The sequence below is a fragment of the Coniosporium apollinis genome (genome assembly GCF_000281105.1).
Source record: "Coniosporium apollinis CBS 100218 chromosome Unknown supercont1.6, whole genome shotgun sequence".
Classification (NCBI taxonomy): Eukaryota; Fungi; Ascomycota; class Dothideomycetes; genus Coniosporium; species Coniosporium apollinis.
Window position 1 is genome coordinate 1 of NW_006913268.1, and position 134,340 is coordinate 134,340.

The 134,340-nt window shown below is 48.3% G+C and overlaps 42 protein-coding genes across 42 annotated transcripts; 23 read left to right on the forward strand and 19 right to left on the reverse strand.

The window, feature by feature from the left end:
- Window positions 1-898: 898 nt before the first annotated feature.
- On the forward strand, window positions 899-1,479 carry W97_01627 (uncharacterized protein; the record flags this gene model as incomplete). Its single annotated transcript, XM_007779532.1, has 2 exons — window positions 899-1,027; window positions 1,123-1,479. 2 exons carry the CDS (start codon window positions 899-901, stop codon window positions 1,477-1,479), a joined length of 486 nt encoding a protein of 161 aa, XP_007777722.1.
- A 2,091-nt stretch (window positions 1,480-3,570) lies between these two features.
- Window positions 3,571-4,626, forward strand: W97_01628 (uncharacterized protein; the record flags this gene model as incomplete). The annotated part of the gene is made up of 1 exon (XM_007779533.1): window positions 3,571-4,626. The coding sequence occupies one exon, from the start codon at window positions 3,571-3,573 to the stop codon at window positions 4,624-4,626; it is 1,056 nt and encodes a 351-aa protein (XP_007777723.1).
- A 1,469-nt stretch (window positions 4,627-6,095) lies between these two features.
- Window positions 6,096-6,567, forward strand: W97_01629 (uncharacterized protein; the record flags this gene model as incomplete). The annotated part of the gene is made up of 2 exons (XM_007779534.1): window positions 6,096-6,217; window positions 6,273-6,567. 2 exons carry the CDS (start codon window positions 6,096-6,098, stop codon window positions 6,565-6,567), a joined length of 417 nt encoding a protein of 138 aa, XP_007777724.1.
- A 755-nt stretch (window positions 6,568-7,322) lies between these two features.
- On the forward strand, window positions 7,323-9,348 carry W97_01630 (uncharacterized protein; the record flags this gene model as incomplete). The annotated part of the gene is made up of 2 exons (XM_007779535.1): window positions 7,323-7,869; window positions 7,925-9,348. 2 exons carry the CDS (start codon window positions 7,323-7,325, stop codon window positions 9,346-9,348), a joined length of 1,971 nt encoding a protein of 656 aa, XP_007777725.1.
- Window positions 9,349-9,529: 181 nt separating this feature from the next.
- W97_01631 (uncharacterized protein) lies at window positions 9,530-10,069 on the reverse strand (the record flags this gene model as incomplete). The annotated part of the gene is made up of 2 exons (XM_007779536.1): window positions 9,530-9,808; window positions 9,860-10,069. 2 exons carry the CDS (start codon window positions 10,067-10,069, stop codon window positions 9,530-9,532), a joined length of 489 nt encoding a protein of 162 aa, XP_007777726.1.
- Window positions 10,070-10,242: 173 nt separating this feature from the next.
- W97_01632 (uncharacterized protein) lies at window positions 10,243-13,340 on the reverse strand (the record flags this gene model as incomplete). Its single annotated transcript, XM_007779537.1, has 2 exons — window positions 10,243-12,996; window positions 13,113-13,340. 2 exons carry the CDS (start codon window positions 13,338-13,340, stop codon window positions 10,243-10,245), a joined length of 2,982 nt encoding a protein of 993 aa, XP_007777727.1.
- Window positions 13,341-15,158: 1,818 nt separating this feature from the next.
- W97_01633 (uncharacterized protein) lies at window positions 15,159-16,213 on the forward strand (the record flags this gene model as incomplete). The annotated part of the gene is made up of 3 exons (XM_007779538.1): window positions 15,159-15,621; window positions 15,731-15,781; window positions 15,837-16,213. The coding sequence occupies 3 exons, from the start codon at window positions 15,159-15,161 to the stop codon at window positions 16,211-16,213; spliced, it is 891 nt and encodes a 296-aa protein (XP_007777728.1).
- An 813-nt stretch (window positions 16,214-17,026) lies between these two features.
- On the forward strand, window positions 17,027-18,673 carry W97_01634 (uncharacterized protein; the record flags this gene model as incomplete). Its single annotated transcript, XM_007779539.1, has 4 exons — window positions 17,027-17,094; window positions 17,148-18,207; window positions 18,268-18,453; window positions 18,548-18,673. 4 exons carry the CDS (start codon window positions 17,027-17,029, stop codon window positions 18,671-18,673), a joined length of 1,440 nt encoding a protein of 479 aa, XP_007777729.1.
- A 523-nt stretch (window positions 18,674-19,196) lies between these two features.
- On the reverse strand, window positions 19,197-20,385 carry W97_01635 (uncharacterized protein; the record flags this gene model as incomplete). The annotated part of the gene is made up of 2 exons (XM_007779540.1): window positions 19,197-19,344; window positions 19,406-20,385. 2 exons carry the CDS (start codon window positions 20,383-20,385, stop codon window positions 19,197-19,199), a joined length of 1,128 nt encoding a protein of 375 aa, XP_007777730.1.
- Window positions 20,386-20,766: 381 nt separating this feature from the next.
- Window positions 20,767-22,471, reverse strand: W97_01636 (uncharacterized protein; the record flags this gene model as incomplete). Its single annotated transcript, XM_007779541.1, has 3 exons — window positions 20,767-21,907; window positions 21,964-21,986; window positions 22,040-22,471. 3 exons carry the CDS (start codon window positions 22,469-22,471, stop codon window positions 20,767-20,769), a joined length of 1,596 nt encoding a protein of 531 aa, XP_007777731.1.
- Window positions 22,472-23,675: 1,204 nt separating this feature from the next.
- W97_01637 (uncharacterized protein) lies at window positions 23,676-23,915 on the reverse strand (the record flags this gene model as incomplete). Its single annotated transcript, XM_007779542.1, has 1 exon — window positions 23,676-23,915. The coding sequence occupies one exon, from the start codon at window positions 23,913-23,915 to the stop codon at window positions 23,676-23,678; it is 240 nt and encodes a 79-aa protein (XP_007777732.1).
- Window positions 23,916-24,933: 1,018 nt separating this feature from the next.
- On the reverse strand, window positions 24,934-26,376 carry W97_01638 (uncharacterized protein; the record flags this gene model as incomplete). Its single annotated transcript, XM_007779543.1, has 2 exons — window positions 24,934-26,126; window positions 26,181-26,376. The coding sequence occupies 2 exons, from the start codon at window positions 26,374-26,376 to the stop codon at window positions 24,934-24,936; spliced, it is 1,389 nt and encodes a 462-aa protein (XP_007777733.1).
- A 693-nt stretch (window positions 26,377-27,069) lies between these two features.
- W97_01639 (uncharacterized protein) lies at window positions 27,070-28,069 on the reverse strand (the record flags this gene model as incomplete). Its single annotated transcript, XM_007779544.1, has 4 exons — window positions 27,070-27,297; window positions 27,409-27,802; window positions 27,854-27,871; window positions 27,930-28,069. The coding sequence occupies 4 exons, from the start codon at window positions 28,067-28,069 to the stop codon at window positions 27,070-27,072; spliced, it is 780 nt and encodes a 259-aa protein (XP_007777734.1).
- Window positions 28,070-28,427: 358 nt separating this feature from the next.
- W97_01640 (GPI mannosyltransferase 1) lies at window positions 28,428-29,861 on the forward strand (the record flags this gene model as incomplete). The annotated part of the gene is made up of 4 exons (XM_007779545.1): window positions 28,428-29,143; window positions 29,193-29,463; window positions 29,514-29,621; window positions 29,676-29,861. The coding sequence occupies 4 exons, from the start codon at window positions 28,428-28,430 to the stop codon at window positions 29,859-29,861; spliced, it is 1,281 nt and encodes a 426-aa protein (XP_007777735.1).
- A 305-nt stretch (window positions 29,862-30,166) lies between these two features.
- W97_01641 (uncharacterized protein) lies at window positions 30,167-31,924 on the forward strand (the record flags this gene model as incomplete). Its single annotated transcript, XM_007779546.1, has 4 exons — window positions 30,167-30,287; window positions 30,342-30,596; window positions 30,651-31,452; window positions 31,516-31,924. The coding sequence occupies 4 exons, from the start codon at window positions 30,167-30,169 to the stop codon at window positions 31,922-31,924; spliced, it is 1,587 nt and encodes a 528-aa protein (XP_007777736.1).
- Window positions 31,925-35,131: 3,207 nt separating this feature from the next.
- On the forward strand, window positions 35,132-38,858 carry W97_01642 (uncharacterized protein; the record flags this gene model as incomplete). The annotated part of the gene is made up of 4 exons (XM_007779547.1): window positions 35,132-35,461; window positions 35,874-36,525; window positions 36,594-37,198; window positions 38,421-38,858. 4 exons carry the CDS (start codon window positions 35,132-35,134, stop codon window positions 38,856-38,858), a joined length of 2,025 nt encoding a protein of 674 aa, XP_007777737.1.
- A 647-nt stretch (window positions 38,859-39,505) lies between these two features.
- W97_01643 (translation initiation factor eIF-4E) lies at window positions 39,506-40,472 on the forward strand (the record flags this gene model as incomplete). Its single annotated transcript, XM_007779548.1, has 3 exons — window positions 39,506-39,751; window positions 39,802-39,873; window positions 39,984-40,472. The coding sequence occupies 3 exons, from the start codon at window positions 39,506-39,508 to the stop codon at window positions 40,470-40,472; spliced, it is 807 nt and encodes a 268-aa protein (XP_007777738.1).
- A 1,228-nt stretch (window positions 40,473-41,700) lies between these two features.
- Window positions 41,701-45,104, forward strand: W97_01644 (uncharacterized protein; the record flags this gene model as incomplete). Its single annotated transcript, XM_007779549.1, has 5 exons — window positions 41,701-41,778; window positions 41,832-42,466; window positions 42,537-43,821; window positions 44,307-44,787; window positions 44,884-45,104. 5 exons carry the CDS (start codon window positions 41,701-41,703, stop codon window positions 45,102-45,104), a joined length of 2,700 nt encoding a protein of 899 aa, XP_007777739.1.
- A 905-nt stretch (window positions 45,105-46,009) lies between these two features.
- Window positions 46,010-48,563, reverse strand: W97_01645 (uncharacterized protein; the record flags this gene model as incomplete). Its single annotated transcript, XM_007779550.1, has 11 exons — window positions 46,010-46,266; window positions 46,392-46,635; window positions 46,709-46,804; window positions 46,858-47,072; window positions 47,128-47,240; window positions 47,298-47,436; window positions 47,496-47,565; window positions 47,619-47,738; window positions 47,794-47,852; window positions 47,902-48,061; window positions 48,114-48,563. 11 exons carry the CDS (start codon window positions 48,561-48,563, stop codon window positions 46,010-46,012), a joined length of 1,923 nt encoding a protein of 640 aa, XP_007777740.1.
- Window positions 48,564-49,809: 1,246 nt separating this feature from the next.
- Window positions 49,810-51,676, forward strand: W97_01646 (uncharacterized protein; the record flags this gene model as incomplete). Its single annotated transcript, XM_007779551.1, has 6 exons — window positions 49,810-49,915; window positions 49,985-50,028; window positions 50,084-50,177; window positions 50,229-50,283; window positions 50,352-51,387; window positions 51,479-51,676. The coding sequence occupies 6 exons, from the start codon at window positions 49,810-49,812 to the stop codon at window positions 51,674-51,676; spliced, it is 1,533 nt and encodes a 510-aa protein (XP_007777741.1).
- A 532-nt stretch (window positions 51,677-52,208) lies between these two features.
- Window positions 52,209-53,743, reverse strand: W97_01647 (uncharacterized protein; the record flags this gene model as incomplete). The annotated part of the gene is made up of 2 exons (XM_007779552.1): window positions 52,209-53,533; window positions 53,596-53,743. The coding sequence occupies 2 exons, from the start codon at window positions 53,741-53,743 to the stop codon at window positions 52,209-52,211; spliced, it is 1,473 nt and encodes a 490-aa protein (XP_007777742.1).
- A 267-nt stretch (window positions 53,744-54,010) lies between these two features.
- Window positions 54,011-55,123, forward strand: W97_01648 (uncharacterized protein; the record flags this gene model as incomplete). The annotated part of the gene is made up of 2 exons (XM_007779553.1): window positions 54,011-54,248; window positions 54,438-55,123. The coding sequence occupies 2 exons, from the start codon at window positions 54,011-54,013 to the stop codon at window positions 55,121-55,123; spliced, it is 924 nt and encodes a 307-aa protein (XP_007777743.1).
- A 6,404-nt stretch (window positions 55,124-61,527) lies between these two features.
- W97_01649 (uncharacterized protein) lies at window positions 61,528-65,202 on the reverse strand (the record flags this gene model as incomplete). Its single annotated transcript, XM_007779554.1, has 3 exons — window positions 61,528-62,997; window positions 63,052-64,752; window positions 64,807-65,202. The coding sequence occupies 3 exons, from the start codon at window positions 65,200-65,202 to the stop codon at window positions 61,528-61,530; spliced, it is 3,567 nt and encodes a 1,188-aa protein (XP_007777744.1).
- Window positions 65,203-65,730: 528 nt separating this feature from the next.
- W97_01650 (uncharacterized protein) lies at window positions 65,731-67,474 on the forward strand (the record flags this gene model as incomplete). Its single annotated transcript, XM_007779555.1, has 2 exons — window positions 65,731-65,806; window positions 65,865-67,474. The coding sequence occupies 2 exons, from the start codon at window positions 65,731-65,733 to the stop codon at window positions 67,472-67,474; spliced, it is 1,686 nt and encodes a 561-aa protein (XP_007777745.1).
- Window positions 67,475-67,954: 480 nt separating this feature from the next.
- On the forward strand, window positions 67,955-71,242 carry W97_01651 (isoleucyl-tRNA synthetase; the record flags this gene model as incomplete). The annotated part of the gene is made up of 3 exons (XM_007779556.1): window positions 67,955-68,504; window positions 68,615-70,340; window positions 70,411-71,242. 3 exons carry the CDS (start codon window positions 67,955-67,957, stop codon window positions 71,240-71,242), a joined length of 3,108 nt encoding a protein of 1,035 aa, XP_007777746.1.
- A 258-nt stretch (window positions 71,243-71,500) lies between these two features.
- Window positions 71,501-76,027, reverse strand: W97_01652 (uncharacterized protein; the record flags this gene model as incomplete). The annotated part of the gene is made up of 8 exons (XM_007779557.1): window positions 71,501-71,937; window positions 72,000-73,034; window positions 73,088-73,428; window positions 73,481-73,588; window positions 73,639-74,248; window positions 74,399-75,078; window positions 75,131-75,792; window positions 75,863-76,027. 8 exons carry the CDS (start codon window positions 76,025-76,027, stop codon window positions 71,501-71,503), a joined length of 4,038 nt encoding a protein of 1,345 aa, XP_007777747.1.
- Window positions 76,028-77,580: 1,553 nt separating this feature from the next.
- W97_01653 (uncharacterized protein) lies at window positions 77,581-79,709 on the reverse strand (the record flags this gene model as incomplete). Its single annotated transcript, XM_007779558.1, has 7 exons — window positions 77,581-77,822; window positions 77,876-77,905; window positions 77,961-78,036; window positions 78,095-78,239; window positions 78,293-78,593; window positions 78,651-79,566; window positions 79,614-79,709. The coding sequence occupies 7 exons, from the start codon at window positions 79,707-79,709 to the stop codon at window positions 77,581-77,583; spliced, it is 1,806 nt and encodes a 601-aa protein (XP_007777748.1).
- A 733-nt stretch (window positions 79,710-80,442) lies between these two features.
- Window positions 80,443-81,231, forward strand: W97_01654 (uncharacterized protein; the record flags this gene model as incomplete). The annotated part of the gene is made up of 1 exon (XM_007779559.1): window positions 80,443-81,231. One exon carries the CDS (start codon window positions 80,443-80,445, stop codon window positions 81,229-81,231), a length of 789 nt encoding a protein of 262 aa, XP_007777749.1.
- Window positions 81,232-81,468: 237 nt separating this feature from the next.
- Window positions 81,469-82,361, reverse strand: W97_01655 (uncharacterized protein; the record flags this gene model as incomplete). The annotated part of the gene is made up of 3 exons (XM_007779560.1): window positions 81,469-81,852; window positions 81,997-82,241; window positions 82,313-82,361. 3 exons carry the CDS (start codon window positions 82,359-82,361, stop codon window positions 81,469-81,471), a joined length of 678 nt encoding a protein of 225 aa, XP_007777750.1.
- A 386-nt stretch (window positions 82,362-82,747) lies between these two features.
- Window positions 82,748-83,320, reverse strand: W97_01656 (uncharacterized protein; the record flags this gene model as incomplete). The annotated part of the gene is made up of 1 exon (XM_007779561.1): window positions 82,748-83,320. The coding sequence occupies one exon, from the start codon at window positions 83,318-83,320 to the stop codon at window positions 82,748-82,750; it is 573 nt and encodes a 190-aa protein (XP_007777751.1).
- Window positions 83,321-84,394: 1,074 nt separating this feature from the next.
- On the reverse strand, window positions 84,395-86,164 carry W97_01657 (uncharacterized protein; the record flags this gene model as incomplete). The annotated part of the gene is made up of 5 exons (XM_007779562.1): window positions 84,395-84,553; window positions 84,626-85,303; window positions 85,471-85,825; window positions 85,882-85,985; window positions 86,045-86,164. The coding sequence occupies 5 exons, from the start codon at window positions 86,162-86,164 to the stop codon at window positions 84,395-84,397; spliced, it is 1,416 nt and encodes a 471-aa protein (XP_007777752.1).
- A 529-nt stretch (window positions 86,165-86,693) lies between these two features.
- W97_01658 (uncharacterized protein) lies at window positions 86,694-88,432 on the forward strand (the record flags this gene model as incomplete). Its single annotated transcript, XM_007779563.1, has 3 exons — window positions 86,694-86,978; window positions 87,054-88,263; window positions 88,323-88,432. The coding sequence occupies 3 exons, from the start codon at window positions 86,694-86,696 to the stop codon at window positions 88,430-88,432; spliced, it is 1,605 nt and encodes a 534-aa protein (XP_007777753.1).
- Window positions 88,433-88,976: 544 nt separating this feature from the next.
- On the forward strand, window positions 88,977-89,708 carry W97_01659 (uncharacterized protein; the record flags this gene model as incomplete). Its single annotated transcript, XM_007779564.1, has 1 exon — window positions 88,977-89,708. The coding sequence occupies one exon, from the start codon at window positions 88,977-88,979 to the stop codon at window positions 89,706-89,708; it is 732 nt and encodes a 243-aa protein (XP_007777754.1).
- A 587-nt stretch (window positions 89,709-90,295) lies between these two features.
- W97_01660 (uncharacterized protein) lies at window positions 90,296-91,207 on the reverse strand (the record flags this gene model as incomplete). The annotated part of the gene is made up of 1 exon (XM_007779565.1): window positions 90,296-91,207. One exon carries the CDS (start codon window positions 91,205-91,207, stop codon window positions 90,296-90,298), a length of 912 nt encoding a protein of 303 aa, XP_007777755.1.
- A 372-nt stretch (window positions 91,208-91,579) lies between these two features.
- W97_01661 (uncharacterized protein) lies at window positions 91,580-92,045 on the reverse strand (the record flags this gene model as incomplete). Its single annotated transcript, XM_007779566.1, has 4 exons — window positions 91,580-91,617; window positions 91,675-91,738; window positions 91,808-91,839; window positions 91,904-92,045. The coding sequence occupies 4 exons, from the start codon at window positions 92,043-92,045 to the stop codon at window positions 91,580-91,582; spliced, it is 276 nt and encodes a 91-aa protein (XP_007777756.1).
- A 617-nt stretch (window positions 92,046-92,662) lies between these two features.
- On the forward strand, window positions 92,663-93,738 carry W97_01662 (uncharacterized protein; the record flags this gene model as incomplete). Its single annotated transcript, XM_007779567.1, has 2 exons — window positions 92,663-93,374; window positions 93,434-93,738. 2 exons carry the CDS (start codon window positions 92,663-92,665, stop codon window positions 93,736-93,738), a joined length of 1,017 nt encoding a protein of 338 aa, XP_007777757.1.
- A 900-nt stretch (window positions 93,739-94,638) lies between these two features.
- Window positions 94,639-96,479, reverse strand: W97_01663 (uncharacterized protein; the record flags this gene model as incomplete). The annotated part of the gene is made up of 2 exons (XM_007779568.1): window positions 94,639-95,990; window positions 96,086-96,479. 2 exons carry the CDS (start codon window positions 96,477-96,479, stop codon window positions 94,639-94,641), a joined length of 1,746 nt encoding a protein of 581 aa, XP_007777758.1.
- A 742-nt stretch (window positions 96,480-97,221) lies between these two features.
- W97_01664 (nitrate reductase) lies at window positions 97,222-100,427 on the forward strand (the record flags this gene model as incomplete). The annotated part of the gene is made up of 5 exons (XM_007779569.1): window positions 97,222-97,373; window positions 97,458-97,568; window positions 97,639-97,872; window positions 97,935-99,679; window positions 99,745-100,427. The coding sequence occupies 5 exons, from the start codon at window positions 97,222-97,224 to the stop codon at window positions 100,425-100,427; spliced, it is 2,925 nt and encodes a 974-aa protein (XP_007777759.1).
- A 430-nt stretch (window positions 100,428-100,857) lies between these two features.
- W97_01665 (uncharacterized protein) lies at window positions 100,858-101,905 on the forward strand (the record flags this gene model as incomplete). The annotated part of the gene is made up of 2 exons (XM_007779570.1): window positions 100,858-101,778; window positions 101,831-101,905. The coding sequence occupies 2 exons, from the start codon at window positions 100,858-100,860 to the stop codon at window positions 101,903-101,905; spliced, it is 996 nt and encodes a 331-aa protein (XP_007777760.1).
- A 480-nt stretch (window positions 101,906-102,385) lies between these two features.
- W97_01666 (uncharacterized protein) lies at window positions 102,386-103,024 on the reverse strand (the record flags this gene model as incomplete). The annotated part of the gene is made up of 1 exon (XM_007779571.1): window positions 102,386-103,024. One exon carries the CDS (start codon window positions 103,022-103,024, stop codon window positions 102,386-102,388), a length of 639 nt encoding a protein of 212 aa, XP_007777761.1.
- Window positions 103,025-103,366: 342 nt separating this feature from the next.
- On the forward strand, window positions 103,367-104,459 carry W97_01667 (uncharacterized protein; the record flags this gene model as incomplete). The annotated part of the gene is made up of 3 exons (XM_007779572.1): window positions 103,367-103,674; window positions 103,719-104,148; window positions 104,271-104,459. The coding sequence occupies 3 exons, from the start codon at window positions 103,367-103,369 to the stop codon at window positions 104,457-104,459; spliced, it is 927 nt and encodes a 308-aa protein (XP_007777762.1).
- Window positions 104,460-104,847: 388 nt separating this feature from the next.
- Window positions 104,848-106,573, forward strand: W97_01668 (uncharacterized protein; the record flags this gene model as incomplete). Its single annotated transcript, XM_007779573.1, has 4 exons — window positions 104,848-105,408; window positions 105,491-105,921; window positions 105,989-106,112; window positions 106,178-106,573. 4 exons carry the CDS (start codon window positions 104,848-104,850, stop codon window positions 106,571-106,573), a joined length of 1,512 nt encoding a protein of 503 aa, XP_007777763.1.
- Between the last annotated feature and the right edge of the window lie 27,767 nt (window positions 106,574-134,340).

Consider the following 134,340-nt stretch of genomic DNA (forward strand, 5'->3'; position numbering starts at 1 on the left):
GACTTCTCCACCTCTTAAGATTTTCTTTCTAAAATTTAGAGGATGCGATATATAACTTATATATAGTATCTCCTAAAATTTAGAAAGAAAATCCTAAAAGGTGGAAAAGTAATAGTAAAGTGTTATATATAAAAAATTACTAACTTTTTATTTTTTTTTTTTAACTTTTCTAACTCTTAGGATTTTTTTTCTAAAAGCTAGGGGACACTTTATATAACTAATATAAAGCGTCCTCTAAGATATAGAAAAAAAAACTTAAAAGGTAGAAAAGTTAAAAAAAAAAAATAAAAAGTAAAAAAAGTTAAAAGAATAAGTCATTCTATATATAGCTATAAGCTATATAAGAATTACTTACGCACTTTAACCTTATATCTTTTTCTATAAAGAAAGTGCTAAAAGTATATATATTTATATTTTATACTATCTTTTTATAGTCTACACACGTCTAATCTTATAGTAGGAGTATAATTTATAGTAGAATAATCTTCTATATATCTTACGAGTTAAGCCTTATAGAAACTTATACTAGAGGCCCTTAGATAGTAAATAAGACAAAATCTAGGGGAAGGAGTTTAATTAGTAGATAGGGTGGGGTAGGGTGGAGCTCAGCCACAGGGCCCTTATCTTATTTGCCGTCTGAGCCGCAAGCTGAGATAAGATGCTGTGAATGCTTGCTTATACCCACACGTGATATCTTCGGACCTCTAAGATGATCAAATGCCAGCGAATCTCCGTCGTTTCTACATCATTCTTGATGCGATTGAAACTGGGATGCTGTCCCACGCAAAGCATAGGGAGCTTCTTGCTTACTCTCCGCCGGCCAATTATATACCGACGTCCTGCTCTCAGCTGGGTCTGCCTCATCGACAGCAGCCGCATTCGTGCTCTGAATGCAAAGATGACGAGCACCACTTCATCACCGCCGCCCATAACTCACATTCTCGAAACATGTCTCTATGTCCGCTCTATAACCAAGTCGGTAGATTTCTACAAGAGCGTCCTTGGTCTAGACCCGTTCTTGGAAACGGTGAGCCTGCTGTCCCTCACTCCGAGCAACTGTAGCATGCCTCTCTTGTCATCTTTATCAGCCTCACCCTTTCGCTTGTCTTATTTGTCAAATAGCCACGCATCTCCGGCTTCGCTCTCGGCTCTACAACACTTTTGCTCTTCCAGCTTGGCCTCACGGCTGAGGACGTGACACTACCTTCCGGTGGCTGCATTCCCGGCCACGGACCGTCACAAAGCATTGTCGGCATGCTGTATACGGAGTCCGAGCCAAAGCAGTATTTGAAGCAGCACTTCTGTCTCGCAGTCAAGGACAGAGAGGATGTGGCTAAATGGGAAGAGGCGCTGAAAGAGAGAGGTGTACAGATCACAGGGACCGTGGACTGGGAGAAAGGCGGAAGGAGCGTATACTTCGCCGACCCAGATGGGCATGTTGGGGAGATTGGAAGTCGGGGGATTTGGAATCACTATTGAGTGCTGTTCAATGCCATCTTGTTTAGGTGTACACAGAAGTCTAGCTTGGATTCGGACTGAGCCTCGATAGTATCTCGTTTTATGTACAGCTTCTTGCCGTGGAATCTCTCCCTCACCCGCTCGCGCTTGCCTGTTGGGTCTCCCCTTGCTCATGATTTTCAATCTTCGGGCCCGGTGTGTCCCCGCTCGCTTTCATCGTGTTCGCCTCGCCCCATTGTACCTACCGTGCGACCATTACGCCGGTCTTGCTACCATGGTACGTTGATGAATCGGACCGGCGTTCCACGACGTAGCCCTCCAGTTATTTGATATCTTTGCGACCATCCTCGAGTGCGTGTTGTGGATTGAGAGACGACGGTCTCCATGTTACTACACTGCGAGAGCTTCCGACAAAGGTGGGCCATGTACCGCAGCAGACCTTGGTTATTGATTCGAGGCCATCGTTTCTGCAGTGGCCAGCTTCAAGCTCATAAACACGTTCATTTCCGGCAAACTTTTGTTTTTCTCAATCGGCATCGCCGTGCCATCCGTTGTGTCCTCGGGCTTGCGCCCTCAGGCTCTGGGCTATCTGCCTGGCTTCGCTCGCGGTCAATTTGGTGCCGACATGGGCCGCGTTCGGTTGCAGGACGGTTGCCGCTCAGGTCGAGTTGCTGGTATACAGCAGGCCGCTGTCGTTGTCATGGAGGAGGTACAAAGCAGTCTTTCTCCATGTGCGATAAATAGCACGTTGGGTTTATGGGCAGAAGGAGCGGAAGCACTAGAGTATCACGTGACGCTTCACGCCCTGACTCCGACAGTCTCGGTTTCCACCGCCATCATTCCCAACTCCCCAACTTCACCGATAACCCTCGGCTTAATGCTGAGTTGCTGTCTCACTCTAAACAAGATTATGCAATGTCGAGATCGAGTCGGCCAACCACCGCACTCGCACCGGCGAGTTTGTCTTCGGCCTTCGCTGGTGCTTCCATCGATAGAAAGCCTGGATCTCCTTGCAAAACGTCGCTCTGGCTAAAGCAGACTACCATAGGCTCGAGGCAGTCTACAGCAATGTATGAGAGCCGATATACAGTTCTCGGCATGACGGTTGTCCACCCTCCTCGCAGTATAATGGATGAACGCCGACCACGAACGCGTCTCCAGCCGGTACACAGCTCCTCGGAACCCCTCCAGGCGACCCACTCTCACCGCAACCCATTGAAGCTGTATAACGCTGGCAACGATAGCTACAGCAAGGCCCGCCAATGACTACGCCACACATTTACCAGTAGGGCGGGCAGTAGAGAGGTTGAACACAACGTGGCGGCCTTCAGGGCAAAGGGAGCGAGGCGGATCTCATGGGCAGGATCGGAGGCCTTGAGGTCTAGGTAGGGAGTAGGGGCCATGATGGGCAGGCCTTCTCGGTTAGAGATCAACCACATCCAAGCGTCGCAGTACGTGGTGCGAGAGAGTCTCTAGCTTCTTTCCTATGATTAGGTTGACACATGGGTCTGCTAGTAGTGGTAGTCTAAGAAGCATGCAATTTTCACTCGAATTCATAATTTCCGCATCTCGAAACCCGTCTGTCGTCAGTCCGTTGCACCATCCCCGTTCAGCCCTCCTTGAACAGTTTCACATTTCACTATCGTCACCAGCAACGGTCGATTCCTACTCTTGGCCTGGCCTTCGAGTCCATCCCGGTCCCTCGTGCTCTTTCAGCTTCTGATAGTCTCATCCAGCAGCTGCAAGAAACATCACAAAACGCTGTCTTCATCTACGAATCACAAGCTGTAGTGCCGCAGAGCCACTACGTATTCGTGCACCCTTCCTTCCAGTCAACTTCACCATCCGCATCGCACTAAGACGCAAACTAGATTCGTAAGGATCTATCAATGCATGCTCATCCTCTTTTCGTCCAACCTCCCTTCATCCAGTGCATCTGCCTGTTCGCATCACAGGTCTACGCCAGCTTTGGACGTCCAACCCCAGCGCAATTTGTAGGCCTCTTCCAGAACCGTCTGTTGGTCAGTTCTGATTAGAACGTTTTACAAAAGTACAAGTACTTGAAGGCAGGTTGCTGACATGGAGCAGTGAGGTTCACGCTGCAACGACGCCATGACTATCGAGAGCTCTACACAAGCCGATCTCCAGGACGGTGCAGGGGTCGATCTCCGTAACGGCGACGTGGGCAGCGACAAGAAGGGTGAAGAAGAAACTTCCGAGACACGCGACATCAGGCAAGCAACCGGCACGAGACGCGGTGTCAGCAATGCTCCGGCGACTCCCCCTACACAGGCGGCTAAACGCCATTGGAATGGTGTAGACCAGGCTGCGGACGTCAAGCATCCTTTCGAAGGCGCACTTGGCCGGGACATCCGGTTAGCCGGGGAAGCTGGTCTCCTAAATGACTTCGAGACTTGGGTGGGAACGCCCGGTCACGCCAGGGACAGGACTAGAGAGGGTACCCGGTCACTTCTCGAGTGCATCTACTACCGTAATCACGTCTTAAACGACAGCGACTTGGATAAGCGGCTCAACCACCTCGAGGATGGAACCCAAGCTGCTAAGGACGCAAGACGCATCTACGTCAACGCGAGCACCTCTATTCAACGCAAGATCTCGACGCTCCACGTCCTGCCCGAGGCCCAACGCATGGTCCAACGATACAATGACGAGGGAGAGGACCTCGTTACCGCTACGGGTCAGCGCCTCAAGGAAGTGATCATCGACCAATGGGCCATCGACCCCGAGCAGGCCGCAAAGCGAATGTGGCAGCCACTGTGTGGCACCATCGACTTCGCCGCTATGTTCCACCCACCAGCCGGCGCCCCGCAGGAAAGGCTCGATCTGATGCAGCAGTGGCGGACTTACAACTTCAACGTGTACTTGTGCGCGATGCACACAGCCGTCAAGCTGCGGATCAAAGGCGAAGAAGACGGGGCAGAGGTCAACGGTCTTAGGCGCGCATGGGCGAAGGAGTGGCGTGAGATGATCTACGCGAAGGACTTCTCGGGGATTCCTCCGGTTTCTGATGTCCCAATTGGGGCTGGAAAGGGCTATGGGAAACGTCGGAAGGGTGTGGTGCCAGCTGGACCCTCAAGCATGGGCTCCGTATACCACCTGGAGAGGATGACCTTGCGCTCCACATGTCACGGTAATTACCGATACTAACGCGAGGACATTTCTTCTGCTGGAGGACACACAGTTTCCTCACACGTGCCATTTCGTACATATCGTTGCGGGATTTCCCTGTAAATTTCTTGAAGAAAACCTCAACAACCTTCTCGGACTTTTCTGAAGCAACTGTGGGATGTCATCACGCGAGATTCGAGGCTGAAGGAAGCTACATCTGGTTCTTATTCAGGCAATAGATATTCAAGCGGAGGGGACACACTTCTGATCCATGTCTCAAGCATGAACGCACTCATTCAATTTATATGTGGAGAATCTCTGAAACACCTTAAGCATGGATATTTCTCTTGGTCAAAGCAGATCCGCAAGTTGCTCTTAGTGTGACGATACCATAGTGGTACTCCCTGGCAATTTCTCACGGCTGCGGGGAACGTCAAAACGGCGGGGTATCCGAAGGAAGGGCTGGTGAAGAGGCCGCAAGTGAAGACTGAGTGAAAGACTGATCACGCGTTGGTCATCAAACAACAGACAACCACACAAGCAAAACCGCAGCTCCTCTCGTCTGTCCCATCCTCAGCCACTCGACATCTTCCTTTTCCTCGGCCAACGCCAACACACCCACACAGCAAGATGGCGACGCCCAGGCGCGGTTGTGGAGACAGTCATGGGAGTGCTCGGTGGGACGCTCAAAGCGAAAGCTATATAAGGCGTCCTTGGGGCTCTAATATTGGCGCCAGTTCGTCCTTCAGCTCCTCCACGTCAATGCAGCATCAAACTACACCGATCAAGGCTGAGCCTCGATTGCAGGCGCGATGTCCCGTCCAGAAGAGCGAAGCAAGCTGATAGTACCGAGGTCGCGAACCAGCACTGACAGCGGACAGCGCCGGTACCGAGAGCGCTCCACCATCAGCCCAAGCCCAACAGGAAGGCAGCGTGGCTTCCTCCAGCTCGAGTCAAGCGGGCGCGTCATCGGCTCAAGATCCACACCAAGGCCGCCCGGCACCACACTTCTCCCGTGAAGCGACTCAGACGTCCACTCAGCTATCTCAACAATCTACTCCGAGTCAACCCGCCGCCGCTCGTCCACAAGGTGCCCCGGAAGTACCAACCAGAAACAATATCCAGACTCTTCGTACAAGAGACCCACGATCAACGCCACACAAACAGGACTTGATCTTACAGATCGCAGCATCCGTGCAAAAGCTGGTAGAACAGGTGGTGGCAATTGGTGAAGAACAGAGAGCCGAAGTTGCACATCGCCGGCAGATAGTTCAGGCACTGCGAGATCTTGAGGGACAGAGATTCATAGACGAGAAGCTTTGTGGCATTGCAAAACAAGCTCTGGAGAAGAGGACCGAGGACGCTGAGAGGAAGGCTGAAGACGCTGAGAGGAAAGCCAGATCGCCGAGAAGAAGGTTTAGGACGCCAACAGGAAGACCCGAATCGCCGACAAGAAGGCTGCAGACGCTGAGAAGCGGGCTAAACAAGCCGTCAAAGACAGAGATACGATGGAGGAGCAGCTTACCGCGCTGCGGGAGAAGCATCGGATGGTGGAGAATGTTCTCCATGAGCAACGGGACTACGACGTGCTTCGTCAGCGTCTAGCGGAGTCCGAGAACTGTCTCGCGGAGTGCGAGCAGCGAACAACGTTTCGCAAATTCCGAAAAGCGTCACGTCGATACCAGAGCCTGGGCAGAGGAGCGAGAGCAGGTGCTCGAGGCGCGTGGACAAGTGGCCGAAGCAGAGGGACTTAAGGCACAGTATAAGAGTATCGCCCAGTCCGAGCGCTATCACAGCCTATCCATCCAACTCCGCGATGTTCTTTTTGAGAAGAAGTGTCTAGGTATTGAACAAAACAGCGCTGCGGTTACGCAGTCGAGGCTTGACCAAGACCTCGCCACGGCTCGAGCGGAGATCAAGCGCCGCAAGGGGAAGGCGGAGAAAACCGAGGTCGTCCAGCAGGTGGGTCTGCATCGATGAAGAGACGTCTCTTTCAGTGGAGCGGGAGCCAGCTGATGGTTTGGGGAATCGTACGACAGAGAGTGCACACAGCTGGCTTGGAGACGTGTATGATACAGAGATATGGGTAGCAGCCACTTTATCAGTCCGTTTCGTATCTCACTGCATCTGACAGCTGCTGAATAAACAAGGTCCGTTTCGTGAAGTACCCCCGTCCGTTCGCTGCTCCAGTGACCAAACTTCCCAGTCAGATCCAGAATACAGATCATCCACACCATGCACATAGCAATTGCCTAACAACTCTGCCAGTCTCTCTGCGGATTCTTCTTGCCTGAGTATAAGCGGTGTGTAACCTCCCTTGACATGTACAAGCACATTTCTCTCCCTCGCGAGCGGTGGAGCTAGCGCTACTAAGCCGGTCGACGTGCTTTGGTTGAAATCTGTGGCCGGAATCTAGCAGAAGAAATGCGGCCACGCCTTTTTTTGATAACCTTTGGACCACAAGGCTTCTCAATATGTATAACATTTTGGTACTTACGGAGGTAGACTCAATACATCTTCAATCAACAGTAAGTCCAGATATAGACCATATGACTTGGTTGTTGGTGTTTGTTGATGGCATCGGAAGGTGACTAAGCAGCCGCCGCTTCCTCAATAAATACCCCTTCCTTCATACCAGGCGGGTGGGAAGAGTCCAATAACAGCCCTGCAGCATTTGTAGAAAGGCACCTTAGATTTCTTACCTAAGATATTAAGTACCGGACTCGAAGAAGGTCATGTTCGCGGTCTATCAATACCAGCCACTGCGAGATAAGCGCTCCATCCGCCTGCTCAAGCTCAAGCCATCCGGAGGGTCCGAGCTGATATGCGAGCTCCTTGAAGTCTCTATCACGAACCCGCCTAAGTATGAGGCTCTTTCGTACGCTTGGGGCAGCGGCCAGGCCACATCATTGATACAATGCGGTGGAAAGCCCTTGTCCATCAGCGCCAATTGCGCAGCTGCACTCCACCGTCTCCGCCAGCGGTTCAGCTCCCGCCTGCTCTGGATTGATCAAATCTGTATCAACCAGCCGGACGCTGTAGAGAAAAGCCACCAACTAGTGCTGATGGGCGATATCTATTCCAAGGCGCAATCGGTAGTGATATGGCTTGGGGAGGGAACGGAAGAGAGTGACCGTGCGCTGCAATACGTTCGCGAGCTCGAAGCGCTGACTCCGCCACCTCAGACATATCTGAGAGCGCGGGAGAAGGGTACTGCTTACCAGCAGGGATATCTGTTCGGCCGTGAGCGAGGTCTACGTGCGAAACTCGAAGCCTTCCACGGTATGTGTGTTACAAGGTGCAGTTGAACGGTGATAACGAAGCTCACAAGCGTAAGATGGCAGAGCACTGGAACTTCTGCACGTATTCACTCGGTCCTGGTGGAATAGGACATGGACGTTGCAAGAGATCGCGCTTGCGCGGCAGGCCACTATACTCTGCGGCAAAGAGACCATCGATTGGGGCGCTCTCTGTCACGTCATGGCCGTGATGGCTGGGATCAGATATCACCAAACTCAAAGCTTCTTGGATAGCATAGCCGTTGGCAGACTTGCCTTGTGTAAGAACTTGAAGAACCTTGTCAACGGGCTCATCAAGACTGTTCCGGCATGGGGCGACGAAAACCCACAGCCCATCCTGACCTACATACTCCGCTCGGTCCGCATGAAAGAAGTCACAAAGCATGAAGACAAGATATATGCGCTCTATGGCCTCATTCAAGCCTTGAAAATGAATAATTTCCCTCCTCCGGCCGTCGGAAACCCCGTTGAACAGATATACTCTGAAGCGACCAGGTTTGCAATTTCCCACGACCAATCCCTGGCAATCTTGTACCAAGTCGAAGGCAGCTCCGGCAACTACGCATTGCCCTCATGGGTACCCGACTTGAGTCATCACCGTAGTCTGCCCTCTCCGCTTTGGCATCAGCACTTCCATGCTGCAAAGTCCTCGAAACCAAGATTCTCCTTCCCGACGATGACGCAGTTGTGCGTGCAAGGAAAGCGCACAGACATGGTCGTTGCAATTGGGCTTTCTACCAGCTCTGTGAACCAACCAAACGACGGTGCTGGGGGCCTTGAATATATTATCCGGGCGTTCCAGCAGTGGACCCATTTGGCGATGGCGCTTGAACCTTACCCAAACGGTGAGATAGCTCTACAAGCTTTCGCTAAAACAATCGTTCAGAATGCCGCTTGTGGTCCTATGAGGGAGGAGCTCAATCCGAGAGTGGCCAGTGCCAAAGACCCGGTTCCGAATAGAGATGCGACTGCGCGTTCGCAAGCTCTGCCAGCCCGACTACTTGATTACTTCGCGATCTGGCATCCGATCATCATGGCGGACGATCAGTTCATAGGACAGGGCATTGAGAGCGTAGAAGCAACGCTCGACGTGGATACCATGCCTCCACACTTCCGCCGCAATTACTTTGAGCAAGAAAAGTTCCGCGCAATCTCCCATACTCCGGCGTGGAAGATGATCGCAGCGGCAAATCTGAAGGCGGAGCGGTTCCACTTCATGGCGTACCTGAACTCGGTGAACAGAGTCTTCTTCACAACGGCTGCCGGTTACATGGGATTGGGACCAAAGATGATGCAGACGGGTGATTTTGTGGCTTTAATCTCCGGCATGGCGTTACCTGTGGCGGTGAGAGTGGAGAACAGCTTCTACCGACTTCTTGGTCCGGTGTACCTACACGGTGTCATGGACGGGGAGCTATGGTCTGAGGACGAGGCTGACTTCGAGGACATATTGATCGTCTGAAGATTGAGACATGATGTACAAGCAAGCATGATGAAGCAACATATCGTGTGAGATTAACGTGAGACCCATTGAAAGAGTGCTGAAGGAAGACATCCGCCACAGTCTACGCAAGTCCAGGATTTTACGGATTCTTAGAGAAGGCTGAGGGTTGCTTGCTAGACATGGGCTTACCAGCACTCTATCAGCCATCATTCGGCTTCCTCTTCTTCAGACTCTGTGGGTCTGATTTTTCGGTGTCTCTGTTCTTTTTAGCGCCAGGAGCGCTTCCAACTCCTTCAACTCGCTCCGATTGGGTTGGCAACACTTCTGGCACCGTCTTCTCCAATGCCCGAACTTTCTCTTGCAGTGACTTGATCTGCTCCTTCATCGACTTGATCTGCTCCTCCATCGACTTGTTTTGCGCCTCTAGCGACTTGTTGTCAGAAGATATCCGCTTGACTTCTTCATCCTTCGCGGCAGCCTGCTTATCCCTCAGTATCGGCCACATTCGCATAGAGGATAGTCGTCTTACCCTCTGTTTCTGCGCCTCGATCTTCCCAGCCAGGAACTGGCATTGCTCTAACAGCCTGTCGGCATGCGAGAGCCAAGTGCCGGCCTCTTCTTCACCCCAGCCGGCCTCGTCAGTAGGGCGAGGGTAGTACTTCACATCTGCCCCAATTTCTTGCAAACGTGACGCGCTCAGAGGGGGATTGCGAGTAGTGCGATAGGGTGAACTTGTCATGTTTGCCTGGTAGTCTTTGGACGTAGGTCATAAAATAACTCTGAGGTGTTCTTTTGCTGCGGTGCGCGATGCGCGAAGCGTGATGGGTGACGCGTGACGTTGAAGTAGTAGAGAACCTTGGCAAGTGCCCAAAGGGTACGGATAGGGTATCACAATCATCACAAAGACATATTCTAACGCCTCGCCGTCAAGCTCTCAACCAACGCCTTCAAGTGATGCATCTCCCGTCTCATCTCCTCGACATCTGCACGCAATCGACTACAGCACTCCTTCCCACAATCACAATCTTCCGCAGCCATCCCCTTTCCCTTCTGCGCTGCATCGTTCCCATGCCTAGTCACCACGCTACCATCCTCCTCATCCTCCCAAGCTTCCTCCGTCTCAACCTCCAGTTTCACCTTCGCCTTTCCGGCGCCACTCTTCCTCCTCGGCTTCTCGGCGTAGATCTTTGACAGCGCCAACGAGCTCTTCAGCGAGCTATGCCTTGGGAAGTATCTGTTCACTGTCACCGGGCCCTGTGGACTTAACGCTCTGCCTGGCAGGAGCTTAACATTCTCCTCTGTGCAGCTGTGAGGACTCTGCACGCGTCGGTGGTCGTCATGCGTAACCCCCTTACCTTGGCGTAGATAATCTTTGGGGAAATCAAGCGATTCGGTAGTACAGGGGCTCCCTGTCGAAGCCGAAGGAGCTACAAACATCTCACCCGAACGGTACGGCCGCGCTGTTGATGCAGACGCGGTTATCATGTCTTCGGATGATGAGAAATGCGAACGGTCAGGGTTACCAAGCGGGTGGTCGAGTGTTGAGGGTGGATTCGTCTTTAAAGGTCGGTTCCGCCGACCCCCCGGAGAACGTCTCCGTGTCTCTAAACCCAATGGCTTGGAGGGGCGGCGGGTGGGTCGCCGGACTGAGGACTCGTCTTCCGAAGAGGTTAGCCAGATATCGTCTGCATCCGGCGAGGCAAGCCTTGAGGCCTTGGCGGCACGGACGTGGTCTAGTGGAAGTGCGCCTGACATCTCGTACTTCGTGTTCTGGGGACGTGCAGCCTCAGCTCGTGGTTTTGTAGGTCGCCTAAGCTTCTCCATGTACGGCGCTAGTAAAGCTGTTGAACCGGTCCTGGCTCCGCCGGCACCACTGATACCATTTGCTGCAATACGACTGAGTTCAGCCAGTAACGTAGAGTTGCCACTTAACATGCTGCGGCTAGATTCAGATCGGGAGGTAGAGGTAGCACTGGTGCTCATAATTGAGGTTGAGGGAAAGGAGCCGGGCATGTTACGTCGGTAAGAGACACGGCGTGCCTTGCGGCTACGTGGACTTGAGTGGACGGCAGATGGTATCTGTCTTGGTTGCTTTGCAGGTGACGGCCTGAAAGCGGGCTCAACGAGCCCAGGTCTTGGGATGGTAAGTCTAGGTGTCATTGCTGCGGCTAGTGAGCCACGCGGAGAGCGCGCTGCAGCACCTGGCTCGGGATCTTCGTTGGCAGCCAAACGGGGCACGGCGTTGGCTGGTGACGAAGGCGAAGAAGCGGCGTTGTCTATGAACGTCGAGCTCAAAATCCGTGGACGGGGCCTTGTGCGAGTTGGACGGCGTTGCGGGGATCTTTGGGGCGCGGACTTCTCTGGTGAGTGTTTAACAGGTGAGAAGAAGTCCATGTAGTTCGCGGTGGTCACTACCGGAAGATCGCGGTGGAGAGGTCCCTCAATGATAACGTGATTAACCGTGCCAGAGTCTGGGTTGTTCGATGATGATTCGCTGTCCATGGTATTGCTCGTTGAGGTCCGTCGGCCTTCTTCGCGCTTTTGCTGGCCATGAAACCGGCGATCCCAGACAGGTTTTTGAACAAGCGGAGATCTCGAGCCTGTTACTGGTTGCTCGCCCTTCGTGCTGGTCATGGCATTCTTCGTCGGTCCGCTTGAGGATGGGTTATCAACGAAGGTGTCAGGAGCGAATTTGTCTCTCTCAGACTTGGATACAGCCTTCAAAGTTGGTCCCTTGATCCATTCCAGGTTGATGACACAGCTGGACTCAGCGTGAAGAGTTTGCTCAGCAAGCAGTAAACCCACAGAATCGAAGAGCATAACCCTGGCATCCATCCTCCCAATCGCGATGATATTGCTCCCATCACCATCACCGGCAGTACTGTCCGACGTCCTTGTTGTTTGCCGCATCTTCCTTTCCGCTTCGTGCTCTTTCCTGCTTTCGGCAGAAACCGGCAGCTGTAGAACCGACAAGCTTGTCGCAGGTCCCCGGACATGCCAGGTCCTCAGGATCTTCCCGCCGCAGTCGAAGTCAACGAGCCGACATTTTCCATCTCCACCCACACTGACAGCTCTCGTTCTGTGGCCGGGCAAGAAGGCTGCGCCGGTGATTCCGACACTCCTGCTGCGCGTACGTGCGGGATCTGTACCGTCAGCCTCCTCCTGTTCTTGAAGATCCGATGCGCTCAGAGCCGTGGCGTGCGGCGCTGTGACATGATGCAGCCTGCTGAGGTGACCAATCTCTCCCGCGCGGCTTGTTCTGCTCGCCTCAACTTTTTGTGGCGCCCTGGTTCCATCTCGTAGGATGCGCGTCGCGTCGTACGCTGCCAGTACCCCATCCGCGAAAGCTAGAAGGAACACGCTCGGTCGTTCAGGGTGGAACGCGGCCACCACAACAGCACTATCGGACGCACGAGGTTGGAGCAGTAATGGCGGGGTACGTAGAGTAAGGTTTTGGAGGTATATCGTTGGTGGACTTTCGGAAGCTGTAAGTAGGAGATGCGTGGTTTTTGATGTTGCTAAGACAGTCGGCGGTGAAGGATGCGTGTGGGCGGGGTCTAGAAGGCGGGACTGATGGAGGGAGTAGGACTGCACGGCATTCTGCAGCGTGGTGGTGAAGAATAGACACTTCGAATCATTGGCGTATTCGAGCAGGCGGATCTGGCCCTGCGGTTACGATGAGCACATGAAGCTTCCCCATATGTTGCATCTCTTGTACTTGCATCCGTGCTCTTCAATCGGTAGCTCCTCTCCTTTCCCCGGTTGATGTCATGAAGCAGCACGACCTGGCTGTCGGCAATCGCCAGCAGCCCGCTGCCATCTTTGGCTTCTTTCGCTGCGAGGATGCCTCCGGATGGTGAGCCAAAGATGCTCCTCAGGCCTTGTGCGTCCCATGCAAGCACGTGCTCGTTTGTGGTGACGATCAAGTGGTGGCTGCTTGGGAAAGAGAAGACTCGCGGTGCTTTGACTGGAGACGGCCGGTCGTGCTGTGCTGCATGCTTTGAAGGCATTAGATATACTCGTCAAGGAGACTGCATTGTACGTTTGCTTTCTGAGGATGCGATGCGGCAATTCAAGTTGAATGTAGAGGCGTGTTACTGTACTCTCTTGATATTGTTGTGGCCGTTGCTAGGTAAGGCGCGAGAACGCGCTGTCACGTGGCCGTCAATGAAGACCAACGGCATAGCCTTATCTCAGTTAGCGACTCAGACTTTTATAGGGGTAGCCTTGGCATTAGCACACGAGCCTATAGCGGTGCATAGAGTCACTCCTGCCGTCTAAGAGCAACTAGTGTAGATTTATATAAGAGACGACTTAATTTATATAACTTTTCTATCTCTTAAGATTTTCTTTCTAAAAGTTAGGGGATGCGATATATAACTTATATATAGTATCTCCTAAAATTTAGAAAGAAAATCCTAAAAGGTGGAAAAGTAATAGTAAAGTGTTATATATAAAAAATTATTAACTTTTTATTTTTCTTCTTAACTTTTCTAACTCTTAGGATTTTTTTTTCTAAAAGCTAGGGGACGCTTTATATAACTAATATAAAGCGTCCTCTAAGATATAAAAAAAAAAAACTTAAAAGGTAGAAAAGTTAAAAAAAAAAATAAAAAGTGAAAAAAGTTAAAAGAATAAGTTATTCTATATATAGCTATAAGCTATATAAGAATCGCTTACGCACTTTAACCTTATATTTTTTTCTTTAAAGAAAGTGCTAAAAGTATATATATTTATATTTTATACTATCTTTTTATAGTCTACATACATCTAATCTTATAGTGGGAGTGTAATTTATAGTAAAATAATCTTCCACGCGTTTTATAAGTTAAGCCTTATAGTAACTCGCACTAGAGGCCCTTAGACGGCAAATAAGATAAAACCTAGGGGGAGGGGTTTAATTAGTGGATGGGGTGGAGTAGGGTGGAGCTCAGCCATAGGGCCCTTGTCTTATTTGCCGTCTGAGCCGCAAGCTGAGATAAGTATAGCCACACAACTCTCGCTTCCTCATGAGAGACCACAGGTCGCCAGGGCTTTTCGCAAACGCACCGCTGCCTCTGCTACCTTGCGCTGCAAGTCAAATGAGCAGGACCTCGGCATCCCCAGTAGTTAAGGGGACAGCAACTTGTTATCAGCAGCTGCAGCCCCTGACCTCCTCGCAAGGATCATCCGCAGAAGTACATCTCCCCAACTCCACCGATCTCGTATGCAGGAACCAGGAGAAAAGCATGCGGAGCATGATTGGCCAATTTCTTTCTTTTTTGAGGGAGCTCCATGTCAAGCGCGCTTAGCGATCTATACCTGGAGCATCCCAGCTCGATGGCGTCCATCACAGTACCTGGCGGCACGAGCTGCATATGGCCATAGCGTCTCATATCAAGGATGAACATGTTCGGAAGCGGCTCAGCCAGCCTGGATCAAGGACCCCAAGCTGCCATGAAATGGACCGCTGACGGAGGTAACCAGGACGTTGATGCTTACCTTCGTTGCTGTTCTCCTCCTGACGGCTAGCCTCTGTCATCAAAATAATGTCGCCAAGTACATCACACAGGACGATGTACTATCTACCCGATACTGCGTCCTGTAAGTGGTCTGCTCAGGGAAGCGCCATGAGGCTAGCAAGGCTAATAGCAAGGCTGCTTCAGGCACCATGGGCGACCAAGAGCATACATTCAGTCCAAAAATAGCTTGTAGGTTTATCATGGCTTGAAACTGCCCAGAAACGCAAGTCGCCTCTACTTTACGAGCTGTCATTCCTGATTCCTTTGACAACCCATCTTTTCTCCTTGACCCCATACTCACTCTACCACCTATACCCAACATAAACCATGACGATGTTCTCAGCCCCCCTTACGAAAGTTCTGGTCATCCTAATCGCTATCGCTCCTTTGGCTCTATCTCAGGATGCTCCACAAACCTTATCGAATCTCGACGCTTTCAATGACCAGCGGTCCTGTGTAAAAGGCTGCTTCTACTACATGAATATCGATTCCGATAGGGTCGGATATGAGCTGAGCTGTGGCAAGCCCGCGCTCAACTCGTGTTATTGTCGATCCGATCTACAGTCCGTCGCTTCGGCCTTCCTGTCGAAATGCGTTTCCAGTGCATGTAGCGGCAACCGCAATGACATGACAAAAGCGGTAGACCTCTACGGGGGTTATTGCACCAACGCCGGCTTCCTCGCAGGGGTACCAGCAGCTACTCCGGCCCAAACGAGCATAGATTCGCCGGCGATGGCAACCAGAACTGTCGTGGCGACCTCACCAACTGCTACTTCAGCAGCAGCGTCCGGTGAGTGCCGCGTCCATCTTGCATCCGTCACGATAAACTTCGTCATAAACACATGTAAACCTTTAACCGGCTGCGACGAACCGAAGCTGATGAATCACTTCTTCTACAGGCAGCGCTGATGGCTCTATCTTGCCTGTTAACGCAGTAACGAGCGCTCCAGGTATGCTCTCGCCCTCCCGATCCTCACAGCCGACTTTTTAACCACTGCCCAACAGCATCTTTCCTTACCGGCTTCGCAACCTCCGTATCGAGCTCGACAGGCCAGACGTCTTCTCCCTCTTCAGGGGATGCTGGAACCGCAGACAAGGGCGACGGATTCGGCACCACAGACATTGTCGCAGTCATCGTAGCTGTCTCGGGGATTCTTGTCACCATAGCCATCGGAATCTGGCAGATTAAGACCAAAGACAGCTGGAGTCGTAGGATGATTGGCAAGGTGGCATCTAATGTACACGGCACCGCCCATCCTCAGGCTTCTGGGGCCCTGCGGGATCATGCGACTCCGATGCAGAACCACCCACAGTATCCTCCAGCGGGGAAAGGCAATTGGGTCAGCAATGTCGCAGTTCGAGAGCCTGAAAGATGGTACTAGACGTGGAGTTTTGGATGCGTTTAGTTCAGTCTTAATGTTTCATTCTATACGATAATGATTGTTGTAGCAAATACTAGAGATTCTTCGTTTAACCAGAAAAGGAATGGAGGAGCGATGACACGTGACTCCTGCCAATCACAGAACAAGAAACCCTAAGGACGGCACCATCCAGCGTGCTCCGGTGAATCAATGTGCAATACTTGTAAATGGTACGACACGACAAGCGTTGCAGATTGGACCCGCCACCCGGACCATGCGAAGATACATCTTGGCCATTCTGTTCAGTAGCCCCGCGGCCAGGGCGGGCTTCATGACGGCGAAGAACGCTCACCCCGCCGGTGCTCATCTCTAGTCGTCCGTGTTTGAAGCGCAGCTCTTGCTAGTAGGGAACCGTAGGTTGACAAAACCGGCCGTTCAGCCTAGCGAGTTGGACGAAGTTGATCCAATGCTGGAGACTCTTGCGGCGTTTAAGCTTCTTCTCCTTGTGCGGGTGTCTGCAGCTTCGCTTCCAGCAGGGTGAGGTCTTTGGCGATGGAGCTGCCGGGGCACGGAAGCCGGAAATATCAATGCGGAGACGAGCCGGTTCGCTGGACCCCGGGACCCTCATCGGGGGTGTTCTTCCGCCATGGCCACTCCACCTCAGGTGCCGGCCACCTCGCACCTCGCACCTTGCACCTCACACCTCGCACCTTGCAACCCTTCAATTGCACTTGGAAACCTCGAGACGCATAGCCTACGCGTATAAGACACTCGGAGTCGCTGATTCCTGCCCATCAAGGCTGCTCCAGCCTCTTTCCACAGCCCGCCGACACCATGCCCAAATTCTCAGAGATTGCATACTACCTGCTACACCCACAGGAACTCAGGTCCATCTTGCAATGGTACGCACACTACTCCACGATTGGATCGCGACTGCCTCTAACGCCGCGCACAGGAACATCTGGCACAGTCCCGTCCACGAGCGCTACGAGGAGAGAGAATGCCATTCACTGCGCATGTGCTTCGCTCTTCTCGACAAGACCTCCCGCTCCTTCTCGGCCGTCATCCAGGAACTCCATCCCGAACTCCTCGTCCCAATCTGTCTTTTCTACCTAGTCCTTCGCGGGCTAGACACCATCGAGGATGACATGACCTTACCCCTCTCCGAGAAGGAGCCGCTGCTTCGCAATTTCCACCAGGTGCTGGAGGAGGAGGGCTGGAGTTTCGACGGCAATGGTCCGGATGAGAAGGACAGGGAACTACTGGTCAAGTTCCATTATGTTGTCGAGGAGTTCAGGAAGATAAAGCCAGAGTATAGGGAGATCATCAAGGATATCACGAAGAAGATGGGCAACGGCATGGCGGACTATGCCAACAATGCAGAACACAACGTCAACGGTGTCAACACGATCGAGGACTACAACCTGTACTGCCACTACGTTGCCGGACTGGTAGGCGAGGGCCTCACGCGACTTTTCGTGGAGAGCAAGCTCGCGAACCCGTTGCTTCTGCAGCGGCCAGAGTTGAGCGAGAGTATGGGCCAGTTCTTGCAGCAGGTGAATATCATAAGAGATATCAAGGAGGATTTGGACGACAAACGGCGGTTCTGGCCGAAGGAAGTGTGGTCCAAGTACGTTGACAAGTTCGAGGACCTGTTCAAGCCGGAGAATGAGGAGAAGGCACTCAACTGCACTTCGGAAATGATATTGATGGCGCTGCAACGCGCCGAGGAGTGCCTCTTCTATCTCGCCGGCATCAAAGACCAGAGCGTGTTCAACTTTGCGGCGATACCGCAGTCAATGGCTATCGCGACGCTGGAGAAGTGCTTCAGGAATCCAGACATCTTCAAGAAGAACGTCAAGATCAGCAAGGGAAACGCGTGCCAGTTGATGATCGACTCGACGCAGAACCTGGAGCTCGTCTACGGAATTTTTCGGCGGCATGCCAGGCTGATACACAAGAAGAATGATCCGAGAGACCCAAATTTCATGAACATCAGCATAGCCTGCGGGAAGGTACATATGTCTTTATCCACAGTACGTTCTTAGGCACATTGAACTTGCTGACTGGCGCAGATCGAGCAATTCATCGAATCCATCTTCCCGTCGCAGAAGCCGCCAGAACGAGCCGCGATATCCGAGAAGCAGCTCAGCCCGGAGGAGGAAGCCAAGGCAAAGGCGGATGCCGAGGAGGCGAAGTGGGACGTCATCTACATGGGCGCCGCCGTGCTCTTCACACTGTTCTTCATCACGTTTTTCATGGTAAGTATGCCCTCAATCCCACCATTCCCTTCTCTTTAGCAAACTTTATGCATAAGTTTTAGTGCTGTCACGGGCACCGCTCACAGTTCTACAGATTGTGATAGCTTGGTTTGCGGGCGCAAGGTTCGATCTCGCTTTCTCTCAGCTCAAACCCAGCAATCTGTTCAAACGCACTCCTGCCGCCAATACGGAAAAGCAGATACATTACGATGAGTTATGATCCCCGATGTTTGTAGATGTAATGGCTATAACCAGAATCTGTACCTATCTGTTTCATTTACTGCTGCTGAGTGTACATAACCGCAAGCCGGTAGCCTTGATACCCGAGCTTAACAGAACGAATTACCACGAGCCGGGTACCTACAGGATGGGAGAAGCGAGGTCGGATATTACGATGCCGCGCGCCAACGGCTACTTGCATGCGGGTGACTACTTCCACTCTAGCACGGATGTCAAATTGCAATTCAAGCCTGTTTTCCGTGGCTGCGATTGTGCCGAAGATGTGCTGATATCGATGTTGCTTGTACTCGGTGACGAGGCTGCCTTAAGCTGCGTCGTATCCTTCTCGCGGCGCGGCTGAGGCGGTAGGGCATATATACTGTTTCATGGCTCTATGTTTCTATACGTCTTCGTTTCTTCTATAGTTTATGTAAATACGGACAATCGGTTTGGTTCCACGACCGACTAGCATAACGTTTACACACTTCCCTATATCAGACACTCAAATGGCACTACAATCCGACCTATAGTTTCGCCGCCTGCTGCGGCCGAACCGTGAATCCGAGCCTCGGAAAGTGCACTCGCACGTCAATAGGCGGCACACTCCCCAGCCGCTGCGGCTTGATCACGACCTCCTCCGGGGTCAGCGCGAGCAGCGTGCCATATGTTGGACTAGAGTCAATGTCAGCCAAAAAACTAAGAATGGCGAACGGTAAGGGAAGGTGAAACGCACTCAGCACGTCCGGTGTCATCCGGCGCGACCGCAACCTCAACACCAGGCAACAACCCGTTCCTCCCGTCCAGCTGGATGTGTGCTGGTGCGGGTGTGGGGACAAGCACGCCGTCGAGCGTATTGAGACTGGCTGCTTTTATAGCCGCGACTGCCTCCCCCGAATCCGTCGTCCGCTTCTCCATGGAAGGTAGCGCAGCAACGAAGTCCCGAAATCGGTCAAACCACGCGCACAGCGCCGGGTACCGTTCGCTATTGAACACAGCGGCCGTCCCCTCCGCGTTCGTATCCTGCGTCCCGCCGCCTGTGAGGCTGTTAATCCCCCTCCCCGCCGCGATATCCCTGCCCCAGTCCAGCTGGTAATACAGCGCGATATCCGCCGCGCTCGGTCTCTCCGTCGCGAACACCCAGCCCCGCTTCCCACCTTTCGCCTCCTTCGCGGCGCCACTGAAAAGCGGCTCCAGCATCGCAAGATGCATATCCAGGTTTACGAGATTCGCCGGGACCTTCTTCTCCAACTTCCCCGGATCAAGCGTATGCCCGATCAGCTCCGCCCTGTCGACGCCAAAGGCCGTGCGCCAGACACTACTCGGGATCAACCCCGTCGTGACGCGGAACAGCGGCCTGTCCGTCCAGTAACTCGCAAACCCGCGCATCAGCGGCCTGTAATCCCTCCCATCCTTCGCGAGCGGATACAGCGACGGATGCCCCGGGGTTGGGAAGGCGTGTTCCAGCGCCTCGAGGATCAGCGAGGTATCGCAGTAGAGGTCGCGGCCGAGGGCCAGCACGGGGATCTTGCGGTACAGGAGGTGGAAGGACTCGGAGAGGACGGGGCGGGGCATCATGCTGGGAACGAGGACGAAGGTGTAGGGGATCTGCTTGAGGCGGAGCGCGAGGCAGACTTTTTGGGTGAAGGGGGAGGAGTCGTAGCCGAAGAGGATGACGGGGGGTGGGGGGCTTGGGATTGGGATTGGAGGTGCCATTGTGAGCGTGAGAGTAGGAAATGCAGCTTGAGGATCGGATTGAAGGTAGGAAGCGCAGCCTGGAGGTTGAGATCAAGCTGAGGAAAACTTACAGACTTTGCTTACTTGGGGGAGCTGTGAGGAGCTGTTGTAGTGCAGTCAGGAACCGAGGCCTGACCAAAGGAAAGGGCCCCCACTTGGTGAGACTTGGCGCGGTGGAGTAAGTACGACAACGCAAGACAAACAAGCATTGCAAGTAGTCTTTTAGAATGAAGCATTGAAGATGTCCAATTGCGCTGGTATATAGCTTCTCGTCTAACTATTCTAGACATGACGATACGTGACTTCGTAAACGCAATGCGCTCCACTGATAGATGACAACAGATCTCACGCCCACAGCGTCTATACATGGAAACCGCTTGCGACATGCTTCCTCTCCTTCAGCTCGGCCTGGTGCTGCTTGCGCCATTCCTTCGCATACCTAACTCCAAAGCCATGCTCGAACACCGCCCGCGTCTGCTCCAGCGTCATCTGCGCGACTTCCGGATAGCAAAGGATGACCGCGATCCAACCGAAGAAGCAGATAGCCGCATAGAACCCAAATGCGCCGGAAGGGGTCATCCCTTTCATCATCTGCAGGAACGTGCTGCTGACGATCATGTTCGGGCCCCAGTTGGTGCACGTGATCATCATGGTGCCCAGTGCGCGCACCTCCATGGGCAGCAGCTCGTTCGCGGTCCAGGGAACATTGCCGAGGCCGGTGGCATAGGAGGCCACGAAGATGATGATGGCGACGAGGACGACGATGCCAGCCCAACCGGCGTCTTCAGTCTGTAGCTCCAACGTCTCGGTGTCGATGGGGATCCAGTGGAAGGCGACGGCGGCGATGACGAGCGAGAAGGACATGCCCCACATGGTGTAGATGAGGATGTTGCGCCGGCCGATGCGGTCGACGTACTTGAGCGCCACGCCGGTGAAAATCCAGTTCGTGACGGCAACGACAGAGCCGACGGCGATGGCGTTCTTGAAGCCGACGATGCTAAAGAGCGTCGCGGAGTAGTACATGAGAGTGTTGAAGCCGCAGAGTTGTTGGATGGCCATAAGACCGCAGGCGACAACGAGCGCGCGCAGATTCGCCGGGACGCCGTACAGCGTCTTGAATGTCTGCCAAAGGGACATCTCGGAGTTCAAGGCGACAGCCTGGCTGACGCCGTGCTGGATAAGGCGCACCTTGTCGTCGACCTGCTGCTCAGTCGCGCTGGGGTAGATCTTTCTAAGAACGACTTTGCATTCTTCGGGCTTGTTATGGAAGACTAGCTGACGAGGGGACTCTGGACACCAGAAGAGCAAAATGCCGAGGATGATTGATGGAACCCCTCCGAGTCCGACCATGTATCTCCAGCCATGGGAAACATGCTCGAATGCAGCATCGATTGCGTAGGCGAGGACCTGGCCGCCAGTGATGCAGAAGGCGGAGATGGTGATCATTCGGCCCCTGAAGCGTGTTGGCGCGAGTTCGCTGATGTACAGTGGGACTATCATGCTATGTTGTGTTAGATATGCAAATGAACGACGAGCTTGGTAAACAGATCGACTCACGCAGCGGAACCGACGCCGAGACCCTACGTTCTGTTAGACAGTGTAGAGGATGAGGGTGGCAGGCGGATGAACTTACAATAATGGCACGGCCTGCAGTCATTGCGGCAATGTTGTACGACACGCCTTGCACCAGAGCTCCAATGGTGAAGAGTACCGAGGCAAACCAGATGCATGGCTTACGTCCATACTTGTCGGCGATGCAGCCAGCAATGACCGCTCCAACGAATGCACCACCTGAAGTAACAGCAGTGATGAGCTCTTTTTCAGAGTCACTAAGCTCGTGGCCAAGCGCATCTCCGATGGTGACGAGGACACCGGATATCACACCCGTGTCGTAACCGAACAGCAGACCGCCGATAGCAGTGGTCAGGGCGATGAGCCAGACCCATGTTCCTGGCTTGGTTTCTTCTATGGAGTCAAGGCCATTGACGCTGTCTTCGCCCAAGGCGAGCTCGACCTGGTGGGCGCCCGAGTCCAGCTCCTTTGATTCCTCAGTGATTGAAGCCATGACGCGGGTTTTCCAGAACAAACAGAGCGTAACTCGATACAGCAAGAGAAGAAAGAAGAAAAATTTAAAGGGAAGGCCCAAAAAACAAACGAACCTCGGGAGTGGTAAGAGGACTGCCCGTGTGCCGATCCAACATGAGCACTTCCACTAGTCCTTATATCCCCACAGTCACGATGCATTCAGCGGGTCAGAGGCCGACGTCTGGGGATTACTTGCTGCGAGATAGATGAGCGGGGTGAATGCCGCGCGGGGATGAGGTTGCACAGAGTGCTTGTCTCGACGGCGTCTGGAAAAAACTCCATGAGGGCAGTCCTTGCAGCAAAGCGCATGTCAGTGGCCGAGGCTAACGCATGTCGCCTCATGGATCGTGCCGCTTGAGCTTCGGGAGGGGCTGGCACTTTCATCTTGATCTCCATGCGAATTCGTGTCTTATTCGTGGAAGAGCTCGATCTGCAGTGCGAGTTGCCGCATGACTTGCAAACAGGGATTGTGAGCGTTGAGAGCCGCATGAAACGTCTCTCCAAGCCCAAGAATCCTATGCGAACGATAGGGTTTCAGGGTGCCAAGAGAGCTATGTAACACCCTCCATGAGCCTCCAACCTCTCCCAGACGTCTCCCAGGCACCTGTTCTACGTCTAAGGGTCTTAACTAGTGCGACTGAACCTTCGACTCCACTGAGCAACCGAGACTTGAGTGAGCCGGCGGCTGCAAGACAACTCGGATTTGGGTCTGCTGCCCCAGGACCAGGATATCCCAGCTTCATCAGGCTGTCGGCCTCTTCGGCCCGTCCGCGGCTCTTCGGACTGCGCACCAGCATAGGCAATCCGACGTCTTGCCGGCTCTTTCCGCAAAACCGCCCGAGCAATGCGACATCACAGCAGCATGAGCGGTCGAAGGTGCAGATGCAAGTCGGACACACTGGCAAATGGTTTATCCCACCACCAGCCAGACACTCTAGCCGTTCGCCGGGTCCGATCGGCATATGCAACGAGCACATACAAACGCCGCGTAAACCCGCCACGGCTTGATGGGGGGGGACTTTATAGACCCAGTATGGGTGTTGCACTTCATGTCCAGCAATCTGATACAGCCCGTAAACATTCAACGCCTTGAACCTATAAGCTCCCCCAATCCGTCCGTCCATTCCACCGCAAACAGCCGCCCACACAATCATCCCGACAAAACACCTAAACCCTCCCCCCCTTCAATCATCCTTTAACCCAACCTTCTCCAACCCCTTGCGATCGCCCGCCCCTCCCATCGCCTTGGGCACCCCCTTCTTATCCGTGACGCCTTTGACACCCGCCTCGATGCGCTCGTCGACCGCCCGGGGTTTCTGAGCCTCGCTGTGGGCGGCGAGGTCGGCGGGCGAAACGATATCGTTCCTTGCGCCCGGCGGCCTGTCTGTGGCGGCGCTGCCGGAATTGATGCATGGGAGGGACATCTGGGGGAGGTGAGTATGCTGGGTGAGGGCGGTGAAGAAGGAGCAGGTGTGGAGATGTATGAGCGAAGTGGGGCGGATGAACTTACCGTGTAGATTCGAAAGCTGTGTCTTTATGGAAGAGAGTAGTCGTCGCTAAGTTTCTGCTGCCGATGTGGTGGAACTCAAGGCTGCTTCAGAAACCTTTGTTTCATGCCAGGTCTCTCCTGCTGAAAGAAGAGTCTATATACACAAGTTTGCGTCATGGTCGCGTCGTAAGTTTCACAAGCTTGAAGGCGATGTTCTCATCACTCATCGCTGTTCGAATCGGGCCATCGTGGACCCTTGGTCGCTCAGGGTATGTCTGGGCTTACCCCAAGGAGCATCGTTGGCTCGCGAGGCGCTGGCAGCGAGGTTGAAGTTGGAAGTTGGTCCGCGTTTTACGACTCTTTCCAATATGCTTAACCAGAATGCAGTCGGTAGACGAAAGACCATTTAGGAAACATCCACTAACTCCATAAAACTAAACTGTCTCCACGACGACGAGAGACAATTTAGACGTCGTCGTAGAGCAACACCAACGCAGGGCTAGTCCGGCCAAAGACGATTTCAGCAGCCGGTCCAAAGCACCTGACCTCCTCAAAGAGAAGCAGGAAAAACAAAAAAGCAGAAACGCATCAAACTTGTCCCACATCTCAGCATCCAAGCGAACATCCCCGTCGAAAGGTGCCGCAGTAAGAGAGCGCAGTTGCAGTCTTCCACCAGGATAGTTCAGAAACATCCCCCAACAATCCATCATTCCCCCCATCAGAAGTGCCATCTCCATGACTCAGTCGTGCATGCATTTGTGAGGCATGTCTCATGACCGGTATCCGGACTCCATCCGCATCAAATCCTATGTTCGAAAATCCGGACTGATTCTGGTGAAGTGCGCTTACATTGTTGCCGCTTCGACCTGTTCGTCGACTGAGACCGCATGGCGCAAAGTGCATTTGATGGTTCGTTCAGTGTGTTTTTCGCGAGGTTCTTTTTCCTTGAGACTCTACGTCGTAGGATTCCACAGCGACCGCCTCCCGCCCCTCATGCCGCCTCTGAATGGTGAGGGTCTAGCGAAAGAGTCCGGATCAATCGGCCTGTTCAAATCCACAGGCGCTACCCGTGGTCGGGGGTTTGGCACGAATCTGCCAGGCGGAGGCACGAGGCCACCCCGTCCACCCCTTGGTGCAACTAGAGGTCTACCACCTCGGCCACGTGGCGCAGCAGGAACTTGATGCACGGCTGCGGGCTGCGGTACCGGCGACGCTCTGCTGAACTGGTTTGGGTCGATGACTGGCTGGACTGGTAGCACCGGGGCTGGAACAGGCGACGACGGTGCACTTGGTACGCGTAAAGGTCGCTTGAATACGACTATGTCTTCGTCTTCTGACTCCTCGTCGTCTTCAACTGCGAGAGGCTGCACAGCTTCGAGGCGCCCCGTCGTAGGCTCAACTGGAGTAGTGATACCTGTCTCTTTACGCCAGAGCGTAAGTCTGTTCTTGAAATCTCTCTCCTCGCGAGCGACAGCGTCGCGGACCTGCTCGAGGCGCTTTGTCTTCACGCCAAATTTCTGCGCTAATGCTTGCTTGTTCGCGTCATTGGTCAAGAAGATGAATGAATCGAGTGCGGTGTCTGGGTTCTGATCTTGATTGATACGCCAAATGATGTGATTGAAGAGCGGCTGGAGGCGCGGCGGGACAGCCTGGCGGGTGGCGTTCGCGAAGGCCTTGTGAGGCTGGATATCAGCGTCGTTGCGACCTGGGCGGCTCGATGGGCGAGAGACGGGCGTTTCGACCGACGTACGGCTGGCAGCCTTGTACGGACTGGCGTTTAGCAGGCCGGGGCTTGTAGAAGAATATGCAGAGCGCGGAGAGCTCGGAGTCTTCGTGCCTTGGGCGTCGCTCTCGTGGGAGCTTGTAGATGCTTTGTCCGATTGTTCATGAAGCTCGAGGTTACTGTGGAGCTCGTCTGTGAGACGGTCCACTCCGTTTTCTTCATTGTTGTCCCCCGCGAGTAGGCTCTGCGGCTGGAGGTGCTTCTCCACTTCCTCCCAGGTTCCGTAGGTCTCATCCACGCCCTGCAGCTGGACGCGCTGGCTGTGCGGTGTGGACGTAACGTCGTCGAGCCATTTGACGGCTTCTCTCGCCTCGCCGTTGATGCGACTGGTGCCCTTCGTCAAGTGATTGAGCTGCTCAAGCGCTGGTTACGGTCAGTGAGAGAAGCGGACAACAACCGCTCAGAGGCCAGCCGTACAGTGTAGTGGGACAAACAGGCGGATGGCGCCGCTCTCAGTCCACTTCCTTATGCCATCCCTGGTGCTCTTCTTCACGCCGGCGATCAGTGCCGTGTCGTCAACGATGCAGTTGAAGACCTTCCGTGTGGGCATCTCGGGATGTTGCAGGCGGTGATCGCCCGCCGGGGCGCCGTGAGGCTGAGCGCCGTGACGCATGGTTGTATGCGCAAGGCGCGCTGGCTGTAAATCGCAGTCAGTTCGCGGACTCTTTGGATGAGGGCGCTGAGCTTGAGGCGGGGGCTTAATGGCAGGCGTACATGTTGTGTTTGTGATGGTAGCGATTGTTCCATTTATCCGCTGTGCGGCATGTCTTGAAGTCTCGTCAAGGCGAGGCGGGAAGTATCATATGTCTGGTTTGTAGGAATAGCCCATTGCGCGCTGAGGTAGGTGATGAGCCAGTGCCGGCGACAGCGTTGGGCATTTTATCGAGTGAAGTCGGGTGGTGGGCGGAGTGAGGCAAGAGGGTGGGTGAACCTGGCGTGGGCGGACCGCACTGGGGAAGTTTCAGCCCACCACGGCGAAGTCACGGCCAAGTCACGACTCAGCCCTGCAGAGGGAAATCATTGGACGTTCAGTGTGGTGAGTCCCGGCAAGGCACAACAGCAGCAGACGTACGGAGTAAGGAAGTGGGAAATAGCAGCCGGCTCCCTGCTATGCGAGTTCGCCTTGTCATTCAGTTCATAATGCCGTTCTACTGCACTTTGCTCGTTGAGCCTCGATGGCGTCATCGCTCTCTGCTATCAAAAGATTCAGAGCAAGCCAGGAGCCCGCCACGAAGGCCAGAACAACGCTGCTTCGCTCGTAGCCTCAGCAGAACATGTAAATGTTGCCATCCGGACTTCCTTCACCCTAGAAGCTCTCAATCTCTTCCTTTCTGCCCTCCAAATCTGGCATCCAGCCCTTCGGCCGCTCTCTTCCCCTCACCACCAGTCCATAGAGTCCGTTTTCCACCTTTTCGACACACGTCTTCATAACCTCCATCTTCTTGTCCACGTCCCTCGGGAATGGTGGTCCTGGCGGGATATCCAGCATCTCGAGACACGTCCTCAGCTCTCTCAGATCTGACAGCACATTGCGCTGCGGCTGCGAGCGCTGCACAGGCTTGACGCCGCCATCCTCATCATCAGTCTTGCCATCGACGTCCATGTCTCCCTCGGCATGCTCCACCTTGACCCGCTTCTGCGGAACCGGCGCCGCCGTTGCTCGTGATTCCCCACCCGGTAGCCCTCCGCTTGTAGCCATAGCCGTGATAGCAAACCGCATCAGCTCGCCTACCATATCAAATACACCAAGCACATAGTCGTCCGCAGTCAGCTCCACCGGTCTCCCTTCTCCTCCCAACTCCTTTAGCATCCCCTGCGCATTGTCGAATGTGATGAGCTGCTGCTTCTCGAGGTAGTACTGGAAGGAAAGGCTCTCCATGAACTCTTGGATTCCGCCTGTGATGTTGCGGGCGTAGCGCCATCCGTTGATGGATTGGAGGTCGGCGGAGATGGTGGAGAAGCGCTCGCGAATAACTTGCCAGTGGGGGGCGGTAGATCTTGTGATAGATTCGGGGATGGGCGCATTCAGCTTCCGGACGCTGAGAAATGTCAGTCTTCCCGGCTGCACTTGTGGAGGAAGTAGTGGTTACCGCTGTAACGAGAAAATGCTTGCATGGTGTTAGCAGCCAGATCCGAAGACGCGAGCTGTACTTATATAGTGCTCACATCTTCTTGCTAGCTGCTGTAATGTCCCGCGATGCTTTGATGACGCGCTCACGTCTATCCTGGTGCTCGTCAAGCTCCGCGCGGAAAGCTTCGAACATGGGAATAAAGGGCGAGGAGGGTGGGGGATTTGAATGGTCCATGATCTCGGCGTGAGGGCGCTTCTGGGGCATCAATGACAGATAGAGGCTGGAAGCATGTGAGGAGAAACGTAGGGAAGTGGGAGCAGCAGTGAGTTCAAGCTTGGAGATGGGACCTCGGGAGCTCCATCCGTCACATCTCAGGGCGGTGAAGGAGGCTCGGCGGCAGTGTTCGGGAGCCCCTTGGCGCGCCTACGTTCGGCTGTTATTTTTCTGAAACTCTCAGGTTGCTGGTTCAACATCACCGTCAATTGAGGGAAATGCCTGAGAATCTCACGTCTGTCATTCTCTGAAATCTTGCTGATAAAGCCCATGCTTTAATTCGTTTAATCTTGCATCGTGGGGTTAATATATAGAGGTCATGGCTCGTTTCTTCTCCAGCCCAAGTCTTGTGTTCACATCTGCCATTTCCCTTCGAGCGGTCCTTCTCGTATACGGTCTTGTCCAAGATGCATACTCGCCCATGAAGTACACGGATATCGACTATTACGTGTTCACCGATGCTGCTCGCTATATCTCCCGAGGCCGGTCTCCGTACATGCGGGACACTTACCGCTACACGCCCCTCTTGGCGTGGCTTATCTATCCGACCACCTGGGGAGGAAGGTGGTTTGCTTTCGGCAAGGTTCTATTTGCTTCAGGGGATATCATAGCTGGGTGGCTGATCCTACTCATTCTGAGATCATCCAAGAAGATGCCAACAGAGAGAGCCTCGAAATTTGCAAGTATCTGGCTGTTGAACCCTATGGTGGCACAAATCAGCACGAGAGGAAGCTCCGAGGGACTACTCGGAGTCATTGTCACCGCGCTTCTATGGGCTCTTCTGCAGCGGCGCATCAGGCTCGCCGGCTTCCTGCTCGGCTTTGGTGTACACTTCAAGATTTACCCATTCATCTATGCTGCGTCGATAGTCTGGTGGCTTGATGGTGAAGATAGGGAGGCAACAGCTCAAGCAAAAGGTCAACCCCAGGACTCGTTGCTTTCTCGTTTCCGCTCCTTTTGCAATGCAGACCGAGTGGTACTCGCCGTCTACAGTTTTTTGACCTTCATGGTCCTCAACACAATCATGTACAAATTGTAGGTTTCTTCTTTCTAGAACGATGATGGAGTTGCTGACTCGAGCAAGCTACGGATGGCCCTTTGTCCAGAATAGCTTTCTGCATCACCTGACGCGTATCGACCACCGGCATAATTTCTCGCCTTACAATATACTCCTCTATCTCAGCGCTTCTCCCGGAACGCATTCGTCATTACGGCTGGAGTCGTTGGCTTTCCTTCCTCAAATCTTCCTGAGCGCCGTTGCCATTCCACTCACCCTCGGGAAGAAAGACCTAGCGTCGACTATGCTTGCCCAAACTTTCGCCTTCGTCACCTTCAATAAGGTCTGTACCAGTCAGGTATGTCAACCAAGCGCTTCCAAAGATTATGTGGTTACTGACTGATTCAGTACTTCCTCTGGTATCTTGTTTTCTTGCCGTTCTATCTCCCGGACTCTACCCTGTTACACAGGCCGTCGACAGGCCTTACGGCACTCATCTTGTGGGTCGTCGGACAGGTAAGCCTGCTCAACGAACGTGATGACGTCTTGATACAGTCTGATTTGGGACAGGCTCTGTGGCTACAGCAAGGCTACCAGCTCGAATTCTTGGGCCGGTCTACCTTCCTCCCGGGACTCTGGACTGCCAGCATCATTTTCTTCCTCATCAACATCTGGATCTTGGGCGCTATTGTTTCAGATGTTGCGCACAGAGACCGACCTCGAAACGTGGCCGCTGTTCCAAAGAAGGTCATCTGACCTATCCCCCTCCGTGTGCGCAGGAGAGAAAATGTCTCGTGCATCGATTTAAGGGCAGACTGTGAAGCGCTCGCCGTGCCGTACAGATCTAGAGTGTTCAGATACGCCAGGAGCTTACAACCCGACTAGAACGCTCAAGGATAGCGCTTATGCCGATCTTAGCTGCATGATCCCCGCATTCGGCTACTGGACCGGGACCTTGGTGTGGGGGCCGATCGCGCTGGATGCATTATATGGCAGTGTGCCGCCTGTATTACTATCACTGCACGGATGCCTGAACGGTTTGGCTTTGGTAGCGCAAAAAAATGGTGTCGAACAACCTTATCGTAGCCGGCGCGCTTTTGGTCGTAGCCTTGGTCGTTCAGCGCATCGCATCAGCTGGCCCTCGCTGCCCAAAGGATGCGAAGCTCCCTCCGGGACCAAAGGGTTAGATCATTCGTGCCTCTTTGGTTCTACGGCTACGTGCTGACTGTTACGCAGGCAAGCCCCTTGTCGGCAACCTTCTCGACATACCGCCGTACCACTCTTGGCTGAAGTTCAAAGAATGGGCCGATCAGTATGGTCCGCTGTTTAGGTTGAACATCGCAGGCAGGGAGCATTATATCGTCTCGACGGAGAAGATTGCGAACGACTTGCTCCGTGAGAGAGGCACGCTCTACTCAAGCAGAGAACAGTTGCCGGCGGCGGCACAGTTGCTGGGCGACAACCTGCGGCCGCTGTTCCTGCCATACAATGGTATGCGGAACTATTGCTACTACGAGCGTAGAGCGTTTGCTAATAGTGCAACAGACGTCTGGCGAAAAGGCCGTCGTTTGATGCATTATCTGACCATGTCAAGCGCCGCTACGAGCTATCAGCCCACACAAGTTCTCGAGTCAACTCATCTTCTTTATGATTTGATCCGCTCACCGAAGGATTACGAGACGTGGTTCGAGCGCTACGCGTCTGGCTTAATCTTCCGTCTTGGCTTTGGGAAGATGGTCGAGACAGGTGAGGAAGATGATGTCAAGCGGATACTAAACATCGTCCATACGGTCGAGCGTGTCGCATCTCCCGGGGCATATCTCGTCGACACGTTCCCGTCTCTCATGTATCTACCGAAGCTACTGGCGCCTTTTAAACAAGAGCTAGGGAAACTGCATGAGGAGGAGCTGTCCTTCTTTCGTCGGCTGCAGGATGACGTTCGCCGCGAGATGCGGGACGGCAACGCTCCTGAATGCTGGGAGCGCACTTTTCTCGAAAAGAAGGACGAGTACGGACTTACGGACGATGAAGGCGCGTACGTAGTCGGCACGCTCTTTGAAGCTGGCAGCGGGACCACCGCAGCGGCTATGATGTCTTTTGTGCTCGCCATGGTGCATTACCCGGAGTGGCAGAGGAAGGTCCAAGAGGAAGTCGATAGCGTCGTTGGCGGACATCGGATGCCCGATTTCGATGACATGCCATCTCTTCCCACCGTGCGCGCCGTGGTCAAGGAGACGCTTCGATGGCGGCCAGTAACGGCCGGCGGCGGCCCGCACCAACTCGTTAAAGACGACATCTACAACGGCATATTCCTCCCCGCCGGAACGAACGTGCATGCCAATCAATGGTGAGCCTTTCCACCTCAACCTCTGCGACAAACCACTGGAACGTTGCCATTAACTCTTCGCAGGGCGATCCACAGAGACCCAGCGCTCTACCCAGATCCAGAAACCTTCCTCCCGTCCCGCTGGCTCAATCCTAAATACCCCACCTACCGCGAACCCCTGACTACTTACCCGAACCTGCAGAACTTCTCGGCCTTCGGCTTCGGCCGCAGGATCTGTCCGGGCCAGACCATCGCGGAGCGCTCGCTGAACCTGCTGGTGGCACGGATCGCATGGGCGTGTCAGATCAGTAAGGCACGGGATGGGGAGGGGAAGGAAGTGAATGTGCCGTGGTATGATTACACGGCGGGGCTCAATGTGCAGCCGAAGTGGTTTCCTTTCGAATTGGCAGCGAGGAGCGCGGAGCGGAAGGAGATGGTGCGGATGGCGATGGAGGAGGGGAGGAGTGAGGATCCGCTGCGTGGGCGGAAGTGAGGGAAGTGAAAAGAGGGGTGTTTTAGGGCTTTCGGAGAGGTTTATGGCACTTTTGTAGTTATCTGGGCGGTTCGATGTAGTAGCAGCGAAAAGTTTCGAGACTAAATCTGCATGATCTATTGTCTCATGTCCTCGGTGAACATTGCGTACAAAGCGATAACAAGCCACCTAAGCTCCCGACATCGCAAACTAACGTATCTGGCTAGGAATTGCAACCGGTACGGTGTTACATGCATCATACAACGACATGTACACCCACCTTGCTTCTCTTTCATCATCTGCTAATCGTAAGCGCTGGCGATCTAGACAATGTTCCAGCAGCTTAAGGTTTAGGCACCATCGATGTCATAGATAATCATTATGTGACCGAAACATCATTAGAGGAGGCCTGTAGAAATTAGGGTTTGCAAGCTCCAGTGTTCGGCATCGCCCCACCGTCAAACGGACGAGGGTCCAGTCGTGCGTTTCGCTCGACACGACGTTTTAACAATGTAGCCGATTAGGTGGTCTGCTAGCTGCTTCAAATAATCTATTAGCTTAATGTAGTAGGGCTTTAATTCCTAAGGGTCGAGATTCTTAGCGCGACTAATCATCTTCTTAAATACTAACCTTTGTAGTGAAGAGGCGTAAGCGTTTAGTTAACTAACCACCACGATGCTTGTACCTATAACCCTATAGTCCAGTAGCCTAAAATAGCTAGCGGTCGTCTAAAGCACCGGGTGCCGTCCACGATCTAAACGGATGACTCTAAGACGAACGTCGTCTCAACGATATTAGACGCGCGATGCCGAACACTGTGTGCAGCGATCGTGTTGACAGACTGGACATCCACCCGCAGCAAAGTAGATAAGGTTACCGTCGTTGCATTGACAACACTTCTATATGTCAGCTGGGTAGTAGTTATTGTAACTAGTACTCACTCTCCACATATCTGATAGAACTGGTGAATCTATATCCGATCCTTTATAACGTCGTTAGGTCTATGTAAGATGAAGCATCAAAAACTTCCACGGTAATGTCCAAGGCAACTACTTACTAGGTGAGGATGTGCTTAGCTCTTCGTCTGATACAGCATGTAGGAGCGATTCCAAATCAGTGTCGAGTAGAGCACCTTGCTCTGATTCGGCAGCATCGAACACATTGACTCCGGTCATTTCGGGGGCAGTGACCGCCTCGTCAGCATTCAACGGTAGTGCGAAAAGTGCGATGTCCTCCAGGTGAGACCCTAGGTGCCCTTGCAGCTCTTCAAGCGCCGATCGCTTCAAACATAACGGGCACTGCGCAGTCGTGGAAGGTTCTTGTGGCCGTTCGCATATTTCCAACAGGATTGGGAGCTGTGGCTCTGTGATCAAACTCGCATGTTTTGTTTCCAGATGCTGAGCCATTGCAGTCTTGGTTTCAAAACTCTCACCGCAGTCTCCGGAACAGACCCACCGGCGTCTGTGCATCTGCATTTCGTGGTTGATCCAGTCATGCCGCGTGACATACATCTTCTGTGGACTTTGGCAGTCCTCAAATGTGCATAGATAAGGCCGCAGATCTCGAAAAATATGTCGTCTATAGTTACCGTTAAACACGTTCACATAAAGCTTCAGGGACTACTTACTTCCACGCTAACCGAGCCTGCATAGCCTCACAATCAAGAGCAGAAAAGCAATAGGGACACGGGAAGGTTAAGGAACCCGTAGGTATTGATGGAAGATCAGGAACACGAGACGTCCGCACTAGGCCGACAGCCGAAAGCTCATAGACCGTCTTTGGTCGTCCCGGAATCGTCTCATTATCCTCTATGGCTGACTGTGCGACCTCCGAACATAGGCGGGAATATTCGGTCCGGCTTGAACTGACCGGCGGCGAACTCTGCGGCGCGAGGTCTTCTCTACTGTGACCCTCTTGCATATCGATGGCTGTGGAAGTATAAGGTATATCCGGATGATCCACCCAATACATGAACTGTTCCCGACGTTTCATGTTGGCTCGTCCCAGTCGGTTTATCAGGTATGTGGCCGCCTCAGTGTCACCTGCCATCCGTGCCAGAAACTTTTCCTCGGTAAAGGGCTCTTCAGTTTCTGGATCCTGTGCGCTTTTTGGAGAATCGCGCCATTGGTGAATTCTTTCAACTACGTGCTTGCAATCCGGAAGCGCATTTGTAGTTTCTTTTGTAACCGATCGCATGTACTTCTCGGTCACAGTGGGCCTCCGAAGGAGCGCTGATACACGATATAGAGATCGTATGTGTCTAGATGCCAGCTCAACCAAAACCTGAATCTTGGCCCTTCGTGATTGGCATTGTGGTGGGTTCTCCGGGTCGTCGGAGTCTACGCTCACACTACTGATAGAATCTTGATCAGACCCTTGATTTTCATCATAAGTTCTCTCTGCTATCGTTGCCGCTATAAATAGGTCAGAATATGCAAGAACTGAAGCTAACCTCCCGTGCGAGAGAGAGGTCCGGCCGTCCTGGCTCTGCTGCGAGGTGATGATTTGAACCTCGTACCTCGCGCTAAGTTATCTTGAAGTAGCTTCAGGATTTTCTGAACGGTCTCTTTCAGCTGAGTATCCCTGCGAAGCAAATCGTCCAGAGATCCTCGTACACCATCCGGGCGCGCTGCACCCGTTTGGACACCCCACAGCTTGAGCCTGCCACACTCGTCTACGATCTCCTGTGGACTCACTTGCCCGAGGCGTACGGCTCGACAGCTGTCTGCGGCCAGAGCAAGAAGGAGCCGATAGTGATGGTGCAGACACTGGGCATAGAGGGATGAGATGGAGAGCGACAAAGAAGCCATTGTTTGTGGCGTCTGGTATCAAGCCGGCAGTTCGTGTGCTGCAAATGCGTAGTCGAAGTCAGCTGTAGGGGAGGAAACACCATTGATGGTGGGGGCGCTTCTAGTCATCAAACTCCTGAGGACCTTTATCATCAGTTTTCATAGCTCCCAAGAATTTAGTTAAGCTGAACGAAGCCGCTCGGGTCTAGGATTGAAACCTGGAAGAGACCATCAAAAGTCTATACCCCGCTCCTTTGTCATCGTGCATCAACAGCGAAGCCAATCATCCGTGTTCAAGTTGGCCCTCACGAGGCTGGCTTACTGCTTGACCTTCCAACCCACTCTGCGGCTCCGCTGTGTAGAGACTGTACAGCTTGACACTCGCAACGCTCACCTATGCGAATTCCGCCACAAGGCCTACTTCGACAGACAATCCACAATGTCCGGAATCGAAATTACGGGCTTGGTCTTCGGTGCGATACCGATCATCCTCGCCGCAATCGATCTATATCTTGGCCCGGTCAAAGGGATCCGGCATTATAATGAAACCCTCGAGTTCCTGAGAATCAATCTATTCATCCAACAGAGGTCTCTCGATGCCAGTATCGATAACCTCGGCTTAGGCCGAAACCCTGTTTTGAAAGAGTTGGAGGAGAATCTTAAAGAGAATTATCCTGATGACTATGAGGGAATAGCTATGACTATTAGGCGAATGGAGCGCTTGCTTCTGAAGCTGATGGATAAACTAGAAATTGATGTTGAAGGAAAGGTTCGTATGCTTCCATTATCCTGATCGCTGCCAAGGGCCGCCCGGCGGCCGAAGAGTTCGTTGCTACACCTTTGCTCCAGCTTTTCCAATGTCAGATTCAAAATCGATCTGGATTCACGATACTGTCAATCGAAGAGCAGGTAAATCGACTCCATGCGGTGGAAAGCAAGCGATGTTCACCAGTTTGGCTTCTCGGTGAATCGATCGCACGAGGTGTCTTCGATCTGTGGGTTGTGCTTAGGGGCTGGTCTCTCTCAGGGCTACGAGTAACTTTCAATGTGGCAACGGGCTTTTCGGATAGTCCTTGAAACATCTACGGCTCTCTGTCAGATACGTTAACGTGGCGCATTTTGTGTTTCGAAGAGCTTTCACCGTCATACTTGGCTCCTAACCTTGCTGATCAGCGTCGCAGCCCAAATGCCCACCAAACCGAGCGAAATGGGAATGGCGACGCGTGAAGAACGGCTTTGGCAAATCCGAGCACGAGCAGATCATCAACGAGCTTGAGCGGTACAATCTGTTCTTAGCTCGCATCTTCGAGAAACCAGAGGCCTCTTGCTCAGACCCGAACGATCAGCAGCTTCAACGTTTGCGGGACAGCTTTGATCCTGTCCGATGCAGCATCATCCGAAAGGAGGCGGTAGCGATACATCAAACGCTTGAAGGGGGCTGGAAATGTACATGCAGCCAACCTCACGAGGGCAGTATCCGCCTCGACTGGTATGATTCTTCAAAGAGGAGTCCAACGTTTGATATCGCCTTTTCTTACCACGAAGCCGGAGCCAGCCCAAATGTGATGGAAGCAAAGTGCTGGTGCGCTACGAACGTCCGACTCGAAACAGCGGCTGGCACGAGTACTCAAGTACCAAGCGCCGTGTCTGCAAAGCCAAGCAGCTCTGCCGTCGCTGTCACAAAATCCGCCGCCCAAGGAAGCTCTTCCAACGACTCACGTGCGCATCGGCGATTGGCACCGATGGGTAACATATGTGCGGCAAAACCCCCGCAAAAGCAATCTGTGAGCTTCAAGGAGACGAAACACAGCACCGTCAGTCCATCAAACTCCAGTAAGTCAAGCGGACTCCGGCGAAAACTACCAGCAAGATCCTGCTTGTTTCCATCTGACTCGGTTCAGCAGCAAGCTCTGCAGCCACCACACCCATGAGGTGCCTCTGCGAAGCCATTCGAAGCACTAAAGATTGCGATACCGAACTAGGGTTCCTCAAAGACCCCGACGCTGCGCAAGAGCGCCGAACACTGATCTCAACCAACAAACAGTTACTCGGCGCCGACATAACTTCCGCTCATCTGGGACTGCTGTTGCCAGCTGCACAGAAACCGCCGCTTGCCAACCTCTCTCTCAAGGAGCGGTGTCGTATCGCTGCGGCAGTGTCATGGATGGTCCTGCACCTGTGTGGCTCCCCGTGGCTGAAAGAAAACTGGGATAAGGGAGATATCCATCTATTCTTGCAAAAAGTTGGACCGACCTGTCGGCTCTTGACATCTGACTCCTTCATATCGTGCGCATTCCGCCGCGCAACAACTCCAATGAATCAAGTGCCAAGCAATCCTGCCGCGCAATTCCAGAACAGTCTGATCAGAAATCGAGTTCTTTTCAATCTTGGCATCCTGCTGATTGAGCTTTCCCACAGTCGGCCTTTCGAACATATCAGGAAGGATCATCAGTTGTCAGCGGCACCAAGCGCGCCTTCGCTCGACTTCGCCATCGCTGATGCGGAGGTAAACAAGGTTTACGATACAGTTGGGGATCACTATGGATACGCGGTTCAGAGGTGTTTACGGTGCGAATTTCCCGGTCGCGATGTTACAAAATTCTTAAGCTTTACGGAGTTCCGTCAACACTTCTACAATAACGTAGTTGCACCATTGCGGCTAACTGCTCTGGCGCTTGAGAACATCTGAAATTCTGGCGCTTGAAGGGCATTGCTGCACGATAGATGCTTTCAGTTCTTTCCCCTCGATTGAGAAACTACAGGGAATAGACTGCTTATGAGAGTGCCACTTGTTTTAGCCTTTTTGTAGAATTTTTGTTGATAGTGATTGTGTGAATATGTAGAGAGTTCTACAGCCTTTTACCACCTTTTAATCACGAGTCGACCTTTAAGTACGCATAGCGCTTTTACAGTGCTGAGGACCTGTAGACCTTGAAATCTTGACGAGCGAAATGCGGGAATGGTGGATTGTCTCGATGTTGACTAGCGCGTATGGCTCGTGCATGTCAATTTTCGAGGAGGCTTTGGTGCCCGGCGGATTTGAAGTCTCAACAACTCTCAGTCATTCCGTATTACTGTTGTCGTCACATGGGAGTGCATCTAGGACATCCCTTCCTCGGACCAGGCGACCGAAAATCAAACCAGTCCGCTGCTCGTCAGGGCGTACCGTTTCACGTGCTTTAACTCAAATCGAGGAAATTTCTAGGCAATATACCTGTGAGATACCGCTAACCTGAGGAACCGGTCTGGTTGCCATTTGCTCATACTCCTCCACATTTGCAGAGCGCGAATTACAATTCACAAGGGCGAATCACCATCAGAGAGCTCGCCACCGTCAAACCACCACCGCCGCCATCAGGTCCAGTTGCAGTTGTTTGCGTGTCCGATACGCATGGGACGAAACCGACCTTGCCCGATGGTGACGTCCTGCTGCATGCTGGCGACTTATGCAACATGCGAGAGCGCGGTTCATGGTCATCAATGTCTGGTCAGCTGAAATGGCTCCGCAAGCAGCCGCATCTATACAAAGTTGTCATTGCCGGTAATCACGACCTCGTCCTGGACTCAGCATTTGTCTCTTGTTTCCCGACCCGGATCAGCGGGGGGCCAAATGAAGCAAGGCTACTCTCAAACGGGGCGATATCATCTATCTCTGTAACACTGCAACAAGGCTCAAATTTCCCGATGGCCGTTCGCTGAAGATTTACGGTTCTCCGTTGACCGAGTAGTGGGGCATTGGAGTCTTCCAGTATCCTCCGGGGCGTGACGTCTGGTCTCACCGGGTGCCGTACGACACAGACATCCTGCTTACCTGTGGCCCGCCAAAGGGACATTTGAACTGCGACCGCTTGGGCAACAGTAGGTTTCTGCTCAGCGAGATATGGCGCATGAAGCCGCGGCTAGTTGTGTTTGGTCACATCCATGGCGGCTATGGGCAGGAGGAAACCACGTTTGATGCTATTCAAGCAACGTATGATCGAGTGTTGCCGGCGGGGAAGGGTCTCTTCGAAGTGGTCAGGATGGTATACTCAACCTTCATACAGAGGATGTCGGCCATCATGCCGTTCTCGAAAGGCAGAGGCCATTCCAAGAAAGTGACTTGCATCAACACGGCTGTAGTGGCTAGGCCTCGTAACAAGCTGACCAGGCCAGCTATTAAGTCGTAAGACGAGGGGTGCCAGTAGTGTATATAGCATTCAAGTCCTGAATCTTTGGATGGAGCTTGGTGGTTAGGCAAGAGTAATGTTTACTGCGAAAGACGGAAAGTCTACGAAGTTTTGCGTCATGAATGTGCTAATACGGAAGGGGTAGAGTGAGTTGTTCACAAGGCACCCGGGCTGTAAATGGGTTCATAGCAGTGCTACTCGACAGACTTCTCTATCAGTCATCCTTTTCACATATCAAGTCACGTGGAGCTAGCGTAATAATTGTGGTAATGAAAACCGAAAGTCCGCTAGCGCACCTGGCTCGTGCAGCAAATGCTCTCAAGACGACAGAATCATTTTCAGGGCAAGAGCAAAGCCCGCAGCAACAGCAACAGAAATCACCACCACCAGACGGACATACATAAAGTCCTCCTCCGTCCGCCGCCTCCTCTGTCCTCTTCACACTCCACAACAATCAACCTTCGCTCATCTTTTGCCCGGCGCAACAAACTCAGTGCTTCCATCGGTCCCTTTGTATTATCAGCAGATCCGTCCAAATCTCAACTCGCTCTCCTCTCAACTGGTTCCATAGAACGTGTGCTCAACAGCCCCGAAGAACCATCAGCAGCGCATAACATCCAGCCGCCGAAAGAGACAACCACTCCACAATGGCTGACATTGCGCCAATGCCCTCTGCGGTCAACCCTCAGTCGCCCGTTCCTCTGGACACCATCCCCATCTCGCCTGCGGATGGGACAAACGGCACCAACGGTACCGATGCTGTCAAGGAGCCTCCCGTGGAATATGTCGATACCGACCCAATCACCGTCTTCCACGATCCGGACAACTTTAACGTCAAGCACCCGTTGATGAACTCTTGGACGCTGTGGTTCACGAAGCCGCCAAGTGGCAAGGTACGGTTTGCGATCTGGCCACAAGCGGCACACAGCTAACACCATATCAGGGCGACAACTGGAACGACCTTCTCAAGGAAGTCATCTCTTTCGACTCGGTTGAGGAGTTCTGGGGTATCTACGTACGTTTGATCGTCACATTCTCACTCTTCATCTTGTTTACACCCTGATGTCTACCATCTCGCATACGCAACCTTTCTCATTATCTCACAACTGACAGCCGCCTCCGCAGAACAACATCACCCCCACCTCCGAACTGGGCCTCAAGTCCGACTACCACCTCTTCAAAACCGGCGTCCGGCCCGAATGGGAAGACCCGCAGAACAAGCACGGCGGCAAATGGGCCTTCCAGTTCAAAGAGAAGAAGCTTATCAACATTGACGCACTGTGGCTGCACGTTATGCTAGCTGCCATCGGCGAAACACTCGAGGATGAGAATGATGGCGAGGTCATGGGCGTCGTTGTCAATGTTCGCAAGGGTTTCTACCGTATTGGCCTCTGGACTCGCAGCGTCGGCAAACCATTCCCAGGTGGTGGTGAGGGCAAGACGGCCGGTGGCAAGGGCAGGACTACCGAGGAGGGCAGGGAGGTCCTTCTGAAGGTCGGACGCAGGTTCAAGGACGCCCTGGGTTTGAAAGAGAGCGAGGCGGTCGAGTTCTCGGGACACACGGATTCCGCGCACTCGGGGAGCACGAGAGCGAAGGCGAAATTCACCGTCTGAGCCTAGGCTCTTACGGACTGGGTGTCGGCACCGGAATTTCTGCTATTACTCTCTTCTCGGCACCTCTTCCGGCTTTTGCTTGTGGCTCTCCGTGGTCCGACATCCCAACGGACCTTTTCTTCGATGGGCGGCGGCGTTGCATCTGGATATCCCGCAGCAAGCACCAAGCGGTCGTGTGGTAGGTTGAACATGTGGCCCTTCCCCAACCCGCTTGGTTGCTTGCCTGCTTCTTCTGGTTTTCATCATAGGGGGAAAGGTGACGGGATCGCTTCCAAAAGACTAAGCATGGCGTATCGGGATATTCGAGCATATTGCAGCATCTTTTATTTGCTCTACGATACCTTTGCGGGAAGAAGTCTGTGGCTACGGGACAGGTAACACGAGGGCTTCGAGAACTGAGTGAATAGTTGTAAAACTAGGAGAACTATACAAGAGCATTTACTTCATCAGTATGCTTTCAAATGGACTTCTTTCTGAAGTGTGACTTGGAATGTTCATTTTCACGCACGTTATACTATTGAAAATAGCGGTGTAGGAGGGCCACTTGTGGGCCCCAGCGATGTTGTTGGTACAGGCGCTGCACGGTTCGGCGCTTCTTTGCGAAAGAAACTCTGCGCTCCCAAATTTGCCAAACCCTTGATCTTTCGCGGGGAACTTTATCATAGAGCTTTCTCAAACACGTTTAATCCGCAATACCACCACTATAATAAGCTAGGAATAAGTTAAGGCTGCTAAGATATCATGCTAATATATAATATTATAACATGCGACCATAAAAAAGCGATATTTTAAAGATTATAAGTGACGTGTTTAAAGGACGGCGAAATAATTTTTGCTCATGTTCAGCTGGGAAGAGGCGCCGAACCGTGCAGCGCCTGTAAGGTTCAATCAGGAGAACACGTGAACGGATACCTCCCCTCTAGACGAACAAACTATTGTCGCGACCCAGTTCCTATCCAGTGTTTGAACCTAAGCAGGCACCGCTTCAGCCTGAGCCGAGGGCGAGCGCAGCCTGGGCATAAGTCAAGTAGAAGGGAGTCGGTTGATGCAGACTCGTTATGAGCTCTTCCAGGTGGCTGTGCTGCAGAACGCTAGAGGGACTCAGCTGCATTAAAAGCCCGCTGTCCTCCGCTACGCTGCGTTTCGGTTTTTGTGTAATCAAACTTGTTTGCATTGCGGGTCTAAGAACTTCCTAGCTGTTACTAAGACCAGGTAGTTCGTATTCAGCATGTGGTGCCACTTGATGCGTCGCTGTCAATCAAAGTACAAGTCGTTCCGTCGAGCGCACGCCCAAGGTGTCGTAAACGTACGAACCTATTTCTTCGCTACCGGGTACGATGGCTCAGTTAACTCAAGCAGCAGCAGCATGAATACGTTCCCTTAAATGACGCTCAAAATGAGATACGCGTGCTTTCCTTCGTACTGCCACCGAAAGACAACGACTGGAAGAATTTGGACTGCGTCATCAGTAACGTGTCTCTAGATCAGTGCCACCCTGATTTCGAGGAATGGCTCCAGGAAGTCAATAAGACTCACGAAATACCACTCACACTTGCGGAGGTACACCGCCGCTATACAGGCTGGAGGGACAAATTTGCCCAGTACGTCGAAGACCGGGATGAGAACTGGAATCTACAAGAAACACAGTATTCCCGACGAACCACCCCCGGCTCGCGGTTCATTTGGGGCGACTTCGAGGCTTTATCCTACTCTTGGGGAGTAGATAATATGGATGGGATGATACGATTAAATGGAGTCGAAGTCTGTATCTCCTCCAATCTGGAGGCTGCCTTGCGCGCCTTGCGGAACCTGCCCGAGACACTACACGGGATGCGATATTGGGTTGATGCTGTTTCTATCAATCAAAAAGACACGGTCGAACGCAATCACCAAGTAATGCGGATGCAGGAGATATACAGCAAGGCCAGGTCAACTGTGGTATGGCTTGGAGACGAATGCGATGGGTGTGGAACTGCAATCGACATTATTCACAGGTATGGCCAATAAGGTTTAGCACGATACACCCCTGGCGAATGTCCAGAGCTTCTGCTAATGCACTTTCAGGTATCACAACAGCACGGAATCCGAGCAGTCAAAGTGGTATGATGTTATGCCCTTGGAGACACTCCCTGATCTGTTTGCTCGACCCTATTGGCAGCGTGCTTGGATTGTGCAAGAGATTGCCAACAACCACAACGCTACACTGTTCATCTACGGAGAAAAGCAGCTGGCCCGTAGAGATTTGATGGTGGCGGTCCGATACTGCCAAGGCCACATCGATGAGTTAAGAGAAAGGATCAATGCCAAAAAGAAAGCGACATCGAGTGAGCAAGACCACAATCTGTGGACCACGATTGCGAGAGCCGAGACACTACTCTCGCTTGGAAGCGGTGTCACATCGAAGCCGCCCTGTAGTTCCGTTCTAGACTTGGCCAGGCAAGCCAACACTACGGATCCGCGCGATAAGGTGTATGGCTTCCTAGGCCTGCTAGAGGACAAAATAACCTCTAGGCTCACGCCTGATTACGATTCAACCGTCCTTGATGTATATACGGAGTTCGCTATCGCTCTCGTCGATGGCCATCAGAATCTTACAAGTATATTCGCTTGGTGCAATTCTGAGCTTGAGGATAACTGGCCATCATGGGTTCCTGACTGGCGGATGCCGTTCAATCGAAACCACGTGAGATTCCTGAAGGCGCGGGAAGCTGGCAAGAACTCTCGCTGTTTTGCTTCGTTTTCGAGCCAAAACCGGAAGTTGACAGTTCGAGGTTCTAAGGTTGACACAATCTGTTCCTGGAAATGCAAATCTCCTGATCCGCTGAAACCAGACGCTCCCATGCTATCGGAAGACTACAGGTATCCCAGAGCTAGGTATACAGGAGTCAACAGTGATACTTTACCTGAAGCGTTGTGGAAAACGCTTATGCTCGACCACCCCCTCCGGTGCAAAGATGTCGCTTCTGTACTGGAGATTCCTTGGGAGAGCTCGCCTCCAAATGTGGGCACCTATCGCGCACAAGGCCTCCGCAGTTACTGCTTCACGGAAGAAATCTGTAGAACCTTCAACCAATTTCGAACAGCAAACAAGGACATGGACATCTATGGCCGCCCGCTGAAGTCGTTTTTCGGCAACGTCAACCACGGGTACTCGGAGTGGTTATCCAGCACATCACCCCTCAACTTGCGGCTTACCGTTGTCTCTCTTGTGGGTCGGAGGTTATTCACTACGGTCTCGGGTTTCATCGGTCTCGCGCCAGAAATCGCGCAGAGTGGCGATGTCATTGCTGTTGTGCTTGGTTGCAATTTCCCAGTTGTTCTTCGGCCTTGTGGAGATGAATACCGGATCGTAGGTGAATGCTACGTGCATGGATTAATGGATGGTGAGGTGTTTGACCTTGAGAGAGCCGGTGAATGTACCTTCGGGGACATTAGAATTTGCTAGGAGAGAACACTCTGCCGTTACAGCACCGACAGAGGATGTGGCTTGGCCCTTGTACTCATAGGTCAAGTGTACGGGTTCTCGTCTCTTCGTTCTTGTTTCCTCCTGTTCTCTACTGCTTATGCTCTCGCTCTTCCGCGCCAGTCATACAATTCACAGGAGCTCGCGTATTTGCTCCACCCGAGTCACTTTATTACCACGCCGCGGGTCGCGTGACCTTGGCCGCAGACAAGTTAAATCCAAATCAAATAAGCCATACCAACCCGAGAATCCATCACAATCTTGCGACATCCGCTCTTTGCAGTACAATGCAGTTATCAAATAAGCCCCCGGCTCAGCACAAAACAGCTCGGCCTTCCAGAAGACACAACAAACAACTTACTCTTCGGCAGATCGCATCGACTGCGCGCCACCAGAAAGATGACGGTTCCACGGAACGAAAGAAAGGCTTCCTGGATTTGCCCGCCGAGCTTCGCAACAAGGTCTACAGGCACCTTTTTCGTGGTCCTCACCCATACCGCCTGCATCCGTTAGCAGGCACAACAAACCTCAGACCGTTATCGATGGTGAGCGGCATCACGCTCTTGAGCGCTTGCAAACAAATCCACGACGAGGCCAGTTCTATTCTGTACGGCGAGAACGGGTTCCTGTTTGACATACATCTCGACGACAAGCGCAACAGAATCGTCGTGAGCGACTTTCCAAAAGGGTCGGTTTGGCCAGCCCAACGATACCATAAATGGGTACAATGCCTCAGGCTACGAGTAACTGTATCAGCCGAAGGCGCATGGTACCGTCCAAAGGCGCCGCGCCGTCATCAAGAGAATATGCGTGGGCTACGGACCTACTATGAGGACATCTGGGCGGACAAAGGTATGCCATGATTTTTCTAGAGCTTTGCGTGCAACTCCATGTTCCCACACTCACCTGCGCGCTTGCCTTCCAGCTAACACCTCTTTCATTTGCCAGACCTAGCCATCCGCTTCATTGATCCCAAGGACGAGCAGCTCAAGCCGCACCCTCTCACGTTCTCCATGGCGCGCTACGTCCTTCCCATCTTCCTCCCACTCCAGCGCCAGCGTCCCATCGATGTCCAGAACCTCTCCCCAGAAGTAACGTACTGGTTCCAATCCCGCATCCTGCAGTCGAATGCACCCAAGATCTCTCCGACAGTCTCAGCCGCCCTCTAAGGCGGTCGTCTTCTCTTCTCGGTGAGTTTCGATCGCACGGACACTGGGGACTTCGTAGAGCGGGTCTTCCCTCACAGCCCTAACCGGGTGCGAGCCATGCGTCACGAGGAGTTCCAGACCTTCCGGCATCGATTTGAGGATTTTACGTGCAAGGCCGGCTTGGGCGTATTGGGGGGGATGCTGGCCGATGCGGAAGCTGGGGTAGTGGCCGTGGTTGAGCGACCTAAATTCAATGCTGTGTTGTTTCCATCGCGGGATCCGCGTGCGGCTATGTACCAGTATCTTGCATATCTGGAGACACGCGGGATTCATTTGGGGGAGTAGGGATATGAACCAGTACTGCTGTTCGCGGAGGAATCATGTTCGCTATGGCAAGGTAGATGATCCAATAAATGCTTAGTCATGCGTGGAGAGAAGCAGTACTCATGGACGCGTAATGGCATGCGAAAGAAATAAGCGGAAACATCGGTAGAGTAGCAGGATACTAGAGGCGGTCCTTGATTGGCAAAAAACAAGCTAGGTACACAATGGAATAGACTGAGAATGGGAAGCTTACGGTGTACAATGGCCTAGTAGAGCCGCTTTATGAGTTAAGGAGACAACACTCCCTGTTACGCTTACTTAAACTTCATTCTTAAAGTGGGTGCTTCTAAGTGTGATTTTGGATGGGTCTTGGCGGAGAATTGCCTGTACGACCGTGATAACATCTCTTGAAGACGTTTCTTGCCCTTGCAGATGTGGGAGAATAGAGAACCGAAACTGTCTCGTACCGAACGGCGAGGACATGTCAGATTCAATTACCAAAGACTTGTAAATGACAATCTTGTATACTAAGCTGGATTGCATCTCTCATTAGTTACATCTACCTCACACCAGCGCTCAGTTCCGCCGCACCAACCCGCCACCTATCCCGTCGCATTCGCAGGCCGCGACGCGTTCGCCGGCGGATACGTGATGAACATCTGGCTAAAGTTGGTGTAGGAGTACGCGCCCGTCTCTGTGTTGAGCGTCAGGTTCGTCGAGCGCACAGTGCCCTGCTGTAGATATCCCGACTCCACAGACCCGCCCGCAACCGGCCGGCTGAGGTGGTTGGCACCGGCCACGACGGTGAAGTTGGCGAGGCTGATTTCGTACGGGTTGCGTGTGGCGACGGAGGGGCAGCCTGTGTATCTGGTGTTAGTCTCTCTCCGCGATTCCAGCGATATTGTTGCGCAAATAGCGAGGGCTGTTGAGTGATTTAATGTATCAAATCTCTTGGGGTCGGCAATGTGCATCCGGGCAACTCACCAAAGTAGCTTGCGTTAACAGAGTCAGGGCTGATCTGCAGTTCGGTATATCCACGATAGTAACCCTCGCTCCATTGCAACTCGGAGTTATCTCTGACCAGCAGGCGTGACTGGTTGTTGCCGGTAGGAATGGAGCGGCCATATCCGGTCGAAGAAACCGCGGTCACGGCAAACTCGACGCCGATGGCACCGGCCCCCGTGGCTGGGTTATAGTCGGATTCATCGAACCACACAAGATCGCTCACCTGGGAAGTGTCAGCGGTAGATAGGATGGGGCTCAGGGGAGAAGGAATGGGGAAATAGTTAGTCGCTACTTACCCAATTGGCATGAGAGTCTCCTGCCAACATCACATTATTTCCAATATTGTTTTCGTAGAGATGTTGGTATGTCCTGTTCCTGTTCGACATGTAACCCTACGGCGAAGAACATCAGCGTAGTCCTGGTATGGATTCAGAGCAAACCTTACATCCCACTGGTCGCTGTTGTATGGATTCTCGAACGTCCCAAACCAGGACGAAACGTTTACTCGCGAGAAGATGATCTGGTTGCCAATGATACGCCACACTGCGCCACGCTCCGCCGACCTCGAGAGTGAATTGTAGAACCAGTTCTCTTGATGAGAGCCCATAAGTGTACGGCCAGCATCGTTCGATATCTCGTCAATGTAGTTGTTATTCCAGCCTAGTTGCACCCGTGAGTTTCTGATTTGTACTGGCCGCCATGCTACGGGACTTACCCAGCGTCGTAATGCTGCGGTCGTAGTTGCGCGTGTCCAGCATGATCAAGTCAAAGAGCTTGCCCATCGAGAATGATCTCCAGATACGAAGATTGTCATCCATATCGACTTGGCTAGGGTACATTGTCAGCGGATTGCGGGTTCAGAAATGGAGTGGCTGATGTGCTAACCGAATAGGCATCCATTCGAAGTAAGCACGTACGGCGTTCATTTTGCGCTGATCCACGCTGACACGTCCACGAGTGACAAAGGACTCCTCGGTGTTGTTCAGTCTGCTGGAGCCGTCTCTGTAGGCATTGTTTGCAACCTCTGACATGCCAACTTAGAATCTTGCGTTCTCTGCTAACGGAGCCTTGTAAAATTCTTACCATGATCATCCCAGACAGGTATCCATGGATACTGGCGATGCGACAACAAAAGGTCGAGATCTGTGCGGTACTGACGCCAAATACATGAGTCGCCAACTTTTCAGATCATGTGCTTGGCCTTACCTGAGCTAGACGAGTTCTATAGTCGTACAGCGTGAAGATCTCGCGAGGAGGGTTTGAGGCACGCGGGTCCCTCCCGAGGACACCCACGGAAGTTTCGTAGATGTAATCGCCAAGATGTACCTATGATACCGTTATGACTGCAGCTTACGTAGGATTGGGCGCAGATGATACTCACAACATAATCAACGTTGTCCTTTCGAGCAGCATTACCGTAGGCATTGAAGTATCCGGTGGCTGCGGAAGCGTCAGCGCAGTTTTGTGCCGGTATGCTACTCAAACGCACGATAGTTGCTGCATGAGAAGACCGCGAGGCCGATCGAGGTAACATCGTCGTCAGCAGCGGGGCTCGTCTTTGTTCTTCCCAAGGGGCTGGTTCTGTTCGATCCGCAGACATTGAACTGATAATAATACGTCGTATAGGGCTCGAGGTTCTTGGCCTCGATCTGCAAGCAGTAAGTATCTTAAGCAAGGAACAAAGCCATGGCCAACGCATACCTTAACGGTATAATCAATATCAGAGGTTGTGTATGCAGTGCCATGATCAGCAACGTCTGAGAACCCCTGATCCCCAGCAACGCGGTATTCGACGCAAACGGGATTGGAGGAGGCTCTGATGTACTGCTCGGTGTCGTGGTTGTATAGCGGCACGGTGCCTTCCACTGTAGCGTTCGATCTATCGTTTTCAAACATCGGGGAGATCCTCGTCCATAGGATGACCGAATGCGGGTAGGGGTCGCCCGAAGCCACGCCATGTGTGAAATTCAGCTGATTCGGGTCCCAAGAAGACGAATCCGTTCTGGCTTGGAGACTACGCTTCGCCACTTTTGGAACATCGATTCCCATGCTAGGATGCTTGGACGATGGGCTGCGGTAATTGAGATTGCCATGATAGCTGGCAGAGGCAGCTACCGCCAGCGAGAGGCCTGTGACCAGGTAAGGTAGCATCTTGACAGAAGCAGAGTTCAACCTGGGTAATGGTCGAAGGTGACGACCGTTTCAGCGGCGCTGAAGGTGGCTGCATCTTATATCCATCAGGAATCCAGCTTCGTTCGTCCGCAACCCCAAGGTTTCCTTGAAGTTTTACCCTGTGTCAAATCCAGTCCGCGCCATTGGTCCGTCGGAGTGTTCTTCCCGACGAAGTGCATATTAAAGGCTAGAAAGCATCAAGAAGAAGTGCTGGAAATCCACGGGAAGAGAAGTTGAAGAAGAATCCCGTGGCTGCTGCAACAACGTGGATTGGACGATAACCTTTGCGACGCGCTGCAAGGCACGCAAGGTACTTCGTCGGCTTGGCGGCCTGCCGTCTTGGCGTGCGGAGAAAAAAGTTGAAAGTGACGATGAAGGTTTGACCTCTACGGAACAGGAGAAGGATAGAAATGGCATGTTTACCCACAGTGAGGAACATGGGTATGTTTAAGATTACGAGAAGACAGCCAGCCGGCGCGGACACTCTCACCGGTGAAAAGGGCTACAGACATGTGTAGTGTCTCCACGAACTTGATCTGGAGCTGTTCCAGCAATTGCAAGCACTACTTTTTGGTTGGATGCACCTGCTCTGTAGAACTACCTACGCCGAAGTATTGGACGGCTTTGCTCTCTATCTCCGAGTATTAGTATGGCGAACGAACACCCGTCGGGCCTCGAGTGCGGTTTGAACATGCGTAGTCGCTTGCTTTGCACACGCCCAGAGTAACCCTGAAGAGATCAAGACACTTCGTGCGATGTGAAACATTTGTTGCGGGATCATAGTCTCTTAGATGATCCCAAGATACCATACACGTGCTCTCCTTTCACCATGCGGCAGATGGAGACACAGTGCGGGCTAGACCTGTTCCTGGATTACGTTCCTGAGCAGCATTGTTTGAGGTGCACCTTTGGTCCCGTACGTGTCTTCGGTGGGCATGAGCCACTTTGGTGAGTGACTTGGTGAGTGACTTGGTGAGTGACTTGGTGAGTGACTTGGTTGACATGCGCTGTCTGAACCAACCTCAGAGCCTGACGCGCGGAAGCGGCGCAAGCCGTCATCAGCCTCACAACTCAGCCCATGCGAAACATCCGTGCACGAGATATTCAAGACATCCAAGACATCCAAGACATCCGCATCAGCAATATTAATTACATCCATCTCCACCACCGAAAAGCTCCCCTCTCCATCTAGAATTCCCAGACTCTTCTACAGCCACTTGCCATCATGGTCGCCGACACAACCTACTACGATGCGCTGCAGGTGCCGCCGAACGCCTCTGACATCGACATCAAGAAAGCGTACCGCAAACTCGCGATAAAGCTCCACCCCGGTAGGCTGCGCGCCCGCCTGGCAACAGGCTGCCCTAAAAACATCCACACATACTGATGCGCTTCTACAGACAAGAACCCCGGCGACGAGTCTGCGCACGAGAAATTCCAGGCTGTAAGCCTAGCCACGTCGCCGTCATTACAGAGCGCTTTCTGATGCATCACGATAGATAGGAGAAGCATACCAAGTCCTCAGCGACCCAGACCTGCGCGCGGCATACGATAGATATGGCAAGGAAGCGGGCAAGCCGAGCGGCGGCTTCGGTAGGCACTGCCGATGCGCTTGACAGCGGACAGCAGCTGACAGCGTCCCAGAGGACCCAGCAGAGTTTTTCACCATGATCTTCGGCGGCGACGCTTTCGTAGACTGGTGCGTCTCACCAGATCTCCGCTCGTCCACCCCTAACCACCCCCTGCTAACCCGTCGCGTGGTCACAGGATCGGGGAGATTTCACTCATGAAGGACCTAACAAAAACCATGGACATCACCATGAAAGAGATGGAGGAGGAAGAGCTCACCGCCGCCGAAGCCGTTGCGAACGCCGAAGCCAAAGCCGCCGAACAGACCGCCGCACCCGGCGCGACCACCGCCTCCGCCAGCAGAACGACCCCAGTACCGCCTCCGCCCACTGTAGAAACACCCGCCGAAACCGCATCCGCCTACTCCGGCACTACTGCCGCCCCCTCCGCACGCACGCCTTCGCCGTCAAGATCAGGGACCAGCACACCGCGGCCGAGAGGTATACCGATACGGCCAGCCATAATGGACAAATCCGAAGAAGACGCTCGACTAGAAGCCGCCGGTGTAACAGACGCCGAAAAAGATCTGCGCGCCAGAGAGAAGAAGAAAGGCGGCCTAAGCAAAGAACAGCGCGAGGAGCTGGCCGCCTACGAGATGGAGCGCAAGAAGATCCGCGACGAGCGCGTAGCAACACTCTCCAAGAAACTCATCGACCGCATCAGCGTGTGGACCGAGACGGACAAGAGCAAAGACGTGACGGAGGCCTTCCGCTCTCAACTCGCGCACGAGATCGAGAACCTCAAGATGGAGTCCTTTGGGCTGGAGATCCTGCACGCGATCGGATACACGTACCTCTCCAAAGCCTCCGCGTTCCTCAAATCGCAAAAGTTCCTCGGCATCTCCGGCTTCTTTGCGCGCCTAAAAGACAAAGGCACGCTAGCGAAGGAAACCTGGAACACAATTTCGACGGCGATCGATGCGCAGATGACGATGGAGGAGATGGCGAAGGCGGAGGAGAAAGGCGGAGAGGACTGGACGGACGAGAAAAAAGCCGAATTCGAGAAGAGGGTTACGGGGAAGATTCTCGCGGCGGCGTGGAAAGGGAGCAAGTTTGAGATTCAGGGCGTGCTGAGGGACGTTGTGGACAAGGCGCTCTATGATAAGAGCGTTAAGCTGGACAAGAGGATTGAGAGGGCGCATGCGTTGATCATGATTGGGGAGATGTTTCAGAAGGTATGTTGTCCCGTTTTTGTTGTCATTCCTCCTGCTGTCCTTTCGAGTTGGCGTCCATGTTGGAGTGCCTAGGCTGACAATCATTGCACAGGCCGCGCGAGACCCAGACGAAGAAGGCGACTACATGGCCTTCGAGCAGCTCATGGCCGAAGCAGCTGCCAAGAAGGACAAAGACAAGGACAAGGATAAAGAAAAAGAGAAAGCGGAGAAGAAGAGCAAGAAGTCGAAGCGGGAAACAAGTCCTTCTTCACGTTCGCACCGACATTCGCAGTCGCACTCAGCATCATGATCCGCATAGGACACGGAATTGGTTTGTGTTAAGCTTAGTTTGGGGATTTACGGGTCGCGAATTCCTTGGAGATTGCCTCTATGCGGGTTAATGGAGAGCTGAGCGCATTGCGGTTCTTGTTTGGGCATTGTTATAGACTGGCGCTTCGAATAGGCGTGACATGTTTTTATTGTAGCATTACAGCGGATTTTGTTTCGGCAGCGCGGTCTTTTGAGAGTAAATGCATGGTTGGATGAGTATAGAACATCCAGCGTTTCCCTCCTCTTGTATATCTGAGCCTCGCCGTTACTGGATCACTTTAAGGTGGTGTCCAGTCGGTATTCCGATCACCCCTGTTGGCGTCACTCTGCTGAATCCGCCAAGGTCACAGTACCGGCCTACGCTGGCACAAGATGCATCCTTCAGCTTCCCCCTGCGCCTACTAATCTTACAGCATATTCCTTCCGGGGCACTTCCCACCCCGAACCTCACGGGGGCCACCCTGAACTCCTCCCCTGGTCTGCTCCTGTGCTCATCCTCCACCCCACCACCCCTACAACTCCCCCACCTTCGCCCCTTCAATCTCAACATCAACCTCCACAACCCTCGCCTCACCCGCCTGTTCCCTCCTCGCCCACTCCGCCTCAACGCTCATCCTCTCACTCAACGCCGCCAGCGCCGCCCCGGCCTCCCCAAACGCCGCAAAGCCCGCGGGGCGGCCCCTCTCCGTCACAAAGACCAAATCGCTCGCCTCCCTGCGCGTCTGGACGTGGTACAACGCGGCGCCGGCGACCAGACTGATTAGCCCGGCGGCGAAGGTCGCGAAGGTCACGAGCACGGAGGTCGGAGTGCGGTAGGCGCCGGAGACGGTGGAGGGGGCGAGGGCCGTGGAGGTTTCGGGTGGGTGCGCGGGGATGATGTGGGTGTGGTGGTCGTGGATGTAGCCTGCGCCGGGGAGGGAGTGGATTAGGTGCTGGGGTAGGTGGAGCAGGGTTGTTAGAGGACTGGAGGGGGCGGGTGGGGTCCAGGGGAGGGTGATGCCCTTTTCGGTGCGCGCGGTTTCGAGGGCTGCTGGGTCGCTGGAAAATTTGTTGAGTGAGAGGACATCTGCTGCCACGACGTCCCTTGATCCGAGGAGACTCCGCCTGCTCCGTCGAACGTAGGCTTCTAGCCGTAGATACTTGCTTCGCAGCGTCTCGGCCAGCCACGGCTGCGGGAGCGGCGGATACAGCATCAAGCTCAAGTAACCCAGCGCCAGACAGTCGAGGCTCGTGACTCCCTCATCTTCCTCGTTAAGCAACCAAGGCTTCTCGCCCAGCAAATCGTTCAGCGGCGCTAGCGTCTCCGCAGCCAACCCATCGAGCTTAAATCTCGTCGTATACTCCGGCTTCTGCAGCGCCCCGAGCACGCCGCTTCGCTTGCCAAGCGGTATAACGCCTGGTCTGGCGCCAGCTTCCAGCTTCTTCCGCTCGGATGCATAGGCCCCGCTGATGCTCTGGTTATTGTCAGGCTGTCCCAACGGACTATCGTCGATATCCTCGACGTCCAATCCTTGAAGCCCAAGGTGTGCGGTCAGCGCTCTGGCGGCGCGCCGGCGAGCGGGTGGGATGGTGTAGTTGAGATGCGGTGGGAGGATGGCGGTCCAGGCGGAGGAGGTGCAGTGGTAGTAGTTGGCGTGGGTCGTGTATAGCGTCAGGGCGAGAAGGGGCGCGGCATGCTGAGCCAAAAGCGCTATATAGGCTATGCTGTCGGCGCGTTGGCTGGGGGTGAGGCTCCCATCAGGGTCGACAGAATAGGCGGATCGGTGTCGGAGGTAGTGTATTATGCTGTTGAAGCCTGCTGCCCATGTGTCACCGTCACGGAGAGCTGGAAAGTCTTCTACGGGGTCAATGATTAGCCTGCGTGCAAGTATCCAGGGCAGTCAAGCTTGATGCTCTCACTGTTCGGACTCAGGGAGGTGTCGTAGTCCGCAATGAGTGTCCACTCGCCACTCGGTATAGTTTTGCTCAGGTACGCGACTGCTGCTATGCATTCGGGCTCGATAGAGGGCAGGCCGAATGCTGGGCCCCAGACATGAAGCTCTAGCATTACACTCCAAACTTGGAGTAAAGAGGCGAGTTCGGTTTGTTAGATGGCTCCTTCTTGAGTTCTAGTCTATCTCGGTGGCGCGAAGGCGAGCGATGTGGCAGGTCGTTCCGTTCTGTAGGGGATGCTGGTCGCAGACAGCTTCGTCTCATCTTCGCTGAAGCTGTTCGGCAAACCTTCCCTCTTCAAACTCCGCAACACCGTCATCCTCCAAAACTCCAGCAGCCCCCGAATCTACCCCTTCCACTCCCAGCAGCTCGCCTCCACCCCATGGCACCTACCCGCCGCTACCTTCGTATAACAAAGTATTCTGTCCTTGAAGTCCGCGTCTACCTCGACGAGCCGTCTCAGCAACAGTCGTGGCTGCTACGCTCGAATGATCCCGCCCTTCCGCGCGTCATTGAAGCAGTCCGGCCGCTTGTGCTGCCGAAGCTGCGCGAGGAAAATGAGCGCGCCAAGGGGAAGAAAGGCGGGAAGGGAAGGGGCGTGAAGGATGTGGTTACCGGAGGTGAGTGCTTCGTGGCTGGAGGTTATGCGCCGGCGCGCATGGGTGCCTCTTCTATGGGCAGAGGCGCACTAGTTTTTACCAAATGCTATGACAGAGGCAATGGAGTGTGCTGAGTGCTGTACAACGAGTGACCACCATCACGCGTACTATCAGGTAGCTATTTAGGCTAATATATTCCCGATCCATCAGACGACTTCGAAGTCTCCGTCTTCCTCACCGAATACTCCACGCGGCACTCCCTTCTCACTAGGTCTAAAGCCTTCGCCGAGAAGCCGCGCATGCGTAGTAACTCCGGCAAATTGACCGGTTGGCTGACGAGCGGAACGAGCGAGGCGCCGGTGACAATCAGAGACGAGAACGACGAGGACAATAACACCGTCAGCCTGCTCGATATACCGGAAGCGCCACAAGATGAAGCCACAGACGCGGACGATATGCTGGAGCGGCCATCAAGGAGGGGCAAGCGGCGACGGGAGACTGCAGCAGACGATCTATTCGTGCACAGCTCCGGTTCGGATGACGAGGACGCCTTTCAGACGCAGCGGACCCCAGCATCAAAGCGTAGGCGGCGCCGCGGAGGACCTGTGGCAGGCGCTGATCCGACGTCCGAAGACGGGGACGAGGAGACGAACAGCGACCCCGGCAAGGATCACAACGACAAGAAGAAGCTCGCCATGAAGACATCGTACGATGGCTTCAGCATATACGGGCGCATCCTTTGCCTAGTGGTCAAGCGTAAAGGCCACAGAGTTGGAGCTGGACGAGCTGGTGGCAACAACGCCGTGCCTAGCAACAGCCAGCAGGCAATGATGGAGAACTGGGTGAGCACGCAAGCGGTTAGGGAGCATGGTGGAGACGAGGAAGATGAGGGATGAGACCAAGGAGCAGGGTTCGCGAGATGCAAGCCAACATGCACGAAGCTCAACAGCGCTTGGAACCAATCTGCTGGAAATGAAGGCGTCTGGTGCTGCGGGTCAGCCGACGGGGACACGGAGGTCGCTAGAGCGTGCAGGCGCTTCGCGATGGCCACGTGGAAGTGTGCTTGTGCCATCCTGGCAGCAGGTTGTGGCTGCAATGTGCCGCGTTAGCTTGTCCAAGTTGGCGGGATATGCTCACTCTTGGACGCCACCGATGGGACAGGGAATATGTATCGAGAGCCGAGAGGATGACTCGAGGTGAGAAGCCAGCAGCTGATGCAACAAGTGGTGCCCTCCCATCTCGCCATTGTTTCTTTGGCGTACAGAGTTGGCATCGTGTTCGAAAGCCACGCGGCTGCTCCGTGCCACTAATGCCGAATATTGATGGCGGCGGCAAGCGAAACCGTTGCGTCAATTTCGCTCGCCGTTGACTTTTATACGAGTCGGTCTTCTAGATTCCAATACTCTTCTTCGGTTAAGCATGATAATGTTGGACCACGATGGTGGGCTGTGTTCGTAGCATTTGCCCTTCATGGAGCAAATAAACGTCAACAAAGCTGCCAACCGAAGTCATGATCTGGATGAACAGCTGGGGGTCCGACATTTCTTGAACGTTCGTTAATGAAACGACCTCGGAAAGTCCCGATGTTGTTTTGTTTGATTGCTGTTGAATGAATCTCTTGATGCAAATTGTGGTAGCACTTTCGCGGTGATCTTGTTCCGGAATTGGGTGTAGCGACTTTACTGCTCCTTTTTACAACCCCTTATCCTACCGCGCTACACTTGGCGCAGGCATGTGATGCTCGCAAAAGCTTCAACAGCTGTGGAGAATTGATGCAGGGGACAGGCAGTAAGACGCAACTCAATGATGTCCGTGTGACCTGCAACCATGCAGAGACGGTGAAGCAGTGGTATGGCCTGCCAATCCTCCGTGGTGTTGTATCGGGATCGCAACGGACTATCAGGGTTTCTGCTACTGCGTCATACCGCGCTGCTTCCACTTCCAAGAATGTCGTCTTGCCAGGATGATGCTTCAAGGAAGAGAGCGGTGTACGTCGATCAAATCCCCGCAATTGATTCACGCAATTTCCTTTCGGTAGTCCAGAGGTAAACCGAGCGGTTGGGAAGTTTTCAGAGATTTGCTGAGGCTCCTTCACCGTGCGGGCGCCCGTCAGAAAACGGCTGTTTCATGTCTCCGCAAGTCTGACGCGTGGAAGGTTCGATGAATGTCACACAAGAGCCCCTGGCGATCTTCTCCTGACGTTCCGCCACTCATGCAGGTACCGCGACCGAACCACGGGCCTCGTCTTGTTGTACCACTGGCATCTTTTCTCCGCTAGTTCGGCGATTTTCTAAGCTGCATGATAACGGTCCTCAGTTCTGCTTCCCCATCCTTCTGTGCTACTCTACTGCAGGAGACACCATAGCGCAAGGATATGGTGGCAGCCGGCTGATGGCTCCAGGTATGACAGATACAGCTGTGCGATTTGCAGGCGTCAGCTGGACTGCCGGTGTGCTTGGTTACGCGCGTAAAATTCTGCAGCCGCACAGAACTGGCCTCTTGGGCGGCGTGTCATATCTGATGCCCAAGTTTGGTAAGAAATCTGTTGCTTAGATGGACGATCTGCGAAGGGTGAGGTGGTTTGCATGCCGAGGTGTCCAAGCCGCCGCGACGATGTGATATCCCTGTTGATTGGATGATTGTCTCATACCGCAGTCCTTTACTGGCGGACAGCAGTGTGATTCAGGTCGGAGTGATGACCGGGCACAGTTTTATGAGAAGATCAACGGCTGGTCGTCCCGCAGAAGATGCCGCTTGTGTGCAAGAAGGACGAGGCCGTCCACGAGGCTGAAGCCTCACGCAGCAAAGCGAAAGGAACAACTGTCAGGATTGTTCCAGGCAGCAGGCAACGCAAGCCATGAGATACTTTACAGCCACAAGTGGCTTTGGCTCCCGGCGTCTCCGGACGGCTGGGAGAACAGGAGAGCGCAGCAGACTGCAAGGGATACCGCAGAGCGAGATTGACCCAGTGTCCGAAGAGGACAAGCGCATCTCTGTATCATTTCCACGTCGGGTAGCTCAGGGTGAAGATCCCAAGCTGGCCTGGCAGAAAGCGCGGAGAAGGCGCGTAGAAAACATCGTTTAATGACAGCGTCGCGTTCCTTTTACGCCTGAGTCAGGAGCAGGAAAATCTAACTATGTCCATAATCCAAGAGCCGAGCAAAAAGAAGGCTTTTGCGCCGTCGGGGAACCGGTGGATGTCGTTTGGCGGCTGGCGTTGACCGGTAGGTTGAGCAAATAGGAGAGTCGAAGACAGGAATGCCTAGACGCACCCTTGCCTGTTCCTGGATGACACGCGATGGGATCCATGGTTGTGTTCGCACTCGCGAACGGCCACCTCGTGATGCCTCGCCGGAAAATAGGCGTTGCAGTTCTGCATGGGGTTCCGTAAAAAACCTGATGCTCCGAGCGATCGCGGACCTGCTGATGTCACTCGGTGTTTTCTTATCAGCCGCCGTGCCGGGTGCGAGGTGAATGACCGGGCACAATGCTTTCCCAGCGTTTCAGGCGGGCCAAAAAGTGCACGCTGATCGCGGTGATCGAAACCTCAGTCGCGTCGAGGGGGCGATGAAACAGGCGAAACAGGCAAAATTGGCTCATCCCCGAGCTTTGCGCTGCCAATCCGGGATGTGCGATCTGCCTCGGCCGCATGCACGGCTCAGGGAGGGCCTCAGCCTTCCATCAGCCTCGAGCTGGGGGGGCACGGGGGCGTTGATGAAGCACAAAGAAGAGCAATTAGGCAGCGGCAAGGTCTTTCCTTTCCAGGTTGGCGGGATGTACGCCTCAGCTTCACCGCTAGGACCATGCTCTTCGCATGATTACACCATTGTGTAAGACGAGCTGCTAAAAATTAGTATGACTGTCGATGACATTTCACCTTCGCTGCTGCCCGACTGGCCATAAATATCACCATCATCTCCCCAGCGTCCACACCTTCTGTTTCTCTGGACAAACCAGTTTCGCTGCACCACTCTACCACTGCTCACTCTAAACTCCACATTCCAAACTCAGGCTCTCATCCTCTTGCCTCTGCAGCCACCCACCACATCTCGGAAGCATACTCAGCCAAGCTACATCATCCCTCACAATGCCTCAATATACCAGCTTCCCTCCCTGCCCTGGCCCGCCTCCAACAAGGCCGCTGCCTCCGGTTCCGACCAAATAGCCTTCGACATCGCGACAACGCCCATCTACATCGCCTTTGGCGTTCTCTTATCGCCCGGTGCTATGGGTTCTACTCTTGACTCCTGTCACTGCTACCAGCAATTCTCGAGCTTTGCTTGCGGACAGCTTGCTAGCGTTTCACCAACGATGAGGGGCAGAGGCCAGTCTCACTCTGCAACAAATCCTCATTCGCAGATCGATCCGGCCCTCGACTAGCACCTGGACTAAATTTACAACACCACGTGCCGCTCCTTCACCTCAGACGTGCATCGCGTTTCCGTCCCGCATTGCATACCGGATTCTTCTTCCAGCGCTTATTGGCTACCATCTCTGTTACCCGCGGTCACGAGTCGCTCCTGCACGCCACCAAAATCTGCCGCCTGTCAAGGCCGCGCGAACGCTTCCAACGTCTGCGCCAGCTTCTCATCCACTCCCACATTCGGCGCCAGGCACAGCCCGCTCACCCACCCACACACCTTCACCGCTTCCGCTTAGAATTTCCTCATCGATGGACTATTTCGTCACCGCTGGCTCGGTTTCTGTCCTGTACAACTCTTGTAATCGTACTCTCCGACGTCTTTCGGACTATTTTGCCGCGCATAGCGCGAAGGATATGTTGCAGCTTGGCAACTGGGAATGGGAAGCATAGATATGGGAGTTTGGGTTTTGCCTTTGACCTATCAGCGGTTCAGTTTCACAATACCCGGGATACGCCCACAGACTATTTGGTTCATTCTTGTCCACATTATGTTTGGTTCTTGAGGACCTACCTCCTATCTAATTCAACGAGAAGTCATCATGCGGTACTGACTTCATGATTCTACCTCCACTTGTTCCAACTCACAATACTGTATGTGATTGTCCCCCTAAGGACCAGCAATAATAGACCGCCCTGTAATCTTTGAACCCGACAGTGGCCACACAGGTTGCACGCGCTTGTCGTGAATACCACACTCATCCGCTCCCAAACCTAGTGCCCCGCAAACGGTTGGAACGCAATCCTTCGCCCCATGCCGCGACTCCTTCAAGGCTGTGATTCTCTCGCATAACGCTCGCACAATCGGCCCTATTTGTAGGTGCCTGACCGTCCCCCCGTCAGCATCGTCAGCGTGCCTCAGCTCTCGTTCCAGCGACACCATTCGCTCCCCTGTCCAGCCCCCACGCATGGCCCCGCGTCTCCCTTGCAATCCACGTGGACACCCATGCCGCTCAGCTGCGGGATTTATTCCCAGCGTCTGAGGCCAGAACTGCCTACTAGGTGCCGCTTCAGCTACGGAATCTGCAAATGTAACAATAGTTACCTATCAGGCGTCCCCCTTAACCTCGACTAGACGGGCAGCAACTTGTTATTTCGACGTTACGCGTCGGCATGCAGGTTTTGGATCCTTCGAATCCTCTCGTGCGTCCGTACTCAAAGCTCGCTCAGATTGCCTTGCACTCAACGCGAAACTGCTCAGCCTTGCACATCACCTTATCACTTGGTCACCACTTGGATGCCTGACGCGGAACGACGTTTCTGGCATGCAGTCCTTTCTACACTTATGGAATGAGACAGGGCAGCAGGAGCTATCCAGTCCCTGAACAACTAGGGTAAGGTGATCCGCGCCCTCTGAGATGCAGACGCGGACCTGTGCAGGTACGTGGGGATGCTTGCTGGTACAGCGTGCCTGAGCCTTGTGGTGTGTATAGAGGTAGGGCTTCCCCGGGACGCCGAAATTTTATATTCTATTTTTTCCTATGGCCAGTGTCCTTGAATTACTCTGCAACTATATTCGGAGCAAGTTCCGGTGAAGGACTTCTTGGGAGATTTCCAGTGGAAACTCCGGTCTGCGTCAGCCGTTGCTGCTACTCACACCGCTTTGCTTGTTCCAGTCTGTTGAAACCAACTCACTGTACGTATGGCATCAATCGTGCCGTTAGAACGGATTCGACAGTACAAAAACTGAGATTTCAGGTAGGCACTATACTACAGACCACATTCATCGTTCCTTTCTCTTGCATTCTGCAGCGTGGTATTTCCCTCATGATGGGCTTCCTTAATCGCGTCCAAGTTTTGCTGGCACACTTCCTGGAGCTCGTGACTGCCATGGCCCTACGAGCGCAACTTGTGTGTTTGAGGTCCTCTTACGTGTCAAGCATTGCTGTGTCATCTGCAGGCAGCATTGACTTGTGCCGCTCACACAAGAAACTTTTTCTGAGGTGCATTCACACTTTCCACTCCGCTTGCCTTCACGCCTGTATGCAGAGTCTGGAGCAGCATCACAGCGGGTCCGGACATCCCGGTGCTATGATTAATGACTCTCACTGGGCAACTGCGTTGGACGCGAAATCTTGCTTCAACTTCTCAACAGAACATGATCCAGAACAGCTCCTCCAGCCAGCCACTTGATGAGTGACTTGGTCCGGCCCGCCCCAGTGCAGGTGCAGCAAACATGCACTCCACCACTTCCACGAAAGCGCTCAACCCCTGCTAAACCAAGCGGCATTAGTACCACTTGAACCATGCAAGGAGCGAGCAGGAGTTGGCAAACCCTCTTTCCTTGACAACATTTAACTAAGCTTTCGGCGTTTCCGAAAGCCATGCAGTACCGACGCTTTCATGCTTTAGGTTACAATGTGAAATACGCACTGCCCCCACCAGCATGCTCAAGGCCATAAAAGAAGCTAATATCTGCACTTAGGTCCGATGATATGGTAGCATGACCGTTATGTTTCATTTCCAAATGCGCGGTTATATTTGACTCACATTTCTGCTCGAGCTTCTTATAAGAGCAACGCATGAGTTACAAGGTGCGACATTTGCAAAGGTCCAAGCTGTGTTAGCCCGCTTAAATTCATCTCAGGATGTGATGAGAGCTTGCGGGTTTGTTCCACGTCTGGTTGAACACGGAGGATAATCAGTCCCACCATTGGTATGCGACTGGCTGCAATACACTCGATTTCTCCAGCACGCACCCAAGGTACCAGACAAACTCCTTTCCCCTTCGAACCCAATGAAAACGAAAAACATAACCCCAAGCGGACTACCCAAAACAGCAAATCCACTCCAACCCTCCTCCCGTGAGCCCGTACTATCACCACAACGCCACCCAAATCTAACCAATCCCCGAAAAGAAAGAACCCCATCCCAGGCCCCCTACGTTCCCCCCTGACTCCTCAGCCTCCTCCCAACCCCCAGCCCCGCCCCCGGCCCCACCGACTTCCCCAACTCGCCCCCAAGCGGCAAATTCTCCCTATCCACGCCTCCAATCCCCGCGACAGTCATCCTGCCCGCCTTCTTCGTCGGCAGCCTGCTCTCCTTCTCCGGTCCGGGAACCGTGGTCCCGCGTTTGAGGAGCGGTGGCGCGATGGCGGCTGCGACGGGCGTCTTGGGCGCGGAAGCGGTGGGGGAGCTTTGGGTTGTCGCGGCGGCGGCGGCGGCGGCGGCGGCGGCGGTTGGGAGAGCGTTGACGTCGAGTTCGCGGAGGCTGTTTGGGACGGATGCTTGGCTGGCGGAGGAGCTCTGGGGGCGCGATTGGTTTGGTGGGGCGGGAAGGAGGGATACGGCGTCCTCGTCCTCGTCCTCGTCCTCGTCCTCGTCTGCAGCAACGGCAGATCGGGCGTCGGTGAAGACGGTGCCTTTGGTGGGACTGCGGGATGGCTCTGTAGCAGAATTCGAGCGCCCGCGGAGGCGGGAGATCAGGACATCGTGGCTTTCCGTTCGCGGCAGGGACAGAGGAAAGGCGTATTGGGTCCGCTGGGGCGTCTCGCCTGTGGGCTGGTACTCCATGAGAGCTTGGTGAGCGATGTCTTCGCGGAGACTGCGGAGGGGTTGCCGGATGTCTGCGTCGGCGGATAGGGCGGGAAGAGTGGAGTGGAGCTGGCCTGTACGGGCTTCCATGTCGGTGCCTAGGTCCTGGATGCGGGAGAAGGAGGTCGTGAAGTGGTCGCCCACGCCTGTATAGGAGGTTTGCACGGCGGAGGAGAGGGAGGAGAGGGAGGAGACATGAGCGGCGTGGTGAGCATCGTTCTGGGCGCGGACCCGAGCCACGATATGGTCGAGAGACTGGAGCTGCGTGTCCATGTGCGACATTTGGTCGGCTACGATGCGGACGGTGTTGTCGTGCACGGAGGTAGTGTTCTGGCGGAGGGAGGTGGTGTGGTTGTTGGCAGATGCAAAGTCCGCCTTGATCTTGGTTTTCACGTTATCTCGAGACTTCAGGATGCCGCCGACGATGTCCTTGGATTTGTTGGTCCAGTCGTTCATCCCCTGGCAGTAAGTCTCCTGAGCCTTCGCGTGATCCACATTGGCTGACCCTATGCTTCCACCAAGCGCGCGAAGCTGGCCGTCTATCCTGCTCTCTTGACCATCTACAGCTGCTTTGATGAGTGTGGTGATCTGTGTGAGCAAGGTTTGACGCTCCTTCTCGGCAGACTCTTTTTCGTGTGCCATGAACCCGATTAGATGATCTTGCGTTCGCTGATTCGCGGCAACGAGCTCCTGGTTTGCTATAAGTATCTGCTGCCGGAGTGAATTCGCCTCGTCTTGCTGTTGGTTTAGTCTTTTGACTAGATCATCAAAGGTGCTCTTAAAGTCTCGTCCAAGTGAAGCGTAAGAGGAATGAATCTGAATGTAGGTCAGCAAGCGCTGTGCAATCTGAAGCTGACAAGATCGTCGTACCTGTGTCTGGAAAGCGTCTAGCTCTGTCATGATACTAGCAGAGATCCTCTGAGCGGCGCCCGAGAGATCATTCAGCCCAGCCCCAACTTTCTCCTTCACGTCTTGCCGCAGAGTCTTGATCTCCTCTAAAACCTCATTCATATCGTCTCGTGCTTGTGCAGTTTGCTCGTTCACCTCCGTCTCGGATTTCTGAAAAGCCTGAACCTTATCCTGCAAGAACGACTGTGAAGCGTGAAGCTTCTGTAGCTCATCTTGAACGAAGCTCTGCATTCGTGAGGCGAGACTTGTCATAAGATGTTCCTGCTGCGACTGGAGCATCTGAATCCGGTCTTCGACCAGGAGAGTAGTATCGGAGACCTGTGCCTGGGAAGAACTCCACCGTCCTCGATTGACAGATTGCATATCTGATTTCCGCCGAATCTTGGAGTGTAGGCCGTCGATATCTGTTGTTGTCCTGCCTAGACTGGAGATGAGATCCTGACCGATGGATGTGAGCTTATCTTCTGTGTGCTCGTGCGCTTTTCGCAGCGTGGTTTCCTCGGACAAACTCTGCCGCGTGTGTGAGAGTACCACTTCGGTCTTCTCCAGCAAGCTCTTCGTCCCATCAAGCACCATCTTCGTCGCTTCATTGTCTTTCTTGAGAACGTTGAAGTTACTGGTGAGCGAGAACAGCTCCTGAACCTTGTTCCGCAGATTGGTCTCCATGGTTTCTATCTTGTCGCGCTGTTCCTCGCTTAAGATCCTTCTTGACTCGCTCTGGGTTGTAATCTCTTCGTACGATTCCGCTGTCAGATACACTCCATTTCGCTGTCTCGTAGCAATCAACTCGCTCTTCAGCTTTTCAATCTCGGCAGTAAACTCCTTGAGCAGCGTCTTTTTGGAGACCATCTGGTTGACCTGCGGCTTATTACGAATGTTCTTTGCTCGGAAGGCATAGTCCAGAGTTGAGATGGTCTCTTCCAGATTGGACTTGGCTGGTGATAGCGTAGCAATGATGCAGGTTTTCGTCCGGCCACCGAGAGAATCTTGCAACAGCCGCGTCAATTTTGATTCCCTGTATGGGATGTGCGAGCTCTTATCGACGAGGGCATTGATAACTCGTCCAAGGGTCAGTAAGCTCTTGTTGATCAGACCAGCTTCCGCAGCGCGTTTGTTTTCCGCTCCACTGCGTTGAATGTTCTCGCTACCCGCTAGATCGACTAAGTTGAGCTTGCCGGCGCTCACAAAGTCCTCTCCGGTATCAGAGGTTCGCTTGAGGTACACAGTGATAGTGAAAACTGTATGACTTCGGGAACTCAGGTCGTTGCATTTGGTGGCTGCAACCTGTCGCTTGTGACTGCCTTCGCGAAGAAGCTGGATACCCTTTGACGCCGATTTGATATGAGACTCCTCCATCCCTTGCACGAGCGTCGAGCTGCCGCCCTTCTTGGTACTGTCGTCGAAAATCTTGAGCTTAACGTTGTCATCTTGAGACAGCAAATCTCGCAGCTCTTCGTTGTAAAGCTCGATGAAGGAGCATTTGACTGAGTTCTCTGACTCTTCATCGCCGAGTTTTTCGAACAAGGAGTGTAGGACGCGCGGTATTATACCTGCAGCGTCAGGTAGAGGGAGGACGGATGAGATATCGCCGGACATTGTGTACGTCTTGCCCGTGCCCGTCTGGCCATACGCGAAGATGGTGCAGTTGAAGCCCGCAAACACCTGCTAAATCATCAGCGCCTCTCACTCTCTAGCTATCTTCCAGTCCAAACGAACCTCGTCGAGTATCGGCGCAACCACTCCGTCAAATATCATCCCTTGATCTGCAGCCGGCGAAAAGACCTTGTCGAAGTGGTACGTTTTGTTGCTGAGCGCGCTCGGTCCCATCGAGAGCTCAACACTCTTCCCCTTGGTGCCCTCAGTGGAGACGACCACGCCGCTGTTCTCGCGCACTTCGCGATCACTGCGCCCTCTACACCGTACAACAACATTGATGTTCGTCTCTTCACCGCCCTCTACTTCGAAGTCTCTTTCTTTGCGCTTAGTCCCGCCATACTGCGACGACGCTGGAGAGCGCGCGCGCGACGTGCCGGTCGATGTCACGGATTCTGCGGGCGAGGCGCGGCCGTTGGTGGAGGGCGTTGCGGACTGAGAGCGCGCGTTCCGCGCCATTGGCGGGCGCATTGAATTGAGCCTCTTTCCCAGAGGTACGGGCCTTGATTGACTGGTCATGGCGAAGCTCGAGAGGCGACTTCGAAGGGTATATCCTGTGTGATTAGCAATGCATGTGCAGCGTGAACGGGCGCGAGAGAGGAGTCGAGGAGTCGAGGAGTGGTAAACAAGCCCAAACAGATAGATCTGCGGCTTGGCGCCGATTCGTTCCAGCCGCTACCAACCGAGCGGCACCACCAGGCGGAGGACTCCAGCCAGCAGCGCGCGCTTCCCCATGATAGAGCCGCCGACTTGCCTGCCTTGCCTGCCTTGCCTGCCTTTGCTGGCAGGTAAGCATCAGTTTGCTGCTGGTAAAGACGGTAGTAGAGTCTTCAAGCGGGCTACTGAGCACAAATCACTCTCTGTGTTTGCTCCGCAGCGCGTGAGACGAGCACGTGGAGACAGCTACCTCAACCGCCGCTCAACCGACCTGCACCGCTTTGCTCTTCGCCCTTGTGGTAATGCTTCCCTGAACTAAATGCCCTGAACATGTCCTCGGACAGCGCTGCTGCTGCGACCTGTGAACCGGTACAGGTTACCCCAAATCGTTCCGTAGGGCTCTTTGGTGAGTGGTGCTCTCCGAGAGTATACACCTATGATTCGCTGACGGCGACTGCTGGCAGCGCTGGGAGCATCCGTCCAGAGCGTTTTGTCGTACCTAAAGTCTGAGCCGGCTACCTATTCGACCATCGATGTATCGTATTCCCATGACGCCCCCATAGCAAGTCCCATCCTTATCAGCCTTCCACGGAACGGTCTGCGGTTACGCTTCGACGGCCAAGACCAACGCTTGCGCTTGATCGAAGTGCTGGACTTCACCAAGACAAGGCTGGGCTACAAGAATGATGAAATATTTAGGCACGCCGGTGGAGCGGAAGGTCGGCCAGGCACCGCATCCTCCACGGGGCCGCTCTTTCGACACGTTTACAACCTGATGGGTCCCACATTCGCCGGAGAGTACATGCCACCAACGTCCGACGGAGAAGGTGCCAGAGGCACGTACATCCTCTCATACCCGGGAATGGCTTTCAGCTTCCCGCTGCTAGCGTCGGCTTGGTCGCCGACAGTGGATTTTGTCTCGCTGCTATACTCGTCCGCAACTTCCCCGGCGACAAACATGGTTGTCTTCAACGGCGAGTCCTGGCAGGAAGCCCGACAGAGTCTCTTTACCCGCAGTCCGCCAAACCCCAGATCGCTGTGGCTTGCTGGCAAGGGCAGTGATAGTGGTGCTCCTGATGAGATAGAGGCAGCGAAGATCTACGGGGAAGGACGGATAGAGCTTGTCAGGAGATCAAGCCCGTCTTTCTGGATTATCCTTAGCGAGACCACTCCACAGGACTTGGTTGCCGAGCTGGGTCCGCCAGACGCGATCTACAGGAAGAGCGACCGGCGCCTTTCCATCCATCGAACACCTACACCGAATGGTGTTTCGGGTCTCGCAGACGGTATTGGCAATGCGGCACGTGACAACATGCAGGCCGACGACTCTGAGTCAAACCACTCCTCTGCGCTTCATACGGATTCTGAGCACGAAGCGCTGTCTGATGGTGACGAGGATCAATTCGATGACTCCGATGGGGACACCGACCTCTCCACGCCAGAAGATAGCGAAGTCACAGGTCGCCAGCACGAGAACAGGGAGTGTTTCTACAACTACTTCCACCACGGTTTCGACCTACTCATCTCAAAACCTACCCACCCGAGTCCACCATCACCAACTGCCGATCGCCGAGCATCGCCCGAAGAGCGCTCGAGCAGCCCTTCCAACGGCGATCCATGTCTGCCCAGCAACCATCTTACTGCCACTAAGATCAGCTTCCATGGCAACGTGCCAGGCTCTTACTCCTTCAACCGCCACCGCCGCAGCCGGTGGACGCTTGAACACGTCCCGACAGAGCATTATCGCGAGCCTCTGAACTCAGAAATGTCATTCACAGACATCTCTGGCCGGCTCAAGGAAGTCTACCGCGGCGCCTACGCTAGCAAGGAGGAAGAGAGGCTCCACCAAAGGGGCATGGTAATCAAACCCGGCTTGGGGGACAGTCCAGGAAGCAGCTGCGAGTTGCTTGGCGGTTGGGAAGACAGCACCGTTGTTGCAGGTGCGAGAAATCCGAGCACTGATGCCACGGCAGTGAGCGGTGAGAGTGGGCTGACGACGGAGTTATTTGGGTTTCCCGGGATGGTGTTCGAGGTCATGAAGAATGGCGCTGTGAGCTGCTTGACTGTTTACTAGGCTGGTGCATCGAATGTTTGATGGGTGTTGGGATGGCGTTTCTTCTGGGTTAGAGATCGCGACGCCTTGGTGAGTTATACCCTGGGTAGGTTCATATGTCTTGGTTATTTAGAGAGAGCGTAAGGGTTGCTTCTCAATGGCCGTCGTCCAGCTGCTCTAGCGGTTCACTGAGACGAAGTTGGCAAGCGCCTTCCAGGACTTGAAGTGCGAAGAAGTGACTCTCATACGGGCGACGTGACTGGGCGCCAGTTAGAAAGCCCGATCTCCCAAATTCAGAATCCAACTCTTCAGCTTGATTCAGCTTGATCGAAGCAGTTGTCGTGAAAAATGGACGCAGAAGCAGACTCGGCCCTGAGCGGAGCTCTCCCGCGTCGGACTTTCAGGCCTCAAACCGCCGACTTGCATCCCATCCCCAAAAAAGTCGCGAGCTCCCATCAACCCGCAGCTCCCGCATCCATACCGCAAAACGATGAGCAGAGCATGTTAACCCCGACCCGCCTCCTCCGCGCATCATGGTCCACGACGCTCAAACTCCCCAAATCCGCCTTTCCCCCGCGCCCCGCCGACCCCAAGACCTTCCTCCCTCGCTGCACCGACGAGCTCTACGCGTGGCAGGCGACCCATAGACCTGCTGCGAACGTCTTCGTGCTGCACGATGGGCCGCCATATGCGAATGGTGACTTGCACGTTGGCCATGCGCTGAACAAGATCCTGAAGGATATCATCTGCCGCTTTCAACTGGGCCAGGGGAAGAGGGTGCAGTATATCCCCGGCTGGGACTGCCATGGGCTGCCGATTGAGATCAAGGCGCTGCAGGCGCTGCAGCTGCGGGGGGAGGGCGACCATGAGAAGATTGGGGCCGTGGAGGTGAGGAAGGCGGCGAGGAGGCTGGCGGAGGAGACGATCGAGAGGCAGAAGAAGGGGTTCAAGGAGTGGGCGGTTATGGGAGATTGGGACAATGCGTATAGGACGATGGAGAAGGGGTTTGAGACGAGCCAGTTGAGGGTTTGGAAGGGCATGGTTGAGAAGGGTGGGTGAGGATCCTGTTTCTTTCGGCCTGTGATGAGCTGAGGGGCGGCTGGACTCAGCGGCGGTCGTGAGGTATAGCAGGAGTGCGCTTATGCTGACTGCGTGCTTCAGGCCTCATCTACCGGCAGTATAAGCCTGTGTATTGGAGCCCTAGCTCTGGCACCGCGCTCGCTGAAGCTGAGCTCGAATACGACGACAACCACCGATCTACTGCGGCTTTTGTCAGATTTCCTCTTATCACACTAGCCGGTCCCCTGGCTTCTTTGCCAGGAGTAAAGCCGGACGCCATCAGCGCGGTCATCTGGACGACCACTCCGTGGACCCTCCCGGCCAACAATGCGATCGCCGTCCATGCTGATCTCGATTACTGCGTTGTTGAGCTGCCCAGTAATCATCAGCTCATTGTAGCTCAATCTCGTCTGAATCACGTCCTTACATTTCTCAACCTCGAGCTCAAGTCTGTTAAAGTCGTTGCTCCCTGTAGAGGCTCAGACTTGCTAGGATCAGAGTACACCAACATTCTGCAGCATTCCGATTCTGAACCAGCCCAAACGCAGCCCATTCTACAAGCAGATTTCGTCTCCGCTGACTCTGGAACTGGGCTTGTCCATATGGCTGCAGGTCACGGCATGGACGACTATAACGTCTGTATGAAGCTTGGTATCCCCGCGTTCGCGCCGGTCGATGATCAGGGACGATTTACCTTGCTGGCGTTGCCAGCGCAGCCTGGGTTCTTGGCTGGAAAGGCTGTGCAGAAGGAGGGAACGGATGCGGTCCTTGAGTGGCTTGACAAACTCAACAGCCAGTCTGGAGACGGTCAGCTCCCCCTTGTACTCGCGACTCACGAGATCAGGCACAAGTATCCGATCGATTGGCGCACAAAACAGCCCGTCATCATCCGCGCGACCGAGCAGTGGTTTGCAGATGTAGATGAGATTAAAGCCGGTGCTCTGGAATCACTCGAGGACGTTACGTTTATCCCGGAAACCGGTCATACACGGCTCTCCAGCTTCGTTCGGGGGCGCAGCCAGTGGTGTGTTTCGAGACAGCGAGCTTGGGGTGTTCCGGTTCCTGCACTTTATCGGAAAACAGAAGACGGACTGCAAGCCGTTATGACGAGCGGGACTATTGAATATATCATGAAGGTCATCGATGACCGAGGTATCGATGCTTGGTGGACAGACGCCGAAGATGACGCTGCTTGGGTTGCTCCGGAGCTGGAAGCCGGTACCTATGTTCGGGGCAAGGACACAATGGACGTGTGGTTCGACAGCGGCACCACCTGGACGCTGCTGGAAGATCGAGCTGCGCAAGGCTTGCCCGTTGCAGATGTCTACCTAGAAGGAACGGACCAGCACCGCGGTTGGTTCCAGTCATCGCTGCTCACGTACATTGCGCATCAGAGCGCACAGATCCTAGACGCGAAGCACCCTCTTACCTCCGCTCTGAAGCATCCCATGAAGGCTCCCTACAAGACTCTCATCACCCACGGTTTTGCCCTCGATGCCGAAGGCCGCAAGATGAGCAAGTCCCTCGGCAATGTCGTGTCTCCTGCACAAATCATGGACGGCTCGTTGCTGCCGCCTGTTAGCCGCAAGAAGAAGAAACAGAAGGGGCAGGAGAAGGCGGCAGCGTCAAGTGCAACGCCGTCGTATGATGCTATGGGTGCAGATGCGCTCAGGTTGTGGGTCGCGAGCAGTGATTATACAAGGGACGTCGTTATTGGGCAACCGGTGCTTCAGTCGATCAACACGAGCTTGCATAAATATCGCGTTACTTTCAAGTGGCTACTGGGTGTGTTGAATGACTATGATCCTAGCAAGGCCGACTCAAAAGCGTAAGTTCTGTTTCAGGCGTTTTCCAGAGACTTCATGTGAATCATCAGAAGACTGACACCCTACTTCCAGATCCTCCTCCACCGACCTAGCCGACCGCATCGCCTCGCACCAGCTCTCCCTCACTTCAGCCGCTGTGCACCGCTCCTACCAGTCCTACGACTTCTTCAAGGGCGTGTATGCAGTGAACAGATACATCACGACCGACCTCTCTGCCTTCTACTTCGAGCCCCTCAAAGACCGCCTCTACGCCGGCAGCGCCTCGACCCGACTAGCTGCCCAAGCGGCCCTGTACAAAATCTTCAACGAGCTGCTCCACATGCTTGCGCCTGTCACGCCCCTTCTGGTAGAAGAAGTGTGGGCACACTGCCCTCCGAACCTGAAAGAAGGACGTGAAGGACCGGGCAAGGATGTGTGGGCGCCGTTTGCGGCGCCCAGTATGGCGGATGAGACGCAGCGAAGGGACATGGAAACGACGATTGCCTTCATCACAGCAGCGTTTACGGCTGTCAAATCTGCGCAGGAAATCGCCCGCGAGGAGAAATTGATGGGTGGAGGACTGGAATGTGGCTTTACTCTCTACGTTCCTCCTACTGGCATCCCCTCCGTCGAGCAACTGCTCAACAACAGCATGGAAGAGGAGCTGGCGAGTCTGTTCGTCGTTAGCGATGTCAAGATTGTCCGGTCTCATGAACCAGAGCAAGAAGAGTCTGGCGGTGCGTGGAGTTTTCGAGAGACCTTCGAGGTTGAGCTTGAGGAGGGGACGGAGAAAACGAAGGTCACGGGCGCGGTGGTCGTCACGCCTGCGGAAGGCAAGAAATGTCCACGCTGCTGGAGGTTTGTGGCGCCGGAGCCGGAGACGCTATGTGGACGATGTGAGGGAGTGGTGAAGGAACAGGGTTGAGCGTTAACGAGGAATAGGGTTCTCATAGAGAATGTCTGGACATGTCTATCCGTGCTTAGGCGTAATCATAGAATAGACGTGGCAAGGCTCGCTGTACGATAGGGTTTGTATACCGCGCGAATATTATCACGCTGACCCATGTAACCCGGTTTTAAGTGAAGGGTTTGCGGCCTTTGTCACACTGCACTCCTTGGCTATGATCGAGAGGCTAGATGGCGAAGCCATACGAATTGGTTGACATTGTTACCTCAGGCTGTATTACCAATCGTCGCTATCTCGTTTCTTGAACCTTTCTTCCAATGCCCTTCCAATATCCGCGTCAGCCAGACTGAGTTGTACGTCAAGGAGTGACCCGTCAGCATTCTGGCTAGGGAGCAGCTCTATCCGGGTAGAAGTTGAACTTCCATCAGCAGGATCCCATTCGTCGCTGCTCTCATTCTCGAGGATTGAAGATGCTTGAGCGTGCAGCGTTGGAACGTATGTCTCAGTAACCGATCGAACACGTGCACCATTCATGTTCTCGTCTTCCTTTGCTTCGTCGTAGAAGGGATAAGAATTTGACCTGTGGTAGACGTCACGGTTGACTATGGGAGCGGATAAGCTGCGTGACGATTTACTGGACGTCGCTGAATGTTGATGGTATTCGGACTTAAATATGGGCCGCGGAGTGACAGGCGGTGACTTTTGGTGCGTTACTATGGAAGTATATCAGTCTCGTAATCCACCGGCGATGAGTTTGGGTGGGGAGGGGAATTACATTTGAGCGACTCCTCGACAATGAGCGAACGTGGAAATCCACTGATTGCGAAGCCTTGTTCAGGCTTCAGATACAGAGAGATCGTAATCCGCGCGGCTTGCTTCGACGTATGTACCGTAACCGGTTCCATGTTAAACCTGGCCCGGGATATCATGTCATAGATGACGCTCTCCCTGATAATGACACGCTGAGCGTGAGCTTCTCTATATCTCTCCTCGATCGAGAAGTAAGGCTGAAAGTCGGGAGTTTGCTGCAGCCTTAGGTAGTCTCCGAGTGCTCGCATACTTGCAGACTCCCCACCAAACCTGCAATAAATTGCACCAGAGACTTGGAACCCCGAGTCAGTCTCCGACAACGAGCCAGCGGTCTTGTCGAAAAAGAAGCAGCTTGCCACAAGCCGAGCCGCTATTTGTTGAATCTGCGATTTGTAAGGCGCCGCTCCATACAACTGGTCCCGTGCAGCGGTCTGGACGTTGTCCAATTGATCGACCGCATCTAAAGCGGGAGGGTCAAACCCTAAATCAATGTTGAGCCGGATGTAGCGTTCTCGCTGCAAAGATTGCGGTTCCGCTACGTCCAACAGAAAGCTCTCCCATATCCGGTCGGAGTCCAGAACATCCCTCACCCGATTGACTAGCACCGTCCACAAGTGGGTCCATTTGGGTTTCCTCGCCCAATCTACTAGTACTCTATTACTCTCAACATCATGTGGAGGGTACGTAGAGCTGGGTGATGGCGATTTCCTGAGTCGATCTCTTGACTCTTCTGTAGTATTGAGATAGTGCTTGCTACCAGACCCGATCGATAGGACAATGTCCGGGTGCGAATTGGCCGTGTCTGGCCACAGAAGTTTTCGTTCGTGATTTGCAACGTTCACTGGGTTGTTGTGATAGAGCGCACCATCCCAGTACAGATTGCCGGTGCGCTCACAGAGGAACGGTTTGAAATATTTTGGGGCAGCAGATGTAGCCCGAGCTGCTTCCCAGACTTTGAGCTCAAGATCCGGCTTATCAGGCCGCTCGTACCTGTAGCCTTCTGCAAACTTGTCAGTGCATACAATGGAATAGGTTTCTAAGACAGTCCCATACGTTGATCATCAGAGTTCCTAGGCCGATTGTAGTTACTGATGACTACGGCCTGTTGTCCCGTGCCCGTTGCACTTGTGACCGCCACCTTTGTTTGATAGCTGTTCGAGTCTTGCAGTCCGCCAAACAAACGGGCTTCGCCAAAAGCCTCGCAAAGTGCTCCTACGAAAGGCCGTGTCTTATACATGGCATGATGATGCACGAAGGCTAGCTTTCGAAAGCCGGGGATCCCGCGGAAGTCTCGCGGTGAGAACGCCCTACCGCAAAGCGACTTGAACTTGTCAATGCACGAATCAACTGACCAACCTTGCACGCCCAATCCGAGAGCGATGATGCCGCCCGTGCTAAGACAACAATGAGCTTGTGGGTGGCACGGTAAGGATCGGCTGAACAAACCTTGTGCCAACGATAAGATCGAAGAAAGCCTGGATAGGGATTTTGCCCCCTAGAGTGCGTTCAACGGCTTTGAGAACCTCAAGCTCCACGATACCGCGGAAACCACCACTTCAAAACACAATGAGTTAATGTAAACGGCATGGGATGATTGGACTTACCCATCCAGGGTCAAAATGCGTACTCCGGCGTGAGGAGGTTTGAGTCTGACCAGGTATGGTTCCTTCCACACTGTGTCGTCGGTGTGTAGTGGACATCGCCACATGGATATGCAGTATTTGTCCACGGCAATGCCGTAGGAATTTATGCATGGTGTACACAAGACATGCCCACAAGGGAGCGCATGCTCGGGGAGCTCTCTCAAACAGCAGAAACAAGTCGAATGACTGACAACTTTGTAAGCGGAGCCAAACTTTCCGTAAAAGTCATTCAAGCGGTGAAGGTGCAGCTTGTGAGCCGCAGCTTCCTCACCGAAGCTTGGATTGCCAAAAATCTCTCTTTGAAGAGTCTTTTCGATCTCTCGAACATTGTCCTGCAGCTCCATTTTCCAAATCTCACAGTATGAGTCCGCGGAGAAGCTCGACTCAAACTCTCCTCCCGCAATGCTTTTGCCTCTTTCATTCTGATGGCCTTTAGCATGACCAGCCCGAGTATTGACGCATTTGCCGCTCCTGTTTGCGAAGTGACAACACCAGTGGAAAGCGCAGAAATCCTCGAGAGCCTGAAAGCAGTGGTGAAGATAATGCTTGTCAAACAGTTCCGTAGCAGTACCTAAGATTTGTTAGATGGTGTTTCGGTGAAACGATCAGCCAGATCTGCTGCGAGCAAGACACCAATGAAGCGGTAGCAGTATGATCACAAGCATTAGAATCCCGAAACTAGTATGCATTTTGGCTGCAAAATATAGATGAGACGTCTTACCTTGGTATTTCTGGCGGGCAAAATCGAGCATAATACACGAAGCGACCATTGGTCCAAGAATCTTGAAGATCCGAGGACCACTGCGAATCGAGTCCTGTGACCAATCTCGGATAGCCAAGGCCAACTTCAGAATGTTGCCTCTGAAATCGAGCGGTATAGGGTTATTCTTCAGAGAGACCTCTATGAAATTGAATGGCGTATCAAGATCACGGGAGAAATGATCGAATGCGGATTGAAGGTAGATCTGCAGACCGTCCGCATCGCATAGCATTCGTGCCTTTTGCCTAGCGATGTAAGCATTGTTGCAGGCAGATACGATTTCCTGATGCAGTTTTTCAACTTGTTCGTTGATCAGCATATACCGGCCCTTGGTAGGTATCCTCACAACTGTTACTGAAGAATAAAAGCACTCTATGAGGTCCTTCATAGATTTGATCTTCTTGCCCCGATTACGCCAATACTCGGCATAATTAGCAAACTGCGGTACCAAGGCGATTGAATCATCGATATCCGAGAGCAGCCTCTGAGTAGCCTCCTTGACTGTCCACTGACTAGGATCAATCGAATTCTCTGTAGCATTTAATGCGATGATGGCATGTGGTAGCAGCGGTTGGTTCAAGGATTTCTCGATAGAAGCTGAAGCCCAATTCAGCAGTTTCTCAAGCACGGCCTCGAATGTTCTAGTCCTGGTATTAGAAGACGCTCATCGGGTGGGTAGTTATACACACGCACTTCGAGTTGCGAAGGACAAAGACTATAACGTCCGAGAATGTGTACAACACACGTGGATAGAGTTGAGTTACTGCAAACTGCCTCTTTCGCTTCTCAGGCGTCGTTGCCCATTCGATCCGAGAACAACGGGCAGCTTTTTGCAACTTCTTGACCGGCTTGGACTTTTGCCTCGCACGTAATGCAGGACGATCGTCCGCTGCCTTGTGTTTTTCTGCAAGCGGGTCTCTTTCCCCCCCTTCGAGACCTTCGCAGTCTGCATAAAGCAACGGACGCTGTTGGTAGTAAGTTCCAGGGTCGGCGTATAAGTGAACATCTGCTGAGGTTGGCGTGCTGTTGATCGCAGAGCCCACAACAGGCGAAGGAAATTTGGAACTACTATCAGTGATCCCAGGTCCTTGATGGTTGATAAGCATCTTCACAAGCGTGCTCTTTCCCGCTCCCGTTTGACCGATGAAGGATACCAATTGCGGATATCTCACGTCGGTGTCTGAACAAAGACTATCCGCCATGACGGAAGCGTAACGATCGTAGTTTTGGAAAACTGGCACATTGTCCTCATGAACAACGCCAAACCATGTAGTGTCCAAATCTTCCCTGTGCAGCTCATCTTGCTCGGCGACCGATGACGGTGGAGATAAAATATCGCGTAGTGCTTCAACAACCTGCGGTATCCATCAGCAACATGAAATCTTCTGCCCCAAACAGCCATTCTCTCGTTGGGCATGAAATTACATTGAGGTCGGTCTTTTCGTGGGGCAAGCCGTCTTGACCAACTTTGCCTGGTCGATGAGGACCTTGCCTTTTCCAGCAAGGATCACAGTAATGCGAGTCGCAGCTGACGCAGTAATGGGTAACAGTGACTTCCTCGCAGGATTCGCATTGGCGGTCAGTGGACATATTAGGGAAGTTATGAAGAAGTTGACTCGATGCGGTACAGTGGACTGCTCGCTATATGCCAGATGATCTTGGCTGAGATTTCGGCAAGGCTGTCGCACGATACAGACAGCTCCCCTCGTACTTTCCGGAACGTTCTCGGAACACACCTTAGCTGCGGCAGACGTGGAGGACTTATACCTCTCGCAAACGCACAAGCGAGGCTTCGAGACGGCATGGCTGCAGGGCTCAAACATTCGGCACGCAGTATCCTTGATGCGCGCTAATCTGTGGTGGACTCACTAAAGTGTAACGAGAGAAAGACAGCTTATGGAATGGAGGTCTCGACAAGCCACCAAATGCTCGCATGCGATGTCAGGGAAGCCGCTTCACAAGACGAGCCTAGTTCATGGAAGTGCGTATGGGGCTACCTTTCAGCCTCACCAGCTGAGGAGTAAAATGACAAATTTACGCTGACGACGGAACGTAACCTACAATTTTCCTTTCAACAGCAAGATGTTATTTCAACCATGGTGTAGTCGGATGCAGTAAGTATTGACTCGAGAGGGCAAGCGGGCAGATAACTTAAATCTGCCCTCTGTTTCCGCAGCGATCACGTTGGTCAGGGTTGCCGTCGGAGGTAAGCCGCATGTGCAGTGGCAGGTGAGACACCTGTTTACCGTACCGGACCCCCATGCCCATGCTCAGCCAAGCTGTCGCCGTGTGCTATTCCTGTCCTTCAATACAGCTTTGGCTTGCAGTAGCTGTCAACTCAATAGGCAAACGCAGTTCTTGGACCTTATGTAGTAGTCCAATCGCTTGTAAAAGTTCCGTGGCCAAGATCTTCGGATGGGCCGGGCTGCCCAAAATAACCAAGGGCTACCTCAAAAGAATGAGGCGGGTTTTGATCACCGAAACTGCGCGCACGGACCCGCCGTGTACTTTTAAGGTCGCCCTTGGACGCAGCCATGCAATTTCCCCTCTTCCGTCCACACACCCGTGTACCGAGGGGTTGACTTAGTCTGTATGGACTAATCGAGTTAAGTCTTTCAACTAACGGTATTTAGCTTAGCCTAAGTAAGGCAGTATGAAGCTCCAAACCCCGCGCGCTCCCATCTTTCATCTCTTTCTATCACCACTGCGTAGATGTTGGAGGCTATAATTTAGGCTGAGGGTGGACATATTAAGTACCAGACACTCTAGATAGATAGATTAAGCCTCACTTAAGCCTTATTAGCACTAAAATCGATTAAAATCGTGATAAAAACATCGATATGAGCTTAGTTGACAGACTAAGACACGTTTTGCGTGGGCGTACTTGACACACTTTGCCAAGGGGTCGGTACATGCCTCTCTGCGAGCTTCAAGTGGACCGTTTAGTGTCTGCGGCGCATCTGCCTCGCAATGTGGCGTGTTCTTAGGTGTTCGTCAAATACATGGTGTTCAATCTTGCTTGCCTCCTCATTATGCGACTAGCACGCCGGGCCACAGATCAGCAAAGATGTAAATCATGCAGTGTCAACTATCTCTCCATGCATTGCTATCAAATAGCAGCAAAATCACGCTTTACCGCTGAGTCAACCCTGCACAGCATCTCCCAACTCCTCCGAAACTTCCTCTCGAGAAAGGGTGCTCGACTTGCTGTGTCCGATGGCCTCCAGCCACTTCGGATCGATATACTCATATTGCATATACGGCGAGACGTCCGAACCCGGGATCGTGTTCTCCATTACGTAACCCATACCAAGGAAAGCCCACATATTCTTGTGCAGATACTGGATTTCGAAGTCCTCATAGCGCGGGCCCTCGATGACATGCACTGTGATTTGTCAGCATACCACTTCTTTGCTTGCGTAGGCACGGGTCACCTACTGTAATGCAGGGAGGAGCCGGGCCACACAGCTGTGGAAGAAGTCAGCGACTGATTAGAGGGTGGTAGCTGTCGCGTGGGTCTCACCGTTTACCCGCCCGGTCTCGTTATTCTTGTACCAGGAACGACATTCTTCTTTCCAGACCGTGTGTTTGATCCATTCCTGCGATGTGCGGTTAGAGTGGCAGCTCGATGTCACAACAATCCGGCCGCAGTCTTACCTGAGCATGCTCATTGAATCGGTCAGTGATATCCTGCTTTGGCACCCAGCTCTTGATGTAATCCCTTTGCATCTTCTTGATCAGGGAGATTGCGTACTCAGACACGCCGAGTAAGGGGCCAGCCACACTTCCGTTCTCTACTGGCCTGCGACCAATCTCAACAACAACTTCTTTCGTCACTTGGCTTCGTTGACTTACCATGTCGGCCCGATGAACATGACAAAGTTCGGGAAGTCCGGAACACCGATCCCAAGATATGCTTCAGGCCAGAGCTTCCACTTCTCCTTCAAACTAACTCCGTTCTTTCCCACCACTGGGAATCTCGGCTTATACGTTACATCAAACCCGGTTGCACAGACGATCGTATCTACCTTTCGCTCGATACCGTCTCCGCCTACGACACCATCTTCGGTAATCCTCTCCACGTGAGTGAAGTGGACGTCAACGTTCTTTTCTTGGATCGCCAGCATGTACGGATCTCCTGGAGTTACACGGCGACCTCCAAAATAGAATCAGTATCTAGAGACAAGTCATCTGCCATCGAAGGCACACTCACAGCCAATCTCCCACTTCGGAGTAAATCCATCGAGCAACCGCTTATCCTTGATGAATTCTGCCATGCGCGCTCTGAATATCTTTTGGCCCTCCTTCTGGGCCTCCGAGCCGGTGTAGAACAAGCCCCAAAGACCGTTAACCTGGTTCTCAATATCTTTTGCGTGTGCAACCATGCTCTTGGGGTCCTTACGGAAGCCTTCCTTCTGTTCTTCGGTATACTCATGGTTCGCGCCGAAGTTATTGGCGATCTGGACGAACCACACGCCTGTCCGGACAAAAACGTCCATATGCTTGACGTGTGGTTGCATGTTCGGCACGGTTTGGATAGACGACGCACCGGATCCAACAACTGCGACGCGGTCCCTCTTCCACTCGTCTTTGTGGTAGTCCTTCGGCCAGCGGGCAGTGTGCACGATTCGGCCCTTGAAATTCTCCATGCCTGGGATGTCCGGCAATTTGAAATCATTCAGGATGCCTGTCGCGTAGAGAAGTAGATCGCAAGTATCCTCAAACTCGCTTGGCTCACTGCCGTCAGGCTTCGTCTGCCGCAGCTTGACCTTCCACTTTCCCTGCTCCTCCTGCCAATATGCTCCAACAACCTGTGTGTTGAAGTTCATGTACTTCCGCAGCCCAAATGTCTCACAGACTCTGTCGAGGTATTTCCAGATATCAGGTGAGTAGGAAAAGAATCGCGGCCAGTCCGGGTTGAGCGCAAAGGCATAAGTATATGCGTGAGAGGGGATGTCGCATGCGCAGCCGGGGTAGCGGTTCTCAAGCCATGTACCGCCGATGTCTTCATTCTTCTCGTAGATGACATGCTCGACATTCTGGCATTGCTTCTGGATCTGGTATGCCATCAGGATACCGGAGAAGCCGGCGCCGATCGTGATGACCCTGAGCTTGCGGGATTGCGGGTCCTAGGCCTTGTCAGTCATGCTTCGAGTGGAGGTAGAAAGTACTGTACATCGTAGACGATGTTTGGGATGCTGTAGCCTGATGATCCTGGGGTCGAGTAGTCCCAGCGGCCATCAGCGCTTAGTGCGTTAAGATCCGGTGCCATGGTGCTTGATGTAGAGGAGAAACGAATTGACCAGACTCCCAGCAATAGAGATCCGCACCGTTTACAATATCACAGGAAGAATAAGAAATGATCACGGAAGTTTGTTTCAACCAGAAAGTGGTCTTCGCTCTAGATAGTCTTTGACAAAGATAGCAAAGAAGGTCTCAGCTTGCAGCTTCGCATCAGATGGCCAATTGCGTATCGAATCTCTCTATAGCAGATCTCAAACCCGATCAAGCACGACATGGATCCCCCTTACATATATATTCCAGCCCATGATCCGGCCGTAACGTCCCATAACAGCCCGAGGGTATCGGCGACCCCACTTGACATGTAGATGACAGCTTCGGTTCCTCGGATAAGCTCTGCTTGGCAAATGAGGTGGGTGCCTGTGGTGATGTTTACAACCCCCAGGGGACCTCGGGACTAACAAGACGATGGTGGCTAAGCCACTTTGCGGGGTCCCCACGTAATCTTAACCCTAACCCTACACATGGGAAAAAATGGCCTCACCGCGATCGTGGAACTACTGGCTGCATTAACAATAATGCTCCCTTTAGTATCACCGTGATGCTCCATAAAACGGTCCGAATAGCTTAAGTTCCAACAGATAGTCACATATTTTACATCTATCTCCTCACTCATCACTCTTTCCAAACCTTCAATTGCTCTACCAACTTATCGTAAACGGGAACCCCACCTCACCCCTCAATCAACCTCACGCAAACCAACCATGTCCCACAACCCCCAAAACATGCAAGTCATCGCCGTGGTCGGTGCCGGCCCAGGCATCGGCGAAGCGGTAGCCCGACGATTCGTCTCAGAAGGCTTCATTGTGGCCCTGCTAGCCCGCACCGAAGACAAGCTACAGACTATGGCATCCGGCATCGAAACCGATTTCGGGGCCGGCACTGCAAGATACTATCTTACCGACCTCCGAGTCGAGTCTCAAGTCATATCTAGTTTCGCCTCTATCAAAAAAGAACTCGGCCCAGTTAATGTGCTGGTCTACAACGCCGGCGCTCGCCGCGTCAACGGCCGCTCGATTCTCGACACCACAACAGAGGAATTCGAGAACTTCACCAAAATCAACCTATTCGGCGCCTTCTGCTCCGCAAAATGCGTGCTACCAGACATGTTATCTGCTCAAAAAGGCACCATAATCTTCACCGGCGCGACGGGCTCCTTACGGGGAATGCCTGGCCTGTCGTCCTTCTCCCCAGGCAAATTCGGGCTGCGGTCTCTAGCGCAGATTATCACGCGCGAGTATCAGAGTCAGGGGATTCACGGTGCGCATCTGATTGTTGATGGGCCGGTGGATGGGAAGTTGATTGGGGGCGTGACGAGGAGGAAGTGGGAGCGGGAGGGCGAGAAGGAGAAGTTGGCGGAGGCGGATAGGTTTATTATGCAGCCGACGGATTTGGCGGGCATTTATTGGTATCTGTATACGCAACCGAGGAGTGCGTGGACGCAGGAGTTGGATGTTAGGGCGCAAAAGGAGACGATGTTTTCGAAGCTGTGATGGAGAGGAGGGTAGAATTCGAGACGGGGGTTCGTATGAGCGCTTGCAGCTCGAAGAGGGATCCAGGAGGCTTTTGAAAACAGCGTCATGATTTGGAGCAAAATCAGTTTGAAGTTCTTCAACACCTTCCTCTCCCTTCTTAGTGACAGTCATTACAATCCCAAAAACAACTCAAGTAAGCGAGATGCCATCATAACTGTACAACCCTACCATAAAACCCACGTTCCCCCCACCCGCCTATAATTTACTCTCCTTCGGCGGCAAAACAGCCAACGGCGAATACGGGACCCCCAAATGCGCAAACACCTGCTCCCACCTATCATTCCCAAACCACATCTTCTTGTTGCCCTCGCTCGTCACGCCCACAATCCACGGAGCGCCAAAAGCCCCCGATGCCATCGTCCTATCAATGACGATCTTCTTGTTCTCTGGCGTCACGGCCTTTTGCATGATTTCTTCAATTTCCTCTTTCGGGAAAACCTCTGATAGGGCTTCCAGAATGCCTTCTGGCTTTGCGATATTGATGCCTTTATTCCAGTACCCGGAAACTAGAGCGAGGAAAGTATCTTCGAACTTGTCGTCGGGGTAGTGGTCTTTAACCCAGGTTGCAACACGCACAGCCTAGGAAATCATCAGCCTCTTCCTCATTAAAACTTCACACATCCCCCTCCACATCCCCATATCACCCTTCCAAACCTCGCATCAAACCCACATCAACGCACCTCACCAAAAGCCAAAAACAGAAACAGAAAAACACAAACTCACAAACAAACTCATGATCGGAAACTCCTTCGGCTGCTTCGTCTCCAACCCCAGCAGCTTCCCCGTCATCTCAGAGTCCTGCTTCGAAAACGCCTCTTTCCATTTCGGCGTCGGCATCCACGGGTTTCCGGCGCTGTCGCGCGCGCCGCCTAGGAAGAAGGGCGTGATTTCGACATGGACGCCGTGGGCTTGTAGGGCTGGCCGATAGTTGCGGATCGAGGTGAAGCCGAACCAGGAGTAGGGCGATACTGTGGGTTTGTGAATTTTTGGTTTTGGTTTTAGCAAGAGGGGTGGAGGGGGAGGGGAAATGGGAACATACCGCAGTCTACGTAGATGGTAAGTGTGGCGCCTTTAGGTGAAGGAGGCATTGTTGCGAGTTTTCGTATCCTGAACTAATATCTACACTCAAGTCCTCTCTTCTTTTTGATTACCCTCTTTGGTATGAATGCTATTGATACTAGGTGGAGAAATTGGTGACGTGGATAATTCAGCGGTATATTTAATGTAATTAATATGGAATTAATGTCGGATTATTAGCTAGTCCGGGCTTTTCTAGCTCGACTAAGTAAATAAACACGCCGATCTTTAGTATTTACTTTCTAAGCGAATCAAATAAAACCGGATTGCACTATATAACCGGATAGACCTATAAGTGTTTACATTATTCATCCTACTGATCCTTATCTATGTCCTAGATGCCTGTTCCAACCGGCTCTCAAAATAGCCGCTCAATCTCGAATGTGCTATTAAGCACCTACTCTCTACGCTTCACAGGTTTCAGTATCCCGCTAGCTTCGATCTCGGCTTTGATGACCGAGCCAAAAAATGCTGTCTGCCCTTCCCTTTCACAGATGACCGATTCAGTTCTAAGAATCTTGTGAGTCAGCAAACCCTCACTACCCCATTCATCCAGCAACCGGAAGCCTTCAGCAGAGCTTTGTGTCGCTCTGTTGATGGCCGGATTCCCCACCGGCCCATCGATGGACGCCCAGGACCATGTGGGAGCGCTGGCACCGACACTTCTGCGATGGGTGGTTTCTACAGGGCCATCTCGAATGCAGAACCACAGCAGATGGCGGTGGAACTTATCCTCCCACAATCCGTAGAGATACGTGCCCAATGCCTGCTTTGGGGTGAACATCTGAGCCACGCCGGCTAGCGTGGGGAAATTGTCTTTTATGATTGTGAAGCTGCGCTTGCTGAATTCCTCGATAATCCAGGCCCAGTGGTCGTGCAATTTTAGCGCTGAGATCTCGCTCTTGCCTTGGTCGGCCAGCAGCATCTCTTTGAGATGCCAGAAACCGTCCTGCACGCTGTAGCTGTCCATCAATTCAGGAGCCTGTCTTCTCAGATACAAGCCTCCTTGCATTCCCAATGGCTCAGCTCGGAGGTCAGATGCAAGACCCGGGCAGACAGCGCTCGTTCTTGAAATGCGCACCCACAACCGGCAAGCGGACTGGGGTTGATAGATTTCTTGATGTGGCAGAATATGAGAACCGCGTGGGGACGTGATGGTTCCTGGCCATCGGGAGTCTCGAGCGGCCAAGGCAGCGGCACGGCACTCTTATGTCTCTCTGACCTTTCAGAGAATATCCCGGCTCGGGTGTCAACTGCGGCGTCGGCGGAGATGGTGAGCAGTGCTTGGCTGTAGACTCTGCGCATCAGAGCGGCCTCACGGATCCAATCCTCGCGGTCGTCTCGAATTATGCAGAAGGCATCGATCCATAGGTATCTTATACCTAACTTACGCGTTAAGACCACGAGGAATGGTGCTGCCAATGTAGCGGCACCTTGCTCTCTGGCCACTTGATGTCCCGCAGTGCAAAGAAGCGAGGCACGAGCCAATTCGCGGAAGGTCGGTACAAAGCTTGCAGAGAGGCATCCTGGAGAACGCCTCTCAATTCTTAGTGGTATTGTGAAAAGAAGAGGGAATGTCACACACACTCGTGACCTGCCCGCCGCCTCGTATTCATAACAGGCGATATGTCAGGACGAGGTGACTAATGTAAGGGGATAGAAGCTACTACTCTTGTGCGACGACTCCGACTCCAACAAACCGTCGGCTCCGGCGGTATGGTAGTGGGCTATCAGTCAAGAATAGGTAGAATAAAATTTGGTGCAACGTGTTCGTCAAACTGAAGGCACAGCCCATCACAAAGAGTTTAGAGTTTCGCTTTGCTAGCAGTGGAGGTCATCCGCTTTAAAGACTGCCGTAGGGATAATGCTCCAGAAACTTCTATTCCGACTCTTAAACAAGTGGGTATCGAATGCCACGCGAGCTCATAGATCGGCCGTTAGGATCCGCAAGGCATTGAACTACGTGATCAAAGAAACTGCCGTGGTCTCAACTCTGATGGCGTCAAGTAACAGACTACAGTGACGTGATGATCTGCTCTCCGCGTCAAGCCTTCTCGGGCACAGAATCGCTTCTGGCATCCTCCGAGTTCCTCTGCACAGCCTCCGCTTCTCTTCTCCGCTCCGACCTTGCGGTCATATACAACAGGCCGGTTGTCCACAGAGCCAGTGCAATCGAACATCCGATCATCGCCCACATGCCCCTCTACCATCTTCGTTAGCTGATGTGCCAAATGCTTTCACGCGTGTCCTTGGCGGCATGCATGACAGAGCTTACAGTAAACCACGGCGCAAAGTTCGCACTGTAGAAGACGATACTCCACCAAGCATTGACGGCGTTACTTCCCATATTCATGCTCGCAATCACCACAGCTCGCAGCATGTCATCTTCATACCTCAGCGCGTCGTTCGCCCAAGCAAAGAAGGTTGCCTGGCAGGCGTAAACACTGCCGGCCCAATAATAGGCGCCGAAGATGCTCGCTGTGCTCCCGTGAAGTGTCAGAATCATAACGGATGTGACAATACCAGTGATAGCGATGAAGTAGCCGACAAGGTAGCGCTTGCCGCCCATGAAGTCGGTTAGGGTCGCCCAGAAGATCGTGCTGATAATGCCGACGGCGGGTACGCCAGTTGGGTAGTTGTTGAGCTGCGCGACGGTATACCTCCTGGTTGGGTGACTCTTCATGTACAGTGCCAGCAGGGCGTTCGTGCTGAAGGACTCGGTCTCTCCGGCGATGATCCAGAGGACGACGAAGCCGTACCAGTACCAGGAGGTCAGGACCTCCTTAAGGAATGAAAGGCTGAGAGGCGACCGCTTATGTGATGGCGGAGGCACGCGTGATACAGCGAGGCGGCGCTCGACAGCATTAAGGTAGGGAACCCTCGTTGTCGTAGGTGTATCTGGGAAGAGGAGGAAGCCGTAGATGGCTATGGGTAACGTGATAATGCCATCGATCTGGAGAGTCAGCACCACATCCTCTTCCGCGATGTGTTATACAGGGAGGACACTTGCGGACGCCCAAACGAACCGTCTTGAGCATGAATCGGTTCGAGAAAGCGGCTTGAGTAGTGTCCTATGCCATGCGATATAATTTAAGATTTAGGTTAAGAACTCAAGCTTACGATGAAGAGCCAGCGCCAGCCGCTGAGCCCGCTGCGGCCATTGAGCGAGGAGTGAATGCCAGTTTGGATAAATCCACCGATCATAGTGCCCGCAAGACCGGACGCAGTGAAGATGCCGCTTCGCTTCCCTAGCTCTCTTTCCGTGTACCATGAGCCAAGGATATAGTGAGTTCCGACAAACGTACTGGACTCGGCCAGTCCAAGGAAGAAGCGGATTGCCATAATGGACTGAGGACTCTGTACTGAGGCTGTGACCATCGTCAAACCACCCCAGACAAGCATCATGGCAGGGAAGAAGATGCGGGGCCGGATGTAATACAGGGCCAGATTCGAGGGTACTTGGCCAAGGATGTATCTTTACCTCATGAGTTATCAACCCGTGCGGCAGGCAAGAGTAACCTTCACACTTACCCGACGGTAAAAACTGTATTGATCTGGTTGAGCTGGTTCCCTACGAAGGATAGCTCTTCTCGCATGCCAGATACGTATGCATTGGCCAAGTTCGAGCGGTCGAGCTGAGAATGGATGAGCATCCGCAATGGTAACATAAGACTGACAAAGAGGGAGATCTCACGTAATTGGAGAAGTACATCAAGCAGCAGAAGGTCAAGATAAAGAAATCGAGCTTCTGCACTAATGCTCTCTCGCCGGGCAGCCCTTCGCCAGGTCGCAAGTAGTCCTTGACTTTACCCATGATTCAAGAGATTGGGACACAAGAAAACGATGACGAAGGGTCTCTGTTGTCTCTAGACTGCCGCACTCCCTGGCTATTAAGCATACTCGACCCTATATCAGCAGTTCCCGCATACACAGGGTTCGCGATAGCCGTTAAATTGGCACTGCAGGGGCATCGCACTCCGGTCGAGATAAGTGGCGTGACGGAAGCGGGAGTGAGAGACGGGCTATTTACTGCTGCATGAGGCCTAGAGTACTGGAGAGAGTTAAGATGACTCCGGAATAGCTACTCCTCATCTTCCAAAGACGTCCGAGGTAACATCAAAAAGGCCTCGGAGAGGTTGGGATGATCTGCAGCCGCGCGTGACATGGTGGAGTGGATCGCTGTAGGATTCGGCATCGTATCGGCCCAGTGTTGTAGCGGACCTAAAGTACTCCACGAACAGCGGGGTCCTAGACCACTTGGATCCGGGAGCCTTTGAAATCAAGTATCTCCTCGTAGGTGTATGGATGACCACTCCCTTGCCTTCCTTCGTGGTACAATCAAGATGAGCGGAAAGGAGAAACCTCAGTGGGAGCAGATAAGCGCCGCCAAGCGCAAGGCGCTGCTCGCGTCTCTTGAGGGTTTAATACCGGACCCTGACATCCTCCCTCCGGACTCCCAACTCGATGTAACAAGCTTCCCGGCCAGCTCAGGATGGTTCAAGGAACGGGAGTTGGAGATCACGGCGGCCAGTGCATCATTGATCTTGACCAATATCAAGGGCAGAACATGGAGTGCGGAGGAGGTTACCAGGGCCTTCTGTAAGAGGGCGGGCCTAGCGCATGTACTGGTAAGTACTGTCGTTGTCCTGATACTGGTCCTACATAAGCAGAGTCGACCACTGACATGCAATGATCGCTTCAAGGTCAATTGTCTATCCGAGACGCTCTTCGACGAAGCTATCGCTACTGCCAAATCCCTCGACTCCCATCTCAATTCGACCGGTGAGACCGTCGGTCCTCTCCATGGCCTCCCAATCTCCCTGAAGGACAACTTCAACATCATAGGCAAAGACTCCACAGTTGGCTTCGTGTCCTGGGTCAACGATCCGGCCAAGTACAACAGCAACATCGTAGACCTACTTCGCGATGCCGGAGCCGTGCTCTACGTCAAGACGAATGTCCCCACCGCCATGATGATTCCCGAGACGGTCAACAACGTGTTCGGCCGCACAGTCAATCCGTTGAACCGCAGCCTCACTTCTGGCGGAAGCTCGGGCGGTGAGTCAGCCCTCGTAGCATTCGGCGGCAGCCCGTTGGGTGTTGGCACGGATATTGGAGGCTCTCTGCGCATACCTGCAGCATGTACGGGCATCTTCACTCTGCGGCCTTCCTTTGGCCGTTTCCCAACGCTACGAGCACGCACCGGGTTGGCGGGACAGGAGGCTGTCAACAGCGTCAACGGGCCCATGGGCCGGACTCTGGAAGACATCGTGCTCCTTTCCAAGGTCATAGTCAACAGTGAGCCATGGCATAAAGACCCGAAGTGTCTGCCGATACCCTGGCATCCCGTCGAAGCTAAGACGAAGCTGAAGCTGGGCGTGCTGTGGGATGATGGCATGGCCAAACCTACGCCACCCGTCCAGCGAGCGCTCAAAGAGACGGTAGAGAAGCTCAAGAAGGCCGGACATGACATCGTAGACTGGGCACCAGACGGCCATGCACAAGCACTAGGGATCCTCGGCCGCATGTTCGTAGCCGACGGCGGCAAGAGCATAAGGAAGATACTAGAACCGGTGAACGAACCGTGGAGGCCGGAGATGGAGTACTATACAAAGGCACAGGAGCTGGGAGTCTATGACATGTGGCAGCTGCAGCTCGAGCGGAGCGAGCTGTGCAAGCAGTACCTGGACCGATGGCACGCTTGCGATGGACTAGATGCCATTCTTGCACCAACCACACCGTATGCGAGCGTTGAGAACGGGAAATTCAAGCACGTTGGGTACACTGGGGTTTATAACATCTTAGACTACTCGGCGGTGTCGTTTCCCTGCGGAGTTACTGCGGATAAGGATCTCGATCAGTCAACTGGGGAGGAGCCTCTTGGTGACATGGACGCTGAAGTACAAAACAACTGTAAGCCTATTAAAGCATTCTAAGTACGATGGAAGACTCGTTGCTAACTGAACTTGCAGATGACGCAGCCAACGTTCATGGTATGCCGGTGAGCCTGCAGCTTATCGCGAAGAGGTTGGAGGAAGAGAAGGTCCTCTCAATGACGGAAACGATCCTCAAGGCCCTGTAAGTGGGGCGTTTGTTGGGCGCTTCTTAGAAGGCTGCAGGACCGGGTGATACTAGAGCCACGATACAGCAGTACTACTTCGCCCTAACCGAGCTTACAAACGGAAAGATATGCTCGCACAAAGAAGCCTGAGAATCATGCAGCGGTGCGTGGACATGCTTTGATCAGTGAATCTTCTCATGCAGGATAAGCAGTTGTGTTCACTGAAGGTCTGTCATGCTCACGGTCCTACACCGTCAGAGGGTCTTCATTCCGATGGTCCTGCCGCGAGCGTAAGTGACTTAACGGAACATACGGGCCGCAGGAGTTAATTCAGGGTCAGTGACGTATCCAGGGTCTTGCGCGCTAATGCCGCCCTTCCGCCCCACGCATGCCATGTGCCGGCTGCCGGTCGATCATGAAGCGGGTAGGTTTCCGGGTTTGGAAATACACGCGCTTCCATCCAAACTTTTCTGAACTCGCATCCAAACAACATTGCCTGTCCCTCGAACTTGTCGACTCTTATTGTACGTCGATACCGCTCGCTCCAGCCATACTATTCACCACGATGACAACCATCCTCATCACAGGCGCCGCATCCGGCATCGGCCTCGCCTTCCTACGCCATTACGCCGCGAGCTCGCACAACCATCGCATAATAGCCATCGACCGCGAACCTATATCTTCCCTCTCTTCTGAGCCCACCAAGTCCCAGATCACCCGTCACCAAGTCGACCTCACCTCCGAGTCCTCCATCACATCCCTCGCCAGCCAGCTCAACACCACCCCAGTCGACCTCGTCATCCACTCAGCCGGCATCCGTGGCCTCGTGCCCTCCGTCGAAGCCGCATATCCCAACAACGTCGCCGCATGCGAAACACTAGCTGTGATGGACAAAGCGACCCTAATGCGCACCTTCGAGATCAACACCGTGGGAACCTTCCTGCTCATCCAGGCATTCCTACCCTCTCTCCTTCTTTCCGCCGCTCCGAAGGTCGTAGTCATGGCGTCGAGAATGGGCAGCTTGGCGGCCAATACAGCGGGCTCGGCGTATGCGTATCGTGCGTCCAAGGCGGCGCTTAATGCTGTTGTGAAGAGTTTCTCGATTGATGTGCCGGAGGTTGTGTTTGTGCTTGTGCATCCGGGACGGGTGGAGAGTAGGTTGGTGAGGTGTAAGGAGGAGGGTGCGATTGAGGCGGAGGAGAGCGTGGAGGAGATGTTAGATAATGTTATCGGGAAACTGGGCAAGGAGTGGAGTGGGCGGTACGTGGATCGCTGGGGAAACGCGATTGCATGGTGAGTGGCGTTGGGCATGGTAGCAAGATAGGAAATGTCGCGGAATGGGTATTTGTGTGGGTTTGGGTCACTGAGGAGTTGGATAAGAACCTTGTCAAAAGTCTATAGCATCATAGGAGCAGGGTGTTTGGGGTTTGGGAAGAGAAGGAATTGCCACGCCATCTCTCAGACAGGGCGGCCGGTAGAATTGCGCTCTGGTCGTAGAGTTTTCCGCTGATAGTGATGAACCTTGCGGGCTTCAATCGGAGGATATTCTCATGAAGGAGAAACATGAGGCATGCTCACATGTATAAAGAGGATATCAACATGTTAGAGATAGAGTTAGATGATAGATTACGCCGCATTACAGATATGCGAAGGCCTTCCTACCCGCGTTCTGATTCGCTCTGCTCTGTGCAGAGCCAGCGCACACTACGCATGGGATATCCTAAGTTTCAACACACAACGCCTGCCGCCGGAATCCGAGATGCCCATCCCAGCGCTACCTGTGCCGACCAAAATGCAGGACATGAAAACACGAAGCCCTCAGCCGCTCCTGTCTTTCAAGGATTCCTTCTCGTCTCAATTCTCACCGTCGAATACGCGACTCCGCTAACTCTTCTCTTCCTCCCTTGCGTGTCCGGCAATCTTATCTAGATCCTCCATTCCCGCGTCGAATTTTCGAAGTACAGCCCCCATAGCCGCGATCACATCTCCACCTGCTGCTTTCCGCGCCTCTGATATCAGGTCTTCCGCATCCCTCCTCTTCCCGGCTCCCGACAGTGTCGTTCCTTCCACGCGCAGCATGAGACCAGTGTTTCCTGCCTCCTTTGCCCCCTCGTCCCACGTAGGTGCCGCTGAGACTGCCGTACCCGTCACCTGCCAATCCTTATTCAGACTTTGTGCCTTTGCCACAACTTGTCCGTCTGGTGCCATATCCACAACTAGAAATCTCTCCTTTACCCCTGTTCTGGGGCCTGGCAGTGGTGATGTCTGTATCATGCCTGAGCTCTGCTCGTCGGAATACGCTCGAGCAGCTGGAGGAGCGTCAAAGGAAGGGTTGAGCGCGCGGAGGGAGGCGGCGGTGACGATCTCAGGGTCGTCATCCGAGAAGATGTAGTAGGTCGATGGATGGTAGTGTTCTCCGGTCGAAGCATCTTCGATGAGTGTGAAGAGAGGTTGGAAGTTTGGTGGAGGCAGGAGACTGCCACCTGCACCATCGTTGGGGCCTGTACTAGGAGGTATGTAGGTGTCGTCCTCTACTTCGGCGTTGCCCTCTTCTGGCGGTGTTTCTTCTTGTTTGCTGCCGGAATTCTGCGCGTACGAGGTAAAGCTGGGAGCTGGTGAGTGCGTGCGCAGCCGCTCATCTCCATCGCGAGCGTTGGGATTGTTGCTGAGGAAGGACCGCCGCTGGGTTCTGCGTGCAGTGGTTAAGGCTTGAGTGGCGGAAGAGGCTGAAGACGATACATCTTCGCGAGGAAGAGGTGAGGGTAGCAAAGGTGATGGGCGTGGACTGTTCGACATGGTATTGCAAGAAGGCCAGGCTGTGGTGAGCTTGTGAAGTCAGTGATCGGCGGAGTTATCGATAGAGCTTAAAGGGACACGTGATTCCGTGACAACATCGCGAAGAACTTAGAGGTCGTCTGCTGGAAACTGCGAAGCATGGACAAGAATCTGCGGAAGATGAAAGCTATGCAAATCAGGTGACACGCCAGCAAGAACTCGAAACCGTGAGCATTGGTAAAAGCGCATCAAGACGGTTCAAGTTTCAAAGCCAACCTACAGAGCGCCTACACTAGGGGTATATCCATGTGAGAAAAGCCTGTGAACTCCGAGCAATGGCGTGGTAGAGAATCCGTGAGTGATATTTTTCGAGATCTCTGAGCGCGGAGTCCCTTATCCGGCGTGCCCGACAGCATCCTTCGCCTTGAACACTGCAAACAATGGTGAGCCATTCCTCGCTGAAGGTTAGGGAAGTCGGTCCCAGGTACCTTGTCGGCACATAGGACACTTGTCTTGGGAAGACTCTTGTCGGATCCATTTGACGATGCAGTGCTGTGGGTGCGGGCGCGTAGTCAGCGATAGTCGCTCCAGTTTCGGGGATGGCAACTGCTGGAGGCTCACCATGTGGAAGGAATGGTTGCACTCGCCCATGACTGTCGTCCTGTCAGCTCAATACCTATCAACTGTAGGGAGGTAAACGGAAAGGCTAGAACACACGCAACGGACACTCGTCGCCAGGGAACTTGCAGGCGGTGCACGTGCTGTCGTAGGGATTTCGACAGATGCCGCACATGTCGTCCTCGGGCATGTCCCAGCGCCAGGCGGCGACGGCGTTCCACTGTTTGATCGTGACCTTCATCTCCGTGGGCTGGACAGACGCAAGAAGACTTGAAAGTGGAGACACCTAGTTGAGTTGGGTACTCGTACTCAGCACAAGCAGAACTCGCAGTGGCTTGAGCAACGGGATATGTAGGTAACGACCAGGCATGCCAGGGTGTTGGATGTCACGTGCGCTTGGTGAGGGGCGTTTATCAGAAAGCGCTGCCAGCGAGCCAGCGAGCCAGCGAGCCAGCGAGCCAGCTTGGACCCTTGAGCGAGCTCCAGCTTCGTCCCACTGTCGAGCTGTCGAGCTGTCGAGGTCATGCCAGAAGCCCGCCAGCCCCGTCCGCGCCGCCTTGATTCTTTCCAGCTTGAGACGGAACTGAGCCCGTTGCGCCTGACCAGGCCCGCTGCATCCCCGCAGCAGCTGCACGCAAAAGCAACGCGCGTGGAGAGGAACCCAACTGCAGATCACTGAAGCTTTGCAACCTTCCCCCAGCCTTCCCCTCATTTCCTCATCCAGCAGACGGCCTCTCAACTCCGGACTCTTTCCCAAGCCTCAGCTGGCTCTGCCAGAGCTTCGAACTTCAAATTCAATCCTCTTCCAGCTGCATTGGCAGAACATCAACACAGCATTACAGGCCCGCTACCACAGCCATGCTTCTCCACATCCGCCCTCCCGCTTCCGCCCTCCGCTCCTCCCCAGGAGCTCTCTCCTCACGGACTCCATGTGTCTTCCGTCGAACGCTCTCGTCCTACCTAGTTACCCCCGCCGAGCTCTCCACCGCCCTGAAGAAGAACTCCTCTTCCAAGATCTCCACCGCGCCGCGCATCGTGCCCCTCTGCGCGACCTGGTTCCTGCCCAACGACCCTGCCAAGCGCACAGGCTGGAACGAGTTCAAATCCATCCGCATCCCACGCGCCAAGTTCTTCGACATCGACAAGATCAGCGACTCGTCGTCCTACCCGCACATGCTGCCCTCGGCCGACCTGTTCGCGCGCGCGATGCGCCGGCTGGGCATCAGACGGGAGGACACGGTCGTGGTCTATGACAGCAAAGATCTCGGCATCTTCAGCGCCCCGAGGGTGGCGTGGACGTTCAAGGTGTATGGGCACCCGGACGTGCATATTCTGAACAACTTCAAGGTCTGGTGTGATGATGGTTACCCGACCGAGAGCGGCATGCTGGAGAAGCTGGAGGCGGTCGACTATCCTGACCCTGAGCTGGACAAGGACAAAGTGGCCGCTTTCGAAGACGTGCGAGATGTTGCGCGCCAGCAGAGTGGTGCTTTGTCCCCCCGATCTGTGCAGATTCTTGACGCTCGGAGCCGAGGACGGTGGGAGGGAAAGGAGCCAGAACCGCGTCCAGGTAAAGCTCAATGTTATCCTCGAATCCCTCAAGTGCGTATGAAAGTAACCCCTCTGCAGGTCTGCCCTCCGGCCACATCCCCTCTTCCGTCAGCGTCCCCGTCTCCGAACTCCTGCATCCGGAAAGGAAGACGTTGCTCCCGCCCGCCGAGTTACAAGCCCTGTTCAAGCAAAAAGGCGTTGACCCCTCAATACCTACCATAAGCAGCTGCGGGACTGGTGTCACAGCCGCCGTGATTGATGTGGCACTAGCAGAGGCTGGCTTCGCCGAGCGAGGGAGGCGGATATATGATGGTAGCTGGACAGAGTGGGCTTCGCGGGCTAAGCAGGATGGGATGGAGGACGCGCTGATCGGAAGAGCTTGATATGGATGAGGGCGGAGCGGACTTGAAACGACTATGCGGGCTAGGATGGATGTGTCACACGATACCCTTATGTTTGCCGTTTCGTAGTGTGTTGTTCTAGACATTATCTATATTGGCAGTTTCGCGTTGCTTGATTGGGTTCTACAGCTGAGCGTTTTTGGTGTTCTTGATCGATAATGTAACAAGTACTACTACCCATTCCATGGGAGAGAACCCCGTCAAATGACTGCTGCGGACCGCTGTGAACCCAATCTGTACGACGCCTTGCCCAATTGCTGGTCAACTCAAGAAAAGCGATACGATCCGCTCTACGGGTCCAGTGGAGTACCGCACAGGGATAGCCGACTTAACAGCGAAGCGGATGGGGGAACGTTTGAGAGCGATGCATTGCTGGCTCGTACGACTACCAGACTGCCACCCGTGGTAGCCGTCCTCCGACGGACAAGATGGTCGTGCGCGACATAGTGGTCTCCGTCTTTCAGTACGTAATTGCCCAAAAAGGCCCAGCAGGTCGAGAGCGACCTTTGCCGGGTTGTGGAGCACCGTCGCCTGCACCACGCACTCTACACATCTGCCGGTCCTCAAAGTGGCTAGAACATGAGATGGCACTGTACTGAACAAGCCCACGGCAAGGCTCCTCGGCTGATTGGCAGCAGGGCCCTGAGGGGATGGCGGTTAGGTATCGTTGCATAGCTGTTGCGCTGCGGAATTGCTCATTGATGCCATTTGCCACACTCTCCAACGTACAGTCTATTATGGCAACGTCGTAGTCTCTCTGCTGGTCCAGTCTTCCCAAGACCAAGTGCACCACTGCGGTCTTAATGCCACCAGATGTGCCGAACCCTTCTTCGTCCACGGTGATGCCGCGTCTGGTGTGTTTAAACAGGATATCGAATCCCGTCAAGGAGGCAGAGAACCGTAGACACCGACCGCCGATAGCGGAGTCAAGACTGCACTGCTCGCAGAAGATCGCCCGTTCGGTGAGCCAGCGGGTGTGTTCCTCGACGAGTCGCCCAAATTGAGCGTGAAGTAGTTGCCGCCCTGCTGCGAGACACTACTGGTTGGGCTGATGAGATTCGCTGATGTGTTGGGCCTGAAGGAGGCGACCCGCTGGAAGATTTGGAAGCATTCTGCCTTCAGATATGTAGAGAAGGGAAACTCTACGAGGATCGCCTCGACCTGCTGCCATTCGGAGATGCTGAGCTCATGGAAGAGCGTGGCCAGTAATTCTGCTCTCTTGTAATTAACCGCGTTATTCTTGAGAGGTGCGCTAACAAGAAGTGCCCATGTGACGAGATGCTTGATGCCGATACCAGTGAGTGCTTCGAGTTCCAACGCGAGGAGAAACTCGGTGAAGCGGGAGGCCCCACGGTCATAGAAACTGTCTGCTGCGCTGAATGTTATGAGCAGTGCTTCGACTACGCTAAGACTTCCTAGGCGCAGACACTCATTGAAGATGAATTTGACTCTCTCGTGATTATCCGGGGGCTCCGCTCTCAGGTCTTCGGGCTGCAATGATCTTATCTGAAGCAGAGATCGTATAGACGAAAGTTCCTCCACCAGATACAGATACCCAGTGCGAGCAGCTGTGTTCGCTGGCGCAGCTTCGAGTGACTTGATGAGGTTCTTTAGCCGTGGCATAAGGTCGGCCATCTCAGAGCTGAGCAGGTACTTCGTCGTGAGCATGCTGAGGTGATTTACTGGGATGGTTGGCGAAGGATTTTGGCCGTTATCAGGCATGCTTTGCGAAGCCGACAGCTGTGGGAAATACGCGGTTCTCCCAGTCAGCAGCTGCTGTAGAGAGTCAAGCCAAGTAAGCATCTTCTTCACGAAGCCCTCGAGTCCAAGACAGTCTACACCACCCCGCATCGCAACCATGGCCTGCAAACCAATCATGTGGACATGGTTCGTGAGGAGATCGCCGAACAAAATTTCATATCCCGCCATTGAGATGACTGCACCAATGGTCGCGGGGGTCAGTGACTCGGACCTAGCCTGTAAGGAGGAGTTAATGGTTTGAATCGTCTGGCCCTTAAGTTGAAGCAGTTGAGCCGGGCCGATCAAGACCTTTCCCATTGACGCGCTATGGCTAGCTGCAAAGAGGATTTCGACTAAGAACAGCGGAGGGGATGTCATTGACAGAGGCCACCACCGGTCTCTGAGCGTCCTCACGTATTCTTGGTCCATCCCCATGGCACCAAACTGAGCCAGCTGGTCTACGTCCCGGATGTCCGGCGCCAGGTGAGTGAGGTCTGCACAAAGTCAGTAAAGGGTAGAGCGGACAAGCATTCTGACTGTAAGCTTTAATCGAGAACGCAGCATCTATACCACTCAGAGTAGCACTTACGATGATCAACCAGCGCCGGCATGAAAGGCTGCCATGCCACGGGATAGGTACGGAACGGATCGACCCTGCCCTGGCCAAGGGCTCGGTTCTGAAGCGAGAGCTGTGTCACCCTGGCCAGGTGTTTTGATACGAGCTTGGACGACGACGACTCAGGCCCGGGGGTCGTCGTATTCGAGCTGGGGCTCGATCTCGAGCTGGAGCCGACTGGAGACCCTGCTTGTTTCGATTTACGCTTCACTCGCGGCTGCTTGACCGATCTTGGCTTTAGGGCTGCGCGAGAACGAACCAGCCTCTGGTGTTTGGAGAGGCGCGAGTCTGCTGGTGACACGATATTGATGAAGTCGAAGACAACTGGCTGTTGCGCTACGGTCCCGGGCTCAGGAGCAGGAGGCATTTCTCGGCGCTGTAACTCGGCGGCTGACCGCCTCTGGGCCCCTAGCGGTTCATTCTCACTCATGAACTCGGTGGTGAGTTTCCTGTGCAACAACAGCGGACATCAGCGGACATCAGCGAGGAGCCTCAACGCTTCAGAATGGAAAACCCCCTCCATGCACTGGAAAACCCCCTGGTGCAGATCGCCGATTGATCTCCAGAGGCGCAGGCTTGGCGCTTGCAGCGTGGGAACAGGTACCTCAAGCATATCTTGTACCACAAAGACGACCATCACTCATTTGGGTAATACGAAGCAGTGAGTGCCCTACCGAATGTCAACTCTGATCCTCTTCCAACAACAGGACTAGCCTCTGGTCAAACCACCCGTCTGATCATTCTGCCGTCATGTATACACCGCCATCCCCCTGCTCCCGCCCCTCATTGGTCCACAGCCCGCAAGCTTCGGTCCCGCTGCGGAGAGGTCATGAACTGAACTGTCCGGCATCCGTAAGGTCTTTATGGCACGGCATGGCCTTCGTCGGATCCATCGCTAATCCCAGACTCGGCTTCTTCGTTGTGGCTGTTTGAGGAGCTTACCGCTGTATCACTACTACGCAACCCGCTTGAGAGCTCTAGGCCTCCTCGCCGCAAACGGTTGAGTTTGGAGGGGACGCAGGAAAGAGCCTTGTTTTTACTCGGATCCTTCCCTATTATCCCGTTCCATAGTTGTCTAGATATCCTCGATCGATTGTCGTATCACTGCAATGCACGAATCCGTCTCACGCCAGTCCAGGGACTCCATAAAGGACGTCTGGGGTCCTCGGACACCATACAAGCACGAATGGCCCACCCGCGTCGACGAGCATGTCATTGAAGAACCCGAGAAGTGGGTGCAGAGTGCTTGTGTCCTTTGCAGGTACGGCCTTCGCATGATGTATACAAAGCCGTAACAGGCTCGGTTTCACAATGTCGGTAGCTAATCCGAAACACTATGTCTCAGTAACGGCTGTGGAATGGACATAGGGGTCAAGAATGGCAAAGTTGTCGGAGTCCGCGGACGCGCAACTGACCGCGTGAACAAGGGCAGACTGGGTCCCAAGGGATTACACGGGTGTGTTACCGGCAGCAGCAAGAGCAGCAACCTTGAACATGAATCATGTACCTTAACAAGTGGATCACAGATGGCAGTCTATGAACAGCGCCGATCGTCTCACCCACCCCCTGGTCCGGAAGAACGGCCGTCTCGAACGCGCATCATGGGACGAAGCTATGGGCCTCATTGTCTCCAAAACGAAAGATGTCCGCGAACGGTTAACTAACCACGGAATCGGATTTTACACATCTGGCCAACTTTTTCTTGAAGAGTATTACGTCCTGGCTCTGGTAGGGAAAGGAGGTCTGAATACACTTCACATGTAACAAGTCTTAGCTAAAACTCAGTTCCAATTGAGATGTGCGTCCGGTTGACATCTTGCAGGGATGGCAACACTCGGCTTTGCACAGCGACAGCGGCAGCTGCCATGCGCGAGTCCTTTGGCTCTGACGGACAGCCAGGATCTTACACAGACATCGACTATACTGCCTGCATTTTCATGGTGGGCCACAATATGTCAGCCACCCAGACGGTTCTTTGGTCACGCATTCTTGATCGTCTGGAGGGGCCAGATCCTCCACGTCTCATTGTGGTGGACCCACGGCTATCAGGCAGCGCAAAGAGGGCGACCGTGCATTTGGCGCCCAAGATCGGGACGAACATGGCGCTCCTGAATGGAGTTCAGCATCTCATGTTCAAAAATGGCTGGATCAACGAAGACTACTTATCTAAGCATGTCGTCAACGTGGAAAACCTGCGGGAAAAAGTACGGTCGTACACGCCCGAGATGGTTGAGAAGATTACAGGTGTTCCCAAAGCGCAACTGGAAGAGGCCGCCAAAATCATCGGAACGACGGAATCCCTTTTGTCGACTTGTCTGCAGGGCGTGTACCAGTCAAATCAAGCAACCGCCAGCGCCTGTCAAGTCAACAACATCAACCTTCTGCGTGGCATGATTGGTAAACCCGGCTGCGGCATATACCAAATGAATGGCCAGCCTACGGCTCAAAACAACCGCGAAGCCGGTTGTGACGGCGAATACCCTGGTTTCCGGAACAACAACAATCCAGAGCACATGAAGGAGTTAGCGAAGCTCTGGAACATTGACTACGAGAAGCTGCCACACTGGAACCAACCGACGCACATCCAGAACATGCTGAACTATATCGCCAGTGGAACAATCGAAATGTTTTGGATCAGCGGCACCAATCCGCTTGTCAGTCTACCGAACCTTCCTAGAGCCCGGGAGCTTCTGACAAAGCCGGAACTATTCGTCGTGTGTCAAGATATATTTATGACCGAAACAGCTGCTATAGCGGACGTGGTACTCCCAGCGGCGCAATGGGCAGAAAAGACGGGTTGTTTCACAAACGTGGATCGTACCGTGCATCTTTCCCATAAAGCCGTCGAGCCCCCGGGCGAAGCAAAGTCGGATCTGGCCATATGGGTCGATTTTGCAAGAAGGATGGATTTCCGGGACAAGGATGGCAACCCGCTCATTCCGGGGGAGACACCGGAAGAGATTTTCGAGGCCTGGAAGAAACTATCGAAGGGCAGACCATGCGACTATAGCGCACTGACTTACGGAAAGCTTACGGGTGGGTCGGGGCTTCAGTGGCCGTGCAATGATGACCATCCAAACGGGAAAGAGAGGCTTTTCGACGATGGCCATTTCTTCACCGACGCTGAGTACTGTGAGAGTTTTGGTCACGACCTGGAAACGGGCGCACCTTACACAAAAGATCAGTACCTCGCGATGAATCCTGCCGGCCGCGCCATTCTGAAGGCTTGCCATTACCTTGCGTCCGAAGAGGAGCCTGACGACGAGTTCCCGCTGCGGCTGTCCACGGGGAGGAACGTGTATCACTTTCATACTCGGACGAAGACCGGAAGATCGCGGGCTTTGCAAGAAGCCTGTCCGGAGCCGTATGTTCAGGTATCCAACGAGGACGCAGCTGAAATAGGTATTGAGGACGGCGAGGAGGTACTTGTCCGGTCGAAACGAGGTGCAGTCCAACTCAAGGCTCAAGTCGGTAAACCGGCCAAAGGACAGGTCTTCCTTCCTTTCCATTTCGGATATTGGGATGCGAAAGATGAAAGAGCCAGGGCCGCGAATGAGTTAACGACGGGTGAGTCATATTCCGGGTTTCACTTCGCAGCCGTTGATCGCCCTTTCACTGCTGACAGCCGGCAGAGCGGTGGGACCCGGTGTCCAAGCAGCCACGCTTCAAAGATGGCGCAGTCCGAATCGAGAAACTGCCCAAAACGAACGGCGAAGTCCAGATTCATGCGAAAGAGCAACAGTCCTCTTCTGAGAAACGCGTATCGCGTGACAAGCAGAATGCCGCTGATGACAGCCACGACACCAAACGCGAGCGGCATCTCGAGCATTGGTTCGGCGCTACGTACGAGTCTGTCGAACTTCTGACTGAGATCTATGCCAGCCTTATCCCCAACATCACGAATGACTTCGAAATTCTCCAAGGATTGCAGATCTTGAAGTCCATCGCGCACAGCACCTGCGAGATACTCGAGCCCTTCGTTGAGAAATATACAGCTGATGAGCAGTACGGAAAGCGGATATCTCATGCCTTGAGGGATAGCGTGTTCCCGTACGGCCAAGAAGAGGGGGATACGCATGCCTATGCAGCACTCGCTGGACTGCTTGGGCTGCAGATTTATCTAAGCAACATTGAAGGTCATCTCAATGCCCTTGTACCAGCCAGCTTAGCTCTCTGGGATTCGCAGTTTAGTGATGCAGTTGGGGCGGCGATGCAGAACATTGCGAGGAGTCAGGCGTGGGTCAAGCACCAGATCACCGTGCGGAGTCCGCAAACGCTTGTTGTGCCTAGTTTGATTGAGCGGCGGGATGTTTGAACAATTCGTTCTCAATTAACATTAATCAATGTTCCGTCTCAGCACGTTCGTGCGATCTGTTGGCGATAGATGCGATGTTCATGACCCAAGAAGTGAATACCAACTCTGATGTCCCACAGCAATTCGATATTGTTAATGCGGTAATGAAAAGTGATGATCATTAGAACCATTTCGGCTGGATCGGGAAACCATGGAAGAAGGCGCCTGACGTCATCCTGACCATCCGTTTCAGGCCTGCAATTTTGCGTTTGGTCATGCTAAAGTACTGCCGGCTCAATTGCGTTCACGTTCGGTGCACAACGTCTCAAGTCTTGTACAATGCGGGTTGTTGAACAGAATACCATCCTTAACCGTAATACACGCGAAGATCCAACCTATTGCCACTACATTGCAAATTCATCCGAAGCACTGCTGTGAGGTCAAGGCGATAATGGCGACGACATATGCCGAAGCGCTCGAATCCATACGCACACTGGCTCAAGAGAGATCAGCGTCGCGGGAAAACCAGCTTGAGCTCGTATCCTTAAATCAGGCTGTCGGCCGCATCATGGCCAACGACATTTACAGTCCGATGACAACCCCACTTTTCGACACAAGCGCGATGGATGGCTTTGCTGTCAGTTCCGCAGCAACGACAGGTGCCTCGGAGGAGAATCCAGTGATAGTCCACATAAAAGGCACGATGATTGCTGGGGATGTTCCAATTACGGTTTCTGGAGAAGTCCGTGATGGTATCGTGCCATGCATGGAAATCATGACTGGTGCGAGGTTTCCGGAAACATACGACGGTCCAGAATTCGACGCCTGCGTTCCGCTGGAGCAAACCCTGGACGTGCCCGGACGCGCTGCCAATGAGTACAGACGGGTGGTCAAGCCAGTGATCCCCAGTCAGCATCGAAGACTTGCAGGTAGCGACTTTCAACGCGGCGAACTGGTTGTCTCAGCTAGAACAATCCTTCAGCCGCAGCATATAATGGCTTTGGCATCTGTGTGCATCGCGGAGGTTGAGGTTCGGAGGAGAGTTCGTGTGGGTATTTGGTCGACTGGCTCCGAGCTGCAGAGCAGCGGTCATGGGGATCCGGAGAGAGATAGAATTCCGGATATCAATGGGCCGTATCTGGATGCGACACTTCGGAACGAAGGGTATGACGTTGCGTTCTTCGGCACAATTGGCGATGAGCCCGACGTGTTTGCAAAAGCCCTCCGTTCACGATTGGCGTCCGGGGGTTTCGATGTGTTCATCACTACCGGAGCTGTATCCGCGGGCAAGTTCGATTTCGTGCGCCAGGTGCTTGAGGATGTTGGGTCGAATATTGCGTTTCATAAAGTAGCAATCAGACCGGGGCATCCGGTTCTTTTTGCAACGTTACCAACGAAGACTTTAAACCATATGAACGGATCAGGGAATGGGAACGGCCACAACGAATCTCCCAAGCCTACAAGGCCTGTTTTCTTTGGGTTACCTGGCAATCCACTAGCAGCTGCTGCATGCCTTCGGTTTCTAGCCTTGCCATATCTCAGACGTCTTGAAGGGTTGCCTCAGACAAGTTCAATTGAAGCGCGAGCAACAGCCATAGGATGTGCTGAAATATCTAATCGTTTGCGGAGTCCTAGGAACAGTCGGGTGGAAATACTGCAAAATCTTTCCCATCTCGACGTGTTTCGCCATGGCAGGCTAGATTGCGGAGCGGACGGTTGGCAAGTCTATCTGACCGAAGATCAGAGTCCAGCCAAAGTAAAGCCATTTAGCACCGCCAATTGTTGGGTTCATATTCTTAGAGGACGCGGTCCTCTGATGAACGGGGACCTTGTACAGTGCTATACGCTGGAAAAAAGCTTCGGAGGGCTTCCGGTGGTTTAAGATGCGCAACACTTTGCATGAAAAGCATCACAGCATTGATTCTTTTCAACATCCTGGGAGTTGTACGGTGAAGAACAGGCGCAGCCGGTATTATAGATTAAATAATGCCAGCAAGCCCTATAGCTTTATCCCACTCTTCCTTTGTGTTTGTGTTCATTAGCGTTCGTGGCTCAAGGGGCGATATTGCCTTCGTGTCAAGCATCTTCACAGCTCTTGTCGGTCCAGTCATTCCGTGACGTACATTGTCTTCAAGCTGTCTCAAGGCTTGAGGACTCCAGATGGCAATCAGCGGCTCTACGAAACCCTTCTCGTTCTTGAAGCACGTCAGAGGCTCCTCGAACTGCTCATTCAGGTGGATAAGCGCAGCAGTGGTCACGAAGGGATAGTCGCAAGCGAGTACTAGCCAATGCGAATGCGGTGAGTGTTTGTGTGCGGCCAGAAGTCCCGCCGCTGGTCCAATATCTGGGCCTTGGCGGTACTGTTCTTGGTGCCAGAAACCGTCATGTAGGATTTCCGTGGCGATGCCAGGAACGGCGGTCAGACCAGACATCTGCTGAGGGTCTCGTAGAGATACGAATACACTCTTGGCATTGGGGCATGCCTCCCGTAGCTGGCGAAGTAGATGCTTGTAAACCGGTTCCCCGTCTTTGAAAGGGAGAAGGTGCTTAGGCGTCCCCATTCGAGATGATAGGCCTCCGGCGAGGAGCAGAGGCTGAAGGCCTTCCGGTAGTTCCATGATGTGTACAGGCTGGTCCTTGACTGATCGAAGACAGGAGATGGATTAGTAGGCTCTATCTGATCTTGTATTCCCCCAGAGAGGTAGAACGCTTCTTACCTCTTGGTAGCGGCTCCCAATTGAGGGTCCTTGCCTGGTTTTTGTCGTCTATCTTGGTGACACCGAACACGGCATATTTCTGCGGTTCAAGAATCAATGTTCAGACTTTCACGCGCTGCCCAGTGGGTTAGGAAGGGTTATCGAAGCGCGATGAGTAAGCAAGGCCCCATCTCCAGCTTCCTGCTGAAGCACGTTCATCTGTCAGCTCGCAGACACGCTACAATTCGCACGCTCGTCGCGAGCATGCCTGGAACCATGAAAGCTGCAGTAGTGCACGAGCCGGGTGAGCCGGAGGTGCTGAAAATCGAAGAACTCCCAATCCCCACGCCAGAGGACGGGCAGCTGTTGATTCGCGTCAAAGCGTTCGGCTTGAACCGCTCTGAGCTGTTCACGCGCCAGGGCCACTCGCCAGGTGTCAAGTTTCCGCGTGTCCTTGGTATCGAAGCTGTAGGTATAGTCGAGGAAGCACCAGGAAATGAGTTCACGAAGGGCGACGTTGTTGCAACGGCCATGGGTGGCATGGGACGGCAATTCAATGGCGGATACGCAGAGTACACATGTGTCCCAGCAGCACAGGCTCAATCATTGCGACAAGCAACGAACTCCCGTGGGAGACGCTCGGCGCCGTACCGGAGATGCTGCAAACGGCATGGGGATCGCTATTCAAGTCACTGCATCTCACCAAAGGCGAGCGTCTTCTCATCCGCGGCGGTACCACATCAGTTGGTCTAGCGGCTGCGGCGATTGCGAAAAACCATGGCGTGCATGTTGCTTCTACGACTCGTAGAGCAGACCGTGCGGACATGCTGTGGGCGAACGGCGCTGATGAGGTCTTCATTGATGATGGGAAGGTGGCTGAACAAGCCAAACGAAGCTTCGACAAGGTGCTCGAACTGGTTGGCACCATAACGCTTGAAGACTCTCTGCAGTGCGTCAAACAGGGAGGGATCGTTTGCATGACAGGTATGGTCGGTAACAGGTGGACTTTGAACGATTTCAGCCCCATGGAATCTATTCCGTCAACGGTATGCTGAGCTTTATCTCGTTGTGTATTTCAAACAGAGCTCTCTGTGGCCTAGAGCTCACCCAGTGTTCTCGCATTAACATGAGATTGTATTCCTGCATGCTTATCTGCTATATTTTACAGGTATCTCTGACGACCTATAATGGCGGCTCGCCGGAGTTCAGGGAGACGCCTTTGAAGGAAATGATCGAGCAGATCGCAGCTGGCAGGCTGCATGTGAAGGTTAGCAAGGTGTTTCGTCTTGATGAGATTGTAGAGGCGCATCGGTTCATGGAAGAAGTGGGCGGTGGAAAGGTGGTCGTGCTGCCATAGGGCGTCAACGCACGTATTCACGTGACGTCTTGCACGCACGTTTTGCGTCCGGGGGCGGTCCCAACGAAACCTAGGGCAAGCAGGTGTAAAACAGATGCCGAGGCATGTACTTCAGGTCCCAATATTCCAGCCCCAACGCCAGCTTGATCTGTACCTGCGGGCAGCGCAAAGTACGCTTTGACATTCTGCGTAACCGTCCACATCCTCTTTGCAACATGTGATGAACCGAGAGGTTTATCGGCATCCTTTCACGCTGTGCGGGTGAAATCAGTCCCAGTCCCAACAACTGCCAGGCTGCTGCGTGGTCAGAGTATGTAGGTGTTGAGTTTCCACGAACCTCCATCTTGAAAGCATTTACACTTCGTAGTCTACCGGTACAGGAATCATCATGATCGGAACCTCGTTGTGGGAGTACATCTTCATTCGCGGCTGTGCCATAGGCCTTCACTTTATTGCTCCCCTCAGCTTACTCTATTGCTCCATTGTCCTGTTCCTGCGGGCTATTGGGATACACGACTACCGCTACCCGTTGATACTTGAAATATGGCTTCTGGCCGAAACTGCATTCTTCCTTTTTGTCTACCTTCCATTCAATTACTACCTCCAGCGCGCTGCTACACATCCGGAGCTTCCTTCTCGCGACGGCCGCCGGGAGCTCTTCAGAAAATGCCACGATAACGTCCCGGATCCCCAGCGGTACTTATCGAAATGGTTTCTCAATGCTTCAGCTGAAGACATCAAGCGGGAAAATGTCAAGGAATTTCTGCGGTGGGCATTTCTGAACAAAGGCGAGATTGACGCGGCGGATGAGGAAGAGCTAGACGAGTATGTTGAAGGGCTTGAAAAGCTTGTGGGCAGGCGCTTTGAGAAGGGGAGAGGAGAGGCAAAGTGCCTCAGATTAACACTTGACCGGGTCGATATGTTGCATCGAAGTTTGGCATGGTACATGGTAAGCGTGAAAACTTACAGTGCTCTGCAGACTGCTCATGACACTCGGATGAAGAACCAAGATGCTGACTTAGATCTTCTAGTGTGTTTTCGTCGTGGATACGTTGACCTACCTGCGCATGCTATATCACTCTTTTCACTTTCATCGTCTACCCTTCGGTCGAATCCTAACCGTCTTTCCACTCCGGCCGCTCACCGTTCTCAGCCGAAATCGCACCCCAGCTAGAACCCTCACCTACTGGCACAGGCCGCATACATCGAAATCTAGGCTCCCGATCCTGTTCATCCACGGTATCGGCATCGGACTCTACCCGTATGTTAGATTCCTGGCGGAACTAAACTCCGATGATGAGCTGGGCGTCTCCGATGAGGAACTTGGTATCATCGCGGTGGAGATCATGCCGGTGAGTTTCCGGATGACCGGCCCAGCTTTGCAAAAAGAAGAAATGTGTGAAGAAGTCCGGAAAATTCTCGCAAAGCACGGATGGGACGAATTTGTCTTGGTGTCGCACTCGTACGTATCTGCCTTGCGTCCTGTGCCTGCAGCTTGAATCATGCACTGACGGTGTGGACCGATGAAGCTACGGAAGCGTGATATCCACACATCTGCTCCATGATCAAGATCTTTCTAGGAGGATCCAGGGCCTCGTGCTGATCGATCCGGTATCTTTCTTACTGCATCTCCCTGATGTCGCATTCAACTTTGTTAGCTCTCCCATTTCCTATTGCCAATCACTTTTCCACGACAGGAAGCTGCTGATGTCACGTAGATCAAGCGGAAGCCCGTGCGCGCTAACGAATACCAACTGTACTACTTCGGCTCCAAAGACATGGGCGTTTCTCACACGCTATCCCGCCGGTTCTTCTGGAGCGAGAACATCCTGTGGAAGCATGATATCGAGGACCGGCATGTGACTGTATCGCTTAGTGGAAAAGACCTAATCGTGGACACGGATGCTGTAAGGCGGTACCTGACCGGAAAGAGCGGCTTCTCGGATTCTGGAAGCTTGCTTGCAGAAGGTTGGAGCAACGGAAAGTGGAGGGGTAACGGACTAAACGTGTTGTGGTTTGAGAACCTCGACCACGCGCAAGTGTTCGATCTTGCAAAGAACAGGCAGTTGCTAGGAGATATAATACGGGGATACTGTGCACGGGAAGGTAGATAAATTTCTCTAGTTTTATAGATAGCGAGTCCTTAAAAGTATAGAAAAAAGTATTATAGTTTCTAAAATAGACTCAAAATTAGAAAGCTAGTAATATTTCTTTCGTACTAGATAGAATTATATTAGTTAAATACACTTTACTAAATAGCTTATAAGTTTTTTATAAGTTTTTTAAATAAATTCAAATATTAGAGAAATTTATTACTATTTGGATTAGTATTACTTTTACTTAATACTAAATTTTAAGTTTTCTATATTAATTTTAAGCTATAAACTTATTATAATTTAAACTTAATATTTCTTAGTATTTAGATCTTCCATTATTCTAGAGTTATATAACTAAGTTATATATTTTACTTATAGAGTATTCTTTCTATTTTTCTTACTATACCTTCTAATTATATTAAATAGCTTATATTAATCTAATAAATTAAGTTTCTATATTAAGCTTTTCTATATTATAATGAAACTAAGAGAGAAAATAGTGCTAATATTTTTTATATAGTAAACTACTACTAAAATATATAAAGAATTTCTAGTATTAGACCTAATATATTAAAGAAAAGTTTACTTCTAAAAAGCTAGAAGGCTAATAAAAAACTTATTTTTAAAAGTACTTAGTATAGCTTAATGTAATTTAGTGCTACTTATTTAGTAACTAAAAAAATTAGAAAAAACTTTAAGTCTAATTTACCTAGTAGAAGAGGTAGATTTACTAGAGCTAGCTTAATAAATAAAATTTTAATAAAAATAGTTATTAGTTACTTACCTTCTAAGTTTATTAGTACTCTACTTCTTTATACTAGAGCGTGAAAGTTAAGTACTAAAGAATAGAAATACTAAAAAGTTTCCTTACTAAGCTACTTACTAAGTAGCGCTTACTATTCTAAGTAATTTGGATAATTAGTATAATAAGGTGCTATTACTAGATAATAAAGGTTGCTATAATAGTTAGGGTCCTAATTAAGGAGATAGGGAATAGTACTAAGATATAGTTAATAAGGTGAGGATTAATATTATATAGTGAGATTAGATCAAGTTATAAAGAATACTAGATTCTTATTTGAGTTAAGCACATCATTCTAATAAACAAGAACGGTGTCTCCTATATACTACCTAGTACTATCTATAGCTAGCTATAGCTAGTAGTGCTAGCACTACTATCCTCTACTAGTCTTACTATCTATCCCTAATCACGTGGTTCCTTCTACTAGTAGTGGCTAGTAGTCACGTAGTAGCTAGCCTATACTAGCTATTATTCGGCCTTATACTAGCGGCGCTAGTCCTATCCTATAAGGTTGTAATACTAGCCCCTCCCTTTAAGGCACTTTGTCCTTAAAGGCTCGGGCCGGATAATATAAGCTACAGAGCGCTAGTATTAAAATACTATCTCTTTACTATACCCCTAGTTTATAAAACTCTTTCTATAAATTATAAGACTACTTCTATAGAGCGAGCTAACACTCTTACCGCTATTCTCCGTATTACTAGTCCTACTATACCTACTCCGTGCTCTTGTTATCGAACTAATAAGATAGCCTATAAGGTTAACCTTACTATAGGCTATTATACTAAGTGCATTATAAAAGGTTAAAAATATAACCTAGTAGTAACTTAGGCCGAGTATCCATCATTCCTTCTATAATTACCTACTTACTTACTTACTACTTATTAGGGGCGCAGTTGCTTAATAAGCGAGAATGTCTTTATAAGGAGTATAAGAAGGCCGAAAGTGCTTTATTAGCCGCTATTTCCTAGAAACTTTAGGCTAAAGCTAAATAGAGACATTATAAAGAGAAAGAGTCTAAAATAGTCTATTAGAAGCTCACCTCCCTTAACAAAGTCCGTAAACTAGAAAGCAGGTAATAATAACTCGAATAAGAGTCTAGTGCCTTTAACCTCTTCTTAATTCCTAGCAACCTCTCTTTATCGCCCGCTACTTAGGTGGAGTTAGACCTCAGCTTTCTATCTACTAACTTTAGTTATACCTCTTAATAGCCTCTTTACTCCTATTAAGATTAGTACGTAGTTTCTATATATTCTTTAAGTCGGGGTAGCCTTTCTATTTTATAAGGTATCATTATACACTATTATTAAACTTAGTGCTATTATCTAGGATTCTTTACACTTCATATTATCCTTCTTATTCTATTAGGTAGTTATCTAGTACCTTAGCTAACACTAGTACTTCTAGAGGGGCCGGTTCTAATAGTAAAATATAGAATACTAGGTGTATCTTCATTCCCTCTAGTAGTTTTAACTTATAGCTTATATCCTTAATGTTCCTAATAATCTTAAAAGGTCCTATCCTAATATAGTCCAGTTTTTTGCTTAGCCTTATTATCTTAATGTTTTTCCGGAGGAGGTAAACTTTATCCCCCTCTTTAAGTATAGGTCCCCTAGATCTATATTTATTATAGTAAAATACTAATCTTTGTAATAGAAACTCGATATCTTTCCATAATTCTTAGTATATCTATTACATTTCTTCTATTATCAATCTAGCTACTTCTACTAGAGTCTAAAATCCTTAGGGTTTATAGAATATCTAGGCGTGATATCTATAGTTCGCGTAGAATAGTATTTATCCTATTATCTCGTTTACGCTTATATTATATACTAGCTATACTAGCGGTAATAGTAATACCTAGTTCGTTTATCTATAATCCACGTAACCTCTTAAGTACTATTCTAGTACTTAGTTTATACGCTTAGTTTATCTATCTATTTGCGGATAGTAAGCTATTAAAAGCTTATAGGCTAGTCCTAACTATACTGTAAGCGAGGTCTAGAAATTCGATATAAATAGCTTATCCCTATCTAAGATAATTTCCTTAAGTAGGCCTTATATTACTATTACATTCCGGAGGAAGGTGTAAACTAATTCTTTAGTATTAGACAATTTCTTATATAGTATAAAGCGTACTTCTTTTTTTAATTAATCCATAATAGTAAGTACAGAGTCGTATTTCACTTTTATTAATAGTTCTTTAGAAAGAGGTAATTTAATAATAAAATCTATAGCTATCAAAGCCTATAGCTATACCGGTATTACTACTATTTTCATTAACCCGTACGGCTTATGCTAGGTTAGCTTCATCTTATAGTATAGATTACACGCTATAATATATTCCTCTACTTTCTTCCTAAGTCTTAGGAAGAAATAGATGCGGCTAATTGCTTTAACTATCTTATAGATCCCGCAGTACCCCTTAGTAGATCTATTATAGTACTATTAAATAATCTCTATTCATTAGGTTAGTAGTACATATACTAGTTCTTTAAATAATAACAGACCTTTATCTATTTATTCAAAACCTTTAAGGGTTTTAGAAAGTGCTCTCTAAGCATAAGCGTCCTACATGTATACTTTCCAAATCCGGTTCTTAAGGTCGTTATTTACAATCGCTATAGTAGCCGCTAGTATACTTTAATTATAAGTGATTCTTCTATCTAGATATTATTCTAAAATTAAGCTAACTATCTATAGTTTTTCTCCTATGTAATCTAGTCTTCTACTAAAAGCGTCTACTTTCGCGTTTTCGGAGCCTTTATAATAGTGAATTTCAAAATTAAATATCGATAATTCCTCTAACTATTATACTTATCGGCGGTTTAACACCTTTATAGTAGTAAAGTACACTAGATTCTTATAATCTATAAATACTTAAATTAGATACTTTACTCCCTCTAGATATACCCTTTATTACTTAAATACTTTAATAATAGCTAGTAGCTCTTTATCGTGGATTTTATAGTTTAGTTCTAGTCCACTAAACTTTCGCGAATGAAATACCACTAGATGCTAACATCCTTCATTATTCTATTAATTTAGACATGCTCCTATAGCTAGGTCTAAAGCATCCATCTTAATAATAATTACTTTTATTAGGTCAAATATTATTAGAACTAGTTTTATACTAAACTGTTCCTTTAGTATATAAAAAGCGTTATCAGCTTTCTTACTCTACTAGAATCCCTAATCTTTCCTCGTAAGATCTATTAATAGCACTACTATTTAGAAGTAGCCTTATATGAACTTTTAGTAGAAATTCGCTAGTCCTAAAAACAATTACACGTCCTTTACTAACTTCGGTGTAGGCTATTTAAGAACTACTTATACTTTAGTTTTATCTATCTAGATACCGTAGTTTATAATAATATACCCTAAGAACTCAATCTCCTATTAATAGAATTAGCTCTTCTTTAGTATAATTCGTAGGTTCGCCTACTAGAGTACCTCTAAAACCTATCTAATATATTATACATATTCTTCCTTAGTTTTCGAGTATACTAGTATATTGTCGAGGTAGACAACCACAAACACATCTAGGTATTCTCTTAGAATATTATTAATATATACCTAGAATATAGCGGGAGTATTAGTAAGTCTAAATAGTATAACTAAATACTTATAGAGTCCGAAATAGATTCTTATTACTATCTTCCACTCTTTACCTTCCTTAATTTAAAACTAGTTATATACTCCTAGAATATCAAATTTCGTAAACTATCTAGCTCCTTAGAGTTAATCCTATAACTCCGAAATTAGAGGTAATAGATAACTATTCTTAATAGTTATATTATTTAGTCCCTAATAGTTAATATATAGTTATAACTTCCCGTCCTTTTTAGGTATAAATAGAATAGGGTATCCTACGGGTGACTAGGATTCCTATATAAATCCTTTCTTTAGATTTTCATCTAGGTACACCTATAGCGCCTCTAGCTTCTCTAGTAATAATAGGTAGATTACTAACTTCCCTAGTGTCTTACCTTCTTAGATAGGTATTATATAATTCTATACTTAATATACTAGTAGGGCTTCCTCTAAAGCCTTATCCGTAAATAACCTCTTATAGTCCTTATATTTATCTAGAATAGATAATAGGGCTATAGTAGACGCAAGCTCTCGTCGCTTACTCTATAGAACCTATATTTACTTAGGATTCTTCCGAACTTCCTCTATTAGTTCTTTAGCCGAGATTACGCATATCTTAAGGCTATCTTCTAGCGTATTCTCACTCATCTAGACTAATTTTCCCTTAGAAAAGTCTAGTATTTAATAGATTTAATTAATTTTAGAATTCGTGTCCTTAAGCTATAGTAATCCCAGTACTATGTTGTAGGTTCCTATTACTATAATATCAAACTATATATCCTTAATATAAGGTCTAATCTTTAATCTAACTATCTTAGTTTCTTAGTCTACTAATCCCTAATTATAGCCTAAAGGTTAGCCATCTACTACTATTACTAGGTAGGCGTTAAGCTTATACTATAACTACAGCCTAGCTTCTTATACGAACTATAGTAATATAAAGTTCGCTATAGCACCTAAATTAATTAGTACCTTAGCCTATATTTAGCTAATCTTAACCTACACTTATAGGTTTCTAGCATATTTTATTACTATAAGGGTGTGCTTACAGTATCCTACTCTAAGTACCTAAGTGCCCTTACACTTATTTAAAAGTCTTTTAGTAGGCGCTTCTATTAACCTTTTAGCCGAAAGGCCTCCTAGTTTTTTAAATTAAAGCCTTCCGAGTTAGAGCTCCTAGAGCTCTCGTCCTTAGCTAGAGTCTCTATCCTATTATACTAGAATTTACTTAGATTAACCTAGCATCCTAGATTCACTTATAGATCCCTAGCCGTAAATTCCTATCGTAATACTATAACTTTCTACTAAAGTCCCCTAGTAATATAGCCTCCCTTAGAGGTGACGTATCCTCTATTCCTAGTAAATCTTGCTTCTATAGGCGGATATTCTTATATAATATTATAGTATTTATATCCTAAGCGGGGTATACTATCTAGTATCTACCCTAGCTAGCGTATATATTCTATAGCTATAACTAGTTGTTCTAAGATAAGGTCGTAGATTTCTTTATATAATTCGCTAAAACTAATAGCGGATCTCTACTATACTTTATATATAGTTATACGGATCTTAATCTTCTAGAGTTTTTCTTTAAACTCTAATTATCCCGCTTATTCCTTTATAAGTTTATATATATCGTAGTACGCCTAATACTATACCTTAAGTGGGTATCCTCCTATAATAAGGCTCTATTCTAGTACTCTTCCCTCTAGTTCCTTATCTAGGACTAGGTTTAAGATGTTAGAGCCAAATTCCTCTTCTAATAACTCTTCTTCTAATAATATAGCCTCTTCTTTAAAGAGGGTTCTTAGTACCGTAGTAGGTGCGACTAGGCCTACCGTCTATAAACCTTAGTAGCTAGATTCCGCTTAAACTCTTTCCTAAATTAAGAGCGGTTGTGGCTCCTCGCGCATAGAAGTCCTCTAGCTAGGCTTCTTCTTAGTAACCTGCAAGGCCTATTCTAATTATAGTGGTTTTAGAAACTATCCTAATCCATTCTTATCGCTTAGATGTATTTAATACCTATTATTATAACATATAGTCTAAAATATAGCCCTATAGTAAGTTATAGTAGTAGCTAGCTTACCTAGCTTCTTCGGGCTGTTAGTCTTTACTAATAATTGCGTTTTCTTTAGTTACCTACAATCTTAAGCGATATATCCTATATAATCGCAGTTAAAGCATTTTCCTATAAAAAGGCTTCCTTTATCCTAAGGATAATCCTTATCCTTATAAGGGCGCCCCGCGTCCCCCCTATAATCTTTTCTTAGGAAAGCGTCCCGAACGTCGTTCTATTACGTTAAGTTCTATAGGCCTAAGCCTATACGGATCTTAGTTATATTAGGTAGGGTGATTCTATTTACATCCTACCACCACTAGCGCGTTATAGTCTTTTTTTTCTAACCTTTATTCGTACAGTCGATTATTAATTCTAATTAATATTAAAATTATTTCCTATAGGCGATCTAGTTAGTCGCCTCTAACTAAGTTATCCTTAACATTTTCCTTTAATTCTTAGTAGTACTATGCAGTTAAAGCTATCTTATCCTATAAGGTGTTTGACGCTACTAATTAGAACTAGGCGGCGTAATTAGCTACTAACCCTCTCTAGATTAAATTTATTAGTTCTCTTTCTATAGTATATACCGCGTTAATGTCTCTAAATACTCGTCGTATCTTTACTTTAAATAAGAGCATATTAGTAAATAGTTCTGTTGTTTCCTAGAACTAATTACGTTCGTCGTTCTCAAGGAAGTCCCTAAGGTAGGGTTAGACCTATTTAAATACACATCCTCTAAGATATATAATAATAAACATTACTTCATTTTCTTTCTAGAAATATTCCTAGTTATACTAAATATACAGGTCGCATTAGAGTAACTATAAGTTAAGCTTATTACGTTCTCTATTATATTTATCTAGTACCTTAACCTTAACTAGTTTAGGTGCTAGGGGAAGCGGTAGTACCTATCCCCTTAATAGTCTAGTAGTCGATCCTATAGTAGATATATTAACGTATTAATCTTAGATACTCTACTAAGATAGTGCTCAAAGTATAATAAGGTGCTATCACTAAATAATAAAGGTTACTATAATAGTTAGGGTCCTAATTAAGGAGATAGGGAATAGTGCTAAGATATAGTTAATAAGGTAAGAATTAATATCATATAGTAAGATTAGATCAAGTTATAAAGAATACTAGATTCTTATTTAAATTAAGCACACCATTCTAATAAACGAGAACGGTGTCTCCTATATACTACCTAGTGCCATCTATAGCTAGCTATAGCTAGTAGTGCTAGCACTACTATCCTCTACTAGCCTTACTATCTATCCCTAATCACGTGGTTCCTTCTACTAGTAGTGGCTAGCAGTCACGTAGTAGCTAGCCTATACTAGCTATTATTCGGCCTCATGCTAGCGGCGCTAGTTCTATCCTATAAGGCCGTAACAATTAGAATAATCTAGATAATTAGAATAAATGAGGTAATTAAAAGAGCTTAGATAATTAAAATAATCAAAATATATAGAGTATTTAGAGTAAGTAATTTACTCTTTCTATTAGAAATAACTAGAATTATATACTATCTCTTTATAGTTATACTAATCTTATTTAAAAGGCTATAATACTTAAAAAATAGCTATAGAAGAGCTCTATTTTAGTAAAGTAAGTTAGTATAAAAGTATATATATAGTTTAGCCTATATTAGGAAAAATTCAGGCACTTATAAAATTAGCTATTATCTAAAATATTTAAGATACTCTAAGTGTACTTAGAATACTTATAATTAATTAGTAGTACTCTAGATATCTAGAATAGCTAAAATATCTAAAATATCTAAATTATCTAAATTATCTAAAATATATAGAGTATCTAAAATAGTTAGTACTACTTAGTAAGTAAAAAATCTTAGAGTTTCTAGTCTTTCTTAACTTTTATATTCTAATATAAAGAGCTAAAATATTAATAAATTTTAATAAGTAAGTAGATAATATCTATTCTATTAGAAGCTTACTTTTAAAACTAGTTTTATTATATATACTCTCTATTTAATTAGTTAAATTAGACTTTAGGCTTTTAGTTTTATTTTTTTTAGCTACTAGCTAAATATAGTAAGTCTACTAAAAGTAACTCAACTCTAGCTTCTAGATATTCTAGATATTTTAAATATTTAGAATAACTTAAATAGTTTAGATAATTTAGAAAATCTAGATATTTAGAGTACTCTAAGTATTTTAATATACTTATAAGCTACTTATAAGTAGGTAGAGTTACTTAGAGGCTCTAAGTATTTAGAGTAGACTCTAAGTACCCTAAGTAGCTCTAAGAACTAAAAATTCTTTACTAATATAAAAGTTCTTAATATTAACTAAACTATCTTCTTCTTAAGATATTACGTAACTCTAATAGTTTCTAGTAGTAAGAGTACTAGTAGTTTAAGTATTCTTAATAATTTAGACTAGTACTAATTTTCCGAGTAGCTAAAGATTTCCTAATAGAGAAAAGGTTAATTACTTATTCTTTAGCTACTATATACTAATTATTCTCATTTTACTTGAGATTTATTAGTAAAATCACACTATAAATCACGTAATATACTAAAGGAAACTACTATAGAGTCTTTAATTCTCTGGAGCTTTTAAACTAAATAAGTTCTTATTTATACTCTATTCTATACTAGTGGAATCCTATCTCTTACTCTAGTAACAAATAAGCTATAAGTAGCTAGTACTAGATAGAGTAATAGAATAAATAAAATAATTTAAAATATTGACTCGCTAATACTCTATAGATAAAACTAGTAGAAAAATTTCAGCTTGATAGCTTAGATTATAAATAAAACTTTATAATTTAATTTCTAATTTCTCTCTTTCTAATATTCTTCTTTAAATACGTAAAGCTTGAATTCTCATAAGAGTTCTATTATATAAGAGTAATTAGTCGCTAGACTCAGCTAACCTATATTACAGTTTAAACTTCAAGTTTTTTAGCATTTAGATCTTCGATTATTTGAGGGTTATAAGCTTTATATAAAGAGTTTTCTCTTTATTAGTATTACTATATCTTCTATATCTTCTATAATCTCTTATATATTAATCTAGTTAGTTAAATACTATAATTGTTTATATTAGAAATTAAACTTCTAAGCTTCTTACGTATTATCTAAGGTATTAATCTGGAGTTTTAATTTAAGATTTACTTACTAGAACTAAATATAGAACTAGTATTATTTCGTATCTTATTAGCTATAACATACCTTTTAGTGCTAGCTAATTAGATTCTATCTATTACTAAGATAGAGAATAGATTTCTACTAGTATAGAGTACTATTATATAAGTAAGAATCGAATTATTATAGAGTTTCTAGAAGGATTAAGATTCTATAGTATTATAAGTAAGAGATTTAAGTATAGACTTAGGTAAGTGAATTATCTATATCTATAGAGGTAAGGTATTAAGGCTAGACTATTAAAATAGTAATATGACTATAGTAATAAATTATATAAGACTAGATAGTATATAGAACAAGTCTAATACTACTTAATCCTGTAATATAACTAGTAACTAACTATTTCAAGATTCTTAAAGCCTAATGTATATAATCTATACTAACTTCTATGTAATAAAACTTCTATACTACTATATATCTCTCTTATCTAGTAGCTATTCTATAGCTACTTTAAGCTTCTAAAGAAGTAGTATAAATAAACTACTAAATCTATTAAAGAACTATTTCTAAATACTACTATTAAAACTTGATACTATTAACTCTTAATTCTAATAGCACTCTAGCTTATTTCTTACTCTCCTAGAAGTGTTTTTCTTCTAGCCTTATAGATAGCTTCTTAAGTCTCCTACTAAAGCTTTTACTTAGTAGTAGCTTTCTACTTCTTCTCTAAAGTTATTAAAGAGAGTAGAGCTAGTTTCTTAAATCTCTTAATCTTACTAAAAACACTCTAACTAAATCTAAAGCTAGTACCTAAAGTACTTTTAATAGATCTACTACTAGAGGTAGAAACGCTCTCTATAGGCTTAATACTACTAGAAATATTCTTCTTTAGTCTATTACTATGTCACGAACCGCGATAGATGACGCGGAATAAAGGTAATTAGTGCTAAGCGTCACGTGAGGGACTAATTACTCAAGATGCTAAAATAGGCCTAATTAGTATAATTAGTGTGATCTAGAATAAATCACACTAATTAGGGAGATCATGGTGCGAGGCATCGTAGTATATAGGTAGCACTATTCTCGTTTATTAGAACGGTGTGCTTAACTTAAATAAGAATCCAGCATTTTTTATAACTTAATCTAATCTTACCACATGATATTAATCCTTACCTTATTAACTATATCTTAACACTGCTCCCTTTCTCCTTAATTAGGACCCTAACCTTTATAGTAACTTCTATTATTATAAGGTAACCCTTATTACACTTTAAGCACCACCTTTGTGGAGTACCTAAGAGTCAACTATATCTACTAGTGGATCTGTTAGAGGTACGGCATTAGCCGACCCTAATAAAAAGAGTGTTAAAGTCAAGACCCCTAATAAGTATTATAGAGAGCGAGGAGGACTTAACATGTTTCTTCTCTAATGCAACCTCTATATCTAGTATTACTAGGAATGCTTCCAGACGGAAAGCGAGGTGATATTCGCCACTACCTACTTACGCGGAAAGGCATTTAGATAGATCTAACCGTTCCTTAAAGACTTCTTGGAAGTTAGAGTAGCCGATAGGAATAACGAAACTAAGGCAATCTTCGGCGATTAGAAAACATTTAAAGTAAAGATTGGCTAAGTGTTTAGAGATATTAACGAAGAACGTACTACGGAACGAGAATTGATAAGCCTAAGGTAAGTAGGGGCTATAGCCGCCTACACCTCTTAGTTTTAGGAATTAGCCGCCGCCATAAATTGGGACAACCACGCCCTAATGGTGTAGTACTATCGAGGATTAAAAGACGATGTTAAGGACGACATTATTAAAGGAAAAAGACCTAAGGAATTATAAGATATAATCGATGTATCTATCCGCATTAATAACCGTCTATATAAACGACGTATAGAAAGGAAATATCGAAATGCACTAATTGCGGTGGGCAGACAAGACCTCCCGGCTCCTAGGAGCAAGTAACCCTACTACGGGCTCCAACTAATAGACCTTAATGCTATAGAGAGACGTCCGGGACGTTTTAATAAGTAGCGATCGCAAAGAGAGTAACCACCGCCCTTAGGCAAGAAACCTTTCGTGGGAAAGTGTTTCAACTGCGACCGTATAGGACATGTGGTATAAGACTGCAGGCAGCCGGAAAAAAAGCAAGTGTTAGCTTAGACTAATAGTCCCAGAAAGACCGGATAACTAGCCACTATAGTAGCTAGCCACGATACTATATTCTAGACTGCATGCTACGATAACAGGTGCTAAACACACCTAAGCGACAAAAATGGATCGGGATGATTTCTAAGACTACTACAACTAAGACAAGCATTACAAGTTACGAAAAAGGAACCTAGCTAGAGAACAGCTATATTCTAGGGCGTATAGGCGAAGATCCTAGTTGCATCTATTACGGTACTAAGCACCCTCTCTGAGGAAGAGGCTGTACTATTAGAAGAAGAGTTATTAGAAAGCGAGACTAACTCTAACATTTTTAATCTAGCCTTAAATAAGGAGCTAGAAGAAAAGGTACCGCTACAGAACCCTATTACTAGTAGGTATCCACCTAAGGTATAGAGCTAGACGTACCACGACGTATATAAACTTATAGAGGCCTAAGTAGAATAATCTAAGTTTAAAGAAAACCTCTAGAAAATCAAGATAAAGTTAACCGCATATAAAGTATAGTAGAGATCTACTATTAGCTTTAGCGAACTATATAAAGAGATCTACGACCTTATTCTAGAATAACTAGTTATAGCTATAAAGCGTGTATAATAGCTAGGGTAGATGCTAGATAGTATGCCCTACCTAGGACACGAGTACTATAATATAGTGCGAGAACATCCGCCTATAGAAGTAAGGTTTACTAGGAATAGAGAATATATCACTCTAGAAGGAGGCTACATTCCTAGGAAACTACAATAGAAAGTTATAGCACTATAATAGGAATTCGCAGCAAGGGATCTAAGAGTGAATCCGGAACGCTAGGTAGATCTAAGCAAATTCTAGTATAATAGGAAGGAGACCCCTTCTAAGAGCAAGAGCTCGGGGAGCTCTAGTTTAAAAAACTAGGAGGCCTTTTAGCTAGAGAGTCGATAGAAGCGCCTACTAAAAGACTTTTAAATAGGTGTAAGGGCGCCTAGGTACCGGGAGCAGGATACTAAAAGCACACTCTTATAGTAATAAGATACGCCGGTAACCTACACGTATGGGTTAAGATTAGCTAATTATAGGCTAAAGCACTAATCAATTTAGGTGCTACTACAGACTTTATATCACCCTAGTTCGTATAGAGAGTAAGGTTATAGTTATAATAGAAGCTCGACGCCTACCTAGTTATAGTAGTAAACAGCTAACTATTAGGCTATAATTAAGGATTAGTAGACTAAGAAACCACAATAGTTAGGTTAAAGATTAGACCCTATATTCGGGATATACAGTTCGATATTATAGTAACAGGAACCTATAATATAGTGCTAGGATTACTATAGCTTAAGGGCGCGAATCTAAAAATCAATTAGACTCGCTAAACGCTAGACTTTTCCTAGAGGAAACTAGTCTAGATAAGCGAAGATACACTAGAAGATAGTCTTAAAATATACGCAATCTCGGCTAAAGAACTAATAGAAGAAGTTAGGAAGAATTCTAAGTAAGTATAGATTCTATAAAGTAAGCGACGAGAGCTCGCGTCTACTATAGCCCTATTATTTATTCTAGATAAATATAAGGACTACGCGAGGTTATTTACAAAGGAGGCTCTAGATAAAGCCCTACTAGCATATTAAGTATAGAATTATATAATACCTATATAAGAAGGCAAGATACTAGGGAAATTAGCAATTTACCCCCTATTACTAGAGAAGCTAGAGGCGCTATAGGCGTATCTAGATAAGAATCTAAAGAAAGGATTTATATAGGAATCCTAGTTACCCGTAGGATACCCTATTCTATTTATACCTAAGAAGGACGGAAAGTTGTAACTCTATATTAACTACTAGGGACTAAATAATATAACTATTAAGAATAGCTATCTATTACCTCTAATTTCGGAGTTATAGAATCGACTCTAAGGAGCTAAGTAGTTTAGTAAATTCGATATTCTAGGAGTATATAACTAGATTTAAATTAAGGTAGGCGAAGAGTGGAAAATAGTAATAAGAACCTATTTTAGACTCTATAAGTATTTAGTTATACTATTCGGACTTACTAATACTCCCGCCACGTTCTAGGTATATATTAATAATATTCTAAAGGAACACTTAGACGTATTTATAGTCGTCTACCTTAATAATATACTAGTATACTCAAAAACTAAGGAAGAATATATATGATATATTAGATAGATTTTAGAGGCACTATAGTAGGCGAACTTACAAATAGTACTAAAGAAAAGCTAATTCTACTAATAGGAAATTAAATTTCTTAGCTATATTATCACCGACTATAGTATTAAGATGGATAAAGCTAAGGTGAAAGTAGTACTTAAATAGCCTATACTAAAGTTAGTAAAGGACGTGTAGTTATTTCTAGGACTAGCGAACTTCTACTAGAAGTTCATATAAGGCTACTTCTAGATAGTAGCACTACTAATAGATCTTATAAAGAAAGATTAAGGGTTCTAGTAGAATAATAAAGCTAATAAAGCTTTTTGTACACTAAAGGAATAGTTTAGTATAGAACTAGTTCTAATAATATTCGACTCAACTAGAGCTATTATTATCGAAACGGATGCTTTAGACCTAGCTATAGGAGTATGTCTAAATTAATAGGACAATAAAGGACGTTAGTATCTAGTGGCATTTCACTTAAGAAAGTTTAGTGAACTAGAACTAAACTATAAAATCTACGATAAGGAGCTACTAGCTATTATAGAAGTATTTAAATAGTAGAGAGTGTATCTAGAAGAAGCAAAATACCCGATTTAGGTATTTATAGACTATAAGAACTTAGTATACTTCATAACCACTAAAGTTCTAAACTAATAATAAGTATAATAGTTAGAGGAATTATCGACATTCAATTTTAAAATTCACTATCGTAAAGGCTCCGAGAATGTAAAAGCAGACGCTTTTAGTAGACAACTAGATTATATAGGAGAGAACCCCTAGACCGTTAGCTTAATTCTAGAATAGTATCTAGATAGAAAGATCACTTATAATTAGGAAACCCTAGTAGTAACTATAGTGATTATAAATAAGGACCTTAAGGACCGAATCTAGAGAGTATACGCGCGGGACGCATATATATAAAGGGCACTCTCCAAGAAACTTAACCGATTTAAATAGACAGACGAAGGTCTACTATTATTTAAAGGACTAGTATATATACCACTATCTGAACGAATAGGGATTATCCGATAGTACCACGATAGTCCTATAGAGGGACATCACGGGATCTTTAAGATAGTTGAAGTAATTAGCCGTACCTACTTTTTCCCTAGATTAAGGAAGAAAGTGGAGAAATACATCGCAGCCCACGATCTATGCTATAAGATGAAACTAACCTAGCATAAACCGTATAGGTTAATAAAATTAGCAGTAATACTAAACCGGCTATAGGTTTTAGTAGCTATAGATTTCATCGTCAAGCTACTTCTTTCTAAAGAACCCTTAATAAAAGTAAAATATAATTCCGTGCTTACTATTATGGATCGATTAATAAAAGAAGTACGCTTTAGACTATACAAAGAATTATCTAATACTAAAGAATTAGCATACACCTTCCTCCGGAATATAATAGTAATATAAGGGCTACCTAAGAAGATTATTTTAGATAGGAATAAGCTATTCACATTAAACTTCTAGACTGCGCTTATAGTATAGCTAGGACTATCCTATAAGCTCTTAATAGCTTACCACCTATAGATAGATAAATAGACCGAGCGTATGAACTAAGTACTAGAATAGTACTTAAGGGGTTACGTGGACTATAGATAGACAAACTAGGTATTACTACTACCACTTATATAGCTAGTATATAATATAAGCGTAAACGAAATAACAGGATAAACACCGTTCTACGCTAACTATAGGTACTACGCATAAATGTTCCACGAGCTAAAGGAAGTCCAGATCCTAGTAGAAACCACTAGGTTAACTATAGAAGAAATGCAATATATATATAAAGAACTGCGACAAGATATCGAATTCCTATTATAATAATCAGCATTTCACCACAATAAATATAGATTTAGGGGACCTATACTTAAAGAGGGGGATAAAGTTTACCTTCTCTAGAAAAATATCGAGATAATAAGGCTAAGCAAGAAATTAGATCACGTTAGAATAGGACCTTTTAGAATTATTAGAAACATTAAGGATACAAGCTACGAGCTAGACCTACTAGAGGGAATAAAGATACACCTAGTGTTCCATATCTCACTTTTAGAGCCGGCCCCTATAGAAGTACTAGTGTTAGTATAGGTACTAGACAACTACCTTATAGAGTAAGAAGAATAATATAAAGTATAGAAAATCCTAGATAATAGCACTAACTTTAATAACAGGCTACAATAATACCTCGTAAAATAGAAGGGCTACCTAGACTTAGATAATATATAGGAGCCACGTACCAACCTTAATAGATGCGAACGGGCTATAAGGAAGTACTATAAGGATTTAAGGCCTTAGTGGAAGTAGGCTTAAAGAATAAGGGAGGAAACCCGTCTAGGGCGTCCTAGGTTATAGGAGATATAGTAAGAACATCTAAAAATGCGATAGGCGCAGGATCCGGGAAGTCTATTAAAAACTTAAGAGGAGAGCTAGGCTGCCCCCGCTTTAAAGCCTCTACTTCCGTAATTAATAATAGTTCGCGCGATATAAGCTAAAAAGAACGGCTCTCCCACTCAGCTAGCTTATCTTTAAGCTAGGCATAACGGAGGTTCGCCTCTATAATTGCTCTTTTAGCTTTATAAAGCTTTTTACGAATTTCTTTACTATAAGTATAAAGCTGCTCCCATTCTCTACGAGTAACAACTAGGTCATATTTAGTGCCTAAAGAAATATATTCGGCATAATAGCCGGAGCGGACGTCCACGTAATAAGGTAGCAACTTAGAACGATAGCGACTACATAGGGTAGGCATATTAGAACTAGAGAAACGAAGATAAGATACTAGATTATTGTAGCGTTTAGTAGAGAATCGTTTAAGACTAGTAGAACCCTATTACTTTAATATAGATCTCGAGGATGTTAGCTTAGGTGCTTTCGGTATATTATAGAAAGAGGGCGAATATACCTTTTAAGACGAAAGCTATTAGGGAGGGAGATAGTGTTACGAACCGTAATAGATAACGCGAAATAAAGGTAATTAGTACTAAGTATCACGTGAGGGACTAATCACTCGAGATGCTAAGATAGGCCTAATTAGTGTAATTAGTGTAATCCGGAACAGATTATACTAATTAGAGAGATTATAGTGCGAGGCATTATAGTATATAGGTAGCACTATTCTCGTTTATTAGAACGGTGTGCTTAACTTAAATAAGAATCCAGTATTCTTTATAACTTAATCTAATCTCACTATATAATATTAATTCTCACCTTATTAACTATATCTTAGCACTACTCCCTTTCTCCTTAATTAGAACCCCAACCTTTATAGTAACTTCTATTATCGTAAGGTAACCCTCGTTATATACTAGTCAAAGTATTCTTCTTAGGCTAAACTCTATTACTAATAGCACCTCCTATATTCTTACTTAGAACTAGATATTAGGGCTATAAATTATTTATAGTAGTAGAAGCCTTATATTAGGAAAAATTTAGGCGCTTGTGAAATTCGCATTAGTCCAAGATATTCAAGGCGCTCCGAGCTTGCTCTAAGCGCTTAGAGTGCTTATAGAGACGCTCTAAGTACTCTAAGCGCTCCAATCAATCGGGGCGGGTATAAATTACTTAGTAAGTATAAGAAAAATATAAATTACGTAAAAAATTTTAGAGTTCCCTTTCTCGCTTAACTTTTACCTCCCTATAAAATAGGTAATATATCCACGTTTTTAAAGGTTAAGCGGATAATACTTGTTTTTATTGAAAGTTTACTCTCTAAACTAGATCTATTCTATTCACCTCTATACTACTAGTTAAATTGGACTTAAAGCTTTTTCCAAATTTTTTTTAGTAATAACTAAGTAGGCTTAGCACTAAGACCTACTTTAAGCGCTTAGAGCCGCTCGCGAGTCGCTTGCGAGCGGGTAGAGTCGCTTAAAGGCTCTAAGCGCTCTAAGCGGCTCTAAGTAGCTAAAAAAAAATTCCTAATATATATATTTTCTTACTTTTAGCTAAGAAAGAAGTAGATAGAATAAGCTTAGGTATAGTTTCCTTTAGAAGTTAATCTATAGACTAAATATATAGAGGGTATATAATTACTAATTATACTATAGAAATTATAGAATAGATTAATTTAAATCTCTTAAGAATACTTAGCTTCTTTTAAGTTAAATAAATAAGCTAGGCTTTTAATACTAGATATTAGTTTTTTCTTATTATTTCTTCTTAGTTAGACTCTTCTATCTTAAGGACTTCAGCTTTAGATTTCTTATAAGCTTCTATAATTCCTACTAAGAGATACTAAGTACTACTTCTAGTAACAGGTAAGCTATAGTTAGAAGTATTAGACTTCTCTCTAAATAGATTATACTAAGCTACTATATTTATAATCTTCTAGATATTTAAAAGAATTATCTAGTCTCTTTTAAAATAGTATTTTTCTTTATCTAATAGTAGATAGCTCTAACTTATAAATAGATTATTTCTCTTTACTCTAGTAAAGAACTAATCTCTAAAGTAGAACTCTTTAGCTTAATAAAAAACTAGATAGGCGGATCTAAACTTATTAAAAGCCTTTTAATACTAAGTATTAAGATACTTCTTTTAAGATATTAGAATACTAAAGAGCTTTCTAAATTTAAGAATAACTACTATATTATACTAGAGGATTCTACCTACTAATGTATTAGAGAATAGAATCTAAGCTACTTAGTATAACCTCTAGAACTAGTAAGGTAAACTATATCTTAGAGATTATAAAGTTACTAAAGAAATAAGACTCTACTAGCTACTTTTAGATATAAATAACTACTATATCATCTACTTCTTTTAATTTTTATTAAAGATTTTTTTTATTATACTCTATATTTAGATATCTAGGCCTGATATCTCTAAGACTTAGACTCTAATTCCTATTAATTAATAATTTAGATTTAAAGAAATAACTAATAACTATATAGTATTTGTTATTTTATTTAGTAACTTCTAGATAGAGTAGCTACAGATTCTACTATATAATTTACTAAAGTAAAAATAATATTATATTTAGTAGATAAGCTTATTCTTAAAGTTATTAGAATATAAGAACTTCCTCTAGTACTATTAGTAGTATTAAAGAATCTAGTTTTACTCTATATAGATATTTTTATACTATAAATTAATAAAATTCTTAAGGCTCTTACTACTATAGCCTATTTTTAGACTCTTTGTTACCTAATTACTAAAAAGTATTAGAAGATTATTAATAATACTTATTACTTTAAACTCTAAATAAATAGAGTGCACTTAAGATTAATAGACTTTTCTAGAATACTTATTATAGAAGTATATAGTCTCTCTCTTAATATATATATACTAAACTAAAATATTAAATCTATAACTAGCTGAAAGTTATAGAGTCCAATATAAGTACTATATACTAGATATATATAAAGTATTTTAGTTAGTATATTAGTATCTAGTTCTAAAAGCTTAATAAGCACCTAAATATAAATAGCGTAAAGTTCTTTCTTAAAGTACTTAAAGTTAATTACTCTATAGAATTATATTTTAAGTATCTTATTAACCTTATTACTCTTTGGCTTCTTAAGAATAGATTTTAACTCTATTAAATTAAAGAGCTCTTCAGAAGGCTATTCTAAATATTAGTAATATAAGGTTTTAGCGCCTTTTATAATAGCGAGACTAAACTCTAGAAGTTCTTTCTCTTATTTAAGAACTAGTTAACTAGTCTCTTTTACTATTTAGCTCTTTTTCTTTTCTTTTTATATAAAGCTACTTCTAGTGCTCTTATAATCTAACGCTATAATTCTCTTACTATTTTATAGTTAATTCTAGGACCTTATAGTATATTTCTTTAGTAATAGACTTAATAACTTATTCTCTTAATATTTCTTACTATTGTTCTTTAAAGTAACCTAAATATTAGCTATAGTAGCTAGTAGAAGAAATAGTAGACTATTTAAAAGTATAATAGTTTCTTTAATATTATACTCTACTACTTATTTAGTTACTCTAGATCTTAATATTTACCTTTCTAGTAATAATTATACTACTTTAGTACTTTATCTAGCTTAGCTTCTTACATATAAACTATTACATAGCTACTTTCCTAGAATTTATTTTAAGAAATCAATAAAGAATATAAGCTATTAATTAAATTTACAGTATTTTACTTTAAGAATCTATTTATGATCTATCTCTTAATAATCTATAATTACTAATATCTATAACTATACTTCTAGAAGAGGTACTTTAAATCTAATTTCTTTATACTATCTAAATATTAATTTATATATACTTAGATATTTACTAGATAATTAATTATTAAAGTCTATTTCTTCTTAAAAATAGCTATTACTTCTCTCTACTTTTTCTTCTATAAGTACTCTACTAAGAATAGTAATACTAAGTATACTTTACTCTTTAGAGTATTTAGTATTTTAGATTTTAACTAAATAAAGATACTAATCTTCTAAACTACTATATACTACTTATTTAGAAATTAAAGTAGAAACTTACTAACAAATATATTCTTTTAATTTATAGTGCTTACTAAATAGCTAATATTCTAGAGTTACTAAGAACTAAGGTCTTTAAAGAGTAGATTAATTTTTTATAGCTTAATATTTATGTTCTAGATAATCTAATTAAGTACTAGATTTTAGCTTCTTACTAGCGCGAGTCTATATAAGGATATAAAGTATTTAGTCTTAGTAGGTATTTTTAATAACTTAAGGTTAAAAGGTTATATTACCTATTTTTTAAAAAGCATTTATTATTCTTTTAAGTATAAAGAAAAATACATTTTTAGTAGAAGAGAAAAGAATCAATCTTATTAGTAACCCAAATCTAGAAGAAGAAAGTATAAAGCTATAAGATATAGAGCCCTATTATACAGTAGTAGTGAAAGTAGAGAATCTAGTATTTACTTATAGAATATCTTTATTAGATAGTAATAACTACTTATTCTTAGATATAACTAGAATTAGTAGGACTCTTAACTAATAATAGAGGGTTATAAGCTTATCTTATTTACTAATTTTAAATATCTTTATATATAGAAGGAAATATATTATTATAGATATATAAAGCTAGTTTAGAGAAGAAATAAATACACTTTATTCTTTTAAAGCTATAGAAGAATGATAGAAAGAACTTTAAACGCGTTATTATAGTATTATGTTTTATATTTTATTTTTACTACTATATGAATAATATTATATATATATATAATACCTCTAAGTCTAGATTAAGTCTAAATAGAACTAGTACTATCTCTAAATTCTTAGAAATACTAAGTTCTTATAATCTAGATAAAATAATACAAAAATTAAAAGAAAATAGTGTAAAAGCTTATAGTATACTATTTAAAGAATACAAAATAATTATAAAGGGTTAATAATATAAGTAGAGTGTTCGCTAAAGTTATAGAAGTTACTTAGCGTTACTACATCTAATGTAATCTATATACATAAGTATAAGTAGCTTAGTAGAAAGTAGTAATTTATAAAAAAAAAAATTAGAGTTAATAAAGATAATTAAATTTAGGAAGTATGTCTATTATTTAATGAAAGTATATAGAGTTATTAATAAAGAAATAATTTAGTAATATAAGAGAGTAAGAAAACTATATTTAAAGTTAAGGCGAAACTTCTCTTAAAGTTAAAGTAGAACTAAGATTAATAAGCGCTCTCTTATAAGAAAATCTTATTACCAAAGAAAGTAAGTTATATAAGCTAAAGAAAAAGAAGGTATTATATAAAGTAGTTAAGGTAGTTTCTAAATATAGAGTATTATAAAATAGTTAATATTACTAAAAGAAGTAGTATTTACTAATAAAGTAAGTAAGAGTTTATGTAGAGCCTTAAATAATAAAAAGAAATATTTCATTAAAGTAGTAAGATAGGAAGTATGACTTCTAAAGAACTTAAATATTATTTCAACTAAGTTACTATATACTCTTTAATTAATTAAACCTTAACTATTAAAGTAGCTAAAGATAGATATTAAATACATTAGGTCTCTATCCTTATAATAGATAAGAAACTATAAGCTTTATAGTAGTAGTATAGCATCTTATTATTATTTTATTATTAGACTCTAATAGTATCTTTTTAGAAAGCTTTTTAAATACTAAGAATTATATTTCCCTTAATTAAATAACTATCCCCGAGTTATTAGACTTATATAAATAAACTATCTTTCTTACTAGAAAGGGTCTCTCTAGAGTATTTAAAGTAAAAAGAAGCTTATCTCTTTCATCTAAAAGATAGTCTTAGAGTAGTTCTAGATTTAATAATTTTAATTTCTAGACTTCTTAATAAGTACTTTTTTATATCTCTTTAGGTATTAACTATAGTCTCATTCTTTTTTAAAGAGGTTTTTTAAAACTCTCTTTTAACTAGATATAAATTCCTCTTATTAAAGATAACCTCTTATTTAAGAACTTAAAATAAAATGTAGTTTTGCTAAATTATTTCTAGTATATCTCTTTTACTATCTTTTTAGTACTAAGTATAGCTATAGATAGCCGCTTTAGTCTACTAGATATTCTCTAGTAATAGCCTATAAAAGAGCTTCTACTTTCTTTTTTCTCTCTCTTTCTTATATTACAAGTGAATAGATAGATATCTTATAGTATTCTATCTATTATACTAATCTAGTCTATATAGTAGAGGATTAGATAGTACTTCTAACTCTCCTTCTTTTTTTTACCTCTCTTTTTATATAGAACTAGAGATAGAGCTCTTTTAGTACTCTATCTATAGTATTAATCTAGCTTATAGAGTAGAAGACTATATAATAGTAGTCTATCTATAGTTTTAATCTAGCTTTTAGAGTAAAAGACTATATAGTACTTCTATCTTAAGAGTAGTATCTCTATACTTAACACTATCTTTACTAATATAGTAGTTCTCTACTAGCCTACTCTAACTAGAACTTAATCTAGCTATTATAGTTTAATAAAAATAAACTACTTATATATTAACTTAGAGTACCCTTTATACTACTAATTAGTAAGATAGAAGCGCCTTAAACTAATTGTAAGCTCTATACTAGCTCTATTATATCTAGATAGTTCCTCTAACTTTATATAATAGTAAAAATATAAATACTTAGAAACTCTAAGATAGATAATTACCTATAAATAAGAAGAAAACTTATAAATCAAATAAAAGCCTTATAGTAGTAGGTAAAGAAATAGAAAATATAGATATAAATATAAATAAGTAATAACTTAGTAAAAGAGTCTACAATAGAGTATAATATCTATTTACTTTTTACCTTTTCTTTCTACTTAGAATATAATCTATTAATTATTTCTATATATAGTTTTAAGTAATAAGAGATATTACTTTTAGTAGTATAGTATAGTATTAAATTACTACCTATAGTAACTATATATAGTACTATGTTATTATTTAAGATAATAATACACGATAGCTCTATAGTATCCAACTAAGAACTTTCTAAATAATAGGCTTAATACTCTCCTCTAATAACTTAAAGCTATCTAGATTAATTCCTCTAGATAATAAGAGAAAATCTAGTATCTCTTTATCTTTACCTATTAATAGAATATTAAAAAGTGGAGATTCCTCTTCTTTTAGTATAAAGTAAATGTAAAAATACTTTAGCTAATTACTTAGCTCTATATTTTTAACTACTACTTAATTGAGTTCTTTAATTACATGTGTTTTCAAATTAGGAGATACTAAATAAATATAGTAAAGTCTCTTCTACTAGAAGTTAGGTTTCTTATAATATACCTTATTAAGTCAGAGATTATATAGTAGAGCTAAATCCTCTATATTAAACTTATTTAAGTATAAGTACTAATAGTTATTCAAGTACTTCTTACTCTACTAAAAGATATATATTTATTTAAACATTCTATTATAGTAAAATTTACTCAATAGGGAGTTCTATTTTAATTAGTAAAATGTAATTATTTCTATAGATAACCTATACTAGTATTATATTAGTAGTAGCCTATATATTAGTATAGTTTACCTAGAAGATAGCTAGTAAATAGTAGGTTTATTTTTCTATAGCTCTCTTTATTATTTCTACTAAAGTATCTATTACTAGCTTATACTCTCTTTTAACTATTCTATTCGCTTAGAGGTAATAGATAAAGCTCTTAAACTATTTTATACTATACTTATCTAGTAACCTTATTAACTTACCTTAATTTTCTAGGGCTCTATTATAGTTACTTTCTAAATCTACTATAATAGTCGAGAATATTATTCTAAATAAGCTATATAATAAACTTTAAGCTGTTACTAATAGAAGTATAACTCTTAATCTATTTTAAGCTATTTTTTTTTATAGAGAAACTAAGTAATACTTACTATTTGTAATAATAACATATCCTATATTTAAAGTCTATCTCTTATGTAGTATTAAGGTTTAAATTAATTATAGCGCTTTCTTGTTATAGTTTAAAATATATATTTAGTATTACTTATATATTTTTATATACCGCTTAATATCTTAACAAAGGTTATTTTAATAGTATTAGTCTATAACTCTCTAGTAAGTATATTCTCTTTCATAGTATCCTAGCTTATTATAGTAGCTTTATAGAATCTCTTAATAATATTCCTTAGAATTAACTACTCTTTAAAGTAGAACATTCTTTAAAGCCCTTTCAAATAGATATCTATTTCTTATAAAATACTTTAAGGTATACTTTTTAATTTAAAAGAAGTCTATAGCTAATATATTAGTAGAATACTTAAAAGTTAAAAGATACTTAGTAATAAGCTCTAAGTCTTCTAAGTATTTAGGCTTTATTAGAATTTTTTTATTATTCTTAATAGTTATATAGCTAACTAAAACTATAGAGAGTTTTATATTAATAAAATTATTAATCTTATTAGTATTTTATAAAGAATTATTCTTACTTAATAGTCTTTATAAAAGAGTATTAGCTACTATATTCTTTATATCTAAAAGACATTAAACTTTAAAGTTCTAGAAATAAATCTAAATAAGCTACTAGATTATTAGTACTTCTAATAAGTTAGATACTATATAATTAAGTTATATAACTAGTATATTAGTATTAGTCTCTATAGTAAACTTTATTCTATAAAGCTAGACCTTAGAAAGTTTAATAATAAAGTTAAATAAAATATTAGACTAGCGCTATTCTAGTATAGGTAGAGGCTTTAGTAAACTATAGTATTAATTCTAAAAGACCTTAGTATAAGTATAGACAAGATAGTTATAAATAAGCTAGTAGATATCTTATATTATTTTTAGCTATTAGTAGAAATATACTAGAATATTAAAGTTCTTTATTTTTCTAGAGTATCTAATAGCTAGTAGAGAGTAGACTTCGCGTAAAATATATATTCTAATTTAATAAAAGTTTAGTAGGAATTAATAGTCTTAGTAGATAATTTAGTTATTCTCTTTATAGACTTTAAATAGTAGAAAGCCCTTTAGTATATAGATACCTTATTATAGGTAGATTAGAATCCCTTAGGCTTATTTATTTAATATATAAATAGAGTTAATATTTTAGTTTAGTATAGCTTTAGGAATTTTGTCTAGTACTTTAATTATATCTAGCTAAATTACTAGTAGGTCTTCTTTATTTTTAGTGCCTTATAGAGGGTTAATAGGGGTAGTAAAGACTCTAGTAGAAGCTAAATAAATCTTATTAGTAGCTAAAGAAGCGCGCTTTAGCTAAGAATTAAGGTTATACTACTTTAATACTATTTAAAACTAGTTTTTTTAAGGATTACTCCCCCTTTTAGTAGGGAGGGCTCTAAATTAATAAGTTAAAGTATTTACTATTATATTTAGACTACTCTTTTAGTAGGTAATTTTAAAATTAAAATAGAATAGAAACTCACTCTAGCGGACCTAGTAATAATTAAGAGACTTTATAAATATAAAGTATTTAAGATTCTTATAGTTTATAATAATATTAACTAGTTCTTTTACATCTTTTAGTTTTAGGCGCTAGGCCTTAAAGGCCTTAATAATAGCTAGTAGTTCTTTATTATAGATCTTATAGTTATACTTAGTAATAGATATTTTAGTTAAGAAGTATACTATAGGCTAGAGTTAGCTTTTTATATCTAGTTAGTAGAGTATACTAGCTATAATATAGTCTAACATATTTATTTCTACTATTACTAGCTTAGTCTAGTAAAAGTATTAAAGGATTAGCGTAGTAATAAAGATATACTTTAATTTTTAGAAGGTAAACTTATAATTTAGAGACTATAAAAAGAGCTAGTCTTTATAAGTAAGGCTAGTAAGAGGCGTAATAATCTTAGAAAAGTTTTAAATAAAATAATAGTAAAAGTTTATAAACCTAAAAAAGCTTTAAATATCTTTTAGGTTCTTTAGTTAGGCTTATTTCTATATAGTGGAGACTTTAGTTAAGTTTATTTTAATACCTTCTATTAAAATAATTAACTTAAGGTACTTAACTTTCTAGATATAGAATTTATACTTTTTAATATTAACCTATAGGCCTATCTCTTATTGGTAAATAAGTACCTTATAGACGTGCTTCTAGTATTTACTTAATATATTACTACAAATTAGAATATTATTAATATAGATAGTATAGAACTAGTCTAAGTATTCCTATAAAATATTATTAATATAGTACTAAAAGAATAAAAGTATACTAGATAAGCTAAAAAGTATTAATAGGTATTTATAGAGACTATAGTAAGTGCAAAATACTATAGGCTATTTATTACCCTTTATTATATAGAGTTTATTAAATACTATAATAATATTAAGCTTAGTAAAGTATTTCGCTAACAAGAGATAGGCGAGAGATTCTTAAATAAGTAGAATAGAGTATTTATTCTTAACTATAATTATACTAAGGCCCTAGTAGTCTATATAGAAATAGAGGCTTTCTCTAGACTTTTAAATAAAAAAAATAGAAGAGACTATAAAGCTACTACTAGGGTGGATAAAGCTCTTTATAAGATAGTCTTCTAGGTACTTTTTTAGAATAAGTAGCTTTTTTAAAATATTTTATATAAAGGGCTAGTAAGTGGTTCTATCTCTAGCTCTAGCCGGATATAGTAGTTATAAGTATAATATAAAGGTAACTAATTTAAGAGGTATTTTAAGAAAATATTTAGGAATTTATAGTACTTAAAGGATAAGATAGTAGCTAGGTCCATAATTTTCTTAGGGGTAAGAGTCTTTTTAAATTCCTTATTATAATTATAAAGAGCTAGTAGCTAGTCTTTTTAGTATTTACTAAGTAGATAAAGAGTGCTATACTAATTATATAGATATTAAGAGTCTTTTATAGGGGTAGATTAAGATTAAGTAGCTCTTTAGCTTTCTTTTAGAGAATAATAATAGAGCCTAGGTAGTTATAGGGGATAGTATTTCTAGTAGAAAGTACTAATAGTTATTAGTTTATATTAAGTGTAGTATAGTAAGCTAGTAGCTAGAGGTAACCTAGAATAATAGGAAAGTAACTAAAGTAAGTAATAAAAAGGGTAAGTATCTATTTAAATAATTCTACTAGAAACTTAATTTGAATAAAATAGGTAATATTACTAGTAGCGGTAGGGCGCCTATTAATAACTTTAAAAGTAATAGGGGAACTAAGGGGGAGGAAATAAAGACTAAGGTTTTATATATCGAATTAATTGATAAAAGTAGTACTAAAAGCTCTAGTATTAATAAGGGTAGTAGACTTATATTTATATAAACTAGTAACTAAAGTATAGTTAATTATAAGGTATTTATTTTTATTAAAGTTTTACTAAAGTGATTAAAAGATTATAAAAAAGGAAATCTTAATTATTTTAAATATAAGTCTCTATAAGCGACTTCTAGTAGAGACTACTTATTTTCTAAATAAGTTAAGTCTTTAGATAGGGTAGTAGAGTCTAAAGTATTAGAAGTAGAGCTAAAGTTAATTATATATATAATTATATAAGGCTTC